Source organism: Telopea speciosissima, chromosome 11 (genome assembly GCF_018873765.1).
Source record: "Telopea speciosissima isolate NSW1024214 ecotype Mountain lineage chromosome 11, Tspe_v1, whole genome shotgun sequence".
In the NCBI taxonomy this organism is placed as follows: domain Eukaryota; kingdom Viridiplantae; phylum Streptophyta; class Magnoliopsida; order Proteales; family Proteaceae; genus Telopea; species Telopea speciosissima.
The window spans coordinates 39,701,310-39,845,488 of NC_057926.1; the positions used below are offsets into that span (position 1 = coordinate 39,701,310).

At 39.5% G+C, this 144,179-nt stretch overlaps 3 protein-coding genes, 3 long non-coding RNA genes and 1 pseudogene across 7 annotated transcripts; 2 read left to right on the forward strand and 5 right to left on the reverse strand.

The window, feature by feature from the left end:
- Nucleotides 1–260: 260 nt before the first annotated feature.
- Nucleotides 261–56,914, reverse strand: LOC122645848 (protein FLX-like 3). Of its 2 annotated transcripts, XM_043839242.1 has the most exons (4): nucleotides 56,777–56,914; nucleotides 38,786–39,330; nucleotides 38,444–38,589; nucleotides 38,050–38,330 (listed from the first exon to the last, which is right to left on the reverse strand). In XM_043839242.1, the coding sequence occupies exons 2-4, from the start codon at nucleotides 39,316–39,318 to the stop codon at nucleotides 38,209–38,211; spliced, it is 801 nt and encodes a 266-aa protein (XP_043695177.1). In that variant the 5' UTR covers nucleotides 39,319–39,330; nucleotides 56,777–56,914; the 3' UTR covers nucleotides 38,050–38,208. The 2 variants fall into 2 exon arrangements, with proteins under 2 accessions (XP_043695178.1, XP_043695177.1); XM_043839243.1 differs by lacking the exons at nucleotides 38,050–38,330; nucleotides 38,444–38,589; nucleotides 38,786–39,330 and adding exons at nucleotides 261–477; nucleotides 675–1,219 and having other exon boundaries at nucleotides 56,777–56,901.
- LOC122645851 lies at nucleotides 6,545–12,156 on the reverse strand. Its single transcript, XR_006330527.1, has 2 exons — nucleotides 11,890–12,156; nucleotides 6,545–6,582 (listed from the first exon to the last, which is right to left on the reverse strand). It is a non-coding gene; the product is annotated as an uncharacterized LOC122645851 (long non-coding RNA).
- LOC122645849 lies at nucleotides 35,279–36,279 on the forward strand (annotated as a pseudogene).
- LOC122645850 lies at nucleotides 37,924–60,840 on the forward strand. The gene is made up of 3 exons (XR_006330526.1): nucleotides 37,924–38,037; nucleotides 53,082–53,093; nucleotides 60,830–60,840. It is a non-coding gene; the product is annotated as an uncharacterized LOC122645850 (long non-coding RNA).
- A 23,980-nt stretch (nucleotides 60,841–84,820) lies between these two features.
- LOC122646422 (cytokinin hydroxylase-like) lies at nucleotides 84,821–87,000 on the reverse strand. The gene is made up of 5 exons (XM_043839975.1): nucleotides 86,693–87,000; nucleotides 86,351–86,580; nucleotides 86,010–86,251; nucleotides 85,406–85,784; nucleotides 84,821–85,309 (listed from the first exon to the last, which is right to left on the reverse strand). The coding sequence occupies exons 1-5, from the start codon at nucleotides 86,970–86,972 to the stop codon at nucleotides 84,887–84,889; spliced, it is 1,554 nt and encodes a 517-aa protein (XP_043695910.1). The 5' UTR covers nucleotides 86,973–87,000; the 3' UTR covers nucleotides 84,821–84,886.
- Nucleotides 87,001–113,204: 26,204 nt separating this feature from the next.
- Nucleotides 113,205–124,105, reverse strand: LOC122646717. The gene is made up of 3 exons (XR_006330678.1): nucleotides 123,999–124,105; nucleotides 116,564–116,567; nucleotides 113,205–113,215 (listed from the first exon to the last, which is right to left on the reverse strand). It is a non-coding gene; the product is annotated as an uncharacterized LOC122646717 (long non-coding RNA).
- Nucleotides 124,106–125,822: 1,717 nt separating this feature from the next.
- On the reverse strand, nucleotides 125,823–128,376 carry LOC122646769 (3-ketoacyl-CoA synthase 6-like). The gene is made up of 2 exons (XM_043840367.1): nucleotides 127,358–128,376; nucleotides 125,823–126,430 (listed from the first exon to the last, which is right to left on the reverse strand). Exons 1-2 carry the CDS (start codon nucleotides 128,267–128,269, stop codon nucleotides 125,852–125,854), a joined length of 1,491 nt encoding a protein of 496 aa, XP_043696302.1. The 5' UTR covers nucleotides 128,270–128,376; the 3' UTR covers nucleotides 125,823–125,851.
- Nucleotides 128,377–144,179: the final 15,803 nt, after the last annotated feature.

Here is a 144,179-nt window from a genome sequence, read left to right on the forward strand (position 1 = left end):
ACCAAACTAAAAGCTAACCAAATCTAAATCCACCACTGCAAATCCAATAAACAGGAGTATTAAATCTAGGGAAGGCTCAACGTCGAGCAGGGCCACACTTATCATAAGATCCCCATGCTCCACCATGGCCATCACCAACAGTGCCAGTAGGATATCTGAATTCAAGGCTTTCTTTCAACAATCCGTAGCCCCCAACAATCCGTAGGCCCCACCACCTACAATGGAGGAAAGAAAAGAAAAACCTTCAACACCCCCACTTCCAAGATCTCACCACCCTAACAAATTTCAACAGAATATTGAGCTCCAGAACAAGAAATTAAAGTTGACTTACCAAGGCCTCGTGCTCTCTTCTCCACTGCCAGGTGCTCTGCTCGCAGCTTCTCAACTTCACGAGCCATTGAGACCAGATTATTCTCCATTCCTTGCTTCTGTTCCATCTGCTCAGCATTTGCTTTCTTCTCAAACTCAAAAGCCGTTCTGAAGACATAGCCCACATTACTCAATTTCAAGTTATCTATTATGAAATTTAGGCAAGTAGTCTCATCTTCTTTGCCAGACTGGTTTTAGGAAATGCTAGACACTTCAATGTGGAAAGCAAAAGATTCACGTAAAGGAAATGTAGAAAAAAAAAAGGGTTAAACAGTGGAAAAACCAATCATCGATCAGCTTCATACCTGGTTCTCACAAGCTCCTGACGCAAACCATCAATGTCTGCCTTCATGACATGTAATTGCTTATTCTCAGCTTGCAATCGGTTCAGGTCCTGTGTGAGACTTTGAATCTGGACAGAGAAATCCTGTCTTAAAGCATTCAATTTCTGAGCTTCAGCTCTTAACTGCAAAACTTCTACCCTCAGAGGCTCAGTAGCACGAAGCTCAGCTTCTAGCTTTAGTCCTCTCTCAATCAGCTCTCGTGCCTGTGCCTCCTTGTCAGCTCGGAGTTTGGGCATCACCTGACTCAACCTATGGATTTCATTCCTTGCAGCAGCTAGCTCCCTTAGCAGAATCAAATGGCCATCAGCCAAATGCCTATTCTCAGCAATAATTCTCCACATCTCTTCATGTTGGATTTCAAGCTCCTCTTCCAAAGCTGCAGGGTGAAGAGGCAGGGCCCCTGGACCCCGGCTCAAAACTGGTCTGGGACCATCACGAAAGCCTCGGAAACCATCATTCATGGGATGGCGAGGCATGCGATTTCTCCCTGCCATACTAGAGAGATCCTGTACAATTAATGATGTAATCAACTATGGAGGGAAATGCTAGTGACTTAAAGCCTACTCAATATTGTAAAGTGCAGAGGAAAAATTGAAGGGTTTCAAATGAAGATCAATTGTTGCTGATATTTGGCTTGTACAGGAGGAAAATACTCAGGAAACTCATCTGAACCATCCATCCCCACGCTTGATTATGAAACTACTGAAAATCTAAGACATAAAGGAATGATTTTCCTACTTGCAGAAAGTGGCAAGGATTATGGACCCTCCACCCTGTGGAATATTCCACAGCTACACCTAACTTCCCCTCCTGTAGAGAATCAATTCTATTGCCAAAACCCTTGGAGTGCCACATACAAGGGAAAAACACCTCTTCCTCAAATTAGAGATTCGACTTTGTAATTCGGATTTCCACCAAGTATCAGGTCAACGGTATTCCAGTAATTAAGGACCTCAAAATGTCATATCTTAAAGACAGCCTTCTACCCCACAAATATTGCAGCTTTTACCCCATAAAGATGATAAGAAACATTATCTGGAAAGAGAAGAATTATTAGTGTGTTACTTACACAGTACGAGAAATCACACAATCCTTTTCCAGGACACTGGCTCTCAAAAAAGAGGGTAATGTTCAAATCTACAGTTTAAGCTCTCACCTACCTGGGACCATGATCCCTAATATTGTAAAGTCATCACTATTTTCACAGAATCAATTGTTTTGTTTCTACTGGAACACTTTTTTATATTTTTCCTCCTAAGGTTCTTACATAGATCACTTTCAACCGTTTTGATGGTATTACCCAAGATAAATTGAGTGTTTGATAGTAATATTTATTTGCTCATTTGGTCCAGTAACAGGCATCCTCAATGGTAGTTCCTTCCAACAAAAATAATTACTAGCAGTCCACTATGCAGTGCATCACTACGCCACACTTTTCTAACCTCGACAAGATATCATACACATTGGTAAGCCATTTGATCATGATCTCTAAAGGCCAACATGAAACGAGTCCTGAACACCCCCCACCCTCCCCCAAAGGAAAAAAAAATAAAAATTGGCCCACAAAAAAAAACCAGAGAATCAATGGAACTGAAAGAAAAAAGGCAAGGGGAGGGGGAAGTTGTTAAATGATTCTAGAAATGGTCACCAGTCAAATACACTAGAGCATCCAATAGAAGCTTGTTGTAACAAACTTTTGCAAATATAACTTCTCATTCTCACCAAGTGAAGGTATGACAAAACAATCCTCTTTACCTTGATTGGTCTCTTCAGCCACCTTTATGGTGCATGTGTGATATAGGACAGCCAAGAGTCTAAAACTCGGGGCACTAGGACTGAGCCACGAGTAAAGAGGCACTGGGAAACTGGAAATGCATGCTAGGGATTTCCAATTATACATCAAACAGAGTCTCTGGTGACAATAGGAAAAACCAGCAAAGAAGAAAAAGGTGATAGAAGAAAAATAAGGTTCAGATATAGGGTTGTCAACCAGTACCCGTTACCCACCTTATCCAACTCTCATTTGAAGGGTAAGGATGAGATTATTATACTGTTTTAAGTTAATAGGGAAGGAAAATGTAAGGATTCTATACCATTTAATTAAACGGGTAAGAGAGCCTTACTCTCCCCATTTACCTGTTGAGATAGGGATGGATAGGTACTTTTGGCACATACATACAATAACGACAGATATAGTTAGTTATATGTCAATGCCTAGCCCATCTAATCTATCCAAAAGTTTTAAGCTTATAACCCAAAGCCTCTTGAAAATCTCCATCCAGAAGGTTAGAAGAACATTATTAAACCGTTAACCACGTTACTGTTTACCCTCAGGGTAATGCAACTTCCTACCCCTACCTTATAGAGGGAGAGAAAGGGTAATAGACCTTCCCCACCCCTTGGGATGCATGACCCACAGTAGTTCCATGATTGGTTGTGTGCACTCAATGAATATTTTGATTGATTAAACCTTTAGCAAGAGTGGAAACTGAAGTTGGCCCGCACCAAGTTAGTGGGAACAGCAAGGGACAGGTGGAGTAACCATGAAGACAAGTTACATCGTTGCCGACAAGAGCCAACTACATGGGAGGAAAAGAAATGAAGGATGTGTTGAAGGACATGTACTTACCTCAAAGCTTTCGACGAAGACTTCATGACCAGCTTAATACACTTCATCAAGGGTCCTTGTTAGCTGAAGAGTACATGGATATACTCTCGTGTATGGGTTTGGATGAATATGATGACCAGCTACTTTCTCGCTTTCGATTGGTGTTACGAACAAATATACGTGACGAGATGGGGGTGACCACCATCTTTAGTTTGAATGATTGTTTTGAGAAGGCGATGGATGCTGAAGATTTGCTTAAAGTATCCACTCAACGCTTCAACCCACATTCCGGAGATGCTAGAAAAAACCTCACAACAAGCACCCAAGTGGTTTCCCTACCCAAGCTCCACAAGTTACAGCAGATAAGGGTAAGACTTGTATGTCTAATGGAGTTGCTACGAAATGGTATGATTGCAATGGGTTTGGACACTGCAAAATTCTGTCCGCAACATCGCAAAACCAACTCTGTTATTGCAGCCATTGAATCTAACCCTGAGATGCAAGTTTATGAACCCCAAGTAGATGATAATTGGGCTATTAAATGCTGCCCCTGAGGGAGAGGATTACGATGCTACTCTAGATGATGATAATGATGACAATAATAATAAGGTTAACATCGTTAATCGAATTCTGGTCGCTGAAGCAAAAAGTGAAGATTGGTGATGCCATTGTATACTTTACAGCTGGATGACTAGTGAACTGCCAACCGCACAAGGAATAGTAGACTGCGGCAGTTGCATTAATGTGGTGTCACAAGCCTTCGTTATTGAAGGGAAACTGAAGCTGGAAGCACACCCTTAACCATACAAGGTATCACTCCCCGACAATGACACTTCAGAAGTTAACCAATAGTGTCCTGTGCCTTTGAAGATTTCAGGTTATGAGGAAGACGCATGGAGTGACGTCATACCTATGGTGTTGACTGATGTTCTACTTGGACAGCCTTGGACGTACGATAACAATGTGTTGGTGGGAGGCACCAAGAATCAGTGTTTCTGTGACTATCAAGGTCACCCTTTAGTGTTGAATCCACTCAACATACTAGTGATGAAGTTGAAGCTTAGAGCTGCCCAAGCCAAATGACACTAGATTCTGAAATCTGTACTCAAGAAGCAGTCTTCAAAAGAAGGTCACATGGTAAGACACTGCAAGAAGGTGCAAGTACAAGCAAGGGGCAGCATGCGGAGCAAAAGCTACTAGCCTTACCACATCGAGAATTCTTAGCAGCCAGCGAAGAAATGGGTTTAATATTAGCACTATGTACTAAAAAGTTGTCTGTAATTGAAACTAACTTTCCCAAACCTATAAGGGAGTTACTCTTTGATTTTGCAGACATAGTCCCAGATGACTTGCCTGACGAGTTACCACCGATGAGAGACATACAGCATGCCATCGATCTAGTGCCAGGATCAGTCTTGCCTAACCTGCCCACTAATCTTCTCAGCCCTACTGAGCATGCCGAGCTCAAGCGACAAGAGGACAACTTGCTACGTAAGGAATTTATCATGGAGAGCATGAGCCCATGTGTTGTACCAGCACTCCTTACTCCAAAGAAAGATGGCACATGGTGCATGTGCATCAACTCCAGAGCCATCAACAAAATCACCGTCAAGTATAGGTTTCCAATTCCTAGACTTGACGCTATGTTAGACATGCTGCCCAGTTCTACCATCTTTTCCAAAATTGATCTGAAGAATGGATATCAACAAATACGGATCCACCCTGGAGATGAATGGAAGACTGCGTTCAAGACCATGGACGCACTGTACGAGTGGAAAGTTTTGCCCTTTGGTCTTACCAATGCTCCAAGCACTTTTATGCAAGTCATGACACAAGTGTTCCGACCATTTATCGGTAAATTTCTTGTGGTTTACTTCAAGTCTTCGTCAACATCCTTATATACGAAAAAGAGCAAGATGAATACCTAGACCATCTGAAGCGTGTAATGAGAGTGTTGTGTGCTGAAAAACTCTACGTCAACCTGAAAAAATGTTCATGTTACCTAAGGTGTTTTTTCTTGTCTTTATTGTGTCGTCTCGAGGTGTGGAGGCTGACCCTAAGAAGATCAAGAGTGTGGTAAATTGGACTGTTCCCAAAACTTTGATTGGGGTCAGGAGCTTCCGCGGCCTAGCATCATTCTATCAATGTTTCATTCGGAATTTTAGCTACTATGGCACCTATTACCGAATGCATGAAGTAGAGTAGAGGCAAATTCCAATGGATACCGGCTGCCACAAAGGCCTTTGCATTGCTCAAACAGAAGATGACAGAAGCTCTAGAGCTTCATTTACCCGACTTTGATCATGTCTTCAAAGTGGCCACTGAAGCATCCCATGTTGGGATAGGAGTTTTGATGCAAGTGAGGCACCAATTGCCTTTTATAGTGAGAAGTTGAATGAATCTAAGAAGTGATACTTCATTTACGACTTAGAGTTGTACGTCATGATTCAGATTCTAAAGCATTGGAGGCACTACCATATTGGCAAGGAATTTATACTCTATTCAGACCATGAAGCTCTTAATTATTTGCACTCCTAGAGGTCTATAAGAAATCGACACGCCAGATGGATCGCTTACCTCCAGAAGTTCATTTTGACTTGAAGTACAAAGTGGGAAAGGAGAACCTAGTAGCAGATGCATTGAGTCGGAAAGTGCTTGCGTTAAATGCTTTCACTGACCATAGCACCAGCCTTGATCACATTAAAGATGAGTATCTATCTAATGCTGATTTTTCTAACTTTTACGAAATTTACAGCAAGGAGGTACCAATGCAAAGTACTCAATACATGATGGTTTTCTTTTCCTAGGGACACGTCTGTGCATTCCTAACACATCTTTGAGGCAGCACTTTGTTCGTGAGCTACATGGAGGTGGCATAGGTGGACACTTTGGCAAGGACATCTTGTCACAAGTGGTTGATTTGTACTATTGGCCACGCATACAGAGAGATGTTCAGCATGTTATACAGCGATGCCGCACATGCCAACTTGCCATAAGAGGAAGCAAAACGCGGGTTTATACTCACCTCTACCCATACCACATGCACCGTGGTTACATATTAGCATGGACTTTGTCCTCGGCTTATCACCGACACGAGAGCGGCCTGACTCTATTTTTGTGGTGGTGGACACCATGTTAAAAGACATTCGATGCCAGCCATATAGTCAAATTATTCTTCAAAGAGGTGGTACGACTATATGGACTGCGGAATCCAGTGTGTCTGATCGTGATGTGAAATTTATGAGTTATTTTTGGAAGACCCTATGGATGAAGACTAACACAAAGCTGCAATTTTCTTCTACATTCCACCCTCAGGCAGATGATCAAACTGAGGTAATAACTCGAAGCCTCCGCAATCTTCTATGTTGTCTTGTTTGTGATCATGGGAAGACATGGCCCTCGATTCTTGACATTGCCAAGGTCGCATATAACAATTCCGTCAACCGCACCACCGGTCGCACACCTTTTGAGATCGTGCTAGGTCTTCAGCCACACAGACCCATAGACTTGGTACCATTACTCCCTCAAGTATGGGTAAGTGTTGAAGTGGATGAGTTTCTTAGACACATCACACAGGTTCACACTGATGTTAGTCACCACATTGTCATTAGTAATGATGGATACAAGGTAGCTGCTGACCGACATCGTCATTTCGTTGAGTTTCAGCCGGGAGATTGGGTTATGGTTCGTATAGCTTCGGTACGACTTCCTCCGGGTACCAATCCCAAATTGCACCCTCACAAAATTGGACCGTTTAAAGTGCTGAAACGCATTGGCCCTAATGCTTACATGCTACAGTAGCCACCAGATATGAAGATTAGCAACGTTTTTAACATGGCTGGCCTTACTCTATATGTGGGTCATCATTCCAACGACGGTGACACTAAGCACACTTAAAGGCTTCCTCAATTTGCCTCTCCAGTCAAAGAAGAGATAGAAGATGTCCTCGACAACAAGTTTACTATGATGTGGGGTGGCAAAGGCTACTACTCTTTCTTGTCAAATGGAAGGGACGACCCGAGCTTAACTGTACGTAGGTCCATGCTAATGATTTCAGACGTCTTAACCCAGATCTTTACAAATGGTATACGTACTTCCTTTATTCGTTGGAGTTGAATGCTTCTAAGCCAGGGGGGAACTGATGTAGACAAGTTCCTGGGCCAAAAATACATCCGCAGGAACTTAAGAGGTCAAGCCCATGTTCTTAAATAATGGGTTAGAGTCATGGCCCTTTGCGCCAGCCCATGTGACTGGGTGTTACTGGTCACTCAAAACCAAATCGTGGGGGACAGCTAGCTTAGTATCGTGTCTCTAATTTACTTTCTAAATTAAGTCTATGAATTAGAAAGTTAAGGTACTCGGTGGACAAGTCCCAATTTTGCCTTGTAAGGAACTTCCAATCTTTAGTTGCTTCCCTTTCTGATATTGGCAATTATATATGTAATGGACCTCTTGGGTCCTCCCCACAATTTATGAATGAAGTTAAAGTTTGCTTTGCGCAAAGACTGGGAGATACCAAGGTGAGAGCCCTATGTAGGTGAGATGCCTAGGAGAGAGTGAGAAGCTCGATCCACCTATCCTATCTATTCTCTTCTCTTCCCTCCAATCGATACCCAGTTCTGATTACCTGGTCAGAGAGTTGTCTGCACATCTAAGTTCCATTTGAAGGCTATTTGTTGCTGCTGGAATTCTCAGAAGTAGTACCCTGCCGTTGCTGCGATATAGCCTGACTGGAGAAGTCCAAAACAGACCCTGTGGTTCACAAGAACTGGTTTTTCACCCAGAATTTTCGAGTTCCAAGATTTGCACATCCAACCATCAGTTGTGGCTGATATTTGGAGGACTGAATCAACATTCACGACCCCCCCCCCCTTTTTGATGCTGGTTTGGTTTGTCTATGACACACTGCTTACTAATTTCTGAACCTACTTTCTAATTTCAGATGCTCGTTTCTTGACTGGTTGACCTGCTTTGTTGACATCCCCTCTCCCCCCTTCCCCTCCCCCTCCCCCAAAAAACAATCCCAGGCCCTACCTAATGTAGCTCTAGATAGGCATAGGACCTACTAGAGGCCAAATATCCAGGATCTAATGATAAAGGAACCAAGGGGCTGCTGGTTCTGCAGTTGCAATAGGGCAGAATTGAAGTTTAGGTCAATTTCTAGGGTTTACGTTAGAATAATAGGTGAGTGTGATAGATGATAAACTAGGCAGCTCTAGGGGAAGCTAATGGTATAGGTTTGGTGATGTTTAAATAGAAAAATTAAAATTAATAAATTTAGGGTTAGGGTTTCAGGTTTTGGGAAAAGAGAAAGTGATGAGTTTTAGGGATTATAGTCGAGGGTTTGGTCTAGGGTTTAGGTCAAGTTTCCCAAATAGGGAGAGGGATGTTTGATCCAAATATGGGGGGTTTTTAAGGGCTGGTTAGGTCTGGGCAGGTTTTGGGTTGTTTTAGGTTTTAATGGAGGTGAGGGGGATTCTAGGGTTTAATGTAAGGATGGGGCAGGGGTTACTGTCGAGTGTAGGGGAGGGAGTACGGCTGCTGTGGATGAAGTTTGGATGAGATTGATGGAGGGAATTGGGCTGGACAGGTTATAGATGAGTTAGGGTTTAATGGAGATCTAGGGTTTTGATGGGATTCAAACAAAATAAAAAGGGGAATCGATTGGGGGAGGGATTAGAGGGTTAGAAACAGAATTTGAATGTCAATCTTACAGCAGACTCCTCTGGCAGCAAGCTTGAGCAATGGAGAAGGATAGAACCACCTTCAATGGAGATCCTCCCGATCATCTCGATGCAAGGAGTCGTAGGAGATCCACCTACCCTTTCCACCTTGGTAGAACCACAAGGATGCAACACTCTCAAGGAGTAGCAGCAGCAACAATGGCGGCAACACAAGTTCTGTTTTTTTTTTAATTAATCAATTGTGGGGGAGCCTCCCACGAAATTTAATATTTATAATAAAAGGCCAATGGCCAAAATCCTAGTCTAAGCAAAACACTCCCTCACTAAATCGTGGAGGGTTGGGGACCTAATAAAACAACTTAAACCATAAAATAAAAAGACCTAATTGTCCCTGACAACTTAAAATAAAAGACTTATAATCTCTACCAAAAAAAAAAAAAAGACTTAATCAAATCACTTAAATTGAATCATGGATTGAACCGGTCCAATTTAAGTTTACAAATAAGCTGAAATAAAAACTTAGCATGGAAAATACTAAAATGCAAACCTAATCTACAGCTCCCAAACTAAGCCCTAATTTCAGGGCTGCTTCTTCTTCTTCTTCTTCCTTCGAGTGTGAAGGAAGAAGAACAGGGACTGAATTGCATAGGTTGGGAAGCAACAAATCATATGCATAGGTTGGGGAGTCCAACATTAGAAGGGGGGAGGGACCATCGTATGCGGGCATGCCCAAACTAATGCTGTTATGCAACAAAACCCCACTAGAGAGCAACAAATCATATGCATAGGTTGGGGAGTCCAACATTGGGACGGGGGGAGGGACCATCGTATGCGGGCATGCCCGCAATAGTGCGCACAGTGATGCGGGTGCGAACTACCACTGATATTGGATTTTTTTATTTGAGACTTCGGGTGTGAACTATCACTGATATTGGATTTTTTTTATTTGGAACAGGGACTGAATCGCATAACAGCATTAGTTTGGGCATGTTGACCCATACCAGGGTAATAGTATCCCTGAGTCAGACTCAACTAACTATACAGTGGGGAACCAATGTCAGACATTTTGCTCAACCCAGATGTTCCTGCCTCATTAATGGTCATGTAGTTTGTTTCTCTGGATTTTCTATTTATAGAAAAGGAGATATGGAATAATATCATGCCTGCATTATTGGTGGCATTTACTTATCCAAAAAAAAAAAATGACAGGTGCTTGTAGGAAGCAACTTAGACTTCATTAGCCTAGCTGAGCTGTCCTGAGAGTATCCATCTAGAGAAGCCTCAGACAATGTGTAATAATTGCCCACCATCTCCTAAACCTGCTGGTGTCAGTGTGAGTATGGCTTCTGACCTAATATTTTAGTCTGAAACCCAGAATTGTGGAAAAAGGAGTTAATTTTTAGAATCTTTGACAGCAATATCGGAGAGCAAATTCTAAGCATTAAACTTTCAGGAGGAATTGAAAAAAAAGATTCTCTAATGTGTAAGTTGAATAGAACTGATGGACTCACTGAAAAAAATACAATCGCACAGTATCTAACAATGACACCAAATGGTCAAGTCAGGTCATGTCCTTAAGGTTTTTCTCTGGACCATGTATCTAGAACATTCCACCACCTCCAAGAGTGGTTCTTTTCCCATGGAAATGCATTCATTATATGATGCCAACAAGAGTAGAGTTGAGTCAAAGGTTTGAGGAGGATTCAAAAGTACAGTATTGTGTCTTCAACAGTCGAAGAAGTGTAAGCACATGTGAGGTTCAATTGTGACAAAGTGAGGTATGCTAGGCAGGGAAGTAATATTGGTGCTTTCATCAGAGATACCAAAGGCTATTCTTTATGGTACCTCAATGAACTGGGAGGAAGAAAAAAAAGAGAATAATGAAGTGAATGCCAAGGCTGGCGTTGTAATAAAAAAAATCTGCAAACAAAGATATAAGGCTGCTTTTGAACATCAGAAAATAAACTTGATAAGTACAGTAAATGACATAAAGAGGCAATTGCAAGAATGAATTCAAATAAGCACTTTGGCTGGAGCCAGTAGGTTTGATGGGTAACAGCTACATATGAATATAAGCAAGAACAAGCAAGTGGTCCCCTACGGAAATGGGGTGGTTCAAATAGAAGGGTGACACATCATATTATCAATATAAAGATACTTGTAAGGATCTTGGATTGTTCTGCCCTTGACCCTTCTTCTTCTTCGTCTTCTTCTAATCCTCTAATCACACACTACTCATTAAAAAAAAATGATACTTGTGGTGCAGGTTGCATTAACAGAGACAGACAATAATTTTATTGCACTAGGAACAGGATCATTGAAGCTCCAGGCCCCTTGGAAGCGGAAGCTGTCACCATAGAGAGAGGTCTAAAACTTGCTCAGAGTTTTGATATCAACAGTGGTTGAATCTGACACAAAGCTGCCCATCTCCTATCTATGTAAATCTGATGGTCCACCGTTGTATTGGGTAGGGTCACCTCTAGCCTGACAGAATAAACTAGTGTCTAGTTAGTGAGTAAAGTGCATGTAGTTCGTAATGATTCTGTTGGAAGGTCTTTCTGGTCATGTGTACTAGAGATTTAAGATGAACAAATATTATGTTTGCTTCTATGAAAAAACAATCTCACCAATCCAGTATTATCCAGGATTTTTTCCAGAGAAAGAATTCGTTATAAACACTTGTGACCATTAAAAAATCAACTACAGCTGACCTAATGTCACTACAAGGACTAATATTTCACGATACTTCCCGGATCTTTCAGCTAAAATACCAAAGGAAGACACAGATGCTTCATAATTAAACTAAAAATCGACATGAACCAAAGTTTCATACAGCAATGAAAGCAACTCTAGATGACTAACAGAGTAATGGAGTTAATTTTACCTAAGCCAATGCGGCTTTGGATCCTGGTTGCTTGTCCTGGCTAAAAATCACAATGAAAAGCAGAATGGCCAAACCAAATAATGTCAACCAGAATGCCTTCGAAAATCTCCTCCTCACAGGCCGTCGGAAATCCGTCGGTGTTCGCCTCATTTTTTTCTTGATTTAGAATCACAGCCAATCTAGTACACTAATACATCTCACTCCTGCGAGAAACGAAAATACAAGAGCAGAAACTCAGTACCCTGTTCTAAATAAGGAAAGGGGAAAAACTAAAACGGACCGAAGCAACGGTAATTTGAGAGTAACAGAAACAATGCAGAAGACAAGAAAGGGGAAGGAAAATAATGAATAAAGCAGAACCAAGTCAAAGTTCGTCAATTCAGATCAAGGGAAGAAGATATTGTTTGAGTAAGAAGAAAGAACTCACAATCGTTTGGTTTGAAGAAACGAAGAAGAATTGAGAATTCAGATGGAGAAGGGGATTTGCAGGAATAGAGGAGCTTCGGCTTCGAATTCCTTGTTGAATGGAGAGTTGGAAACTTCAAATTCATTTTGTTTCCTTCTTCTTGATGACGAAGGGCGGCTACTGCTACTCACAAGTCACGAGTAGTGTTGAGGGAGAAATCCACCGATTTTTCTTCTATTATATTTCGTTTTCCTTTTGGCCTTTCCGTCGGCTAAAAACTTCCAGACCTTGTCACCGCGGAAATAACACTCTTAAATGTCACCATTTTCTCTCGTCATGCTTTTATTTTTTTTATTTTTTTACATTTTTATTTAATTTTTTGGAAAAAAAACATTATCGGAGTCTGACACAAAGGCACACGAAATGACTGCACATGTGCCAGTCATTGCCTAAGGATGTGGTGAAACTTCCCGGAGGTGTGACGGCTATTTCATGCGCCCATGTGTCTTGGCACAGGGGCAACATACTCCACGTGCCCATGTAGCATCTTCTCTCCCTTAATTTTTTTCATTTTTAGTCACATATATAGGACCCACCACCTCATCCATAGGTCCTAATCAAGTTTCTCCCCCAATATCATGATGATGTTTTTTTCTCTTTTTTATTATTGAATATTTTCATATGAGGAATCATGTATCATTCTCCAAGACACAGTTATGATCTCAAAACGGGTATTAGATGATGTGCCTCTATGTTTTGTTTAACTCTCAGCTTTTGGTGACATTCATGAATAACAGTTTTGTAGGGAATCTTCAAGGATTGTATCAAGGTTTGCAAGGAGAGAAGGAACAAGGGTGGACATACATAGAAGCATGGATGGATTGTCAAGAGGTGGTAAATTTGTTAATACAGGGGACAAATAGGGGATGGGCCACTGGAACACTTTATATTAATCGCCAACTAGTCTGGGTCATGTTGTTCTTCACGGATGAAGCCTACGTCCTTTAGCTTCTGGACTTCCTTCTCCATCTTCTCCATGATCGCCGGATGAAACTTCCTTTGGGGTTGCTTCACTGGCTTTGCATCTTCCCTGATATGTTGACGATGCATCGCGACCTTCGGATCAAGTCCAAGCATTTCCAGCTTTTTTTTTTAATCAATCAAAAAAAAATATATATATATTCATGACATTTGTGAGCTTATGAATTCTTTTAAATATATTTGTATAATAAAGAAATCTAGGCAGGTGATATCAATTGCCCATTGTAAGGATCCAATTATCTCCTCTCCCTTTATAATCCCCTGACCCAATTGGAGGTGTTGAACATTGTCTATGATATCAAACACTTGTCCACCTATTTTGGTTCTTGTTCCTTCCATTACATTTCCAGGGAGATTAACTGCGTGACTGACTCCTTGACTCGGAGGGCTTTGGCTTTGGCATGTAGGTCATCTTGGCTCATTTCCATTCCTTGGTTGTGCGATTTATGTAATTAGGACACTTTGCACTGGCCATGCTTCAATAAATGTACTCTTTTTAGTTTTAATTTTCGAAAAAAAAAGGGAAAGGTTATCTGAACCGCCAGTGGTGGAATGGAATCGCCTATGCTCCCTATGCTAGCACGTTTTAAACCGTTGGATGGAAGGAGAAACATTTCAACCATTCAATCGTCTGTCTTTGCATCTCTCCCTCTACTATTGTTGTTGCGTACCATGTACATCTCCCCTCCCTCTTCCCTCTTGCCGCCCCTTCCATCTTCGATCTCCCCCCTCTCTCTCCCAAGCATTTCTTGTGAAAAGCATGATATTATAGACCAGAGCACAAGGGCCATCAAAATGGAAGGGAGAGATGATGGGTACTATTGTTGTTGTACCATGTTCATCTCTCTCTCTCTCTCTTTGAATAGGTCGACAAGGGTGATAAGAATGAAGTAGACTAAAGAATAAAATATGAAAGCAAATAGATAATAAAATAAGAGAGAAAGGAAAGAAAGTCCTCACCTTTTGTCTTGTGTTGGTGGAGAAAGAAATTAATGGAGAAGAAGAAATGGGGAGTCCCCTAACTTGGTCACCACAGACCCACCTATCACACGAACGAAGACTTAAGAGCGGTGGAGAACGTGGAAAAACTTCCTCTCCTATTACTATAAATAGGGACGAGGGGAGAGGGGTGAAGTGTAGAGAAAAATCTCCCACGGACTTCAAGGCGTGGAGGGAAGATGTAGCCTCTGCATCAGAGTTGGGACAAGCTATAAGAGTACAGAGCCACAGTTAGGTAATGGGTTGTGAGATCCTTTGTGAGAGTGTATGGTGTCACAGAGAGTGAAAGACTCTGTGAGAGTGTGCACAGAGCTACATAGATGTAACATCATTGATGGTGAGCCAAAGAGAGAGTAGCGCTTGTGATAATTACATATTGTATACGGTATCCAAGAAGTGTTCTCCTCTAGATGTCAGTATGTAAGCCTCTAGTGTTACTTAGAGATGCTGTAATCCCATTATTTCATTATAGTGTATGGTTTAACTGAGCTAGAGCCTCGTGGTTTTTCCCTTCGGTGGCAGAAGGGTTTTTCATGTTAAATCTTGGTGTTGTGGTTGATTGTATCTATTTTAGAGATGTTGTAATCCCATTATTTCTTTCTTGTCTTGAAAGAAATTTATGGATAAACACACCCCTTATGTCTTGAAGAGACATGATTTTGTCTCTAAGAAACAACTACGTCTTGAAAGACACTTCAGATAAACCAAATGTACATTCACATGTGTGACACACATGAGTCTTGTACAAGCACATCCTAATAAATAAGATGTTCCCATATAAAAATATAGGGATAATGTTCTCTGTGCCGCAACGCAGACTGTGCCTAGGCACATGGGCCTGTCACTTAGGGGGACAGAGTGGTCATTGTGCCCATCCCCATGTGCCTGGGCGCAGCCTATGCTGTGGCACAGAGACCAGGGGTGCAAATTTGGCTCTGTTGGCCCAAACCCGCCCTGAGCAAGAACAGGGCCTGGGCTGAGGTATTTGGCCCTGAGGATGGGTTAGGGCTGAAAATTTCTGACCCTGAGTTAGGGTCAGGTCGGGTTAGGGTTGAGGCCTCAGGCTAAGCTTGGCCCGGCTCGGCCCGACCCTGATTTAAGTTATACTATAAAATATATATTAATATAATATATACATTATAAACTTTAAATGTCACCCACATTTTTTATATAATATATTATATATGAAGACAATAAGTGAATACATTTTATTATAGTGTTATTTTATGTAAAATTGATAATTTCCTCCCCGGCCCATTTTATCCCATGCATTGCTTTCCCCCTCCCCATGATAGGTCAGCCCGGCCCGACCCTGAGGGCAGGTTAGGGTTGAATTTTTCTGGCCCTGATCAAGGCTGGGTTGGGCCTGGGCCCAACTAAGGGGACTTAGGGTTGGGCTAGGGTTCTATAAAGCCCGGCCCAACCCGACCCTGTTGCAGCCCTACTTAGTACTACTAGACACAAGAATTTAGTATTTCACCAACTATTTAATTACTAATTAGTGAATTTAAATCAGTACCTGAGGATTTTGGAAATTAAACACAATCAAATTTCAATCAATGGTGTCGACAACCATCAGAGGATGATTAACTGTTAGTGCATAGCAACGTTCAGGGAGTTGTTGAGTATGCACTAGATTCTGTTGTCGAATATCCCAGTACCTGAGCAGATTGACAAACAATTAATAGAATATCCACATTCACTTAATTCACAATAGTTACTTATTCTGACAAACTCGGCCACTCACCTACTTGGACCAGAAAGAAATCTGTTGTTATAAAGAATGTAAATGAAGAAATCAAAACGCATTTCAGAGTCTTATCCCAACGATAGAAGATGTCGGCATGCAAAAATACAAGTTAGAGAGAGAAAGACCATAATTCTTGAACCTTTCCCGTTTAGGGTTTAGGGTTTGCCTGACACAAAAATCTCCACATCAGTAATCAAGATCATATTCCTCCTCTTCCCATTCAAGACAATGACTCATAATAAAATATAAATTTACCTGTATGTGATCTCTCCAAATAGATTCATCATCAACTCTGCATGTTTGGGCCAAATTGTTCCATCCAAAACCAATTGTCTCCAACAAATTTAATGCTATTGTAATCCTACATCAGTTTATTAATCTTGTTCATCAATTGACTAGTATTATAAAATAGATGAATTTGATGTTGATTTCTTTTTTACCTTCGAACCAAGAACAATAGAAATACATCCACATGATCACTCTAATCCAATTGACTTCGCATATTCAAAAAGGGGATGAAAAAAAAATTATAAGGCAAACATCTCATACTCAGAAGTCTGAACCACCATCACGTTAGAAAGACAAAACGAATGCCCAAGTAATGGAGGTAATAGGGTACCTCTAATCTCGTTATAGTAGAGACAAATTTATTCCTAGAATCAACCGTTGCTTGGGCTCTCAATTTCTTCCTATTAACATATAGAACATCCTTGCCTTTGGACGACGCATCTTGCTGATGTAGCGATGTGGGAGAGGGAGAGGGAGGGAGAGAACAGAGATCTTCCACAGTGGATGAATTTATACGGTACATCAACCCACTAGATCCACTTGGGTTGCATATTTGGATTAACAAACCATGTAATCACGTCGGTACATGTAACATGTGGCAAAGACTACATCCCTCCTACTAGGGATGTACTCAATACAGATCGACCCAATTGAACCGACCGATCGAATTACTTATTTGTTCACCATCGGTTATAGAAACCGCCTAGAGAGAAAAAAAATCAATTAATCAATCGTAAGACTGATCAAAACTATCGTTTTGTTCGAATCCTCAGTAAACTGAGAATATCTCGTTGTATAGTCAATGAAATTGAATAAAAAAAGGCTCACCTAGATTTAACTTTTGTGAAGAGTGTAGGGATGTTGGAGCATGCTAGGCTTAGGTTTGGAGGAGCTCAAATCCAGACTAATGCATGGGACTTGCAAAAAAGCAATGAGACTCTCTTTCTCTCTCTCTCTCTCTTAGAGACTCTTAGGGAAACTCTTGAGATATTCTAAGATGCCCAAAACATGTGGGGGCCCTCTTATTTATATCCAGTGTACTACCCATGTCTAAGGCAAGTGTTCCTCATCCAAACTCTTAGAGACCTCTTTGACTCTAAGGGGATTGAGTGGTTATTGGCTAGGAATGGAGGTAGACTATTTTTTTTTTTTTGGTGAAAAATTTTATTAATGCTGGAAGAATATTCCAGACGAATCAGAATACAAGGGAAGAGAAATACAGGGAGGGGGGAGTCTTGCCAAAACACTGAAGACTGAGTCGATGCACCAATAGAGGCTAGGCTATCAGCCACTGCGTTCGCCTCCCTCAACGAGTGAACAAACGAAAGATGGTTGAATGATGAACTAAGAGCTCGACAATTAGCAATGATGTTTGCGATTCTCCACGGCATAACTGATGAGGAGCCGAACAGAATCTGGATGATTGATAAGTTGTCGCTCTCAATGATAAGATTGAGGAAGCCCCTTTGTAAAGCGATTGTTAAGGCTGTGCGAACTGCCAATGCTTTTGCTACCAGTGCATAATTCCACCCTATTCCTTGGAGAAGGCACAAATGAAGGAGGCAGTGTAAGACCTGCAAACACCACCTATGCCCGCCACCCGAGGATTACCCCTGCTAGCTCCATCGACATTAAATTTGATGTTTGGGGAATGAGGTGGGATCCAATGGATGTTCCTGGTGTCTCTGCGTGGTAGAGGAGTGACATCTTCAATTGTTCCTGAACATGAGCAATGGCTTGGAGAGTAATAGCTCGTGGGTGGAAGAGGATTTTCTTGAAAATGAGGTCCCAGTATGCATTCCAAATAAACCATAACAGGCTGCAGAACAAAGATACCTTGAGATTCTCTTCTCTCCCTTTGGAATTGGAGAAAGAAGTAGCATGTAATATACCGGACTGAATATTAAGATTGGAGAAGAAGTTGCTCAGCCCGATTAAGATTGGAGAAGAAGTTGCTCAGACTTGCTTGACAAAGAGAGCAAACCGGATTGAGCTCAAAACCACGATTATTCAGGAGATCCGGGAGAGGGAGCTTTCCATGTAATGTTTTCCAGATCAGATGTTGGATCTTTGGGGTGGTGGGGAGATGCCATAACTTCAACCAAGTTGTATCTGGAGCAGCATTATTGGCTTCAATGGCTAACTGATAAGCAGATGATACAGAGCAATTGCCTAACGAGGTACCTAGCCATATGATCCTATCTTGGCATGGAAAGATAGGTAGAGGGATGGAGAGGATGGCAAGAGCTATGTCTGGTGGCCACCAATGAAAAATGTAGTCCCTTCTCCAGGATCCTGACTGTTGGTCAATGAAGTAATCCACTGAAGAGGGAGCTCCAAGAGGGAGAGGGAATGGTGCCTGAAGGGGTGGGGTCCTAGGGATCCAAAAGTCGAGCCATGGATTGATACTTCGACCGTTTCCAATCTAGAAGAAGGACCCCTTCTTCAAGAGGTCCTTAGATGAGCATATCGATTTCCACCCCCAGGATGAGGTAGTTGGACAACCTACATGGAGAAAATTGGTGCGGAGGAAATATTTCTCTTTCATCAGTCTTTCCCATAGCGAGGTAAAAGAGGATAGAAATTCCCACCCTTTTTTTGCTAAGAGAGCAGTATTCATTGGAGCCGAAAGCTTGACATTGAGTCCGCCCCTTCTTTTTAGAAGGCAGATGGTGTTTCACAAGACTGTTGGCACTAGAGAATTGGTTCCACTTAACTAGAAGAAATTCCTACTAGTACTATCCAACGCCTTTTGCACAGAAGCTGGTATCCGGAAACATGACATTGTTTAGAGAGGCATGGCTGAGAGGGTGGATTGAATGAGTACAATCTTACCGAATGGACTAAGATACTGTGTTTTCCAGTGTTGAAGTTTCCTTGTGACCCGATCAATCAGATTATTGCAGTGATGCTTGGAGAGTTTCCCATTTATGCCCAAATAAGTATCCAGAGAGGTAGTGGGGATGATTTGAAAAAAATCACGCAGTTGCCTCTTCATTGCAGAGGAGACGTTGGGGCTGAATTGGGCTCTGGTTTTATGTAAATTTAGAGCTTGTCCAGAAAATCTGCAATAGGTTTCTAGGACTTCACTAAGAGCTCTTGCTTCAGATATAGATGCCTCTCCGAATAGAATCAGGTCATCAACAAAGGCCATATGGGACACGTGTTCCCCTCCTCTGCAAAGTTGGATTCCTTTAATTTTGTTCTCCTGATGAGCCACTGCCAGTTTGGTAGAGAGAACCTTCGCACACAAAACAAACAAGTAAGAAGAGAGGGGGTCTTCCTGTCTGAGACCTCTGGTTGGTTTAAAGAAATTAAGTGGAGTACCGTTAAGCAAGATGCTCAGTTGGGTGCTCTCCACACAGAACATGATTTTTTGGATCTACTCCTAATCAAATCCATAATGCGTCAGGGTGCTTCGAAGGAACGCCCATTCAACCCTGTCATACACTGTCTGCATGTCAATCTTTAGAGAGAAAAAACACTTGTTACCTCTTCTGGTCTTTTTGATTTTATGGAGCACTTCATGATAGATAAGAACATTGTCCTGGATGTAACACCCCTTGATAAAACCATTATGACTAAAGGAAATAATTCTATTGAGGATTGGACATAGCCTGTTGACAAGGATCCTAGAAATGATCTTGTAGATGAAGTTGCAAAGGGTGATCGGTCTGAATTCCGAGAAAAAGGAGGGATGATTGACCTTGGGAATGAGAGATACATATGTTTGATTAAGTAACAGACTAAAGGTCCCAGTTGTGAAGAATTTCATTATGCAAGCTAATACCTCCTCCCCAACCGTGGTCCAAGCATTTTGGAAGAACATTCCCGAAAAGCTGTCTGGTCTGGGGCTTTATCTGAAGGCATTTGCTTAACCATTAAATAGATTTCCTCATCTATGACTGGTTTAGTGAGCCTTTGATTGTCCTCCCTTGTAATTCTGCCCCTAATGTGCTCAAAGTAGATTTGTTCTGAGTGGGGGAGGACGAAGCATAGACATTCTTGAAATAGTTCGTAAAAGCACTTCTAATTTGGTCTTCATCTGTGATATTGTTACCCCCGACATTGATGAATCTGATCTTGTTTCTGACCCTTCTTCTCATTGTCATAAGATGGAAGAACTTCGTATTTCTGTCGCCCTATGAGTTCCAGTTGGATCTGGATTTTTGTTGCCACAAAACCTCTTGTTGGTGAACAGATTTCCTTAAGCACGCAAGCCAGTACTTTTCATCCATAAACCATTGATCGGTCCTCTGAGCGGGGAGAATGCTATACAGAGATGCTATCTCCCTTTGGGCTTACTCCATATTGTGGAAAATGTTTCCCACGTGTGATCTATTCCAGTCTTTTAGGATGTTTTGTAGGGCTCTAAGTTTGCTACAGATTCTGTAAGATGGGGAACCTTGGGGACTTAGAAAGGTCCAGGACGAGGAAATTACTTATGAGTACCCTTGTTCAACTAGCCACAAGGCCTCAAACCGAAAAGGCCTTCTCGGTCTGGATGTGTCACATTCTGTGTGAAGAATAATTGCCCTGTGATCAGAAGAGGCTAGAATCTCAGTAGTGACAACAGCGTTAGGGTAGAGATCAAACCATTCAGCATTTGAGAAGTATCTGTCCAACTTGGCTTCAATTTTTCGTTCCCCATATTGACGATTGTCCCAGGTGTAATCTACCTATTGTATTTCAGATATGCATGCTTGATTTATGAAGTCATTTAGAGTGTGAACTTGAGATAGTGAAATTGGCCAACCACCCATTTTATCTTCTCTGCTAAGATAAGAATTCCAATCTCCCACGATGAGCCATGGTTTATTAATAAAGGGAGAGATATAAAGAAGAGAATTCAGCTGAGATCTTTTCACATGCTCAGAACAACTAATATAGACAAAAGTCAACGTCCAATGTTGATTGATATCAGTAAAATCCATGTTGATATGAACACCTATCTGATTTCCATATAACAGTACATTGGATGTTGGTAGACCAAATGAGAACGAGGCCTCCTGCACTATTGGATGCTGGACTGCAATCAAAGGATGCAAACTTGAGAGAGCGACAAAAGTGGTGCAAGGAAGGACCAGCGTGCTTGGTCTCAGATAGAAAGCAAACTTCAGGTCTTTGTTTATTTACTATGTTACGGATCTCCCACTTTGTCGAGGGTCGACCAATCCCCTAGCAATTAAGAGCCATGACCTTCATTTTCCCCCGGGGTGACTGTTTGCGGCCAGTCACCATGGCCTCAGTTTCGATCTCCACAACATTATCCTTGTCTTGCTTTGCTTTTTTGGATTGCTCTCCTTGGCTAGGGCTGCAAAGTTGAAGAGCTAAGAAGTCCTCTGGTTCAGTCATGGCAGCTCTCTTTTTAGGTGGGAGGGGCGTGAATTCACTCTTAAAGTGTCCTTGATGCAGGGGGAAGCCCTGGAGAGTAACTTCTCTGGCTTTGGAAGCCCACGTGGTAGCACTGTTTTGATGTTGAAAAGCAAACGCTGGAATGCATGCGAGGGTTCTCGATTCAAGCACGTTTGCATTCTTTTGCATTTGGAAGGAACCAATCTTGGGAGATGGGGGGTTTGGGGTTCTCACAAACACAAGATAAAAACTAATACCAGCATTGGGGTGAGGGTGTTGAGGGGTTGCTTGGGGTGGGGACTTGTTAGTAGAGTTCTTGAGAATATCAGTCATGACCTTGCGGGTATTGCTTGAGGTGAGGGGGAGGTCAATACCAAGAGTGTGAGCAATGTTAATGATTGCTTTCAATAGATCTATTTTGCACTTCTGGATGGAGGAACCAGACTGTACTTCCTCCTTTTCAATAGGCTTACTGGGATTACCTTCTAAGAGCGCTGGAAAGAACTCATCATAAACCCCACAAACTTCTGCTAGGAGGTTCACCCGTCAAGGGGGTATGGCTGCTATCGGTATCAAAGAGAGCTCAATATTAGGATCAGCTTATGATAAAGCAGCCAAATACTCCGACCGTGGCTTGTAAGGAAAATCATCCACAAGATGTCCAATCTGTACGTAGTTTGGGCAGATGAAGGAGGGTCTATTCTCATAAGCTAAGATCACCTCAGTGGACCCAGCTGGTCCTAGATTCACAGAAACTTTGGTTGGTAAAGGAAGAGAGAGGGGAATAATAACCCTAGCTGCAGGGTTATTGGGTGAACTGATGGAGCCCGTGGGGCATTCAATCTCAAGGCACATTCCAGCTTTCGAGAAAATAGAAGTGATGATATCGTTGCCGAAGAACTTCCAGTGCAACTTCTCGATCTGAATCCAGGTGATAGCCATGGTGAAGGCAACTTTCTCCGCTGGAATTTCGGAATCCCATTTTTTTAGAGCGACGAGGTGACCCTGATAAGTCCACGGTTGCGAGAAAAGCAGAACGTGCATGTCTCTTGTGCACTTCAGTTTAATGATGAAACAATCAGGTGCAAGGTCCACTAGGTGGATTTCCTCCACTCTTACAGCTTTTGAATGTCCTGCATGATTAAACATCGAGCGCACTTCCAAGGCAGATACACGAACCTTATCAAAAACCCAGCCTATGATGGAGAACTAGAAGTTTTGCTTGGCCTCTAGTAGGGCATGCTCAGTAACATCCACAGAGGGAGTTTGCATGCAGGGGAGATCGAGTTTGGCTGAGAACTCGGCAGCCAGCTTGTCTTAAAAAACCTTAGTGCCAGAACATTCACCAAAGGAGGAAGTGGAAGGCGAGGAAGTGGTTGAGAGGAAAGCCATGGGAGCTAGGGTAGGGAAACATGACTTCACCACAAAGGCAATCACAAACTGGAGGAAAGTCTCGGGGTAAACAGAAGGTAAAACCACCTTCCCATTTATACCCATCAACCAGGGGGAGGAAGTAGCGGGTGGTAGGCTTTCCAACGAAGGTTTCTAGATAAGAGTACAATAGATCTCATGATGGCGAATGGAAGAGAAGATAGGGTGATGATGGAACCATGCATGCACGAGCAGATCCAAAAGAGCATAAATCTTCAGAGATCATCCACCAATAGGTTGGATCTTCTCGGGTGGTTCGAACTTCATTAAATGCAAATCAAAGAACCACATGCAGAACCAAGGAAGACAAACAAGACTTACTATTTAAATGTAAGTTGTGGAGATAAGTAATCATGAGTGCAAAGACTGTGGACGAATCCCAGACGACTTAATTGGTGCAAAAACTCCGACTTGAACAAATTGTTACTCGTATTGCAGCTAATTGCAAGAGGGGGATCCTCCAAGATAATCATGGATATCTTCTTCTTGGAAGTTCATTGGGAGAACCAGAAGACCCATATCGCAACTGCCTTCAGACTGCAGCTAAAATCAGAACCAAATCTTGGATAGATAACATTAATCTGAGAAACTATGAGTCCATTGGTTGGACGAAACCTAGATTTAGGGGGAAAGGATTGTCTTAGAAAATAGATGTAAGCGAAGAGATGAGAAGCTCCAGAATTAGGTGATTCCGATGGGGGACGATGAACACCGAACTACTTTGGTTGCTCTGCAAGATCCCTTGTGAGCTCCGCTCTAGACTTTAAGAGTTTAGTATCACTTAGTTTTATACGAGCACGAATGGAGGTAGACTCTATCAAGTAACGTAAGGCAAGGATTTGGTGGATTCCAATACTTATTAAAACTTCCATCACGTCCTCTAAGGTTTTTAGATAAGTTTAGATGAGTGTCTAGGTCAGCAAAAGCGAGATAAAGCCATTACAAATTTGGACTCAAAGGGTCCAGAATTCTAGAATTACCCAGAATCTGGTATCGGATGGGCATCTATTGGCAGGCAATGAAGTCTGGCTAGCGCCAATGCTATCTATTGATGGCACCGGTAGATGTCCATCCAGTGTTGGCCTAAGTCATTTCATTTATGGACTGGCATAAAAGGGTTGGCCCGGTTCAAGTGTGACCCTGAAGCAAGGTTAGCCTGAATGTTTATGGTTAGACCAGGTCTTATGCATGTCAAAACCATTTTACTATGGTTTTCAAAATGCATTTTTAGCTGATTTTAAATCCTATAGATTTAGGATTTGAAATACTGTCAAGGCACAAGGAACCTCTAGAGATATAAATAATGGGTCTCGTAACTTTTTACAATTCATTATAGCCTAGCGTGCTCCGAGTGACAACATGTAATGTAGAGGAGATTTCTGTAGAATTCTTGGATCGGTTGGACCGACAGAAGTCCACCCGATCAGGTCGAAAGTAGTAATTTGTCAGCAACTTTGGATAGCCATAACTTTTGACTCGGGTTGAGTTATGGGAGCCATAATACCTTTTTGGAAACGCCAATCAGTGCTCTATAGGTTGTCCAATGAAAAAAAAAATGAATTTATTCATTGGACCAAAAGTTTTGAGAGTCAAATTCCATCATTTAAGGGGTCTATTGGGCCTCAAAAGTTTTGTGCGTGATTTAGGAATCTTAGTTTCCTATTTTATTTTTACTATATTAGTTCGTTTCCTATCTTATTTAAATTTCCTTTTCCTTTGTAATCTGACCTCCTTATATAAGGGTTGTTTTAGACGAAATAAAGTATATTGAAATTTATGAACGAAATTGCTTTGTTTGCCAATCTTCTTCATTGGAATTATGATTTTCTTTACATTGAGAATTTGAAGGTCCGAGACCTAGCCACCATACTTCCCACTGCGTCAACATGAAGTATCTACAAAGGGAGTGAGGCTCTCTTGCAATATAAGACTCTTTTCACTTTGTTACCTACGTAGGCCCCTTCCTCAGATTGAGAACCTATTCTATTAATAGAACTACTTTGAGTTGAGGGAAAATATCCAAAGAAAGGATTTAATCCTAATCCTATTGAACTCATTAGTATATATGCATGATTAAATTTTCTTCACCAACCTACTAAATTGTTCTACGAATTTGATCTAATGGAATACAATTCCCAACATGAGAACCTCATAAAAACAGAGGGAATGGAAAATAAAACTTATTTTCCTGACTAACTAATGGAGTTATAATGCTCATGAGGCTCACATATGTGTGAGTGAGATTAGCATTTTGTTCTTAAAATGCACTTGAAACTCTGTGGCAGCACACAAAGAAAAAGGGAGGGGGGGAAGGTTGGATCGAAAAACCACAGGACTATTTTGAGGATTGAGCTCGTTTACGGATTGGGTTGAGCGGTCATCATGCTACACTCAACTTCCAGGCCGTTAGGTGAATTCCATGCCGATCCAATGGTTGGTAGACGAGCTCAATTCAAAATTCAAAATTTATCGCTCAAAATACAAAAATGCCTAGTAGTCAAAGAGCTTGTCTACCAGTGAAATCTAAATGACGGGTTGGGAGTTGAGTGCAGCACAATGGCCGCTCAACCCCAGGCAACAGACGAGCTCGATCCAAAGACTATTTTTATGGCTTATAGACACCCAGTTTCAAGTTGTAACTAGCAGACAACATTGATAATAATGGCATGGAAGCGGCGACATCCTTCAGGGATGTGACATCGGTGGCCAATCAACCCTCTGTCCTTAAATCTTTGCAAAAGGGATGATGGGATGTAACGTGGCAAGACAGTGATGAAGTTGTAGACGATAAGGGATTAGGGGTTTCAGTGTTCTATCCTCCCTTGCATGGTCATGGAATGGGTATTGTCTATCCTCATTCTTCCATGAAGATTGGTAGCTAAGAGCTCCCATACTCCTATGTATATACTGTTGGACAAGTGTGTGTCCATCAAACCCGGTTCGGTCCGGTTCAACCCGGTTCACCTTTGTATTGAACATTTATACATTTTAGTTCAATATTATCACATGCGATATAAACTTTTTGAGCATTATGTGTCCGTAAGTTATACTTAAAATGGTAGTCACGACTAGGGTTTGGGCTGGGTACCCTTATCATATGGTCGTCGCATTGGGTATGCCTAGACATGTGATGTCAGGGTATGAATGCGAGTGCTCACATGTTTGATGTGTGCATTGGCGAAGAATCTACTTTGTCGATTCCCTCATGTATTCTGTCGGATGTAGAAAGGGATAGACATCATCACCGATACCCCTGCACTCCGAGGGAACCCGTCACCGCAAAGTGTGATCGCATTTTTGGTTCATCAATGACCGAGACTCAAGCGAGTCAAAGCCGGTGTTCTGGGAATCCATGAACACTTTGTGAGTGAAGGAGTTATCCAACACGGTCACCACTGCCCGATTGGGGAACACCAAGATAGAGACTGTTTGTGTATGGTCGGATCAGAATCTGGATCCAGTACCGTTTTGGAAATGGTTTTGAAAATTTTATTTTACATAAAATGATACATTATTTATAGTTATTTCAAATAATGTGTTTTATCGAGTTTTGCGGGACCCGATCGGATGCACAGACGCTCTTATATGGACATATACTATGGATTGGGGTTTGGCAGTACATGTGTACATGCCCTAGATTCCATAATGATGGTGTTGATTAGTGGGGGGGTTGTATATGATAAATTGTTATCATATAGCGAGTTATTTAGAATTTGCTAATTTAATTGGCTCTTTATTTAATTAATGGATTTGGTGCTAATTGTAATTATCCATTAATAATTAAATAAAGAATCTAATTAATACTTTCCCTATTAGATTCTGCTTCTTCACCTGTGTAGCACTTTGAGTTTAAACAAAACTGTCAGACTGAGAGAGAGAGAGAGTCAGACTCTCACTAGGGCTCTATTAAATCTATCTAAGATTTAATTAAACCCTATTATTATAAATAAGGGACCATAATACGCAGAAGGGAGGAGCTCTCCATGTTTTTTGAGCAGACACTCTCTCTCTTACGTTTTTGGTTTCTCTCTCTCCCTCTTGTGATCCCTCTTCTTCTTCTTGCTTCTCTCACCTGTGTTTGAGAGTTAGGGTTTGTGAAACCCTAGATATGTGCTGAGGAGTTTGAGGGCATCTGGGACTGACGTGTAGAACCTTGGTAGCACCATTGGAAGTTCAGATCTGTTTGCTTGGAGCGCTCACTGGAGGAAGAACCACTGTCTATTGGAGGAGCAACACTTGAGGCTCACCAGGTTAGCAGTTCTTTATTAATTCCTTCCGTTTATTGATTATTAATATTTATGGGAAGCGAAAGAAACTTGAATCGATTAATTTCCGCTGCGCATTCGAGTATGGGATGGATCCCTCTTGCCATATGATGGACTAGAGACGAATTTCTCCGTCCCTATTGTGATAATTAATTTTATGGGACGCAATAGGGAAGAAGAAATCCTAAGAGGGATGCACCAGGGTTCCCATGGGCGACTGTGGGAAACCCTAAAATTTTAATGGGGCACCCATGGGACACCATGGGATAACCCTGGGTATGCAAAACCCTAATTTTTTTGTATATTGGTTTCCCTAGGGAACCATGGTTTGATCCCTGGACCGTTGTTTGACCAACAGTGTGGTATCAGAGACACCTTTTCCACCCATGAATATTAGATAATTAATAGTTTAATATAATTATCATGAGTGGGATGCAAGTTGGCACATGGGTGGTTAGAATATGGTTGTTGTAACACCTTCCCATGTGCACATGGGTAGTTACAAGGTTGTTAGTGTAACAACCTACCCATGTGATGATGGATTTGGTTTGTTTTATTTATTCCAATTATTGAAGCATGTATCCAATTAGGTTGTGATTACTAATTTTTAATTTTAAAATTTTTTAATCATATTCTATATGCGGGGGGGAGCGCACACTGCCAAGCCTCTGCACACGCCCTCCCCCATGAACCTACCCTTGTGCGCATCCCCTTGCTGGCTGCTGCCTGCGGGCCTGCAGGCTGCTGTCCGTGGGCCTTGTGCCTATGGGCTGCGCAGGGAGTGCCTGCAGCCTGCGCAAGTGGGCTACATGCACCCCCCTTGTTTTCCCTCCAGTTTAACATTAAAAAAATAATTTTTTTTTTTTTTCAAAACAGAATTTTATTATTTTGTTTTGTTTTTTTTGGAGGATGATGATGGGTGAAGAGATTCTCTCTTTACCTACTTGCAATTAAAATGCGATTTTAATTTTATGGGCTTGGATACATGTTATCACATGCGATGTGGTGGTTCAATAATTGAAGAAATCCATGTTTTAATTTTTGGTTTACTTGCTTTAATGCCCATGCATGAAATTATATTATGATGTGATTATGGGAATGGCATTCTAATAAACGGATGGATTGTTTATGTATGTGATACATGGGGTTATGGGTGGATGTGATGCTTCTCTCTCTTTCTCTCTCTCCCCCTATCTTTTTTATAAACAAATGTACTCCACCCCATGGGCAGCCCAAATGGTGGGTTGGTTTCTCCATGCGGGGTTTCTTTATTATTATGGAAAGAAAAGTGTATAGAATTTTTCCTAGGTTCCCATTGTAATTTTAGAAGAGTTAGGACTCCCAGGGCATGTTGATGGTGATCCACATGTGATGCTCAAAGCTTATGGAGATGTAAGTCACCTACTTTGAAGACGTAATCGGGCGGAGGAGATGATCGAGGCGTGGCATCCATGGCATGATAAATGCACCCAAAGTTATTAGTTTTATTTTTATTAGGAGGATTCTTTAATTACTTCTGATAAAAATGCCGCCATCTCATAATCACTTTTAATTAATGTTGATTAATTATATTGTCTAAATCTATCCATATATGTGAGAGTTAATTAATCCCTCTTTATTCACAATACATGTATGATATGGACTAGTCTTAATCGGTAGACATGTCCATGGCCTCCTATTGAAGATAAATGTAGAAAGTGTGTGACATGACCCCGCATAAGCCGACAGGACATTGCCAGGACCTCTGTCACACATTTATCTATATTTACCTCTATCTAGATACGTTAGGGTATGGATAGTGAGAGGGCACTGCGACAATGGGCCATCTTTCATGATTCCATGATTCTAACTAATGCAATAGGTAAGTACATGACTTGGGTGTATGTCAGCCGACAGGATCTGGACATGACACCCAGGTGGCCAAAAATATTGGAAGCCCATGAGGCGGACAACTTAGTCCACACTACTATGGTGTGTATAATGACTCCCGACAGGGTAAGTTATGCATGCAAGGGTTGTAGGTATCCAATTCATCTTTTGGGTTATGAGGGAAACCCAAATCATGAAAGACCATTGATGTGTGTGTGCTCAATTTATTATTTTCAATGGTCATTAATTAGCGTGTGATTATTTACTTGTGCATATGTAGATTAATATACGATGGCTGCCGTTAATTCCAACCTGTTAACACTCATTAGCGAATACAAACTTAATGGTACAAATTATGTCAATTGGTATCGGAGCATTAAGTTGCTCCTGACTGCTGAAGGACTGTACACAGTTCTAGATGAACAAGTTCCTCCTCAACCCGACCTGAACGATTTTGAGGCAAATGAAGAGATGTAAGAGTTCCTCATGAGGGATTCCAGGGCATCACTCTATATCCTAGGATCGTTGGAAAAGTCAATTGTAGACTCAGTCAAGGATATACGCACTGCTGGGGGTAAAATGGATAAGCTTGCTGAATTGTTCAACAGGCAGTTGACACACGCACATTTTGATGCGGTGAGTCAAATCCATAACTCTAAGATGTCCCAGGGGACTCCAGTGATGGATCATGTAATGAAAATAATCAATCTGTTTGAAAAACTAGAATCCATGGGGACTGATTTCAGCCTGCGATACAAGACTGATGTGATCTTAACGTCACTCACTTCTGCCTACGCACCTTTTAGGATGTCCTACAAGATGTCCGAGAAGGAGATGGAGCTCACCGAGCTTGCTAATGCACTAGTAGAGGCTGAAGCGTCCTTGAAAAAGGACAAGGCTGAGGTCAATGCAACTGAGGCAAAGCCTTCTTCAAATGGGAAGAAGAAGAAAAATGGAAGTAAAGCAAGACCCTGAAAGCCAAGGGTGGAAAGTCTGGCAATAAAGGCAAAGGCAAGTGCTTCTATTGCAAGAAGGAGGGTCACTGGAAAAAAAATTGTCGTGCTTACCTGGCAACTTTGAAAGACAACAAGCCGGATGAAACAGAGGCTGCTAAAGAAGGTACATGTGATGTTCACGTTCTTTGTGAGTCTAATTTATCTTTTGAACCGACCAATTCTTGGTTGGTGGATAGTGGATCCACTGTTCACATTTGCAATGATTTACAGGGATTCAAAGAGACAAGGAACCTGGAAAGAAATGAAGTGCATCTTCGGATGGGCACTGGAGCTGAGACCATGGCGTTGGCTGTGGGAACTTTTATTTTAAATTTTAGTTCTGCTAGTTTAAAGGATTGCTCTTTCAAGAGGAAGATAATTTCAGTTTCAAAACTTGTTTTGGACGGATATAGTTTTTCCTTTAATTCTAAATTGATTATTCGTTTTAATAATTCCTTTGTGGCATTCGGATATATGCAAAGTGGTTTGTATTTTCTAGATTACCCTATTAGAACGAATGTTGTTTTAAATGTTGATTTGAAACGGAAAGTAGCTCCAGTGAACTCAACATATCTGTGGCATCTAAGATTGGGTCACATAAATGTGGACCGAATTAGTAGATTGGTAAGGGATGAGCCCTTAGAGAGTCTGAGGGTGGAACCATTCCCCACCTGTGAGTCATGCCTTCAGGGCAAAATGACCAAGAAACCCTTTAGCAATAAAGGTGCTAGAGCCACAGATCTATTGGAGTTTATACACACTAACGTGTGTGGACCCATAAACATACAAGCAAGATATGGGTATGAGTACTTTATCACGTTCACTGATGATTACTCTAGATATGATTACATTTACTTGATGCGTAGGAAATCGGAAGCCTTTGATAAATTCAAAGAATTCCAAGCCGAGGTCGAAAGACAGCTCGATAAACGCATCAAGTCGTTACGATCAGATCGTGGAGGAGAGTATCTATCGAATGAGTTTAAAGAACATCTCATATCCCAAGGGATAGTTAGATAGCTAACTAATCTAGGCACACCACAACAAAATGGTGTATCCGAACGACGCAATCGGACCCTATTGGATATGGTCAGGATGATGCTCACTTATAGTGAGCTACCTCTTTCTTTCTGGGGGTACGCTTTAGAGACGGCGATATATATCTTGAATAGGGTTCCATCTAAGTCTGTAGCCAAGACACCCTTTGAGTTGTGGAAGGGGCGAAAGCCCAGTATTCAACACCTTAGGGTATGGGGTTGCATAGCACATGTGCGAAAGCAACAGACAGACAAGTTAGAATCCAGGACTTCGAGATGCTATTTCTTAGGCTATCCCAAAGGCACGATAGGCTATTATTTCTATGACCCAGTTGACCAAAAGGTCATTGTAAGTAAACATGTCACATTTTTGGAGGAAGAAATGATGACCCAGAGGTCCGAACCAGTAGTCATAAAAGAGCTATTAGATGGCCCAGAAACGTCACTTCCAGAAGTAAGACCAATTGACATACCCACTGAAATACCAACACCTGAGGAACCTCGACGCAGTGGGAGGACTATTAGACCACCCACCAGGCTAACTCTTCTAACCGAAGAGGAAACAGTGGAAGAGTTCCACATGGTATCGGTTGAATCGGATGATGATCCGATGACATACTCTGAGGCTCTAAAGGATGTTGATGCCACTAGGTGGCTAGAAGCAATGCGCTCTAAAATCGATTCGATGCATTCCAACAAGGTCTAGACTCTAGTCGATCCACCACTTGGCGTCAAGCCAATTGGATGTAAATGGATCTTCAAGGGGAAGAAGGGCGCAGATGGAAAGGTTGAAAGATTCAAAGCGAGACTGGTAGCAAAGGGTTATACCCAGAAAGAGGGTATAGACTATGAGGAAACCTTTTCACCAGTAGCGATGATGAAATCCATTAGGATTTTATTGGCTATCGCAACACACTTTGATTATGAGATCTGGCAGATGGATGTGCAGACTGCATTTCTAAATGGGTTCCTTCAAGAGGAAATCTACATGGAACAGCCAGAGGGGTTCTCTTCCTTGGAGGAAGAAAGAAAGTTATGCAAATTGCAGAGGTCCATTTATGGGCTGAAGCAGGCTTCTAGGAGCTGGAACATCAGGTTTGATCAATCAATCAAATCGTTTGGTTTTGATCAAAACATGGATGAATCATGCGTTTACAAGAAGATCAGTGGGAGGGCAGTATGTTTTCCTATTTTATACGTAGATGACATATTGCTGATTGGTAACGATGTAGGATTCCTTTCATTAGTAAAACAGTGGTTATCCACAACGTTTTCGATGAAAGACCTTGGTAAAGCTAGCTATATCCTTGGGATCAAACTCGTAAGAGATCGCCAGAAAAGGATGCTAGGCTTGTCACAGGCGACCTATATAGACAAAGTCCTGGCCAGATTTTGTGTGGAGAACTCTGAGAGGGAAAGTGTTCCCTTCAAACATGGAGTCAGTCTTTCTAGATCTCAATATCCTCAGTCTCAAACAGACATTGAAGAGATGAAGAGGATTCCCTATGCCTCAGCAGTAGGGAGTTTTATATACGCTATATTGTGTACGAGGCCAGACATTTGCTATGCAGTAGGTATGGTAAGTCGTTATCAATCTAACCCTGGACGCGAGCATTGGAGTGCTGTCAAGAATATCCTTAAGTACCTAAGAAGGACTAAGGAATATTTCTTGATTTTTGGATCTGATCAGTTGTCAGTATTGGGATACACAGATTCGGATTTCCAAACTGACAAGGATGATAGAAAATCCAAGTTTGGGATGGTATATCTAATGGGTGGAGGTGCCATTATGTGACGGAGTGCGAAACAAAAGTCTACATCCTATTCTACTACCGAAGCAGAATACCTTGCAGCTTATGATGCAGCAAAAGAAGGTGTTTGGCTGAGAAAATTCCTATCAGATTTGAAGGTAGTCCCTGATCTTGTCAAGGGCTCTATTCCCCTGTTATGTGACAACAGAGGGGTCATTGCACAAGCTAAGGAGCCTAGGGCTCATCAGAGGAACAAGCACGTGCAGCGGAAGTATCACCTCATCAGAGAGATTATCCACCAGGGTGACATGCGTATCTCCAAAGTGGACACAACTGAAAATGTGTCTGATGCCATGACAAAGGGTTTGTCACCAGTAGTGTTTGAGAAACACATGGAGGGCATGGGTTTAAAATGTATGGGGAATTGGCTTTGATGTACAAGTGGGAGATTGTTGGACAAGTGTGTGTCCATCAAACCCGGTTCGGTCCAGTTCAACCCGATTCACCTTTGTATTGAACATTTATACATTTTAGTTTAATATTATCACATGCGATATAAACTTTTTGAGCATTGTGTCCGTAAGTTATACTTAAAATGGTAGTCACGACTAGGGTTTGGGCTGGGCACCCTTATCATATGATCGTCGCATTGGGTATGCCTAGACATGTGATGTCAGGGTACGAATGTGAGTGCTCACATGTTTGATGTGTGCATTGGCGAAGAATCTACTTTGTCGATTCCCTCATGCATTACTACCAGATGTAGAAAGGGATATCCTGTCATTGCAAAGTGTGATCGCATTCTTTGGTTCATCAATGACTGAGACTCAAGCGAGTCAAAGCCGGTGTTCTAGGAATGCATGAACACTTTGTGAGTGAAGGAGTTATCCAACACGGTCACCACTGCCCGATTGGGGAACACCAAGATAGAGACTGTCTGTGCATGGTCGGATCAGAATCTGAATCCAGTACCATTTTGGAAATGGTTTTGAAAATTTTATTTTACATAAAATGATACATTATTTATAGTTATTTCAAATAATATGTTTTATCGAGTTTTACGGGACCCGATCGGATGCATAGACGCTCTTATATGGACATGTACTATGGATTGAGGTTTGGCAGTACATGTGTACATGCCCTAGATTCCATAATGATGGTGTTGATTAGTGGGGGGGGTCGTATATGATAAATTGTTATCATATAGCGAGTTATTTGGAATTTGCTAATTTAATTGGCTCTTTATTTAATTAATGGATTTGGTGCTAATTGTAATTATCCATTAATAATTAAATAAAGAATCTAATTTATACTTTCCCTATTAGATTCTATTTCTTCACCTGTGTAGCACTTTGAGTTTAAACAAAACTGCCAGACTAAGAGAGAGAGAGTTAGACTCTCACTAGGGCTCTATTAAATCTATCTAGGATTTAATTAAACCCTATTATTATAAATAGGGGACCATAAAACACAGAAGGGAGGAGCTCTCCATGTTTTTGGAGCAGACACTCTCTCTCTTACGTTTTTGGTTTCTCTCTCTCCCTCTTGTGATCCCTCTTCTTCTTCTTGCTTCTCTCACCTGTGTTTGAGAGTTAGGGTTTGTGAAACCCTAGATATGTGCTGAGACGTTTGAGGGCATCTGGGACTAGCGTGTAGAACCTTGGTAGCACCATTGGAGGTTCAGATTTATTTGCTTGGAGCGCTCACTGGAGGAAGAACCACTATCTATTGGAAGAGCAACACTTGAGGCTCAGCAGGTTAGCAGTTCTTTATTAATTCCTTCTGTTTATTGATTATTAATATTTATGGGAAGCGAAAGAAACTCGAATCGATTAATTTCCGCTGCGCATTCGAGTATGGGATGGATCCCTCTTGCCATATGATGGACTAGAGACGAATTTCTCCGTCCCTATTGTGATAATTAATTTTATGGGACGTAATAGGGAAGGAGAAACCCTAATAGGGATGCACCAGGGTTCCCATGGGCGACCATGGGAAACCCTAAAATTTTAATGGGGCACCCATGGGACACCATGGGATAACCCTGGGTATGCAAAACCCTAATTTTTCTGTATATTGGTTTCCCTAGGGAACCATGGTTTGATCCCTGGACCGTTGTTTGACCAACATATACTATGGTTTCCATTGCAGCTTCCAAACAGAGAGGATTAATCAGAGCCATCAAGGGCAGCAAAGAAGGAAATGGCTTCTTCAAAAATCTCATCGGCAACAGTTATCTCCCTCAACCGTGCCAGCCCTGCTCAAACTAGCTTGGTGGCTCCTTTCACAAGTCTCAAGACTGGTTTGGCTTTCCCTGTAACACGCAAACTCAACAACGACCTCGTTTCTCTCCCCACCAATGGTGGCAAAGTCCAATGCATGAAGGTAAGCTTCAAGAATTGGTAGTGATTCATTGAAAGTACAAAACTTGAAGGGATTTTAAAGGGTTGTGAATGCAGGTGTGGCCTCCACTAGGGAAGAAGAAGTTTGAGACACTATCATATCTCCCACCACTCTCATCTGAATCACTGGCCAAGGAAGTCGAGTACCTCCTTTGCATGGGTTGGGTTCCTTGCTTGGAATTCGAGTTGGAGGTTTTTTAATTTTTCCCTTGTTCAATCTCTGCTTTTAAGTTGCGCAAACAATTGCTAGCTCAGTTGGTTGGTGGCATTGCAAGTTGGTGCATGCCCCCCCAGGAGGTCAAGGGATCCATTCTCCTGGATTGCATATTGTGTCAAAAAAAGGTACCTTTCTCCCCCTTCCCCCTCCTCCCCTAGTTGTAGATTGTGGGCTTGTCTTAGCCTTCCCCTTAGCTTGTAGTTGGCCTATGGGCCCTTGAGTAGGATAGTCCAAACAAAAAGAAGAAAAAAAAAAACCCTGCTTTTAAGCTATACCCATTAATTTGTTCATTACCCACTTTACAGTTTGGTTTGATGTGATTCGAGTTGTCTTTGTGTGAAATATGTATAGCAAGGATTCGTGTACCGTGAGAACAACAAATCTCCAAGGTACTATGATGGCCGCTACTGGACAATGTGGAAGCTGCCCATGTTTGGATGCACTGACTCCTCACAGGTGTTGGAGGGAGCTGGAGGAAGCCAAGAAGGAATACCCCAACTCTTTCTTTCGTATTATTGGATTTGACAACAAGCGTCAAGTGCAGTGCATGAGTTTCATTGCTTACAAGCCTCCTAGCTTCTAAACTTTAGGACTAAAACCCAGTTGGGTTGTGTCTCCTTTTTTTTTCTGGTTTTTTTCAAAGGATCCCCTGTTTTCGCTGAATTATCTCTAAAATGTAGGAGATGTGTTCGGCGAAATGTACATTTGAAGAGTAAGATATAGAAAATTAGTCGATGTCTGCTCTCATTTTTTTTGATAATGTTACCACTTAATATTCTACTTATTTTCTTCTGTTACTCTCTCTCGAACTCTCTTGAATTTGGTTGAGAGCACATGGATAAGAAGCTTCTTCCCAAGATTGCAGTTTCTTGAAAGAAAGCTACAATTATCAATTATTTACAACCTTTTTTCTGTTGGGACAAGATAAGACAAAGGACCACCTGCCACGAGACATGCAATGAGGATGTCTAATCATAGAATAGAAAAGGTGTACCTAGTGCATTAGATTCCCAACACTGTAAGGTCTGGAAAGAGCCATATGTACACAACCTTACCTTTATTTTTACAGAGAAGCTCTTTCCAGACTCCAACCCATGATCACTTGGTCACAATGGTAGTGGTCACAATGGAACAACCTCTAGGATGTCCAATCATAGAGCTAAAAAATCCAAATTATCAATCCATTGTGTGGTCATCCAAAGTCTAATGTCACTACCATTGATGAGATGTTGTGGCTAACAGAGGTTCAGGACCAACTAAATGGATGGAAGGGAGTGAGTGAGTCTATATATATATATCCAAGGAAACTAGTGCAGGATCTCTATAAATACCCATTTACAATCTCTATATAGGGGTACATGGCCTGAGCAGGAACCAATTGGTGAAGACTTTGGATTAAAACACTTCGTATAGTTTCAAGTACTACAGTGCTGATTTGATTAGCCTCCATGCTAAGATTCAGTTTGCCTGACTCTCATTGGACTATTGAAAGTCTGAAAGGTTGATTTGCCACAGTTCAAGATTAAAAAATAATACCAGTATCTGTAATACCACATCTTATGGCCTGTATTCCTATACTTGTCACCTAGCTCTGGATTACCACAGCTCAATTCCTCAGATAGGAAGTTATTTTGAATGTTATGTATAACGTGCACAATTAATAGGGATGGCAATGGACCTGCCTTTCCCATGATAAGTTTAATTTGATAAGGTCTACTTGGTTTCGGGTGGGATTCAATTCTCATTTGGTGAATCCATGATGGTTTCATGTCATGGAAGATTATGAATTTCTATTTTAATTATAGATACCAAATCATCAATTTCTGAAAAGAGAATTAAGCATCCATAGCACATCATGTGTACCCTTTTATTCTATTTAACTATTGACTGCATTCTCCAATGTACAAGGCCACGACTATCATCCGGTCTGGTCCAACCGGAATACTCGCTTACAGTCTGCCCACCCCATCTGCAGATCAAGTTCAGGTTATGAAAAGTGTTCAGAGCATTTGGTTCATTACATTACGACCTAAAGTGTACTCATCTGTTGTCAATCAATAGTTAAAACAGCATTGGAAGTTTCAGCCAAACAGATACCTCAATTGACAGGTTCAATAGGACATCTGTTTCAGGGTTTTTTTTATCACTCAAACCCCTGAATGCCTGAGATGCACACAGCACACTCACTATCCATTTCTTCCTTCAGGAAAATGGGTCTCGCATTCTGATATGAGACACGCATACTCTCATATAACTTGACTCCTCAGATTCATCATCTAGTTTCTCTTTTCTATGCAATTATAAATAATAACACAATAACACTGCAGCTCACTTCCGATTTAGTAAGATGAAAAACTAGAGAAAGAAACAGTACTCAATTCCGACAAATTAATAAGCCTGCCTCACTTGAGAAAAATCTATTTGCTTAGCCACCACTACCAAACTAAAAGCTAACCAAATCTAAATCCACCACTGCAAATCCAATAAACAGGAGTATTAAATCTAGGGAAGGCTCAACGTCGAGCAGGGCCACGCTTATCATAAGATCCCCATGCTCCACCATGGCCATCACCAAAAGTGCCAGTAGGGTATCTGAATTCAGGGCTTCCTTTCAACAATCCGTAGCCCCCACCACCTACAATGGAGGAAAGAAAAGAAAAACCTTCAACACCCCCACTTCCAAGAGCTCACCACCCGAACGAATTTCAACAGAATATTGAGCTCCAGAACAAATTAAAGTTAACTTACCAAGGCCTCGTGCTCTCTTCTCCGCTGCCAGGTGCTCTGCTCGCAACTTCTCAACTTCACGAGCCATTGAGACCAGATTATTCTCCATTCCTTGCTTCTGTTCCATCTGCTCAGCATTTGCTTTCTTCTCATACTCAAAAGCCGTTCTGAAGACATAGTCCACATTACTCAATTTCAAGTTATCTGCTACGAAATTTAGGCAAGAAGTCTCATCTTCTTTGCCAGACTGGTTTTAGGAAGTGCTAGACACTTCAACATGGAAAGCAAATGATTCGAGTAAAGGAAATGTAAAAAAAAAAAGGGTTAAAGAGTGGAAAAACCAATCATTGATCAGCTTCATACCTGGTTCTCACAAGCTCCTGACGCAAACCATCAATGTCTGCCTTCATGACATGTAATTGCTTATTCTCAGCTTGCAATCGGTTCAGGTCCTGTGTGAGACTTTGAATCTGGGCAGAGAGATCCTGTCTTAAAGCATTCAATTTCTGAGCTTCAGCTCGTAACTGCAGAACTTCTACCCTCAGAGGCTCAGTAGCACGAAGCTCGGCTTCTAGCTTCAGTCCCCTCTCAATCAGCTCTCGTGCATGTGCCTCCTTGTCAGCCCGGAGTTTGGGCATCACCTGACTCAACCTATGGATTTCATCCCTTGCAGCAGCTAGCTCCCTTTGCAGAATCAAATGGTCATCAGCCAAATGCCTATTCTCAGCAATAATTCTCCGCATCTCTTCATGTTGGATTTCGAGCTCCTCTTCCAAAGCTGCAGGGTGAAGAGGCAGGGGCCCTGGACCCCGGCTCAAAACTGGTCTGGGACCATCACGAAAACCTCGGAAACCATCATCCATGGGATGGCGAGGCATGCGATTTCTCCCTGCCATACTAGAGAGATCCTGTACAAGGAATGATGTAATCAACTATGGAGGGAAATGCTAGTGACTTCAAGCCTACTCAATATTGTACAGTGCAGAGGAAAAGCTGAAGGGTTTCAAACGAAGATCAATTGTTGCTGATATTTGGCTTGTAAAGGAGGAAAATACTCAGGAAACTCATCTGAACCATCCATCCCCACGCTTGATTATGAAACTACTGAAGATCTAAGACATAAAGGAATGATTTTCCTACTTGCAGAAATTAGCAAGGATTATGGACCCTCCACCCTGTGGAATATTCCACAGCTAGACCTAACTTCCTCTCCTATACAAGGGAAAAACACCTCTTCCTCAAATTAGAGATTTGACTTCGTAATTCGGATTTCCACCAAGTATCAGGTCAACAGTATTCCACTAATTAAGGACCTCAAAATGTCATATCTTACAGACAGACTTCTACCCCACAAATATTGCAGCTCTTACCCAATAAAGATGATAAGAAACATTATCTGGAAAGAGAAGATTTATTAGTGTGTTAATTACACAGTAAGAGAAATCTCACAATCCCTTTCCAGGACACTGGCTCTCAAAAAAGAGGGTAATGTTCAAATCTACAGTTTAAGCTCTCACCTACCTGGGACCATGATCCCTAACATTGTAAAGTCATCACTATTTTCACAGAATCAATTGTTTTGTTTCTACCGGAACACTTTTTTATATTTTTCCTCCTAAGGTTCTTACATAGATCACTTTCAACCGTTTTGATGATATTACCCAAGATAAATTGAGTGTTTGATAGTAACGTTTATTTGCTCATTTGGTCCAGTAACAGGCATCCTCAATGGCAGTTCCTTCCGACAAAAATAATTACTAACAGTCCACTATGCACTGCATCACTAAGCCACAGTTTTCTAACCTCCACAAGATATGATACACATTGGTAAGTCATTTGATCATGAACTCCAAAGGCCAACATGAAACAAGTCCTGAACCCCCCTCCCCCCGTCCCCCCAAAAGAAAAAATAATGATTTGGCCCACAAGAAAAAAAGAGAATCAATGGAACTGAAAGAAAAAAGGCAAGGGGAGGGGGAAGTTGTTAAATGATTCTAAAAATGGTCACCAGTCAAATACACTAGAACATCCAATAGAAGCTTCTAGTATAAAACTTTTGCAAATATAACTTCTCATTCTCACCAAGTGAAAGCATGACAAAACAATCCCCTTTACCTTGATTGGTCTCTTCAGCCACCTTCATGGTGCATGTGTGATATAGGACAGCCAAGAGTCTAAAAACTCTGGGCACTAGGACTGAGCAAAGAGGAAGGAGGCACTGGGAAACTGGAAATGCATGCTAGGGGTTTCCAATTAGATCAAAGAGAGTCTCTGGTGACAGAATAGGAAAAACCAGCAAAGAAAAAGGTGATAGAAGAACAATAAGGTTCAGATATAGGGTTGTCAACAAGTACCCGTTACCCACCTTATCCAACCCTCATTTGAAGGGTAAGGATGAGATTATTATACTATTTTAAGTTAATAGGGAGGGAAAGTGTAAGGATTCTACACCATTTAATTAAATGGGTAGAGAATGGGTAAGAGAGCGTTACTCTCCCCATTTATCTGTCGAGATAGGGAGGGATAGGTACTTTTGGCACATCCATACTGTTAAGGAATGTGATTTCGGTTGAAACTCTTTTGAATTTTTAAATTTTGAAACTTGAATTGTAAAATGTTAGAGTTCAAACTGTTGTGAACTCAACGTAATACCAGGTCAAGCTCTTATCTCTTCCTTGTAGATAGGAGAGTCCTCTTGTAATCAAACTCTATCTCTTAGGGAGTTTGAATTTTGAAAATCACAATTATAAATACAATACACGTCTAACCTCAAACATTGAGGAAGACAAACACAATTCCATCTCTATCTTTACATGGTATCCGACGACCAATCGATCTCCAATTAAGCAAAATGTCTTCATCTTCCGCTGCTTCTCCTTCTCACTTTCCAATTCCCAACTTTCAGCACCATATCACTCTAAAATTATCAACAGATAATTATCTCCTATGGACAACCCAGTTCTATCCCTTACTGCGTAGTTATGATCTTCTCGGTTTCGTTGATGGGACCAAGCCCTCTCCATCGGCCTTCATTGCATCGGATGAGACTGCAACTCCAACATCCGACGGCACTGGTGCAATTTCTGAGCCTTCATCCAATGCTTCTCCAACTCTTGTTCCTAATCCTGCTCATGCTGAATGGATAAAAAAGGATCAACTGGTTATGAGTTGGATCCTAGCCTCTCTCACGCCTGAAGTGCTACCTTATGTGGTAGGTCTCACATCAGCAGCCGAGGTTTGGAATGCCCTGCGAACTTCTTTTGGCACCCTTTCTCATACCAGCATACTCCAGCTTCATATGCAACTGCAGAATACTTCCAAGGGCGAAAAATCTGTCTCGACTTACTTGCGTGAAGTCGAGTATATTTGTGATCAATTATCGGCTGCAAATAAGCCCATCTCCACTGCAGAACTGAATGCGATTATCTTTCGCAATATTGGTGAAGACTTTAAAGAGGTGGTAGCGGCTCTTGCTATCAAACCTGACCCAACTCCTTTTCATGAGCTTCACCGATTGCTGATTAGTCATGAGCTGCGTATGCAAACAGCGCAAACCATTATTGAAGCCAACCTTTCTCATGCTTCAGTCGGTCAAGCCAAAGCTACCTTTCAGCAGCCTCTTTTGCCCCTACCTTCGTCACAACAAGGGCTACTTCCTACTCCACAGCAAGGTTTGAGAACCTTGCAGACCAGTACTCCAAATCAGGGCACTTGCAATCAAGGTCAGCGCAACAAGCGGAGGGAACGCTGTCAAATATGTAGCAAATATAACCACACTGCCAATAGGTGCTATTTCCGTTACTCTACTTCCTCCATATCAGCACCGCAACCTGCAGCAAACATGGTCGGCCTTCATCCAGCTGCCTCGTTGAAAGACTGGTACCCTGATACAGCAGCAACAAACCACATTACACCAGATCTCTCCCTACTCCAGCAGTCTTCTAGTTACTCTGGTAATGATACACTCAGAGTCGGCAATGGGGTGCGTTTACCTATCACCAATGTTGGCTCTTCCACATTTAGTTCTCCTTCCAGTAAGAATTTTCATTTCTCTAATCTTCTTCATGTCCCTACCATTACTAAGAACCTTTTATCTGTTCATCACTTTACAAAAGATAATTCATGCTTTTTTGAATTTCACCCATATCATTTTATTGTGAAGGACCAGGTGACGAAGGTGCCGCTGCTTCAAGGAAACCTTAAAGATGGATTGTATCGCCTCACTAGTCTCCATTCACCTCCTCCCAAAGAAGCCAACATTAATGAACAGGTTCCATTGATGCATGGCATGCTCGCCTAGGTCATCCCAACAATCGTGTTGTTCGCAATGTCGTTAGGTCTCATACACTGCCTTGTTCTTCTAAAATTTCCAGCACTGGTTCTTCTTGTTTTATGGGCAAGTCAGTGAGTCACATAAATTTTTCTTACCCCAAACTGGCAGTATAAGTACTGAACCGTTAAATTTAATATTTACTGATGTATGGGGTCCTGCTCCTCTTTCTTTAACTATTGGTCATTTTTATTTCCTTATTTTCATTGATGATTTCTCTAAATTCACATGGTTTTATCCTATGTCTAAACGTTCTGAAGTTCCTTCTTTGTTTATTCAATTTAAAAACATGGTAGAACGTCAATTCTCCAAATTCATTAAGGCTTTACAGTCTGATTGGGGTGGGGAATACAGAAAATTGAATACAATATTGACTAAATACAGTATTACACATCGTGTTGCCTGCCCTCATACGCATGAGCAAAATGGGGCTGCAGAGCGCAAAATCCGTCATATTATAGACAATGGACTCACTCTTTTGGCCCATGCCTCCCTTCCTTTAAAGTTTTGGCACTTTGCTTTTGAAAAAGTAGTCTTTTTGATTAATCGGCTACCCACACCCGTCATCAAAAATATTTCCCCTTTGGAAAAATTAATTGGACATAAGCCTAATTACAAATTTCTTAAGGTTTTTGGCTGTGCTGCATATCCGTTACTACGTCCTTATAACACACATAAGTTTTCTTTTCGTTCCACTCAATGTGTGTTTTTAGGGTATAGTTCTCATCATTTGGGTTATAGGTGTCTTGACCCCTCAACAAACCGGATATATATTGCTCGCCATGTGAATTTCATAGAATCTGTTTTCCCATATGCCACCTTGTCAAAGCATCATCCATCACCATGTCCTATAGGTTCACCTTGGATGACGATCTCCTCATCATACAATCCATCTGACGGGTCTATTGCTGCAGCTGCCCCTATCACAGGTACTTTACCCCCCTCCCCATTACCTAATTCCCCATCAACCCCAACCCAACCTATAGTCCCAGCCCCATCATCACCACACCTTAATCCTTCCAATACCGAGCTAGCTGAGACCAAACCACCTATGATCGAACCAGCAGCCCCATCCACAACTGTGCCTCCTAACAACCCTCCACAAAGAACTCATCACATGCAACTTTGATCTCACCCAAAGCCATCTAGCCGTTACCCATTGCCATCAGCCTTCCTCACCCATTGCACAACTGAAAGGGAACCTACATGTTACACAGAGGCTGCCAAATATCCGGAGTGGTCTGCTGCAATGTTGGAGGAATTTAACGCATTACTGCGTAATGGTACATGGAGCCTAGTCCCTCCCTCACCCAAACAGAATGTGGTTGGATCCAAGTGGGTCTTTCGCATCAAGCGCAAGGCTGATGGAACACTTGAAACGTATAAGGCTCGTTTAGTGGCCAAGGGGTATAACCAGCCGGCTGGTATTGACTATACCGAGACATTCAGTCCAGTTGTGAAGCCTACTACTATCCGTACAGTGCTCTCTTTGGCCACAACTCATAATTGGCCACTGCGTCAGTTAGACATTAGTAATGCCTTTCTTCATGGCACACTAAATGAAGACGTCTATATGTCCCAGCCAACGGGCTTTAGAGACCCAGAGAGGCCACACCATGTCTGCAAGCTACACAAATCCCTATATGGGTTGAAACAAGCTCCACGAGCATGGTTCCAACGGCTGAGTTCTTTCTTACTTACTATTGGCTTTGAGGGATCCAAAACAGATACATCGTTATTTATCTCCAAGACCGGTGACAAGTATCTCTATATCTTGGTATATGTTGATGTCCTGATTATTACTGGTTCTACAGATGCATTGATCCAACAGGTTATTGATTCACTTCGTGCAGAATTTGCAATACGGGACCTAGGGTCTCTTCATTACTTCTTGGGTGTGGAAGTGCTATCTCACCCCAAGGGCATCATATTGTCACAACAAAAGTACATTCATGACTTGTTAGTCCGTACAGGTATAGAGGGCGCCAAACCAGTTCAAACTCCGATGGCCTCTTCTACAAGGCTGTCCAAATTTGATGGGGATCCAATATCCGATTGCACTCTATATCGTAGCACCATTGGGGCATTGCAATATGCAACCCTCACTGGGCCTGACATTTCCTTCTCAGTGAACGAAGTATGTCAATATCTTCATGCTCCAACAAAGACACATTGGCAAGCAGTGAAACGCATTTTGCGTTATCTTAAATCTACCATTACACATGGGCTGCTTATATCCAGGAGTTCCTCCAGCCGGCTCATGGCCTTTTCAGAAGCAGACTGGGCCGGGTGTGTTGATGATAGAAGGTCCACTGGTGGCTTTGCAATTTACAAGGGTGAAAACCTAATATCATGGTTTGCTCGAAAACAACCAACAATTGCACGCTCCTCTACAGAATCTGAGTACCATGCCATTGCCAATGCCACAGCCGAGCTTATCTGGATCACATCTCTCCTGCAAGAACTTCATGTTCCACAGAAAGAATCCCCAGTGTTATGGTGCGACAACTTGGGTGCTACTTACGTAACAGCAAATCCCCTCTTTCATGCATGCACAAAGCATATCGAGGTGGACTTCCATTTTGTTCGCCATCTTGTGACTCAGAGTCTTCTCACGGTCAAGTTCATATCCACAAAGGACCAGATTGTGGATATACTCACAAAGCCGTTATCCACAATCCGGCTCCTATTTCTACGTGACAAGTTGAAGATCTGCAAGCACTCCTCTTCCACTTGAGGGGGGCTGTTAAGGAATGTGATTTCGGTTGAAACTCTTTTGAATTTTTAAATTTTGAAACTTGAATTGTAAAACGTTAGAGTTCAAACTGTTGTGAACTCAACGTAATACCAGGTCAAGCTCTTATCTCTTCCTTGTAGATAGGAGAGTCCTCTTGTAATCAAACTCTATCTCTTAGGGAGTTTGAATTTTGAAAATCACAATTATAAATACAATACACGTCTAACCTCAAACATTGAGGAAGACAAACACAATTCCATCTGTATCTTTACACATACAATAACACATATAGTTATATGTTAATGCCTAGCCCATCTAATCTATCCAAAAGTTTTAAGCTTATAACCCAAAGCCTCTTGAAAATCTCCATCCAGAAGGTTAGAAGAACATTATTAAACGGTTAACTGCATTACTGTTTACCCTCAGGGTAATGCAACTTCCTACCCATACCTTATAGAGTGAGACAAAGGGTGTAGACCTTCCCCACACCTTGGAGGGTACAGGCAAGGCCATCAATGGACCCAACCAACCCATCGACAACCTATTCGGATAGAAACAAGGAAATAAGATTAGGATTGGACTGGGGAGGAGGGTACCAAAAAATATTTAAGAAATAATAAGGAAAGAAGGGAAGACGAAAAAAATCTGCTTTTTTCATGGGACTTTGAACAGTACTCGTGAACAAAATTGTAGAGATAAGAAAAATGAAGAAAGCATAGTTGTCAAGGTGGCTACGTGACCCAAGGCTGTCGAGGGGGGAAAGAAACCAAGGTGATACCAACAAGTCGCCCAGGCAATGCCTTGACAACTATGGAAGAAAGGATAGAGAAAAGAGAGGATTACAACTGAACTTTCACACATCTGGGTGTTAAACCCACCTAACTCAATCTGATTTCATCATAACTCTAACATTGCATACAAAAGGCCCCTTCACAGACTTGATAATAGGCAATTTAGTTGATGAGAATTCAAGCAATAGAAAAGAGCAAAAGAAAGGAAGATGAAATAACACACAATTCACATTTTGCAGCATATGTTGCAGGCTTTTCCTAAACCCACATGAGAAGATATAACTTTTTTCTTACACAAAGGAAGATTGTAAAACACAAAAGAAATCAGAAGCAATATAAAGTGAGATAAAAGATGAAAGAGCCCATCGAAAGGAGAATCAAGGAAAAAAATTTATGAACTGCCTTTTTTTTTCCTTCTTATTTTTTCAAGTCCAGCTGTATATCCAGCTCCAATTTTGAGCACGTCAGCACGGGTTTAGCTTACGATCTATTTGGAAGCCCTCGGCCAAACGAGTATTTTACAGAGAGCCGACAAGGAATTCCACTAATAACTGGCCTTTTTGATCCTTTGGCACAACTCAATGAATTTAGTAGATCCTTTTAGGAAGCCTCAATGACCATAGCTCCATAATGGAGAATAGTTAGGATCTATTAAAAAAAATGGATAATCCACTTGTGGGAGAACCCTTTCTCACGTCGGGCACTAATATATATACCATAGTAATTTCCTTTTTGAACCTTTATTTTACAGAAGTTAGAAATTCAATTCATACGAAAGCTCAAGCAGGCTTTTAACTGAACTGGGAGCATATTCCTTACTTGGCACCACCATGATACTCAAATATAAAGTATCGACCCAACCTTAAGACTATCAAAATCTAAGTTACAAAAACACTCATGGGCTCAATTGATCTGTACACATAACTTCGAGGGGAGGAGGAATTTCTCAATGAAATAAAAATAAAAAAACTCTGAATTATAATTTGGAAGAAGGGCTCCTACAGGCCCTGTGGGAACCCATTCTTACACGCCTGTTTTCTTTTCTTCCACAAGGACACTGGCAGCATTTTCACCCTTGTATAAATGAAAATTCCCTAGATACCAATACATGTCAAATTAAGTGGCCCATCTCAACCCTTTGACCCACCATGAATGGGGCTCTTCCCCATGTTTTTTCAATCATCCTATCCCCCAGACAAAATTGACTTGTTCAAACAAATCTTAAAGCATTGTAACAACATGAAGAAGTGAAATTGGTCCGAAATTTAAAACATGACTAACTGTATGAACAACATATCTACTTAATTTGGTTGCTAACCCGAGCCACCATATGGCAGCTGTAGTCATATGTAGGAATGGGTTCCCAAATCAGGCATGTGAACCCAGCCACCTCTAATTTTTTATTGGCTTTGAGATTTAGTCAGTTGCAGAAAAAATATGTCCTAAACTGTTCTCCATATTCACTCTCCTAAACCAGTCCTGTATTAGAAATGAGAAAGAATGAAGAGTGGCCAATATTTTCTATTTGGTGATCATGTAACTCACTTGTGCAGACTTGGAGCAAAAGCACCATGAGAGCAAAGATGGTGACACTTGAAGGATGATTTGCATTTGAAATGCATGCACGACTATGCACGACTATGGAGTAGCAATAGGGGTGACTTCTATGAAAAGAGCCAAGTTCCATAAACTCACTGCTCCCCTAGTTATAGAAGATTAATTGCTATAGCCAGTAGAAAGTGAAAAAGATCCAGGAACACATAAACTCAATCTTGATGTTCCTTTCAGCCATACTAACAATTCCAGAGGCACTTTAAAATATGGTGACAGGATTAGATATGATGCTGGTTCTGATAGGCTTGCTAAGGTCTCTTCCATTTTGAGGGATGGTAGTTGGACTCCTGGCCCAAGCAATTCTCATTCTCTCATTGAGGCTTGGAATAAGCTTTCAACTATCAGTAGAGACCTAGAGGCAGTTGGTGATTTGGTTCAGTGGGTTGAAAATTCTTCAAAAAGTTTTTCTTCTTCTTTTGCTTGGAATCTAGTGAGATCTAAAGTTCCTACTATTCCCTAGTTTAAGGCGGTGTGGTTCACCTCTGCCATCCCAAGGCAATGCTTTACCGCTTGGAGAGCTATGACCAACTCCCTCCCCACTCAGGAGTTTCTTCTTCAAAGAAACTTGTCCATTCCTAACTTTTGTCTCTGTTGGAACTCCTTGGAAAGTGTGAATCAACTTTCCTTTTCCTGTCCCTTCTCCAAGTCTGTCTCGGGAAGTATTCCTAGGAAATGTTGGCCTGCTCCTAGATTTATCCTTTCTTTTGATAGAAAATGGAGGTGGATCCTAAAAAAATTTCATGGAAAAACTCCCTGTGACACTCTTGGTAAGCTTGCTTTTAATGCAATGATTCATTATATCTAGTGGGAAAGAAATAAAAGAAGATGGACTTCCTCTTCGCGTTCTATTGAGCAAATCTAGGACTCCAGTACTTTTGAGATTAGAAAAAAATCCTTCTCAAATAGCGATGTGCTCAGACACTAACAGAAATAGGCATCTTGCCTATTCTTGGGATCTTCCCCTAATTTCTCCCCCCCCACCCTAGTTTTGTTGCATCATCTATTATCCTTGTTTCTTCCCTCACTCGCTTTTTTCTTGTATCCCACTCTTTGGATGGCTGTTTTCTTCCCCCCCCCCCCCCCAACCTGGGTTTTGATGTATCCCCAATTGATGGTTGTTTGGTTTTCTTTTGTTGGGCTTTCGTCTTTGGATAGCCTTTGTGGCTTGGTCGTTTTTTTTCTCTCTCTTTTCTTTAATACATTTTCTATTCACCCAAAAAAAATAATTTCTAGAGGCACTTGTTCAAAGATTGATATTTTGAAAATTGCCCAATTTTCCGGAGATTTACTTCAAGCATTTTCAACATCGGGTATGAAGCTAGATACCAGCCTCAGACAGGAAATTTCATTGATCGGCATGGATTCAAGTTCACGCTTTAGTTGAATCTCAGAGTAGAGCCACCTTATTCCTTACATGCATGCAAACTCATAGCATTTGCAAGAAGCAGATGACGCAACTGAAGCTGATAAGTCAATAAAGTAAATTTCATTTTTGGTATGGATGGAAATTTCTAAAGCGTAAGGAACTAGGATTTTCACCAACAATAACAATTTCTTTCAAAGCAAACAAACCAAAACACCCCACATAGTATGTAGAGAACATATATTGTAAATTCTAGCAGTTATGGTAAGTGCTCCCCCACAGCTATGTTACCCAAAAAAGGCAAAGGGTAAAACTTGGGTACAGCAAAGATTCCATTTCTTATATTATCATTGGCTTACATAGAGTGTCAGGCACGGATTGGACACAGATATGGCCATAATTAGAAGTATCCAGGTAACATAGCCCCACACCATAAATCGATGGGTATGGAATAAATAATGGAACTTCATGTCCAAAATTTTATCAGGATACCAAAGTCATTTCTTTACAAGCTCCAATTTTGTCTACAATCTCTTCCAAGAAAAATTGAGCTTCCATCCCTCTAGTGTACTCAATTGCTATTGCATCCGCTTTTTAGGCAGGCAGAGCAACCAACGCCAAACACTGTTATGCAGGATCTTCCTCAAGAGCCAAGAGTATCTCTAGGGTAAGGGCGTACCCAGTGCACGAGGCTCCCGCCACTACAGGGTCTGGGAGGGTCATAATGTATGCAGCCTTACTCCAGCTTTCAGCAGAAAGGCTGTTTCCAGAAGAGTATCTCTATGGTCAAGCTGAAATTATTAGAATAAAATCATCCAAAGGATTCGGCTTAGGTCTTGAAGGAATAAGAGTCCAGGTTCAGGAGTATTAGGAATATCAAGCAGAGCACTTGGGTTGAATAAGGTTTGAGTCAAAGGTTTAAGTTAGAAATTCAGGGACATTCAATTGGAGTTTTCTGGGATTGATAGGCAATCGGTTGGTTAAGTTTGTGAAGGTTTGAGAGGTTAAGAAAAAGCACGAATGAGGTATCAAGAACTCAACAAATAAAGATGAAAAGGAGAAGAGAATACAAGGAACAGGAAGAACATGAATTTCTAATAGAACTGCACCAGCAGAACTGTAGGTATCAGCACCTAAAGCATCTTGAAAGCGTCAGCTTCATCAAGAAGAGGAGAGGGGATTGAAATCAAACAAAACTAGTGGAAAGAAATTTTATAAATAAATATTCCACATTTCACCACTCCGTCTCCTCCCTATTTATAGATAAAACTCAATTACAACCCTAAAGTCACAACAATCCAGACATCACACTGGTAATTTGGTCATAACTTTTACCAAATCACATCAGATTCGAAAAATTTAAAGCTCTTTTTAAAGATAACTAAAAGACCTTTCTAATAGAACCAAAACCAACCCAAATAATCCATTAAAAAAGAAGAAAGACAAAATAAGGGGGTTTAAAACCTGGAAATAAATAAGAGGACATTGACTTTTTCTTCTCAACTCAGATTTATCAATCACATGAATCCTGCTGCACCTTTCCAGCCTTCTCTGGGTCACATCATTTGTTAGCTCATAAGCACTTATATCTTTTCTAACAGACTCAGCCAAATCATTGTCAATTGTTCACCGACTCCTTTTCGCTTTCTCCTAACCACCTCATTGGCAAAGTGTTAGACATCATTGCACATGGAAACTCAATGGAGATCCCCTAACTATTATTCTATTGTTTGCCCCTATGAGTTACTTTCTTTTCCTGCTATTCCTAGGTCCCCTTGAATGCATTGATTTCTAGCCATCATCCCCAGTCTAACCACTCATCCATCTTGACATCTTCATTGACACAGCCATGTCCTCTCAGTGGTCAGTGACACAACATGATAATTGATCGATTCGAATACAGACAAGTCAAAACTCTACATTCCTCAGTTGCTGACCTTTGTAAAGCTTGGTCATTTGCCCAACTTTCTTTGTGCCAAGTCCATGTGTAACCATCTCAATGTTATACCTAGCCCAGCTAATCCCAATGCTGATAAGAGTAAGAAGTAGAATTACTCAAGGTGTCAAGTATCGGTATTGGGCATGTACCGTAAGCTGGTTTTAAGAGACATATTGGAGAGATGCTAGGTACGCTATGATATGCATTGATATGCTTATGATACATCCAAAAACAAGTGTTCTTAAGCATTGTACACCATCACTAAGCAATAAATAAGGATATCCAACCAATGTAAGGTTATCTCTGTCTTCACGACATCTATAGGATTCAAACTTCATTGGAAAGTGCAATATCAAACTGACTAATAAGTAGTCAGAGGCAATCAAGCAATAACATTTGAAAAAGAAAAATCTGTTGCAAGTTAGGATACCAATCTAAAGTAACCCTTAAAGGTCCAAGCCAAGCAAAGTAACAACGTATAAACATACAACTAAGTACTAAGTAACATACATTAACTATATACACATTAACCACTGATTGATCTCCGAGCCTTGGAAATGGTTTGCAGGAGCAGGAAACGATGCAAGGTTTGGGGTTTGAGAAGGAAAAGAGAAGGGTTTAGGACTTAGGGTTATTCGTAAGCCGTGAATTTTTTATTTTTTTTAAAAAATTTCCATATTTACCCTTTTAAAAATGTGAACGGCATTTAAAACGAAGGGGTCTGCCGTTTGCCTTTTTTTCCCGTATACTATGCAATCAAAAGGCAAACGGCGTTTTAAACAGTAAAAAACACAAACAGCGTTTTAAACGTGTTTTTTGCTAATAAAGGTCAAGGCGCCTAGGCAAACCAAGGCATCCAAGAGGGTAAAAAGCCGAGGCACCACCTAGGCGACACCAGAAATCAAGGCGAGAGAAAGGCACCTAGACGCCTAGGCGTCGCCTTGACAACTATGGTAGCATGAAATCTTCTATTGAATTAATGAATCCCAGCAGTAGTTTGGAACCCTGGTTGATCTCAGATTTGCAGGGAAATAAAAACCAGAATAGGAACAAGAAGAAAATAGAAATAGAGAAGGATAGGATTGGATCGAGTATCCTACTCTCTCCTGGGTCTCTCACCCACTCACAGGTACAAGCATTTCACTCTTCCCCACTACATCTCACAACATAACATGGTTTAAAAACCCAAAACTCTCTTCTTTTTTTCCTTCAATTCGTTGGCCACTGAAATCCAGCAGCTTTCCCTTATTTATAACCTTTAATCGATTAAAGCAATTGAATCCTTCCTTGTATGGAAAGGAATCTACTTACAAGCTAGTCATTATCCTATTTGGAAATTAATTACAAATCAAATCCAATCTATCTAATTAACTGAAATAGAAAGAGTCCTAGAAATAAAAACCACTAATTACATAAACAAATCTAATTAGAAAAAGAAACAATCTTAAAGCTACTAAGTCGCCACGCAAGGACTAGATAAGAAATACAATTAAAAGCCTAAATTATAGGAAACCAACACATCGCTAAGTAGCTGGCCCCACCAGAAAATCTCTCACGCAATATGGCTTCTTGCCAGCATCTTTCTCTAACGCAAGCTGGCATGTGTTCCACAAAAATCTAAAAATAAATCTCCCAAATATGCTCGAATGATGGGGATGAACCTAGACAGGTTATTGTTGGTTTCTCTAACCACCATCGATCTATATCAAAGGTTCAGCTCTAATCCTGTATTTGTTTGCACTAATCATGGATGAGTTGACTAGAAACATTTAAGATCAAATCCCTTGGTGTATGCTTTTTGTAGATGATATTGTTTTGATGGATAAAACAAATGCCGGGATAAATGCAAATTTGGATTTATGGATATCAACCTTGGAATCAAAAGGTATTAAGATAAGTAGAACAAAAACAGATTATATGATGTGTAACATTAGTAACAATAGGACTGAGAGTGCGGTGGTGAAGATGAAAATTGATGATAAGGAGTTACAACAAAGTAATAACTTTAGATACCTAGGTTCAATCATGAATAAAGAAAGAAAAATAGAGAGTGAAATTATACAAAGAATTAGAATAGGGTGGATGAAATGGAGGGGGGCATCCGGGGTGTTGTTTAATCGACATATCCTTTTAAAACTAAGGAAAATTTATAGAATAATTATACGACCAGCTATGACGTATGAGACTGAATGTTAGGCGGTAAAGGAAAAAAAACATTTAAACGAACTTAATGTCGATGAAATGAGGATGTTGCCATAGTTGTCAAGACGCTAGGCGATCCAAGGCATTCAAGATCCTCCCTAAGCGCTTAGGCGGTGCCTAAGCGGCGCCTAGGCGGCCTAAATCGCGTTCCAGTATTATTTTTTAATATATCAGTTATATGTGTGAAACAATCAAAACACACATTTGGTTTCTATGTTCTTGGAATTGGTCATTTTCAGATATACCTAGTCTCACATTTGGTTTACAATGTTCGTAGAAAATATGATGTTATCAATAAGTAATTATCCTGCTCTCAATCTAGAGAAATGTTCTTCTTCTCTAAGAAATTTGATTGATCAAATGATTTTATTTTTACATGAGACTTTTTGTATTAGGTAGAGCACAAAACCAGCTTTCCAATAAATCCAAGATTGCTTAAATCTGATTTATATTGAAGGAGTTATTTTCCGGTCAAACCTTATTTGGTATGCGCAAATGCTGTCAAAATCGCTTTGAATGAAAATATTTTTTTAGATATCAAAACAAATGAATATTTTACCGCACTTTTGGTTTTTAGCAATGTTTAGCATATTAAGATTTATGAAATTTTTAGATTTGAGAAAAACCCTAACATTAGAAAGTTAAAAATTTCACCTACCGCCAAAAATTCAGTTTTTGTTCTTGAACTGGAGGGTTAACTTTTTATCCTTTGGAAATTTTATTTTTTTACTATTTTTATTGGATTCAAATAGGATGGTATTTGCTTATTTATGAATAATATCTTAAATAAATGTCTTTATATCCTTAAATGATATTTGGCATAAATAAGTGCCAGAACCTGGTTCGATACCAATTAAACCAATGCAAGGAACCCTACACTATGGCAGCAGCCACCTAGGCACCTAGAAATCTGCCTAGACGCCTTGGCGACGCCTTGACAACTATGGATGTTGAAGTGGCTGAGTGGAAAAACTAGAAAAGATAAAAAACTAGAAAAGATAAAATAAAGAATGAACAAATTAGAGAAAATCAGGGCATTGCCCCTATTCATGATAAGTTGAGGGAAACTCGTTTGAGGTGGCATGGGCATGTACAATGGAGGCCTTTGAATGTTCCAGTATGGAGAAGTGATTTATTTCAAATTGAAGGAGCTAAAAGAGCTAGAGGTAGGTTTAAAATAATCATAGAAGAAGTTGTGAGGAAGGACATGTATAGCCTAGGACTGGAATCTTGTATGGCTTTGAATAGAACTGATTAGAGAAATAGGATCCATGTAGCCGACCCCATTTAGTTGGGATAAGGATGAGTTGAGTTGAGTTGAGTTGAATTATCCCAAGAAAATGTTAGCATAAAATTAATAATAAGTATTTATTTATCATTTTTAAGTTTAAAAAAATTACATTCTTTGTAATTTATTTATTTATTTATTACTTCTTCGTTTGATAAAAAGTTGCAGCCATGCTTAGCACAGGCTCATTTGCCAATTTTCGAGGCATAATAAAACCTCACCTAATCAACATACGTGAGCAAGAAGCTGGCTATGTACCACGGCTAATCTAATGAAAACCTCTAGCAAACCAAGAAAAAATCCTCTGTAAAAATCTGTAAACTTGCTTTTGTAAAACAAGCTCAAGTGAAAACTTAAGCAGTCCACCAAGGAATTGAAACTCTTAGTAGATCCCCCAACACCAGAAAATGATATTCTATAGCTAGATCTCTTAAGTTCACACTTTTACCTTAAGTAAATCAAACATATCAAACCATTTCAGTTTAAGACAGAATACCATTAATTGTTATTGGACACCACTAAACTTTAAGATCTTGCCCGCATTGTTTTACCAAGAAATTGAAGAAATAAAATTCTTATGTATCATGTATGATGTATCCACAACTTTATATTGTCACTGAAATTTCTAATGCTACAATTTTTTTTTTCGGAAATCAGTTTTCCCAGAATTATGTCATTGTATTAGATGCTCGTTCAAAGATTCCAACTCATCTTCCTTGCAACACTCTTCATATATTAGATCTAAATTATTTTTTTTCTAAGAATCAGGTATAAAATTGATAAAAAGGGAAAATAATTACACGAAACACCTGGGCATTCCCAGGGAAATACAGAGAACAAAAAAGGGAAGACCGAGACCCACCTTCGGCATGGCCATCAGCAGGATCGGACCTCCCCTCAACAAAGCAATAAAATCATATTAAGGAAAATGATATCTGGGCATTCCCATGATATCCTTATTAACCTCATCCATGATGTGATATGGCAACTCCTCATGAAGGGAAGAAGTCCCAAATTTTGCAGCTTCTTTAGCTAAGAAATCCACTATTGGATTTGATTTCTCTTAGAAAATGAGTGATCTTCCATCTAATGGATGATAGATACGATTGCAATGAGACCCATTTTTGCCAAGTAAACCATGGAAGCCGGTCAGATTGCACTAACATAACCACTGCTACTGAATCACATTCAATCCACAGCTGTGTGCTCCCTTGCTCTTAGGTCTAAATCAATTTTTAGAAACAAGTATAAATTCAAGTGTCCTCAACTAAAGATAAGTGGTCAAACAGGGGGATTGAATCTAGAGTCCCCCCCCCCCCACAAAAAAAAGGTAAGTATAATTGAATCTAGTCAAATTAAGTTCTTTTTTTCTTGTTATATTTCACGTAAACGACTGATTACATAAATCCCACGTGCCATAGGCATGGATGCAACATTTTTCATGCTAGATGATTTAGTTTCTTTGCAATCCTAGAATTGATTCTAAGAACCCAAGCAATGATGTACCTAGAATTATTACCATGTACCAAAGAAACACAAACAAAAGAATTGATACACATACAACATGCTACCACCTAATATAACAGATGCAAAGGCATACACAAACAAAAAAATATGCAATCGTCATGATTCCAGTTTCAAAATCTAAATTTCCACAAAATACTCAGGAAGACGCATTCCAGTCACTGCCTTATTTGTGAGATTTTTTTCATAAAAAAATAAGCAGGGAGGTAAGAGCGAGTAAAACTAGGTTATAGCAACACTGCAGAGGCTAGACAGCTCTTACCGGAGCAAGAGGACCGAACGGAACCTTGATTGAAGATTCCAATAAATCTAAATTTCCACTAAATACTCGGGAAGATTAGATTTTTTTTTTCATTACAAAATAATGCAGAGAGATTGCTTAAGCATGAAAAAAAGTTCAGCAATTCAGAAACTTCGAAGGTATCATCATCAGGCATGTGAAACGGAAGAGCAAATTTGAAAAGTTTGATTTTGAGGGCATTCAAGGAAGCAAAATGTATTCCATTGATTACGAATCGTATACGAAATTAGATATGACGAAGTGAAACAAGCAAGAACCAACTTACAGAATCCGAAAATTTCGTCTCTGAAACTTCACCAGGAGCTGCTATCTCGAGTCTAGAGCTTCGACGAGAGCGGAGTCTCCCCTTTAAACCCTGCAAACAAGTAAAGCTGAAGTTTTCAGTCTCGGTTCCGCTATAACAAAATTACAAAATTGCCCGTGTTTTACTATTATACATTTTCTGCTGGGCTTTACAGAAAAGGAAATTACATAGATGGGTCCAGCAGTGATGCACACGATGACAATGCCAATCGAGGCCTGAGTTGTCAAGTCCAGGTGTAAAGTAATCAATTCAACCCATGATTCCAATCTAACGGATGTGATGGTCGATTGTATCAACGTTGTCTAATTTTCACTACCCAAGCACCAAGTTGAAGTTCCAACTTCCAACCTCATTCTATGCGAAAGGGGGAAGGGGTTTGCTGCCGGGCTATGTGGTTCCTATGTCAGCACGGAGCCAATGGGAACACATGGGCATTGAAGGGGAAGGCAAGGTGGTCATTTACTATCCCATGTGAAAGAGCGTAGGGGGCGCTTTGTCTGAGAGTGTGGCCTACGCCAGCACTCCCATGAGTCTACCTTTCTCTCTCCTCTCCATGTGAAAAGACACCTCGACCCCCTTGTTATAAGGAGGAGAGAGATAGACACATGAGAGTGCTGGCATAGGCCACATTCCTAAACAGAAAACTGTTCTTTCCCCCAAAAAAATTATGATAGAAGTAAGAGAACGTGAAATCTATGATTTGTCACATTAGAAACATGAGAAAGTTTAGAAGTTAGAATTCGACACCCATCACATGATAAGTTTTTTTTTTTGGGTAATGCATCACATGATAAGTTACTATACAAAAATAGTAGGCAAAAGTTTTCGTCCAAATCACCTCCCCACCGGGGAGAATAGTTAGGTCCCGTTTGGTTGCACTCCTCGGGAACGGTTGTTCTTGTGTTCTATAGGAACAAAATGGGAATTGAACGGAAACGTGTTTGGTAAATCCAGTTCATTCTTCTATTTTGGTGGAATAAACCAAAAGTAAGAACAGTTTTAAAACATAAATGACAAAACATGTTCTGTTTATTCCCAAACTGATTGGAAAGAACAAACATGTTCTGTTTATTCCCAAACTGATTGGAAAGAACAAAGTTGAGGGAAAAAATAAAAGCGTTCTATTTTTGGTAATTAATAAAAGCGTTCTTGATAGAAACTCCCTTATCCTAAAATCTCCCAAACCTTTCTCTTCAAGCTCGAACGAAGTTTGCCTCCTCCCTTGTTCCCAATATTCTCCTCCTCGGGAACAGAAGAGATGCAAGAAAGTAATCCGCCATAATTAGGGGTGCAAGTTTGGCCCTATCAACCCGAACTCGACCTGAGCTCGAACAGGGGCTGGCTTAGATATCTTGGCCCTGGGTCGGGTTAGGGCTGGAAATTTCTAACCTTGAGTCAAGGTTAGGTCGGGTCGGGTTAAGGTTGAGGCCTCAGACTGAGCCTAGCCCGGCCCGACCCAACCCTATTTTAAATTATACTATCAGCCTGACCCGACTCTGAGGGCGGGTCAAGGTTGAATTTTTCAGGCCCTGAGTTAGAGTCAGGTCGGGCCTAGGCCCAACTAAGGAGACTCAGGGTTGGGCTGGGGTTTTGTAAAACCCGACCCAACCCAAACCCTGTTGCACCCATAGCCATAATCATCTACCTCTCTCCCACTTTGGTGTCCCGGTCTCCCCATTCCAGCCCTTTCTTCTTCTCCGATTTGATGGCAGGTCTCACCTTCGGTCTCATGTCCATTAGCCTTGTTGACCTTGAAATCCTCATCAAGTTTGGTAATCCCAAGGACCGCCGCATCTATGCCCATAGTCTTCTTCTTCTATGTTCTCTCCAATCTCTTCTCGCTCCCGCTGTAACTTTGACATCAATGCAAAGTCATGAGCTGGGAAACTGGGTTGACTATTGGCTTGACACTTGCCTTATCATCTTCAGAGAGACTTGACTTTTTTTTTCTTTTTTTTTCTTCCACCCAATCAACATCTTCTCTTCCCTACACTTTCCATTTGATCAATTCTCTACTTAACCGAGGGGTTGGGACTTAAAAGGGAATGTGTTAAATATAATATATCTTCCTTGTATGAAATCACAAGTTAAGGCATGAATTTAACTCATCTAAATCTAATAATTTAACCCCAAGGGGTTAGCCAGTTGGCTTGGAGGGGACATGAGACTCCGCCTCAGGAAGCGAGGTCTCGTGATCAAACCTTCGCCGCTGCATAATTTATTGGGGCCACCCACCTGAGGTTCACTAGGGCCCAGAAGCTCCCGGTTTGTGCATGGTACGAGGGTCATGTACGAGCCCAGGGGGGATTTAGTCAGCCTAAAGTCGGATACCCCTCCTGTCTCCTAAAAAAAAAAAAAAATCTAATAATCTAAAATTTTCTATCAAAATTTTTTTTCTAATACATAAAAGATAATTGTTTAACTACTTAACTCAATTAAACTTTATTCCAAACTAATGGGAATATTAATTCATTCATTTACCCTAATTTATGGAGAAAAGTCTCAAATCACATTCATGTGGAAGCAACACTAGTATGGTTGCTAGAATTATTTTTTTAAAAAAAAATAGGACTTTAATTGTATGGATTTTTTTTTTTCTTTTTCCCTTGTTGGTTGTTGATTGAAAGTTATCATATTTCTTTAGTTCAAAACATATTGTCGGCAACTCAAATTGTGATTTTAAATCCAAAAAGGCCGAAAAGCAAATAAGCATCATAAGTAATCCTCATTGTTGAGCTATAATCCTTCACTATTATTTTTTCAACGATCTTTTAAGAAATACTTTAATCCTTAAGTGACTCTTATAGTAAATTATTCTTTCCTAAAAATGATCCCTAGAAAAATATGAAAACAAAAGAAGCAATCAATTGTGGATCTTTGATGTCTATTTGAAGAAAAAAAATTTGTGGATTTTTGTGGATCATTTTCTCCGCATATTGTTGGAAGTTTGTCCATCAAACTCGTTATTTAAATTAAATCGTATAATTTGATGGATCATGCGATATTGTACAGTGGGGGACCGATGCATAATTAATTGTTTAAATTGGGTATTATTGGTTGCACCTACTTTGCCGCGTATGTGTTGCCAAATAATGTATTGGGAATATAGTGTTAGTCCATCCCATGTAAGTAGCACCTTTATTATTGGTCATATATCCATTTTTGTGGCCATTGGATAAAGATGGGATAGATGTTAAGAAAAACAAATCTTTTCTCTACTCCTTGAAGGAATAAGAATCCTATTGCAATAGAATCAAACCTTTATTGTAAAGAATTTAATTCTTTGTGAAATATTGTGATTGGTTCCAATTTGAAAACCATATCACAAATTTATCAAGAAAAGTTTTTGAAAAGAAATTTGCTACAAAGTTTCAATGGCATAGGAATTGAATTAATATCTCCTCCCCCTCCTAAAAGTTGTGTTCTCCTCCTCTCCTCCTCTCTTGTCTTTGTGAGTGTGAGTGGTAGGGTTTTCTGAAAACCCTAGTCATCTTGGAGGGGGTTTTCATCGTTGGGAACACAATGTTAAGTATGTGAGAAGGACCAACTATGAGGGTTAAGATAGTGTGGAAGTCTTACGTGAGCGAGGCTTAAGGTACTTCTAATTCCCCATATGTGTGGTTGTGATTTTTGAATGGCTACCTGACTAGTAGGACGACCCGATTCATTTCACACTCTTTTAAAAAGCTGTTAATAATAGATAATTTGTTACTTCCAAGTTACTCAGAAAATAATTTCTAATTGTATTTCAAATCAAGTAAAATGTGTAAGATTTCCATAAGGTGGGCTAGCATAATCCCACTTTATTTTCACAAAATCGATTTAGTTGTGTTTATGGGAGTTGCCTTAATGGTATGAGTCCGGTTACTATGTGTGGACCTAAAATATTATTTCCTTAATGGGAAAAAAATCCTAGTTTCTATACAGGGTTGGTCCCTACCCTCACCAATATAAATAGTTGTCACTGGCCCATTAAGTGACTAACCTAAGAAAACCTAAAGTTGAATGGAAGAGGATAGACCAGACCAACGCAGTTCATGTGCGATAAAGATTGTCAAGAATTCGGCTTCCACAACTATGGATCTAGGTAGGCCAATCACACCTCTAGATTTATTTGTATGCTCATTGATCTCCATGAATGTTTCGCATGATTTATTCTTTCAATGGTATCAGAGCTAGATCATGGTTGATCAATAGGGCTACAATTCTTAATTTTTTTATTATGTATGAATGGTAGTTGAAGGTTTGCATTGGCCATGGCCGAAACCATGGCTGCAGATGTTGTTTATTCTCTTTTTTTTTTTCCTGCCAAACTGCTACCTCTCTTTTGGTCGCAACAAAGAAATTTAAATAAAAAAAATAATAAATAAATAAATAAATTCTGCTATAGCCACGGACGAAACCATGGCCGTAGCTTCTATGAATGGGTCACCATAAGCCAAATCCAAATCTTGGAATCAGGGCATTTTGATCGTCGATACCTGCTTACTGTTCGGCGGGTGTCTTGGAGCTAGATGTAACTCCGTTTGGCCGCCCCATGCGATGGATGAAATTTTTGAAACCTGCAAGGGTTTTTCACCTAAATCACGATGATTGTTGAGTTTTTCAGGAATCTGTGGTCGGGGTTATATTCGTCGATGGCCAGGGTATCTTCGCCGGTAATTTTCCTAGCCATCGGCCCCTGGTTGGACCACCGCAAAAGGCAACAACGAATTTTTTTTTAAAAAAAAAGGGATATCTCAGTTTTGCTAGTTTAAGGGTAACCGTAGGAGTTTTTCCAACAATTGAGACTGACATCATGGTCGTCGGAGGACGGCGGTCGCTCGTCGATCATTTCAGAGGCAACCGGCTCCCTGGTTTGGCCGCCGCTAAGGGCGATGGTGGGTGTGATTTTAAAAACCCTAAAATCGTTTTTTCTTTTTATGTTTTTTAGGGAAGAAGATGGGAGAATATTCTCCTACTTTTTTATTACTAAAAAAAAAGAGTCAAAAGTCAAAAAGTAAAGTAAAGGGCTATGCTATAGTGCGCCAGGGTTGGGTCGACCTGACAACCCGACCCGACAACCCTGTTGGGCGACCCAAAATTTTGACCCGACCCCACCCAGATGAACGGTCAATGCGTTGGCCGTTGACCTGACCGGTTTAGTTTTGGTTCATCCGGTTCATTATTCGATTTAGTTTCGGTCTGACCGGTTCAGTTCTGATTCATCAAAACAGAATCCTAAAAAAAAAGGGGAAGGAAAAACAGAATTAGAAACGTAAAGTGTTTGGTTTAGTTTTTCTTTTTGTTTTATAAACAGAATTTATAAAATAAAAAAACAGAAATAGAAATAAAAGGATTTTGGTTTGTTTTATGTTTTGGGGTTTATTCTGATCTGTCACAATAGAGAACATATAACTTCTAACACTTAAATTTTTTTTTTTTATGTGTTTTTAGTTTTCACATAATGAGGCTTTTTGATTGTGATAGAATATTATTTACTTGTTGGATCTCGTAATGGCATAATGGAACATCTTGTATATATATTATTGTTTCATGGTTTTGTGTTCTATATTTCAGTACAAATCTTTGATGGTATACATTGTAACAATAGGGCATATGTGATGTATATCTCATGACTGTTTGTTATTGCCACCATAAGGCAATGCCTTTACATTGTGGTGTTCTACTAAGAACACTTTAAGGGTTTGATTTGTACCTTGTTATGCTTCAAATTGGCACGATGGAAAACTTTTATGTATGGTAACACTTGGAATTTTTCTATTGTATTTGTTACATGCTTAAAGAAGACTTTTAACAGAAATAAAATGAGCTCATTCGGTATTTTTGGTGGCTTATTATTATTATAAAGTCCATTAAATTTGAAAATGTATAATATGGATATAAGCCTGTATTAATTTTCTTTGTTAAAGGCTTATCATCATTTTATGTCATGTTTATCATATTGACTAGTCTAACCGGTTGAAAGATGGAATTATGTACTCCGAGCTGGTTATATGGTTCGACCAGTGGGACAATGTAATTATGAACTTTGTTCAAATTTTGGCTCAATTTTGTCTGTTTTGGTTCAATTCAGGCTATGGATTATTCGTAGAAAATGATTTAGTTCATTTTTATTTACAGAAGTAATTTTTGGTTGATATAATTCATGAAAATATTTCAGAGAAATTTTCATTGATTTAATTATTTCTATTGTGGAAACAGTTTTAGTAAAATTGATTTCTAAATTAATTTTAAGGCTATTTTTTAAGTTATTTTTTTAACTATTTTGACCCTGAATTTTAAGAGTACCTTGAATTGGTGGGAGTATAAAATTTAAGTAAAAAATAAATTAATGTTCCATACAGTGTCAGGAACGTGTTAAAGTATACATTCAATTTGAGAAACATTAAATTAAACTCCCACATAAGGGTTTGTTTGGCTACATTAAGTATTCCTTGTCCTTTTAAGGTGTTATTTGGATACATAAAGTAAATTTTGGTGCATATTAGTTATTTAATTGGTTAATCATTTATGCTTTGTTTTCCCTCATGCTATGTCACATACATGTACTTTTGTAACATCATATTTTGGACTATTCTAAGTGTGGATTCAATGCCATTAAGGTTATGATATTTAATTATGTCATTAGACAATATATAAAACTACATGTATATTGTAATACATTAAGAAATTTATGACATTATATATTGTCATGAGATATTATAATCAGTGATGTACGCTTTTGGTTATTTGTAACATTTAGAAAAATATAATCTTTAATGTCTGGTATTTATAAGTTTACCATTGAGGGGATATTGTTGTCACATGTTCCATCATTTTATATCCCATAAAGTTATTTTAGGCAATCTTATAAATATGTGAAGGATTTGAAATTTTAACTTCTATACAAGATGAACATAATGATGTCCACGTATAATTGATATTTTGGATCATTAAAGTATTAAAGTAGTAAGTTTGGGCTTATAAAGTTACGGATTAAATACTTCCGTCATAGTTTTAATGAAACTTACTTGAAAGATTTTATAAATAGATTGACCATAAATTGTTTATGGAAGTGAATCAGAAATCATACGATTTAATTTTGATTTATTGAAATAATTTATGAATTATAGATATGACCTTATGATTATTGTGTTTGGCTTCATTTCTATAAATCGCTCCTGTAGATTGGTTCTATATATCATTTTTGGTCTTGAAAATTATTTATCAATAACATTTATGGATTACTTTCTGTGCTTACACTTATTATTTTGGAATCTCTACGACGTCGTAATTATGAATCTATTGACTTGTTAGTCCTATTATTGTACACTGATATTTCTGTCATCGTATTCCACTAGGTTGAGTCGACTCAACAATTCGGTCCGTCAACTTATTTTTGGGCCAGTAGATCCGTTGCCAGTATGGTCTTTTGATTTTGATCGATTTTGATTTTTTGGTTTAAGACAGAGATTTGAACAAGATTGATTAGTTTAATAGTAAACATATTTTAGATCTTATATGAAGTTTTTTTTTATCGTGTCATCATAGAAAAAATATAATTCTATCTTACTATGGGTGATGAATGCATTACACATTGGTTTATATTCAATACACTTGCCTTTCATGAATCTTTAGCCAATTTGATGTATTTTTACTTGCTCATTGGTGTTATATAGTTTGTGACATTCGATTTCTTCACGAGGAATTGCATGTAGTCTATTCATGATGTTGGCATCCTGTGATAATTCTAAACGTCACGAAAAGATTAATTTAGGTGATATTTCTATAAATATATTGGTTATGTGTGTTTTATGATAAAAGTAATCTTGATAGAGATTATTGAAATAAAATGGGCATTCAGTAGCAATCCAAGTCTATGGGGTTCATGATTTAAGTGATTATGCTTTCACTTAGTGAGCTAGTTACTTAAATTGTGAGATCATCATTGACTATTCGGATGGATTGCAGTCAGGGAAACCATATGGCGAACGATGTGCTCTGGCCACCACAGGTGAGCCATCATTTGGTCGATTTTGCTTGACGTTATGAGGGTGACGTTTTGGATTTTGCTACTTTAGAGACTCTTGTCTTGCCACCACAAGTGGTGGAATCTTTAGAGTGGTGTTGTTTCAGGCGTTTCGCCTTACATGTGAGAAATTCCACTGCGTGTTGGGCGATCTTGCCACCACAGGTGTGATCCCGATGATGTCGAATCTTTTCCCAATTTATGTTTTCTTACAGTTACTGAAAATAAACACTGGAATAAATCTGATTAATAAGCCCTAATTAATCAATTTTAGTCCTATTATTGGGATATTAATATGTCTTCAGTTATTGGGATTTGAAGATACAGGTCTTTATGAAAAGTAGGATGAGTCAAATCGGTTATGTCTGATAATCATAATATACATTATGGACATGACCATCAAGAAAAATATCATTTTGATTGAGAGTACTAAGGAACAGAAACTCATTACACCTATAAACAGAAGATTCATTGTTCATGATGAGTTTTAAAGAACACTTACATGAATTTTGTGTTGTTTACACTCCGTCCTTATAATAGTGTGAGTGTGTTTGTGAATATATTATAAATTACCATATGTCATACAAGTTGAGTTAAATGGAGATAAAATACTTGATACGTTTTCTTGTATGGTATATTATTCAATTATTATTGTCTTAATTTGACAACATTTATCAGAAGATCAGTGAGAGTTAGATAATCTTTTCTTATATTTTATAGTGATATTTTTTATTTTTTTTTGCAAGTAATAATGTTGTCCTTTTACTTGAGACAAAACAGTAGTACTTATTTTGATAAGAAGATCTTGGTGAAGCCTTTTATGTTTAGGTATTAAGATTAACTGTAATAGAACTATATGTATTCTTGGTTTGTCTCAAAAGACCTCTTATGAAAGAAAACAGATTTACTAATACTCAGTGAACTCAATAATACTCTTTGTGCATCTAATGTAACCACAAGACTACATATGGGTTGATAGTGCTTATTTTATAATCTTGGAATAGCACATTAGGTAACTATCAAGATGACCTAAAAGATCATATGAGGATATTTGTTTGTAATGATAGATGGTGCTATATGTTAGAAGAGTGTCTAACAGACACTGACTGCTTTTCTATATACAAGCAAGGAATTTGTGGCTTATTATAATCTCACTGTTTAGACCCTATGACTGAGGAATTTTAACTCAGAAAATTTAATATTTATGTTCCCTTGTCAGAGAGAAAGTATGTGAGTCATAAACTCAGTAGGGTATATTACTACAGATAGTATGATTGTTGATCCTCTCACTAAGAACTTGACTCCAAAAGTTTTCAGGAGCATGTCAGTAACATAGAATTTGTTAGTTCTTTTGATGCATTTTATTAGTGGGAGTTCTGCTTACGTATACAGTTGCAACTGATTTCAAATTCTTGTCTTTTGTGACATTTTATTCTTGAGAATATACCATTTGTTTATTGTGTATACACTTGATTAATTGCCTCATAGAGAATTAATTGAGGTCATATATGGTGTATTTACCTCATTCGGTATATAAGATTTCAGTCAATACATGCACATCTAGTTATTAGTAAAAGCCTCATTTGGATCCGAGGCATTAAGTAAATACATGCAGATTCTATTGTGTACATTTGATTATTTACCTCCTTCAGATATTTGAGGCTATGTGGTGTATTTGTCTCCTATGGTATCTGAGGCCTTCAGTATATACATGCACATTTTGTTCACTAGAAGAGCCTCATTCGATTTCGAGGACGTGTACTAGTATGTTGGGACATTCGGACCCAATTCCAACGAGCTTCCTTATGTGAAGTGTTTGCGTTTGACGATGCTTATGATAAATGAGACCTCCAGTATTTGTCTCATGCGGTTCATTCGGTTTCCGAGCCTGAACCAATTTAGAAATTGACATGTTGATCATGATCTCATGCATTTTCATACTACACTCTCATATTGTACAACCCAAGTCGGTGAGGCCATTAACACTTTGACGTGTTAGGTCCTATGTCTCTTTAGATGTGACGATTTGCACTGTTGGATGTTTGTAGTTTCTTTCGGACCAAGACATCGATTTTAAGGTGTAGTCCATTCAACACTATTTTTTGTAGCCACAATCAATTTGTCTAAACTGAAGAGTCATATTAAAAGGTTTTCAAAAATCAAAATTTTTGTGACATATGCAGCCCAAGTGGGAGATTGTAAGATTTTTATAAGGTGGGCTGACATAGTCCCACTTTATTTTCATAACATCGGATTAGTTGTGTTGATGGGAGCTGCCTTAATGGTATGAGTCCAGTTATTATGTGTGAATCTAAAGTATTCTTTTCTTAATGGGAAGGAAACCTTAGTTTCTATGCAGGGTTGGTCCCTACCCTCACCAATATAAATAGTTGTCACTAGCCCATTAAGTGACTAACTTAAGAAAACCTAAAGTTGAGTGAAAGAGGGTAGACCAGACCAACGCAGTTCGTGTTCGACAGAGATCGTTAAGAATTCAGCTTCCACAACTATGGATCCAGGTACGCCAATCACACCCCTGGATTTATTTGTATGCTCATTGATCTCCATGAATGTTACGCATGGTTTATTCTTTGTGAAATATTGTAAAGGATTTGATTGTTTGTAAAATATTATGATTGGTTCCAATTTGGAAACCATATCACAACTTTATCAAGAAGAGTTTCTGAAAAAAAAATTTGCTACAAATTTTCAATGGCATAGGAATTGAATTAATATCTCCTCCTCCTCCTAAAAATTGTGCTCTCCTCCTTTCTTATCTTTGTGAGTGTGAGTGGGAGGGTTTTTTGAAAACCTTAGTCATCTTGGAGGGGGTTTGCATCGTTGGGAACACAATGCTACGTATGTGGGAAGGACCAACTATGAGGGTTAAGATAGTGTAGAAGTCTTACTTGAGCGAGGCTTAAGGTACCTCTAATTCCCCATATGTGTTGTTGTGGTTTTTGAATGGCCACCTGACTGGTAGGACGACCCGATTCATTTCATACTCTTTCAAAAAGCTGTTAACAATGGATAATTTGTTACTTCCAAGTTACTTAGAAAATGATTTCTAATTGTATTTTAAATCAAATAAAATGTTCCAACATTGTTTTCAAAGAAGTTCAAAAAGTTGAAGTGCCCTTGAAATTTTCATATAATTTGACATTTGTAGAAATGTCACATTAGCGTATAAAGGATTAATAGGTTGCTAAAGGATGGACCTTTAGATTGTCTAAAAGAAAACCCTATTCGACTTATGAGCGAGCGTAGTCTGCAAGCAAAATGACTACGATAATCCTTTTTCAAAGAAAGGATGAAGTGCCAGTTGTATGATAGAATTCATTCATTCTGACTTCTGTGGTCTAGTTAATATTCAAGCCTAACATAAATACAAATATTTTATCCCATTCACTAACGATTACTCTCATTATAGGTACATCTACCTAATATATCGAAAGTCAAAAGCCTTTGAAAAGTTTTAAGGATTTCCGTGCTAAGATGAAGAAAATAAAAAAGGAGAGTATTTACCAAATAGATTTAGGGATTTCCTAAAGTAGGATAAAATTACTTTTCACTTAAGTGCCCCCAAGGACACCATAACAAAGAGGTGTTTTAGAAAGTCAAAATTGGATTGTAAGACAAGATTTGATCATTATCAATATTGAGTTACCTTTAATTATCCCTTAGAGATAATTATGTATATTTTGAAAAGATTTTGTCTATAATTTTGTTCTCAAGATGGCATTTGAATCGTGGATTGGGAGAAAGTCTAGTCTATAATATCCTAAAGTGTGGGGGTTGCATAGCACGTGTAAAAATAGCTGACAAATGAGTTGGAATCTAAGAGAGACATGATATTTCTTAGGTTACCCTTAGTGAACTGTAGGGTTTTATTTTTCTTCTCCCTATAGAGTAGAAAGTGTTTGTAAGCAAACGTGCAACATTCTAGGAAGATGATTATATCGTACAGCAATCTGATCCTATAGTCATTAGAAAGTGTTCTCATAACCGAATTCCAGCTGTATTAGCTAAATCTATTACTAATACTCTCAAATTGTGCAACACCCTTTTGAGCCTTGACCTAGTGGGAGGATTATTAAGCCTCCTATTTGTTACCCTTCTCATGAAGAAAGAAGAAGAGGTAAAAGAGATCTACACTTTCTGATTCTTCGGATGTAAACCCAAATACGTACACTGAAGCAATGGATGATTTGGATGCATAGAAATGGATAGAGGGTACGCGCTCTAAAACGGTCTCTATGTATCCAACCAGGAATGGACTCTTATTTATTCACCATAAGGTATAAATCCCATTGTATGCAAGTGGATCTGTAAGATGAAGAGAGGTGTAAGTGGATGGGAAAACAAAAACAGTCTGGTAGAAAAGGTTAATTATGATAAAATATTTTCTCAAGTAGCGACGATTTAATCCATCCAGATTTTATTGTTGATTGTTGTATATTATGATTATGATATCTGGTAGATCTATGGATGTACTTGATTTCCTAAATGGATATCTTGATGAAAATATCTATATGAAGTAGCTAGAGGGATGGACACACAAATCCAACAATCTCCCATTTGTACATAAAAACCAATTGCTTATAACATTATTCCATGTTCTCTTGTTCCTTCAATGCATCTCATGCTAATCCCTTAACTAAGTGATTTGATAAACATATAAATTCTTGAGTTGATCTCATCAACTCATTAGATCATCTATCTATTAGAATAAGTTCCTCAGCTTATACAAAACTACCATATTATCAAATTACAAGACAATAGGTTGCTTCATCAGTTTAGAACTTACCTCCTATGTAGTCAATAACACTTCTCAACTAAACACTCTAATTATTTTTCAACTAGTCAGAATTCCACTACTGTAGTATATAGTCATGGAGGCATTAACCACTAGTACACCAAAACCTATAACATTCTGCTGCAATGGTAAGAACCTTTGACATTTGAACCATTAGACAGTAATCCATTCAAGATTCTCAAGTGATTCAGTCTGATGCACACAAAAATGTGTAATAACACTTGTGTTTATAATCATCATTTCTAAAAACACACAGTGTAACAACCATATAAACAAAGTGTCTAGCTCTGTCACTGATCAGTTTAAGGTATAATCCTTTGAATAACATAAACCCATTTCTTACAAATTAATCATTAAATAATTACTAAATTGGATTTGATGGACACTATATCCAACACTATTCACATCAAAGCAAATGGGCCACCATATTTTGATTAATAATAAACCCGAAAGTAAAGTGCATGACTAAGCCCAACCCGAGAAACCTGAACTAAACTGTATGCTTAAAATGTTTGCTTGTATTGGGTTTGAGCTGGTAACTCAAATCCGAGTGCAAATTGGGTTCATGGATAACAAACTCCAACCAAGGCTTGTTGCCTTGTTGGGCTTTGTGAGGCTTATTCTAATAGACCTTTTCTTAGGCCAAATCAACCCTACTTGTAAAACAGAAAGCATTACTTGCCTGTGAAAGTAAGCAGCAATACAAAGACAACAGTGTAGAAAAGATATAATGGGCTTTAATTGGGCTTGGCCACTTGAGTTGTTAACCCAATTCGGAGCTTATGGTGGAACATCTTTTTCAATGGGCTAGTGTTGGATTGAGTTGGATCTTTAAACAGCTTTTGCCGATCATGGGCTAGACTTGGGCAAGCCAGTTTGGCCCAAGTCCTGCATGGCATGGAAATTTTAGATTAAGAACTCGAGCCTACCCGTACCTTTTACCCCCTCCCCAAAGAAAACCCCATTATATAATTTCAGTTCTGTATCCTTATAAATGATGAAAAGTAAGGAGAAAGTTTCCTGGCATTCACCCGCGTGGGAAGGATTCAACCACCATCTTAGGGGTGATGAGCTTCTAGCTTAGTCGGCCTCCACCCAGTGGGAGTGGTATAAGTCCAGGGAGTCAAGGGTTCGACTCCTAACCCCCTACCTTTCTTGACATATTATAGTACGAGTATGTAGGTATAATAAGTGTGGCCTTGTGCCCCCTTGCTGGCCCCTTATCCGGCCCCTTGTGGGTGCCTCTTTGGCTCCAAGATGGGCCTAGCACAAAAAAAAAAACATCATCTTAGGGTCCTAAAAGACCCCTATTTATGAATAGTCAAACATACCCCCCACCCACTGTTGCGCGAGACCCTTTCCTGTCTATTCGCAAGATGCAGTCAAGGGATTTTCTTTCACCATGGCTCAAGAAAAACTCGGTCCGAAAAGTAACCCCCAACCCCATACAACGGCTGAAAGCATGACCATGCACAAAACTTTTGCCTTTAGTTATTGAATTTGAGAAGTGTTTTAGGTAGTTAAAAATGATTATTTTTCATAAAGATTAGAGAAGTTTTCATTTTATATTTTACATTACTTCATAACAGTTTACATCCAACCAAAAGGAACTTTAATATTTATACATTGACACATAAATGAGATTGCTGGTCTAAGGGTGAGCATCAAGAGAATGATCTTACAGAACAATGATTATTGCTTGTATATAAGGGTGTCAAAATCAAATCGAAACCGAACCGTTTAATAAATGGTCCGGTTATGATTTCAAAGTTGAGGCCATTTAGTTAAACGGTTTGAACTAAATCGAACCGCTTAACCGAATAAATCATTTAACACACTTAAATGTACATAAATGATAAATGTGTCAAATTCAAACAGAAATTGTTTATCGAACCAAAACCGCGAACCATTTAATAAATGGTTCGATTATGATTTCTAAATTGAGACCAATTAAGTAAACGGCTTGAACCGATCTAAACCAGACCATTTAACACCCATTGCTGTGTGTGTGTGTGTGTGTGTATCTTTTTCTTTTTCCTTTTCATTTATATTGTTTTCTTATTTTTTTTTTTTTTGGTCCCAATTGCTTGTATTGTCCATCCTGGAGGGATGTTCTTATTGGACTGTGAAGAGACGGTCACTTTCACAGCCTCAAGGTGACTGTTTACTTAGGCAAGAGGGACCTTTATCCCCTGAGGTTCGCTGAGCGGTACGGTTGTGTGCGCGGTTCCTCTCATAGGGGGGTTGAAATGACCATTCCACCCCCTGACCAAACACATTGCCCGAATGGGGTCCACCCCCTTTTATTAGAGGCACTAGGGAACCGTACCGGCAGGGGAACCGCAGGTGATAAAAATTTAGAGGGATAGATATCAAGTTCATGAGTAGCATGATGGATCATGAATTTACTTAGACAAGCCCAAACCCATGTAAAAATATGAATGGGCTTATAACTTCATGCAAATCCTCAGTCCAGGGCTTACATTAAAGCTCAAAGCCAGACCCCAACTTGGATTCCTACATTGGGTCCAAGCCTAAAATTAAAGATTAATTATGTGCATTATACTAAAATATTGGTAAAGTTCATAACTTTTTTAGTTGATTCATGCTTTTGTAGTTTGTTCATGGGTTTTTCCCCTCAAACTAATATGAAATAGATATACGACACCCCATCTCTTCAACTATGTATAGAATCTCTTCAGGTGATTGCAGATAAGCTTGGATCATATGACATATCATTGTTGAATCTGATAATAGGAAGCTAATCAATTATCTAGCTAGGGATAGAACGAGTCCATCGCTATCAGTAGCTCATATTTTTTATAATATTGTACATGTCACGTCTTATCTAGAATCATGTATTTTATTTTTTATTCCAAGAGAAGGAAATAGTTTGGTTGATTCCCTTGCTCGGAAAGCCCGATTCATAACGTGTAGGATCGAATTGCCTGTATCCACTCCATGGATTCTTGAAGCTTGTAGTTCAAAATCCATGTGTTCATCATGTTCTCATCAATAGATTTCTTATTGCCAAAAAAAAAAAAAAAAAAAAAAAAGAAAGAGAAGGGGGATGGGGGGAAGGAAAACACTATTTGGTACCATATTTGGCATGACTCCTGCACATAGACACAGAAACACACAAAAGCGTGCAAATCAAAAGTACAATCCTACCCCATAAAATAAAAAAATGACATTTGTGTTCACGTATTTCCGTGCGCTTTCATTGGCCCATGTATTGGTGCAAGTACTACAGGTCTAGATAATGATCTCTTGTTCAAAAAATAATTTACAGAATCCATGCTAAAGGTTTGGCAAGGCATTTGGGATTGTCAAATAGATAAAGCACCAGTAAAATGACATTGACGTGACAAGATCATATGACGCAGATGTAATTCTAAACAGCACCTAGCCACCATTACCATGGGAATTGGCAATTGTACAGGTCAAAACAAGGCCTACCACACCATGCAACTATTTGATAGGTCTGGGTCAACTATATTCCATATGGGTTTAGTTTCAACTATAACCTACTTAGCACTTTTGACTGAAAACTTCAAATTAATTTGAAGTTGGAAGTCCATTCAGATCAAACCATAATCCAAAATCCATTGTTACTTGGAAGTCCATTCAGATCAAACCCACCACTAACCCTAATCCACCACTTAGGTCAACCTTGACCTCCAACTTTGACATTTTTAAATGACTAAACCCACTACTGTACTCAGTCACCCATCACCACCATGGACCATGGAATGAGGTATCGGTTTTGGTATCGGATCGGTGTGATTGGCCAGATTGAATCGATATCGGTATCAGTTGAGGCCGATCCTGGATCGAGAACTGGTATGATCAACGGTAAAATCGTTAAAAAAAATCAATTTTTAATGAAAACTAGAAGTTAAAAAAAAAAAAAATCGATCGTTCCAAGCTGATCCAGATTGGTATCAATGGAGACTAATACCGATATCTCAATCCCTGCTATTAAGCTTTCATCTCCGATGTGAGATTACCTCAATACTCCCCTTACGTGCAGGCTTTCTGGGCTTTGTTTTCGTGGGTGGAACATGGCCCATCATCAATGGAAGCCCAACTTACCTGCTCAGATACTATATTAAGCTTCTATCTAAAAATCAATTGATTCAAAGTGTGGAGGCCTCTTATGGCTCTTATACTTAATAGTCGGAGCACACTGGACCAATGTGAGATTACTTCATACCTGCCATGGATTGAGATGCAAGTAGGTAAGGCAGTAGAGAAAGTGGGCAGGCTAGAAAATTCAAACTCCTCCAACTTCAAAAACTTTTCCCCCAACATATGGATGTGGAGCTATCATCACTAGTGGAGACTTAGAGGACATATCAAACCTGTACTACTGTCCTATTCTTCAAAACCATGATTATATAATCAGCCTCTTAGGTATCAAACACTACTGAAATGCACATTTCTGTTGAGATACTAATTCTGTTCATACAATACTAAGAACTGTTGAGACCAATAATCAATTTTTATCCTCTCCTGTTACATCACGCACGGTGCTGTAACGCATCGTGCGATGGTTGCAGAGGTCATGTGCACCATGTGGGGTCTGCTGTGCCACATGACCTCTGCAGCACTGCATGATGCGTTACAGCACCGTGCTGTAACAGGAGAGGATAACGATTCAACCATTAATGACACAATGAGCATAGAACAGAGCATAGGGAGGTACTTGAGAAATGATTTGAAAGCATTGTTGCAAGTTGCTATAATTGATGATGTGGTGTGATCACACTATATGAAAATTTGGTTACATCATTGGATATGGATTTTTACTATTCTCTCTTATTTGGCCAAATCTTATCTTCTTAGTTCTTATGTATGCCGTACAATGAAAACATGTTATGGAGTTTTTTTTTTTTTTTTTTGGTTTAAAATAAATAAGATTTTGCTTATCTTAACCTAATGGAGCCTAACTTTAACTTCTCTGCACGAGTAACTGTTCCTTTTACTCGTGACCTAACAAGTGTTCGTTGAAATGCTTAAACCAATTTTTTTTCCTTCTCATTGAAAGAAGATATTGTTTACACGCAAGCATTCGTCCTTTTTCCACTTGTGTACTTGCAACTGTTCAATTTGCTCGAGCCAAAATCGATAAATAATCATATGATCTGCCACGATTGATTGAAACTTGTGTTTGACATTTGTTTTTAGATCACGTAAAGTCATTTCAAGGGAATAAGATCGACAGATCAAAAACAGTTTCCTAAGTAGACGGGACGAGCCGCAGTGGCAGTCGACAAGGATAAGTGGTTCTCCCACTTCCAACATGGGATTTGTTAATAGTGAGAAGAATTGAAGGGTAAGTGGTAAGAGAGGATCCCTCTAATAAGAGGTGGGTGGACCCCACTCGGGAAGTGTGTTCGGACAGGGGGGTAAGGTGATCATTTTCGTCCTCCTATGAAAGAAATTGTAGGAACTGTATTGGGCAGAAATCGCACAAGATAAAGATCCAAGGTAATTGAGAAAAGTAACAGGTGGGAATAGGATCAGGGAAACCTTCAAATTTCAACTCTAAAGAAGAGAAAGAAAGTAAGAAGTAGAAGAACTGTGAAGTCTTGAACTGTTACATCACCGAATGGGTGGGAACAGTTACATCAACTAGGGTTATGGATTCAACACCAAACTTCCAAAATTCCACCCTGCAGTCAATTGATGATCACCTTTTCTTGCATGGTATATCTCTTTTCCCATATATAGATATAATGTTTGACTTTTATTTTATTAGTTTCAACAATTGTGCTGAGGCAATAAGCTTGCAACTTAATGGACTCATGTTTGAGTTCTTAATTGGTTGCTTCATAGTTCTAGACTAAATTGAGGTGAGAGGACAGGAAACTGCTGAAAAAGGGGCTATGGATGTGGTCCTGGAGCTTAGAGATAGATGGGCCTAGGCCTATGAGCTTTGTCCTTTTGAAAATGTTTCGGGCTTGCACGTTTCTAAGCTTGTTGCAAGCCGAGAGTTTTTCCATGAAAGAGTGGAGAATAAGGAGTTTTAATAAAAAAAAAAAAAAAAGAGGAAAATATGTCCAACTGAACTGGCTTGTCTTGCTACATATATACTGGTTGTCTGGCCTGCTCCTAGACATAGGGGGCATGAAATGATCGTCCTGCAGCCCATGGAAAGGTGGAAATCCCGTCCCTTGTGATGTTGTGCGCATGTTCCCATTGGCTCCTACATTGGCACAGGGGCTACACGATTAGGTAGCAGTTATCAGACCTAGTGTTCATTCAAGTCTTTTTGGACTTGAATAACGATGCACCCTACTAGTTCTAAGGCACTCAACATTTCATTCCTGATTTAATCGATATTTTGAATCTTGTTGGGGGGGGGGGGGGGGGGAATTGTTGTATTTTATTGGTTTTAAAATAAGAAGATGCACCCAGTGCACGAGGCTAGCTCCCGCCACTACGGGGTCTGGGGAGGAACATAATGTACGCAACCTTACCCTTGTTTCGTAGAGAGGCTGTTTCCCAATTTGTTTTAAAATAAAAGATTCAAAATTTCTTGCATTAACATCGGATAAGGATTTATGGACGTCTGGTGTTGGTCAGCTGATTGAGTGCCGATGTCATCTCTCCTCTATTTGATGTCGAACAAAACATTTCCTATGTCGGTTTGTGTCAAGATGACTACCAATGTTAAATGTCCTATGTTCAACATGGAATGACAACGTCAGGTAAGGATCATCCGACGTGTAGTCGATATCAGCGAGGTTGCACTAGAAGTAGATGTCAATTATGCCTATCTTCTATATTTTGTATCCAAATACTTGCATCTTTTGGATACATTTGGATGGAGATTTTCAAGGGATGTCTATTCTCTATAGATAGATCGAGGATGTTGCGAGACATGTTTTAAAGACTCTCTTTCAATCATAGTTCTACTTTGTTGTTTTACCATGTTTCTGGAGTTTATCTTCTTGATTTATCGAGCACTACTCCAAGACTCCTAACGTGGCCCATTAGTTGTAGTAACTATTGGAAGGGATCTTTGGGTTGTTGTATTTTAAAGTTCGATTCACAAAGATCTCCACTTGAACCATAGGGGGGCTACGATCTTAAGGAGAGTGACTGATGGCACGCCTCAACTCCTTTCTGATTGTCTTATGTACAACATTGTGACCGTGATAGTTGGAGTTTGTGTTTGTGTAGTTAAACTCTCCAGTTCTTAGTAACTAAAAGATTGTGTTGGAGCAATTTAAAAATAAGTTTTATATTTAAAGGATTGTCTAAATGACACTTCTATAAGTGTATTTAGAACTTGATACTTTCTTTTCATTGCCTTACACATTTTTCACGTACACATGTGAAATCACAGTATTGATCACCCTCATTGGAAGAAAAATGTGTTATACTAAAAGCGCAAAAAAATAAAATTACAAATTATTTGACACCTTGATGAGTGTTAATAAGAAATTCCCTATATTTAATTTTGACATTATTTACTACAAAGCCTATTTTTTCTTTTATTTATGTGTGAAAAATAAAAATCAAGAAGATTTTTTCGAGAATCATTCAATTAATAACAAGTAAATGATCTTATTAGTCATCATAACTATAAATTAAGCAGAGGAAGATGGAATTAATTTTGAGATTGAAGGATGTTAATACTAGGATGAATCTCAGGGCAGTGAGTTTATTAGGGTTCATGAATCCTTACATGTTGATGGCGCTTATTTTTCAGGGCATAGTAGGGTTTCAGAGAGTTGTGATATTAAAGGTGCACATGTTTCTGTTAATTTTAGGGCTCCATATCATTCTGTTGACAATCCTGAGTCCTCCTTGGATGTTATTAGGGCTTAGATTACTGTATGTGAGGGGGTTGCTTTGTCAACTGCAATTGAGGAAGCCTAAAGGGTTGTTTATGGTTCATGTGTGACTCGCAATAGTGGTGCTAGGGTTCACTCTAGTGAGCCATTTATAGATGGTTGGTGTGTTGGGGAAAAATGCAACGTTGATCATGCTGATGCCGAAGATGGATCCTCAGCGTAATTGTGTGGTGTCTTGTTTTCTCTGTTGATGGCATTCTCGAAGGTGGAGTGACAAACCCATCATTAATGTATTGTTCGTCTTGTTATGCGTGAACATTAATCATGTATATCCTTTATTATTAATTTAATTCTTTTGTCGATTTTTAGTGAAAGAAAAAAAAAACTAAATTAAGTTTGGGGGAAAGTTTTCATACACGGTCGTAAAAACCGTGTATGTGAGAGGGTGGGAGTTTCAAGGCATTAATTAATATGTGGGGATTTATGACTTTTCCAACTCTTTGTGAGAGACTCTCTCACATACACGGCTTACACAGCCGTGTATGAAAACTTTTCCCGTAAATTTGTAGGAATCAAATTTTATAGAAGTTGTTTTTAGCCTTGGAACTCCAACAACCCAGGCAACCATTCAAAATTCTACCAAACAAAAAGACAATGACATATCTGGTTTTTTTATTTTTTATTATTTAATTTAGGTTGATGTTCACTGTGCCGTAGCGCAGCTTGCGCCCAGCCGCCCAGACACATGGGCTTGCCATTCAGGGGGTAGGGTGATCATTTTGCCCACCCTCATATGTTTGGGCGCAGCTGCACCCTTGGCACAGAGAACATTTGGCCTTTTAATTTTTATAATGTGTTGGTCATCTTTTGTATCTTTTGTAAGATCAGTTGAATTCAAAGGTATTGGCTTCCATTTTTTTCTTATCTAAACCAATTATGCTTATCAAGGCATAAACAACACCATTTTCATTCAAACAAGATCTTCAATATTTTACATTAAAATAAGTGGAGTCACTTCATTTTTTTTTTGTCTGAAGAACTAAGGAGATTTTATTGTTTATGAAATTGATCTGCCCAAGAAAAAAATTGTTTCAACCAATTTTTTCTTTTTAATTTAAGATTAAAGTCTGGTCAGAAAAATTTTCTTCAGAAACTGCAGCAACAATACTTTAGTTAATCAAGTTTTTAATAAGGGCAGACATCTTGTTACTTGATAAAAGCATATTAATGAATGTGAAAGAGAGAGTCACATATTTGTGTTATCTTGAAGCAAGTAGATTTTATTTTCCTCAATTAATCTCAAGTTTGTACTTAAATACTGTTTTTTTTTTTGATAAGATGCTTATATACTTTTGGGTGCTCGTGGGAACTGGACCAAGAAGAGGAGGAAGAGGTGGTGGAGTGGAGATGATAGTGGGTGCTCATGATTTAAGACTGCTTGTTAACATTATTTAATGAAGTAGTTTATGATCTTAATTAAAATGGCTCTCTTCCTTTGAGTAGTCCAAAGAGACAAGAGGCATTTTTAATTAAAAAAGAAAAAGACAAGAGAGAGGTGAGAAGAAACTATCACCTGTTATAGATCACTACAAACCCACTCGTGCAATAAGATAAATATTGAAAAGTGTACATCTAATCATATTCTTCATCATGCTTTCATTTTTTTATTTTATCAAACTAAGGATGTCAAAGGGTACCCCAATTGATTGAAGGAGTGATCCGGATTAGTAGGATCTTGGTATTAAAAGTAATAACAGGTTTACAAGCCATCATTATTATTGATTTTTTTTTTAAATTCTTTTTATGTGTGTTAGAAGTTAGAACTTAGAACCATCATTTGAAATTAGTAATTTTTTAATTTTAAACATGTAGAAGAAAGCGTTTGTCGTTAGTGTAGTGTTTTTTCTTTTACCTATTTAACTGACCAATGGGATTTTAACAACAATTATAAGAAGGGGAAGTGGGGGCGGGGGTGTCTTATGAGTCAAAGTGAAGACAAGAGAGTCAAACCTTTGACCTTTTGGGAGTCTGCATTACCAATTGAGCAAGTAGCTGTCTTCATGTGTTAGTTTTTTAATTTCTTGAAAGAATGAAAATTTTGATTACAATTCCATGTCCCTTGTTTATATACTTATAGGAGCTAGTTTCTCTTTGCCTATTGTGAAAAAAGAATCTATTCATCCACCCTATCTGATACTCTTATTGAATTAGAGAAGGGTATTTTGGACCATGAACAATAGAGGGTGGGAGTTAATGATGAACCTAGAGTCCAATCATAGTGTCATAGGGGGGCATCATTTGACACCCTTGATGTTCCCACGTGGCAGCATTTGGTGCCAAGGTTGGGCCCAATCTTGGCTATAGGCTCTGGATCCTCTAATGGTGAGGATCAAGAGAGAATTTTTTCATCCATCCCATTTGATACTCTTTTTGGGTTGGAGAAGGGTATTTTGGACCACGAACAATAAGGGGTGGGAATTAATGATAAACCTAGAGTCCAATAATAGTGTCACAAAGGGGCATCATTTGACACCCTTGATGTTATCACGTGGCGACAGCTGGTGCTCAAGTGCCCAACCTTGGCCAGAGGCTTTAAAGCCTCCATTAAAGACGAGGCTAGGTTTCTGTGGATTTTTCTATAAATAGTGTCCTCTCCTTCTGTTCAAACCACACCTTCATTCTTCAGAGGTCTGATTCTTTGACTTCGAGCCTTCAAGTCCAAACTCTTCTCTTTTACTGGCTTAGTCCCTCAGAAAGCTGGGAATCTTTGGAGAAAGACCAAAATCTGGAGAGAAACCTGGAAAAAGCTAGTGAGAGGAAATTCTGCAAAATCTCAAAAAAATCCCAAAAATTTCCAAAGTCTTCCGGGAGTACTAAATTAGGCCCAGACTTTCACAGAAGTGTCGAAAATCTCTAAAAATCCCTGAATCGGGTCCCGAAAATTGATTTTCTCTCTCCTGCCAAATATCATCGAGAAGCTTTGAATAGCTCCTAGATTGCTAAAAAGCACGAAAAGCGGATAAGCTAACGAAAGTGAAATTTCTCTCTTCTATTTTATTGGCCGAAGTGCTAAACTAATCTTGGATTATTGCAAAGTTGATATTCCTAGCTGATGCCCATTTTGGGTCTCAAAAATGTATTTTTCTCTCTCTTCCTTTTTCAACCATTATTATATAGTTAATTATGCTGATTAAGAATATATAACCGCTTTTGGCAAATTATGACACCGGATTAGGGCATTTTTGCCATACTTCGGAGTTAGACTTAGACCAGTATCGATCATGCATGTTTGTTAAACATATACATGCAATTTTCAAATCTCTGATAGGTCGTTATGATGCCATTTAGCAAATATACCCCCATTCCATACCCCTAGTCATGCGAAACCGTTACTGGAACTATCCCAATATATCCCTGATCATGCAAAAGCGCTACTAGAACTTTTCTAAATTACCCCCGGTCATGCGGAAGCGCTGCTAAAACATTCCTAGATTACCCCTGGTCATGCGGAAGTGTTGCCAGTATTTTTCGAAATGATTTTCAAAGCATATATATATATATAACGGGGGTAGTGCTGCTAAAACATTCCTAGATTACCCCTGGTCATGCGGAAGTGTTGCCAGTATTTTTCGAAATGATTTTCAAAGCATATATATATATATAAACTGCCTACCATGTCACCCATCCCCTCCACATGTCATCACCCTGCATGCGGAACCACATTGGACCTAATCTCTAGTGGGGGTATGAAGGCAACCAGACAACCTTATGCCTTGGTTCAATCTTTCTTATATATGTATATTATATTCCCCTATTTATCATGCTTATACATGTTTATATTTACCATTACCTCGTTTATGTTATACCTGCTTCCATGCGCTCGGTACCATATATAACCCATGCTTTGTAGACCTCTAGTTGGGAAAAGCTTACTGTATGATTTTCTGGCCTAGAGACCTAGACTAGGTTGGATTTATTACTTTCCATATATATGTTAGTTAGTAGGATTTATAAATACATTGTTTGAAGGCTCTACAATAGATAGAGACCGATCATCGGTCGGGAGATTGCTAGATGCCTAACATCTACCTAGTCTGTAAATTTACCCAAGTCCCAACAAGTGGTATCAGGCCATGGCATGTGCTCTCGTGTAGAGAGAGAGAAATTGCTGGTTTTCCACCTGTTTGGCTCTTTTTTCGATCACTCAAACAATCGTTCTACCACCTGATCGATCAATCGTGACTGAATAACATGTGATGGAGATCGCGGGCGTGCCAGAGCCTGTAAGACTCAATATTTGAAGAAGATTGCACTTTTGACTTCTATCAGGAGATGTGGATTCTCCTATTGCCTCGATTGCTCCAAGGACTTTAGGTTAAAGACCAAATTGCAATACGTGCAGAAAAGGATAATCACAAAACAAATGATAGGGATGAAATAGGAAATCAAGAATTTCTATTGATCTCAATATTGGTATAAACAAATGACATACCACTGAAAGAAGAAATCAAAAGAAGAATTCGACAAAGAAGATAACCGCGATGGTCTGGGAGAAGATTATGTTGGACTTGTGTGTCCATCACACCCGGTTTGGTCCGGTTCAATCCGATTTTACTTTGTATTGAACTTTTATACATTTTAGTTTAATATTATCAAATGCGATATAAACTTTTTGAGCATTATGTGTCCGTAAGTTTTAATTAAAATGGTAGTCACGACTAGGGTTTGGGCTGGGCACCCTTATCATATGGTCGCCGCATTGGGTATGCCTAGACATGTGATGTCAGGGTACGAATGCGAGTACTCACATGTTTGATGTGTGTATTGGCGAAAAATCTACTTTATCGATTCCCTCATGTATTACTGTCAGATGTAGGAAGGGATAGACGTGTGTCACCGACACCCTTTGCCTGAGGGAACCCTGTCACTGCAAAGTGTGATCGCATTGTTTTGTTCATCAATGACTGAGACTCAAGTGAGTCAAAGCCGGTGTTCTGGGAATGCGTGAACACTCTGTGAAGAGTTACTCAACATGGTCACCACTGCCCGATTGGGGAACACCAAGATTGAGATTGTCTGTGTATGGTCGGATCAGAATCTGGATCCAGTGCTGTTTTGGAAATGGTTTTGCAAAAATCTATTTTGCATAAAATAATAGATTATATATGATTATTTAAACAAAGTGTTTTATCGAGTTTTGCGGGACCCGATCAGATGCACAGACACTCTTATATGGACATGTACTATGGATTGGGGTTTGGCAGTACAAGTGTACATGCCCTAGATTCCATAATGATGGTGTTGATTATAGGGGGGGTTGTACGTGATAATTTATTATCATGTAGGGAGTTATTTGGAATTTGCTATATTAATTGGTTCTTTATTTAATTAATGGATATGATGCTAATTGTAATTATCTATAAATTTAAATAAAGTAACTAATTAAATCATTCCCTATTAGATTCTGCTTCTTCACCTTTTAGAAGCACTTTGAGTTTAAATAGAACTGCCAAACAAAAAGAGAGAGAGCCAGACTCTCACAGGGATTTATTTAAATCCATCTAGGGATTAAATTAAATCCCATCTTTATAAATAGGACCAAAACGTAGGAGAGGAGGCAATCTTCCACGTTTTCTGGCTCTCCCCCTCCTGGAGTGTTTTGGTCCATCTCTCCCTCTTGTGATCTCTTCTTCTTCTTCTTGTTTTTCTCTTCTGTGATTGAGAGTGAGGGTTTTAGTAACTCAGATCTATGCTTGAAGAGTTGAAGAGCATCTGGGATTGGCTTGAAGAACCTTGGCTGCACAATTGGAGGTTTAGATCTGTTTACTTGGAGTGCTCATTGGAGGAAGAACCACTGTCTATTGGAGGAGCAACACTTGAGGCTCATCAGGTTAGCAGTTCTTTATGAATTCCACTTGTTTTTAATTATTGTTTATTCATGGGATGCGAAAGAAACCCGAATCGATTTGTTTCCGCTGCGCATTCGGGTATGGGATGGATCCTCCTATCCATGAGATGGAATAGGGATGATAGGACTGGGAATTGGTTTGTCACACCAAACCCTATTAGGGTTCCTGTAGGGCACCATGGGCGACCATGGTTAACCCTAAAAATTGAAAATAGGGTGCACATGCCACATTAGGGCGCCCCAGGGCAACTCTGGAATTCCCTAAATTAGGGAACTCAATAAATATCATATATTGGTTTACCAAGGTGAACCACTCTAATCCCATGGACCGTAGTTTGACCTATAGATTACACTAAGAAAAATAAAAAAGCCGTAAAATAAAATTTAAGTAAAGTTGCAGGTTATTGATTGATTGAGAAATCCCCTTCACTTCTTAGATCTTGTCTTTTATACTTGTCAGAATGGAGTCTCCATTGAATCTCCTTTAACCGCACCACCTTTGGCAGTTATAGAACTACCTAAATGTCATGTATCCTATGGAAATCCCCACTTCGGTGGTAATGTTGGTATTGGGTGCTTCATGGTTACAACCGTTCTGGTCCCATTGACTTTTCACGTGGGGAATCTACCTTGTTGATCGGTCTGCCATTACCGGTTAATCGATAATTTTAGGGTGTAAACACCATCCCAAAACAATTATCCCATATCGGATGTGAGTAGTAGTTTATCTCCTTAACAGTTATCACCTTAACAGCTAGGCTTTTAAGATGACTTATACCCAATTCCCGGTAGTATCTTTGGGATCTTTTTAGAGCCCTTCTAACAATCCTAATCGGCAACTCACATTGGTAGTCTCGAATTACCTGATGTAACAACTTAGATTTGATTAATGCAAAAAGAAAATTTTAATTTATTTAGTACAAGTGACTTATCTTCCAACTCTACATTGTTTATCTAGTGGTTCTTGCTCTTTGGCTGTTTGGTCAATTCTATGGCAACCCATACTCCATATACATAAAGTTGAGAGGGAAGAATAGATAAATAAATAAATAGAAGCACAAAAAATAAATTTTAAAAGAGTTGGGTGGTGGGAAGAACAGTATTACAGAGTGTTGTAAGCAAATGATGGGTTGGCTGGAAAGAGCATAACTTGAAAGAAAAAGAATTTGGGCCTACCTTGTGTTTAACGTTAGCCCAAGTTGATTATTTTTCAATTGAATGCTGAGAACTGTTGGGTTCAATTGGATAGGAGTTGGGAATCAAACCATGCTTTACTCTTGTTATATATGTTCTTAAATCAATATACAACTACAATCTCAGTAATGGGAAATTGTGATCTTTAAATTCTTTTTCAAGTCCTGTGATTACAGCCAAAATGGTTACTCAAAAGTATTCTTTGTTGTTGAGTCTTCCAGACAATCCCTTTGAACAGGGGAGAGGGGAAACTGTTGTATCTCAAAGATCCTCAGAAAACAAAAATATGGATATCAAAACTCAACCTGATCAATACAAGTGATCAATTGGACTTTCAGAGGGGCTCCAAATAGATTTGAACTCCATGTTTAGGCCTAAGAGTGAGGACACTGATTGGTGCATGATGATAGTTTTTTGAAATTGTGAAGCTGAATCGCGAGATCAGCATCGACAATATAACCTTGGCTTCCATCAGAGCAAAGGCCTGGCCAACACAATTCCTAGGCCCCATTGCAAAGGGGAGGAAAGTCCGTCGTCCTCCGGGCACAAATGACTTGGCTGCAAATCTCTCAGGATTGAATTCATGTACATCTTTACCCCACAATGCTTCATTGTGGTGAATTGCAAGTACTGGAATCCAAATTGATAGTCCCTTTGGGATCTCAAGGTCACCCAATTTGATATCTTCAAATGCTATTCGAGGAAGAAGGGAAGCCGGTGGGTATAATCGAAGCGATTCATTGATCACCATATTCAACTACAGAGAGAAAGCCAATGAATAATTTTAGCAAATTGAGAGCTTTTAATTAACTGGGCTAGACCCAAGAACATAGTACCATGATCTCTTGCTTACCACACTGAGCTTGGAAAGTTGTTCAGTTGAGGGAGCTTCTCCATTGCAGACCTGGAACACCTCTTCGCGGACCTTATCTTGCCACGACGTGTTTGTGGCAAGGAGCATAACAGTCCAAGTGAGAAGCAGAGCAGTGGTTTCATGTCCTGTAAAGAAGAAAGTCTTGCATTCATCCATAAGCATCTGAAGGGTGAAGCTGAACCCACTTGCTCTCTTCTTCTGGGTCTCTGCAAGAAGCATACCCAACAAATCATTTCCATAGGATGAGCTACGACCGATCTCAACACAGTCTTTCCTCTTCTCAATGATCTCCATCAATAGATTTTCCACCTCCATCTTTAAAGCTTTGATCTCTTTATTGAATTTACTAGGAAAGAACCTGGAAACCCAAAAATAATAAAGAAAAAAAAAAATCAATTTGAGTATTTGAATCAAACAAACTAGTTAATTGGAATATGATTCAACATTTCCTCTGTTTTGATACAGAGGAAATGAAAATTGAAAGAAAAGGAAAGAATATCCAAAACATGAAGTTGTCAGGTGGTGGTTGTAAGATTTTCATTTCCTGCAATAAAGAATCAAGTGACAGAGATAATCAGCTCACCGGCTACCAGGGAGGCATACGTAGCGGTTTGATTGAGCACAGAGATGTTGCAGAGAAGTAAGAAGATGGAAAATCTGCTTCCCCTTCTCATAGCTACTATCAAATTCAGTTCTAGAAATGATATCTGCAGTGAGGTGAGACATGTATTCACTGATTTCAACCTCTCTTTGTCCTGATTTGACAACAGATTCTAGTAATTCAAGCATCTTTTTGGTGCATTCCACCATGTAACCCATATTCTTCTGCAATTCAAAATATAAAAGCCAACCATTTTTATTAGAACAAAAAATAAACAATAAAGATGTGAGATTTTCAGATTTCAAGCTGAGTCATGTTGGAACCTTAAGCTTGTCAGCCATAAAAGCTGGAGCAACTATATGTCTCTGATGATACCAGTCATTGCCATTAGCCATCAACAAGCCTTTCCCAATGAAGTGTTTGGTTCCCTGTTGCTGAATCCAAGATTTACCAGAAACCTGGCAATATTTAGAGGATAGAAGCTCTTTGATCATGTCAATCTCTGTTAAACACATCCGAGGTTCACTTCCTACCCAATAAATGAATCTTTTCCCTGTAACAGCCATGACCCACCATTGTATCAGCTTTATAAACTATAAAGGAAGCCAAGAACAGAGCATTCTAATCTCAAATTAAGTATAATTCATGGTGATGGTGTACTATACCATACTGTTTAGACCAGGAAATATAATGCGGCAAGAGACGACCGACGATGTTGTGGTCGATACAATCCATGTCTTTGGAAGTAGAGTTTCTGATCAGTGCTGCCATGTCCTGAATATTTCCTATTAGAAACTGAGGCTTGGGGCCATGAACTCCTTGCTTTTCCATGATTTTCTGGATTCGTCTTGGGGTTAACCAGTAACAGGAGATGGTTATGCAAGCAATTCTTAGGAAGAAACTTACCAAGGTAGCCAATACTGTTAGCATCAAAATTGACTCCATGGATGATCTTTCACAAACAGAGAAAGAAACAGAGAGATTGAGAGATGGAAAGAGAGAGAGGAGTGATTCTGGGCTTGTGCTTGACACTCCCTCCCCCAAATATCTATTTATATAGATAGACACAAATAAATTATGCAGGTTGTTATTCTTATTCAATTTATTTTAAATGTGGTTATAATCGTTTATGTGTATATGACCATATGTAGTTGGGGAAAGAGGACGCCACCCGGTCGTGCAGTGCACGCTATCCCTGCACCCAAACACAGGGGTGCGCAAAATGATCGCTGCACCCTTGGTCATTTTCATCTTTCCGGGGGAGGTGCGGCAGTCATTATGCTTGCCTCTGTGTCTGGACACAGGGGTGGTGTGTGCTGCGTGATCGGGTGACATTCTTTCTCCCATATAGTTTTTTTTTTTTTTTTTTTGATGAGAAAAAGTAATTTATTAGAATTAGAGAGAGCAAAACACATTTACATCATAGAGAAAGGGGGGGATAACAGTTCTATTAGTGATAGAGAAGGTAGCTAGAGAGCGCAATATACTGGACCACATATTGTTTTTATATTTAAACTATACAGTTGAAAAGTTTGAGGTTAGTTCAGCTAGATCAAAAAAAGTGGGGATGATGTCCCAAGGAATACTAATATTTTGTTTGGCAACCAAAAGGTTTTGTAGGTTCTTGTTAGTGATTCATATTTTAGTTGGATTCTATCAGTCACAGCGTGTTTCCACCCCTGCAAGATTCCAAGTAGCTCAGCCTTTAGATCATCGGTTGAAGTAGCAAATCCTACAGATGTTAAAACACTCTAGCCGTCAAGAAAAAAGCAGTAAGCCCATCCTATTAGGCCTACAGATGGTTCAGAAAGACCTGCGCAACATAAAACAGGTAAGTTTATTTCATGGTTAGTGTTTGAGGAGGCATCCAGATTAATGTGTGCACTAACAAAAGGATCATTCATTTTGTTATGTAATAGTGGTGGTGCTACTAAATTGAGATCTTTAATCCATCTAGAAACATTTTTTAGGACAGGGGTAGGGTCTGCTGTTGCAAGTTTGTGAATTACTTTGTTCCTTACCGACGAAATGAAATAACAAGTTATAATGAAAATAGAAAAAAACCAAGTAGCTGTTGGTTTGTCCATGGTCTTTGATTGAAAGAGGGAAGCACAAAGCTGTGCCAAACTAGAGTTGCTTAGGTGCTCGGTTCTGAGTCCGAGGGGTCCGTAGGCCTAGATACGCTTAGTCCATTCACAAGATAGAAAGAGATGCCCGTGGGATTCATCATGAGCACCCCAGAAAACACATGTAGGCTCGATTGATGTCCACTTTGAGAGAGTGGCCTTGACAGGTAAACCTGCATTCAAGACATGCCAAAAAAACATTTTAAATTTCGGATGGATATTTAGTTTCTAGAAAAAGCACCACCACTTGGAAACAAGGGGCCTTGTATGAATAAGTGGAGTTAAAAGGTTTGCAGCAAGTCGGGTGGAGAAGCTTCCATCTTTGGTAAGAGAGCATCTCCAGCAGTTCTTAGAATCTGAAAAACTTAATTTAGAGATTTCATGGTTCAAACAGTTGGGCAGGATATGTGATAGTAAATCATAATTCCAATGTTGATTGGTGGTGAGATCACTTACCAGGTTGAAAGATGAAAATTTAGAGGTAAACAGTGATCCAGGATAGTTGGTACCCATGGGTCATACCAGCAATGGGTATCATTTCCATTTCCAACTTTTCTCCACACGATTTTTTTGAGGTCTGGCAGTACAGAATCAATACTGTTCCATATCCAGGTTCCTTTCTTCTTTGCAACACTGGGGTTAAAAATGGACGTATTGGGAAAATATTTTGCCTTGATTACTCTAGCCCACAGGCATGTATCTTCATTTATTAGTCTCCACCCCAGTTTGGTGATGAGGGCTTTATTATGGATGTGGGATTTACGGAGTCCCAAACCTCCCATAGATTTGGGAGTGCAAAATTTATCCCATCCAATGAGGTGGGTTTTGTGTTTATTTGCTGGGTTATTGTTCCAGAAATTCACATAGATTGAGTCTAAGGAAGAACATGTTTTTTGTGGGAACAGGAAACATATCATCAGATAAGAGGGTATAGAAGCCAGAACAGATTGTATTAACACACGCCTTCCAGCAAATGAAAGGCAATTTGCTTTCCAAAGACTTAATTTAGATTTGATTCGTAGGACATGGGGTGCTAACTCCTTCACCTTTGATTTGTGATGGAAAAGTCTAGTCCCTAGGTACATGGAATCCAGCTTCATCTCCTTCATACCAAGCAGGTTACAGGTTCTCCTTTTCTCCCATATAGTTGTCTGACAGTGATGGTTTACATTACAAAGTAAATGGGGGCACAAGAGTTGCTCTAGTGGTTTGTGCATCCCTTGTCCCCCACCCTGTATATGTAGTACGTGGCTTAGTTAGTAAGTCCGGTGGCAATTAAATGTGCTAGATGGTAATAATACTTTTCAAAAAATGAATTTATATGTTAAAATACATTTTTTTTTCAATAAAACGTTCGTATACATGTATAATACGTACATTTAGAAGGGTCTGTGGTGACCTTGAAAAAAAAAAAAGGGAAAGCGATCACTGCCTGGGCCTCTAGGGCAAAAAAGAAACAGAAGTATATGGGCTGGAGTTGAGCCTAGAGATTCTTAGATTTTCAATAGAAAAGCCCAATGCAATTCAGATTCAGTAACTAAGACACTACTACAAAATGAGTGAAACTGAAATCATTTGATCTCATTTTAAGGAGATGAGAGCAAAACATATCCTTCTTAAGTCATAATTCACAACCCAAGTTTGAATATTTTTTTCTTCTTTTTTCCCCATTACCTAATGTTTCTTCTCTACTTTGTTGGACTCCATTTTTGGCAGCCTATAGCAGGTAATATCTTCTGAAATAATCTGTTTCTCACAATACAGTGTTCCAGCAACTTCTTCTTAGTACAAGTTACTAATTTTTGGCTGTGTTTGGTATTCATTCTTGAAATGCATTGTAGGTCAATTTTGCATTCTCGGGCAATAAAAGCAACCATCTTTATCATTCGAGAATGTGAAATCGACTTGGAATGCGTTCCAAGAATGCATACTAAACACAGCCTTTGTCTCCATCACGATTTACCACATAACCAGCCACAACTGAGTCTATTTAACTAGGGATGTAAACGGATCGGATTCGGCTCGGATAGTGCTATATCCGCATCCGTATCCGATTAGCTTTCGGACGGATTCGGATAGTACTAAACGGATACGGATCGGATATTTTGTCCGTTTACATGTAAATATAGCTTTTCGGATAGCTATGGCCTATCCGTATTCGTATCCGTTTAGCTTTCGAACGGATTCGGATAGTGCTAAACGGATACGGACACGGATACGAAAATATATTTCGGCTATTCATTTACATCCCTATATTTAACCCCCCCCCCCCCAAAAAAAAAAAAAAAACACTATGAGTGAATCTATATGATAAAAGTCCTCACAACCATCATTCATTATGTTTAAATTATTAGTTTTGCTATTTGTTTTAGACTGAGCCTTAACCATTGAGATGAATGGAATCCTCTATCACAGAGACACATTCTTGTCCATCCAAGTCTGCCAAATGACAAGAAAACATGACTTCATGGCAGAGCATACTAAATGAGAAGTAATCTAATAATAATAAGGGTCCATGTTCTCTGTGCTACAGCGCAGGCTATGCCCAGACACATGGGAGGCATTTCCACCATTTAGAGGGGTGGGACGATCATTTTGCCCACCCCCATGTGTCTGGTGCAGCCTGCATCCCTGGCACAAAGAACCTTTTCCCTAATAATAATATTGATAATGTCATTGCTCGATCATATAGTACCCTTTACATGTAATGATTTAGCATATAATGTTTGGTAGATAGGGAGAAATGGACTATAAAAGACTAAGGTAGCCATTCTATTACATAGTTCAAGGTGAGGATGCGAAGGAGAAGACCATCACTTAATGCCTCACGGGTTCTCCCAAAGTAAACCTGCTATTAATTAAGGGTGCAAGTTTGGCCCTGTGATCCCGAACCCACCCTGGTCCACCCTGAGCTCGAATAGGATATGGGCTAGATTTTTCAACCTTAAGGGCGGCTAGGGTTGGATTTTGTAGCCTGAGGCAAAGGCTGAGCCCGGCTTGGCCCAGCCCAACCCAGCCTGACCCTAAATGGTATGAGGCTTTTGTGAATAATTATGTGCTCAAATGGATATGTGTATCTTTTTTTTTATATTTTAATAGTTAGGTGAATTGACTTGAGAAAAGGATAATCAGGGTAAGGGCCAATCAGAATTGGATCCGGCTCCTCTCCACTGAGTGGAAAACCCAATGAGGCATCTAACGGCTAGGCTGTGCTGCATGCATCTCAACGCTCACCCAATCAATAGTGGGATGTGTGCGGCACAGCCCAGCTTTCGGATACCTCATTGGGCTCTCCACTCAGTGGAGAGGAGCCCAATCCGGATCAATCAGGGCCAACTTGGCTCGGGCCGGCCTAATCAGGGAGGGCTTAGGCTAAGCTGGGCTGAGTGCGGCAAGGTTGGGCTTGAGTTGAGGTTTTCAGGCCTTGAGTCGGGGCCAGGACGGGTTTGGGCTAAGCTAAGGGGATCCAAGGTTGGGCTAGGGTTCTAAAAAGCCCGACTCTATTGCAGCCCTAATCTTAACAACCCTTAATTCCCCCACTTTAGGTGACATTGGGATTTGATCCCAAGATCTTATTACAATAAATTGAGACCCTTAATCAGCTATGTAAGCGAGCACCTTCAACCTATTACAAATCTTATAAGCTTTTCAAACATAAGGATGTCAATGGATCGAATTCGGTCGGATAGTGGCATTATCATGTTCGAATCTGATTATATTTCGGACGGATACAGATAATATCCTATTGGTTTTCGGACAGATTCAGATAGTTTTTGGATAGTGATTTTTTGAATACAGATTCTCCTAAATGGATATGAACGTAGATTGAATACTAATTTTCAACTATCCATTGACATCTTTACCGTTTGGTTGATGAGGGTTAGGGTTGAGACTTGAGAGTTCAACAACTACCCTTTCTTCTACTCTTTTTAGTTTGATTTTCTTATGTTTTTTACTTTTGATTTTACCTTGTATTTATTTTAATAGATATGTGATTCAATGTCTCACAGTGCATAAAACAATATATATAAACCAATAGAAAATCTAGAAAAAGAATCACATTATCTTAACTTATTAAATTATAAAAAATAAGAAAACAAAATCCAATAAGGTAACATAATCAGATAGATGGACATAGAGATATATTTCAGACATTTTATTATCGTCAGGTTGCTAAACAAATCGGGTAATAATCAATCGGATAGGGAGATTATCATATTTGTATCCGATTAGTTTTTAGATGGATTCAGATTCTCCTAAACGTATTCAAACGAGGATCGAATACGGATTTTCGAGTATCCGTTGACATCCTTATTCAAACATGCATGACTAACTTATAAGCTAAGTGATGATGATTTATCCAAAGAACCAAAAAAAAAAAAAAAAGTAAGCTATGATGGTGGATTTGGAGACTTTTGCATGTAATCTTCCTAATATTTGCAAAGGAAAATGTTTTTTATGGAGAGCATGGTGCCTGCGCCTAGACACAGGTGGGGACCGCATTTAACTTCTAAGCATTTCAAAATGATCTACAAACATTTTAAACAAGGTCCCATATGTCATATGAGACCTTAATTAATACCATGCCACCAACTGACAACTACATTTCAAAGTTCAAAAACATGATCCATGTAGCAATGAAGGCTGCACTCTAGAGTCAAATCTGATGAACCAAGATGGGATTTTTATCCTCTCCTGTTCTGACACCGTTCTGTCCATCCAGTTCCTTAGCTAGATTAAGGACACCTGGCTTATTCCAATCCAAAGGGCGATGTTGAAATATGAAAAAGTACATTCATATAACGATCTTCTGTCTCCTCTCTCTTCATTAACTCGTCTTCTAATTTTCTCTCTCCTTTCTCCTTTTTGAATTTCAAATTTACTTTTTGAAAAGCGAACCCAAAAACATGAAAAGAAATGAATTGCCTCACTCCACACAAAAACGAAGAAGGAACCTTGGGCGAGCTATGCAACTTCCAGCTACATCGTTCCAGCGAAGGCGAAACACACAAAGGTGAAGGTGAACCACGCGAAAATCCCCCACATCTTCCATTCCACATTTCCCCACCAATGCTCTATTGTGATCTTCTTTGCTTCCGTGCTTGATTGCTACTATGCTCAGCTCAATCTATCTCGCTTCTCTCTGTCTGTCTCTCTCTCTCTCTCTCAGTTTTGTGTTGAAGCTTTTGTTTATAAAATAAAAAATAATTTTTTCATCTTCATTTTTTGCAGGGAAAATAGAAGAGAGTTGAATCTTCCTCCTGCAACGAGGGTTTTAGGGGTTGCGGTAGTCGGATTGAGGTGTATTGAGGGTAAGATTTCAAAAACTGTTGTATTATTATTTTACAAAAAACACTTTTTGAGTCAAAATACTTGTTTCAAAAAGCACTTTTTCAAGTGTGTCAAAGTTTCAAAATTAGTGTTTTGTTTCATTCCCTCCTTTTTATTTCCCTCCACTAATTTGTTTGAATTTGTTGTGCTCTCTTGTATGCAAGAGACAATTTTGAGCTCAAGAATAGTCCCACATTGGTTGTGGGAGAGTTACTTGAGGGGTATATATATAAGATTGTTTCCTTAAGGTGTGAGGCCTTTGGAGAGGAAGTCACCCTACTCTTTAGTGTGTGGGGGGTCCTTAGGGTGCTTTTGAATCACGTGCGCGCGTGTGTCGAGCCGAGCCAAGCCGGGCTAGGCCGTGGCCATGGCAGAGGTCGGGGTCGGGGTCTGGGTGTGGGCAAAACCTTATTTTTAATAAGTAGAAGTTTTGCATTTTTGAGTTTTAATTCTTCATTTAAAACTCGGTTTGGTTCACCCATGGTTCATTTAAATGGTTAAGCCGTATGTGTCTATTCGTACATGTACACGAATAGGTACACCCACTCCCTGTACGTGAAGGAAATATGTATGGTCTGTACGTACGTCTCCTGTATTTGTTTGGATGTATCCCTTCATGAAAGGGTACTCCATTACTATATATATACAAAGTCTTGCCTACGTTATACATACAACTGAAACGAATTATCTTTGCAACAGTCCGTTCCAGAGATAAGTTTTACTGTATTTTCTTTAGTAGTAAAGGGCTAGTATAGACGTTTGATATCCTTCAGTACTCGTATCAGGTTTTGCAACCTATACGTTTAGGAGTTGTTTCATCTTGGAGGGTTAGGTGCAAGGTCAACCTATTGCAGAAGTGGGGGCATCTAAAACCTTAAGGAGAGTATTTGTCAGATACGACTCAACTCTTCCTGTTCGTGACTGTTCCTATTCGTGCTGTACAAGTTTTCCTCTCTGGTTCGTGTCTCTGTACTGATAACAGGTATTTTATGTATTACTGTGTTACAGTTTAGTCTTACAGTATATGCCTTGTATAACAATCTTAAGGTTTTAGAGTTTATTTGGCTTTTTCTGTGTAAGACTATGGCTGAGAATAATACTGTGGACCCTCCACCTACTACTGCCGCTGCCCAAACTACTGCTACTACCATACAGCCGAGTATGGAGAAACTGAGAATAGTCTCAGAGTTTGATAAGATAGCACAGTTCACCGGGCAGAATTTTAAACGGTGGAAGCAAATGATGCCATTTGCCTTGACGCAAATAGGGGTGGCGTTTGCATTGACTGATCCCAAGCCTCCAGAAACCGAGGATATTGATCTTTATATGAAGAGGGTTGCTTGGATCGAAGCAGACTTTCAATGCAAAAATAGGATTCTGAATGCTCCGTTGAATGAACTATACAATGTTTACAATTCCTTTGATCATGCCTACATGATTTGGAATGCTCTAGTCAACAAATATACTCTGAAAGATGCTGGTTTGAAGAAGTATGTGGTGTCAAATTTTCTGAATTTCCAGATGACTGAAGGTGAAACCATTTCTTCTCAAGTAGACAAATTCCAAGTTATGGTTGGGAATTTGGCTAAGGAGAACATGATTTTACTGGATCTGTTTGTCACATGTTCTTTGATTGATAAACTACCTGACTCTTGGAAGGATTTCAAAACTACTATGAAACACAAGAGGAAGGACTGGTCTTTTGATCAGGTGGTGGTTCGAATCAAAATAGAGGAACAGAACCGCATCAAAGACAAAGGTGAAAAGCCCATTGGATACATTCGATCCAATGCTAATCTGGTGGAAACAGAGGAAAAACCAAATCTCAAGAGGAAAGGCAATCCGGTCCAGAAGAGTTCAAACTCAAAGAGAAAGAAAGGAAATTGCTTCATATGCGGCAAGCCAGGTCACTTCAAAAAAGATTGCAGAAACAAGAAGAAGGTTTTGCCAGATAAGGCAAAAGTCAATCTTGCGGAAGAGGAAGTCTTTGCAGCGGTGATAACCGAACTATTTTTGGTTGAAAAACCAAATGAATGGATAATTGACACAGGTGTTACAAGGCACATCTGTGGGGACCGAAACTCTTTTCTAAGTTATTCTATTTTAGATGATAAGGTCTATATGGGCAACTCCTAGTCATCCAAGGTTGTCGGCAAAGGAAAAATTACATTGAAGCTCTCCTCAGGAAAGACACTTATCTTGGACAATGTGTTGCATGTGCCAGAAATTAGACGCAATCTTATTTTAGGGCCACTTCTCAACAAGGCAGGAATGAAGTTACTTTTTGAGTCTGACAAGCTTGTAGTTCTGAAAAATGATGTATTTATGGGCAAGGGGTATCTAAGTGATGGTTTATTTGTACTGAGTATTTTTGAAGTAATAAAAGATAAGCTCAGTGCTTCTTCTGCTTACCTTATTGATTACTATGATTTATGGCATGGTAGATTAGGTCACTGCAATGCATCTTACATTTCTTATATGTATAAGAAAGGCTTAATAGACAATTGTATTAAGCAACCATTGACAAAGTGCCCCGCATGTGTGGAGGCAAAATTCACTAAAAGACCACATAGGTCAATGGAACGACAAAGTGGCCTTCTTGATTTGGTGCATAGTGATCTATGTGACTATAAGTCACTAGAATCTAGAGGAGATAAAAAATATGTTGTTACATTCATAGATGACCACTCTAGATTTACCATGGTTTACCTTCTTAAGTCTAAGGATGAAGCAAATAATGCTTTTATATCCTATAAGGCAGAGGTGGAAAATCAATTAGGGAGGAAAGTGAAAAGGCTTAGAACTGATAGAGGTACTGAATACTCTAATCTTGCTCAGTTTTGCGAGGAACATGGTATTATTCATGAGACTACCATCCCTTATCAACATGAGTCTAATGGGGTGGCAGAAAGGAAAAATCAAACTTTGAAGGAAATGATGAATTCAATGCTCATAAGCTCAGAGTTACCCCTAGACATGTGGGGGGATGCCATGTTATCGGCATATTACATTTTAAATAGAGTTCCGCACAAGAAAACGGGATTGTTACCCTTTGAATTATGGTATGGAAGAAAACCTACTATAAAGCATTTAAGGGTATGGGGTTGTCTAGCCAAAGTGGCTATACCAGAACCAAAGAAAAGAAAACTAGGACCAAAGACATGTGATTGTGTTTTCGTTGGATATGCAGCACATAGTACTGCATATCGATTTATGGTTATTAAAATCATAGATGATGTGTTTGAAGAAAATGACATCATTGAGTCAAGGGATGCAGAATTCTTTGAGAATGTATTTCCTCTTAAGTCTAACCTATTAGAAAGTAAGGTTGATAGTAGTGTATCATCTTTTGGACAAGAAGTGTCAAAGAAAATTGAGCCTATATCTAGTGATTCAAGTCAATTACGAAAAAGTAAAAGGCAAAAGAAAGCTACTTTTTCGGATAGTGATTGGGTTGTCTATCTTTTAGACAAGGATCTTTTATCGTATAAAGAAGCGGTGACATCTTTAGATGTCGTGTTTTGGAAAGAGGCTATCAAAAATAAACTAGATTCCATTCTAGCCAATCACACATGGATATTAGTTGACTTACCTAAAGATTCCAATGTGTTGGACACTAAGTGGATATTTCGAAAGAAATTAAAATCAGATGGATCACTAGATAAGTTTAAAGCCCGGTTAATAGTAAAAGGCTTTAGACAAAAGATGAATATAGATTACTTTGACACATTTGCTCTGGTAGCAGAAATAACTACTATACGAGTAATGATGGCTGTTGCGTCTATGTATAATTTGGTTATACATCAAATGGACGTAAAAACAGCGTTTCTAAATGGCGACTTGGTAGAAGAGATATACATTAAGCAACCGGAAGGTTATGTTGTGCCTGAACAAGAACACAAGGTGTGTAAGTTGGTTAGATCACTTTATGGACTAAAACAAGCTCCAAAACAGTGGCATGAAAAACTTGATTTGGTACTTGTATCGAATGATTTTCTCATAAATGATGCTGATAGGTGTTTGTATAGCAAGTTCTATAAAGGTAAAGGTGTGTTCATTGTACTTTATGTAGATGACATGTTGATGATGGGAACAAGTTTAGACATTGTAAAGCAAACTAAAGGTTTCTTAATGTCTAAGTTTGATACAAAGGACATGGGGGAGGCTGATGTAATTCTTGAAATTAAGATCATCAGAAAAGAAAAGGAGATAATATTATCCTAATCCCATTATGTAGAAAACATACTAAAGAAGTATGATTATTATGATTTATCAGCGGTTAAAACACCTTTGGACATTAATTATTTTTTACAAAAGAATTTGGGGGAACCTGTCTCCCAAAAAAAATATTCACAAATCATTGGTTCAGTTACATATCTAATGAACTGCACCAGACCAGATATTGCTTTAGCAGTTGGGAAATTGAGTCAATACACTCATAATCCAAGTATAAAGCATTGGCATGCCATGACAAGACTATTGCGATATTTAAAGGGAACGATAGCCTATGGCCTTCACTATAGTGGAAAACCAACCGTGTTAAAGGGCTATTGTGATGCTAATTGGATTTCAGATACCAAGAAAACATTAGCAACTAGTGGATATGTTTTCACACTAGGAGGTGGAACGATTTTGTGGAAATCGATAAAGCAATCCTGTGGTACAAGATCCACCATGGGAGCTGAGTTTATAGCTTTGGAAAAGGCAGGAACTGAAGCAGAGTGGCTCAGAACTTTGATGGCAGATATTCCATTGTGGCCAAAATCGTTGCCCTCGATATCACTTCATTGTGATAATCAAGCGGCAATAGCTAAATCTAAGAATAAAATGTACAATGGAAAGAAGAGCCACATCCGCCTAAGACATAATTTTGTAAGGCAATATATTAATGAAGGGACAATAGCGATTGATTTTGTGAAATCTGAAAGAAACTTAGCTGATGTTTTCACAAAATCGTTGCCTACAAAAATAATTCATGATTCATCTAAGGGAATGAGCTTAAGGCCTGTGAACATAGGTTATGTGATGGACACTCAACCTATGTGAAGAGGTAAATTCCTGAGTTAGGTTCAAAGGGTACAAACGAAGTCACTAGATGACCTGTCTAGTACTATTACTTTTTTAGCTCATTCTAGGTAGATAGAAAAAATAGTACCACCACAAAGAAAGGAGGATGAGTTTTATAGACTCTTAATCAAGTCGGATCTCATGAAATGTGGGGGTGTGTTAACTGTGGTGCACACTATGGACTGACCAAAATAGATGTAGGGGGTGAGGCCGCCTACCGATGAGAATTTTATAGGCGAATTCTTTAAAAGTCTATGAGACCAAGATAGGGGACAAGGCCAGTTAAAAATATCCATCTTTATAAAAGGGATATCACAAACGGTCGACTAGTAGGATGTGGCTGGTGAACTAGTCGGCTACACTGATGAGGAAAGGTTCAAGAAGTCTGACTTCACCTGTACTCTGTGGCGTAGTTCATCAGACCTAATGTAGGTTCAAGTCCTGAAGACACCTGCAATGATGTATCCTACTATGTCTAATGTACTTATCACTCATTATGTATCACTATTTTGAAACTTGTGGGGGAATTGTTGTATTATTATTTTATAAAAAACACTTTTTGAGTCAAAGTACTTGTTTCAAAAAGCACTTTTTCAAGTGTGTTAAAGTTTCAAAATTTGTGTTTTGTTTCATTCCCTCCTTTTTATTTCCCTCCACTATTTTGTTTGAATTTGTTGTGCTCTCTTGTATGCAAGAGACAATTTTGAGCTCAAGAATAGTCCCACATTGGTTGTGAGAGAGTTACTTGAGGGGTATAGATATAGGATTGTTTCCTTAAGGTGTGAGGCCTTTGGAGAGGAAGTCATCCTACTCTTTAGTGTGTGGGGGGTCCTTGGGGTGCTTTTGAATCACGCGCTCGCGTTGAGTGGAGCGGAGCCGAGCCGGGCCGGGCCGTGGCCAAGATCGGGGTGTGGGTGTGGGCAAAACCTTATTTTTAATAAGTAGAAGTTTTGCATTTTTTTAGTTTTAATTCTTCATTTAAAACTTGGTTTGGTTCACCCATGGTTCATTTAAATGGTTAAGCCGTATGTGTCTATTCGTACATGTACACGAATAGGTACACCCACTCCCTATACGTGAAGGAAATACATACGGTCTGTACGTACGTCTCTTGTATCTGTTTGGATGTATCCCTTCATGAAAGGGTACTCCATTACTATATATATACAAAGTCTTGCCTACGTTATACATACAACAGAAATGAATTATCTCTGCAACAGTCCGTTCCAGAGACAAGTTTTACTGTATTTTCTTTAGTAGTAGAGGGCTAGTATAGCCGTTTGATATCCTTCAGTACTCGTATCAGGTTCTGCAACCTATACGTTTAGGAGTTGTTTCATCTTGGAGGGTTAGGTGCAAGGTCAACCCCGTTGCAGAAGTGGGGGCATCTAAAACCTTAAGGAGAGTATCTGTCAAATACGACTCAACTCATCCTGTTCGTGACTGTTCTTGTTCATGCCGTACAAGTTTTCCTCTCTGGTTCGTGTCTCTGCACTAACAATAGGTATTTTATGTATTACTGTGTTACAGTTTAGTCTTACAGTATATGCCTTGTATAACAAAAACCCCTAATTTTAGATCTTCGGTCTGCTCACTTACTTCTATCGCTCTATGTAATTGTGAAATCTGGTATTCATTAGGTTCGTCCAAAGAAAACCTTTTTGAGCTCTGGACCTTTGTCACTACTAAGTTTAAGAGCTGCTCACTTTCTTCTCTTGGCCATTGCTCACTTTCTCAACTCTGTCTCTGTGTAGTCTGAAACCTACGACCCAAGACCTCTCATGGTCTGTTGTTCCTCTCTCGAAAGGGGTTTTAAGACTAGATTCTGTTATGGGAACAATTTAAAAACTGGTTGAAATAAGCTTCTGGATTTTGTATTCTACCCTCAGCATTTTTATCTTGTGCCATGCAAGAAAAATTAGAAAACACCAATCACCAAGTGCACTTTTTGAAGTCCCAACTCCATCCAAAAGGGCCCTCATGGACTCATGGTATTCATCTTTAAATTGTTAAAACTATTATCTAAGTTTAAGGGAGTAGTACAAGTATACAGATCAATGTGCTCTCCATGGAAGGCATTTGAGATTAGAGCAAGAGGATTCCCAAGTACTCCTGCATTCACCTCCCTCACCATCACAGCATTTGCATTCGAGTCCTAGTGTAGAACTTCTCAACTCCAAGGTTCTCTTTAGTTACTTCAGTCCCAAGTGCCCAAAATGGGTTCCAGGCCATAAGCAATGGTGCACGAAGAACTGAACTGGAGTTTGTATTTGAACAAAGAAGGAACAGAGCTATCTCTGTGAATCATCTTGTAGGCTTAGCATCAAGGAATATCACTCTTAGATTAATTAATCCCCCCCTCCCCCCCTCTTTTAACTGTTGTTTAATTAGTCAATATGAATAGAATTTGGATTAGCACTGTACAAAGCAATTCCTGTTTGAATGAAATCTATATAGATTATTTATTTTGGGATTTTCTTCTCTTTTTTTTTGGATTGAATTTGCAAAAGAAAGAAGAATTTAACTCACTAATTATTAACCTTCTAAGCTTACTTACAGATTCTTTGGATTCGTTTTTCCTTAGAAACCACAACATCTTTTTCCTTTTTTTTTTTTTCTCAGGAAAAGCAAACAAACTTTTCTCAATAATTAAGCCAACAAACACTGAGTCATCAAACTAAAGATTACCATATTTGATATGCCTTTTTGAATCCGGAGACTCTTTTTTTCTGCACAAATTTATCAATTTTTTGAAACTACATCTAATTGACCAAGAAAACATTAGATATAAATATTGTTTTATTTGTATTCTCGAGAATATTTCACTGTGAGTTGATTCTCCAAGAAAACTAGAAACAACGTAAACAATTTCATCTAGTGCTCATTTTCTACATGAATGTAGCTTCCAAAGCTTTGGTATTTCCTCTAAAGATGTACCCGCAACCATACCAAACTCGAATGTTGATCTATTTGCATCCCAGTCTTCCTTACCTTCTAAAAGGGGTGCTTCATTGGTGGACTTATTTCTTGTTTCAAATGTTTATCTGACATAAGTTAGGTAGATTTTGATCATGTGAATTGGTGAGATTGTTATATTCTAAACAATTTATGTTTTATTTTGATGGCTTTATCACAATTAGCTTTGAAATTGAATTATCTAATTGAGTTCTTTTTTTATGATCACAATGTTGTTTCAGCTCCAACGGATTCAAGTTTATGATCCAGCTCCTAGATAGTTCGGCCTTATTCCTAGACAAGTCTTGAGGATCAGCTGGTCAAGTGAAACTGCTGGCAAATATGTTAGTTATAGGATTAGTGTTCTTTGTACTATACCACTAGCACATTTTAAGAGGATTTGCCATTAAACCTGGTGTGTCCTTAAGGACCAGCCCCCATGTCTAAATTTTCTGAAAGGAGTTTGGTTTTGCTTCATTCACTTTTTGAGAACTGAGATGTTTGGATTAGTGAAAGAGATGATGTTTCTGAAGAATAATAATGGAGATTGCAATGGTTTTTAGGCTGAAATTTTAGACAAAATTATCTTTGATAGAGAAGACCAAGGGAGTCTTTTCAATCCCTTCCTATCTTCTAAATTCTCAACTTGCTTTGGTTGTATATTGTATGTAAGTACTCTGCATTTAGCTATGAATAGAGCATAAAAATTGTGGATGTGTTTGAGTAATGGTGGAGTGTGATTTCTCTAGCCTTCTTAGTCTGTTCTTTCCCAGACATTCAACCCTCAAAACCCCTCTACTACTTTCTGTTACAAGTATGAAATAAAATGTATGCTTCTCACAACTCCTAACCAGGGTTAGGGGTGATGGGTAGTGAATCATCCTTCAAATGGTATAGTTAACCAGGGTTAGGGTAGGGGTATGGGTTGGTTAACCAGGGTTAGGGTAGAGTTTAATCCTTGCATTTAAATTGTGAGCGTTAGATTAAACAACACCACGTGTCACAATTCTAGGGGCACTAACAAATCTTGAACTTGAGAGAAGAAAAATCCGGGGGGGGGGGGGGGGAGATTTTCCTTCACCACACTATGATGATCAGTGGTCATAAATGTCTGACCCCTTACTTACAAATGGTCAAATTTACTCCCCACTATTGCGTAATATCCTATCAACACCATTCTCCCTTGACCTTGGCTGAAGGAAAACAAGATCCACCCCCCCCCCCTCTCCCTTTTTTTCCATTAGAGGTTCACATCACAATCTTTTTCTTTTAGCCCTTTACTTTTGGCTTAAATGAGGCAATATGGAGTTATTATTAAGCCTAACATAGGGTTTCAAAACAAGGGGCCGACAAGATCTAATTCGAGTCCAACCGATTTTGATTCCAGATTGATTCTGCGGAACCTTAAGAACCTTTATGAATCGCCCGAGTTGGAACAGTAGGAACCATGATTAGGACAGGCCATTTCGATTTGTATTGGGTAACAACATGTGCCAATTGATGTTGGCTACATGGCTAATGACATGACAGCTACCAATAGTATGGGTGAACAAAATTAAAGAGAGATGGTTCTCATGGAAGCTAGGGAGAGCTATATATATCATGGTTGGAAACAACAAATAAACCTTTTTAAAATGAAGACTAGCATCAAGTCTTCCTTGTGATCGAGGATATGAGTATTATAGATCAGAGTCTCTTATGCATAAGTAATTAAGTAATAGTTAGAACGAAGGCCATAAACTACCTTGAGTTGGAGTTATAACACATAAAGCAATGGGTTTTTATTTTTTTTTTTAAAATTGTCTTCATGCATCTCCTCCTTTCTTTTTCGATAGATGGGACTTCCATTACAATATGCACTGTTGGTCAAACAACGGTCTAGGGATCAAACCATGGTTCCGTAGGAAAACCAATTATAAACCAATTAGGGTATTGTACACCCTGGGTTATCCCATGGTGTCCCATGGGTGCCCCATTTTAATTTTAGGGTGTCCCATGGTTTCCCATGGGAAACCCTGGTGCATCCCTATTAGGGTTTCTCCTTCCCTATTGCGTCCCATAAAATTAATTATCACAATAGGGATGGAGAAATTCGTCTCTAGTCCATCACATGGCAAGAGGGATCCATCCCATACTCGAATGCGCAGCGAAAATTAATCGATTGGAGTTTCTTTCGCATCCCATAAATATTAATAATCAATGAACAGAAGGAATTAATAAAGAACTGCTAACCTGGTGAGCCTCAAGTGTTGCTCCTCCAATAGACAGTGGTTCTTCCTCCAGTGAGCACTCCAAGCAAACAGATCTGAACCTCCAATGGTGCTACCAAGGTTCTACATGCCAATCCCAGATGCCCTCAAACTCCTCAGCACATATCTAGGGTTTCATAAACCCCAACTCTCAAACACAGGTCAGAGAAGCAAGAAGAAGAAGAGAGATCACAAGAGGGAGAGAGAGCAACAAAAAATGTAGGAGAGAGAGTGTCTGCTCCAAAAACGTGGAGAGCTCCCCTCTTCTGCTTTTTATGGTCCCCTATTTATAATAATAGGGTTAGTTAAATCCTAGATAGATTTAATAGAGCCCTAGTGAGAGTCTGACTCTCTTTCTCTCAGTCTGGCAGTTCTGTTTAAACTCAAAGTGCTACACAGGTGAAGAAGCAGAATCTAATAGGGAAAGTATTAATTAGATTCTTTATTTAATTATTAATGGATAATTACAATTAGCACCAAATCCATTAATTAAATAAAGAGCCAATTAAATTAGCAAATTCCAAATAACTCCCTATATGATAACAATTTATCATATACAACCCCCCCACTAATCAACACCATCATTATGGAATCTAGGGCATGTACACATGTACTGCCAAACCCCAATCCATAGTACATGTCCATATAAGAGCGTTTGTGCATCCGATCGGGTCCCGTAAAACTCGATAAAATACTTTATTTGAAATAACTAAAAATAATGTATCATTTTATGTAAACTAAATTTTGCAAAACCATTTCCAAAATGGTACTGGATCCAGATTCTGATCCGACCATGCACAGACAGTCTCTATCTTGGTGTTCCCCAATCGGGCAGTGGTGATCGTGTTGGATAACTCCTTCACTCACAAAGTGTTTACACATTCCCAGAACACCGGCTTTGACTCGTTTGAGTCTCAGTCATTGATGAACCAAAGAATGCGATCACACTTTGCAGTGACAGGGTTCCCTTAGGTACAGGGTGTCGATGACACATGTCTATCCCTTCCTACATCTAACAGTAATACATGAGGGAATCGACAATGCACACATCAAACATGTGAGCACTTGCATTCGTACCCTGACATCACATGTCTAGGCATACCCAATGCGACAACCATATGATAAGGGTGCCCAGCCCAAACCCTAGTCGTGACTACCATTTTAAGTATAACTTACAGACACATAATGCTCAAAAAGTTTATATTGCATGTGACAATATTAAACTAAAATGTATAAATGTTTAATACAAAGGTGAACCGGGTTGAACCGGACCGAACCGGGTTTGATGGACACACACTTGTCCAACAATCTCCCACTTGTACATCAAAACCAATTCCCCATACATTTTAAACCCATGCCCTCCATGTGTTTCTCAAACACACCTGGTGACAAACCCTTTGTCATGGCATCAGACACATTTTTCGTTGTGTCTACTTTGGAGATACTCACGTCACCCTGCTGGATAATCTCTCTGATGAGGTGATACTTTCGCTGCACGTGCTTGTTCCTCTGATGAGCCCTAGGCTCCTTAGCTTGTGCAATGGCCCCTCTGTTGTCACATAACAGGGGAATGGGGCCCTTGACAAGATCAGGAACTACTCCAGAAATGTTAGGAACTTCCTAACCCAAACACCTTATTAGTCGCATCACATGATGCAAGGTGTTCATAAAAATAGGGATCGGCTGTATATTTCTATTTTGTACTCCTCTATACAATGGCACCTCCACTCATTAGACTCGTAACGACTCACAATACCTACTGTATAGCAAACGTCTGACCTCATACACAACATAACGTACATTAGACTTCCTACTGCTGAGGTATAGGGAATCCTCTTCATCTCTTCAATGTCCGTCTGAGACTGAGGACATTGAGATCTGAAAAGACTGACTCCATGCCTGAAGGGAACACTTCCCCTCTTGGAGTTCTCCATACTAAATCTGGCCAGGACTTTGTCTATATAGGTAGCCTGTGACAAGCCTAACATCTTTTTCTGGCGATCTCTTACGAGTTTGATCCCAAGGATATAGCTAGCTTTACCAAGGTCTTTCATCGAAAACGTTGTGGATAACCACTGTTTTACTGATGAAAGGAATCCTACATCGTTACCAATCAGCAATATGTCATCTACGTATAAAACAAGAAAACATACTACCCTCCCATTGATCTTCTTGTAAACGCATGGTTCATCCATGTTTTGATCAAAACCAAACGATTTGATTGATTGATCAAACCTGATGTTCCAGCTCCTAGAAGCCTGCTTCAGCCCATAAATGGACCTCTGCAATTTGCATACCTTTCTTTCTTCCTCCAAGGAAGAGAAGCCCTCTAGTTGTTCCATGTAGATTTCCTCTTGAAGGAACCCATTTAGAAATGCAGTCTGCACATCCATCTGCCAGATCTCATAATCAAAGTGTGCTGCGATAGCCAATAAAATCCTGATGGATTTTATCATCGCTACTGGTGAAAAGGTTTCCTCATAGTCTATACCCTCTTTCTGGGTATAACCCTTTGCCACTAGTCTCGCTTTGAATCTCTCGACCTTTTCATCTGTGCCCTTCTTCCTCTTGAAGATTCATTTACATCCAATCGGCTTGACGCCAAGTGGTAGATCGACTAGAGTCCAGACCTTGTTGGAATGCATCGAATCGATTTCAGAGCGCATTGCTTCCAGCCACCTAGTGGCATCAACATCCTTTAGAGCCTTAGAGTATGTCATCGGATCATCATCCGATTCAACCGATACCATGTGGAACTCTTCCACTGTTTCCTCTTCAGTTAGAAGAGTTAGCCTGATGGGTGGTCTAATAGTCCTCCCACTGCGTCGAGGTTCCTCAGGTGTTGGTATTTCAGTGGGTATGTCACTTGGTCTCACTTATGGAAGTGACGTTTCTGAGCCATCTGATAGCTCTTTTATGACTACTGGTTCGGACCTCTGGGTCATCATTTCTTCCTCCAAAAATGTGACATGTTTACTTACAATGACCTTTTGGTCAACTGGGTTATAGAAATAATAGCCTATCGTGCCTTTGGGGTAGCCTAAGAAATAGCATCTCAAAGTCCTGGATTCTAACTTGTCTGTCTATTGCTTTCGCACATGTGCTATGCAACCCCATACCCTAAGGTGTTGAATACTAGGCTTTCGCCCTTTCCACAACTCAAAGGGTGTCTTGGCTACAGACTTAGATGGAACCCTATTCAAGATATATATCGCCGTCTCTAAAACGTACCCCCAGAAAGAAAGAGGTAGCTCACTATAAGTGAGCATCGTCCTGACCATATCCAATAGGGTCCAATTGCGTCGTTCAGATACACCATTTTGTTGTGGTGTGCCTGGATTAGTTAGCTGACTAACTATCCCTTGGGATATGAGATGTTCTTTAAACTCATCCGATAGATACTCCCCTCCACAATCTGATCGTAAGGACTTGACGCGTTTATCGAGCTGTCTTTCCACCTCGGCTTGGAATTCTTTGAATTTATCAAAGGCTTCCGATTTCCTACGCATCAAGTATATGTAACCATATCTAGAGTAATCATCGGTGAATGTGATAAAGTACTCATACCCATATCTTGCTTGTATGTTTATGGGTCCACACACGTCAGTGTGTATCAACTCCAACAGATCTATGGCTCTAGCACCTTTATTGCTAAAGGATTTCTTGGTCATTTTGCCCTGAAGGTATGACTCACAGGTGGGGAATGGTTCCACCCTTAGACTCTCTAAGGGCCTATCCCTCATCAATCTACTGATTCGGTCCACATTAATGTGACCCAATCTTAGATGCCACAGATATGTTGAGTTCACTGGAGCTGCTTTCCTGTTTCAAATCAACATTTGAAACAACATTCGTTCTAATAGGGTAATCTAGAAAATACAAACCACTTTGCATATATCCGGATGCCACAAAGGAATTATTAAAACGAATAATCAATTTAGAATTAAAGGAAAAAACTATATCCGTCCAAAACAAGTTTTGAAATTGAAATTGTCTTCCTCTTGACAGAGAGTACATAATAGCAATCCTTTAAAACTAAACTAGCAGAACTAAAATTTAAAATAAAAGTTTCCACAGTCAATGCCATGGTCTCAGCTCCAGTGCCCATCCGAAGATGCACTTCATTTCTTTCCAGGTTCTTTGTCTCCTTGAATCCCAGCAAATCATTGCAAATGTGAACAGTGGATCCACTATCCACCAACCAAGAATTGGTTGGTTCAAAAGATAAATTAGACTCATAAAGAATGTGAACATCACATGTACCTTCTTTAGCAGCCTCTATTTCATCCGGCTTCTTGTCTTTCAAAGTTGCCAGGTAAGCACGACAGTTTCTTTTCCAGTGACCCTCTTCTTGTAATAGAAGCACTTACCTTTGCCTTTATTGCCAGACTTCCCACCCTTGGCTTTCAGGGTCTTGCCCTTACTTCCCTTTTTCTTCTTCTTCCCATTTGAAGAAGGCTTTGCCTCAGTTGCATTGACCTCAGCCTTGTCCTTTGTCAAGGACGCTTCAGCCTCTACCAGTGCATTAGCAAGCTCGGTGAGCTCCATCTCCTTCTCGGACATCTTGTAGGACATCTTAAAAGGTGCGTAGGCAGAAGTGAGTGATGCTAAGATCACATCAGTCTTGTATCGTAGGCTGAAATCAGTCCCCATGGATTCTAGTTTTTCAAACAGATTGATCATTTTTATTACATGATCCATCACTGGAGTCCCCTGAGACATCTTGGAGTTATGGATTTGACTCACTGCATCAGAATGTGCGTGTGTCAACTGCCTGTTGAACAATTCAGCAAGCTTATCCATTTTACCCCCAGCAGTGCGTATATCCTTGACTGAGTCTACAACTGATTTTTCCAACCATCCTAGGATATAGAGTAATGCCTTGGAATCCCTCATCAGGAACCCTTGCATCTCTTCATTTGCCTCAAAATCGTTCGGGTCGGGTTGAGGAGGAACTTGTTCATCTAGAACTGTGTACAGTCCTTCAGCAGTCAGGAGCAACTTAATGCTCCGGTACCAATCAACATAGTTTGTACCATTAAGTTTGTATTCGCTAATGAGTGTTAACATGTTGGAATTAACGGCAGCCATCGTATATTAATCTACACATGCACAAGTAAATAACCACATGCTAATTAATGACCATTGAAAATAATAAATTGAGCACACACACATCAATGGTCTTTCATGATTTGGGTTTTCCTCATAACCCAAAAGATGAATTAGATACCTACAACCCTTGCATGCATAACTTACCCTGTCGGGAGTCATTATACACACCATGGTAGTGTGGACTAAGCTGTCCGCCTCATGGGCTTCCAATATTTTTGGCCACCTGGGTGTCATGTCCAGATCCTGTCGGCTGACATACACCCAAGTCATGTACTTAGCTATTGCATTAGTTAGAATCATGGAATCGTGAACGATGGCCCACTGTCGCAGTGCCCTCTCACTATCCATACCCTAACATATCTAGATGGAGGTAAATATAGATAAATGCGTGACAGAGGTCCTGGCAATGCCCTGTCGGCTTATGCGGGGTCATGTCACACATTTTCTACATTTATCTTCAATAGGAGGCCATGGACATGTCTACCGATTAAGACTTGTCCATATCATACATGTATTGTGAATAAAGAGGGATTAATTAACTCTCACATACATGGATAGATTTAAATAACATAATTAATCAACATTAATTAAAAGTGATTATGGGATGGCGGCATTTTTATCAGAAGTAATTAAAGAACCCTCCCAATAAAAATAAAACTAATAACTTTGGGTGCATTTATCATGCCATGGATGCCACGCCTCGATCATCTCCTCCGCCCGATCACGTCTTCAAAGTAGGTGACTTGCATCTCCATAAGCTTTGAGCGTCACATGTGGATCACCATCTACATGCCCTGGGAGTCCTAACTCCTCTAAAATTACAATGGAAACCTAGAAAAATTCTATACACTTTCCTTTCCATAATAATAAAGAAACCCCGCATGGAGAAACCAACCCACCATTTGGGCTGCCCATGGGGTGGAGTACATTTGTTTATAAAAAAGAAAGGGGGAGAAAGAGAAAGAGAGAGAAGCATCACATCCACCCATAACCCCATGTATCACATACATAAACAATCCATCCATTTATTAGAATGCCATTCCCATAATCACATCATAATATAATTTCATGCATGGGCATTAAGGCAAGTGAACCAAAAATTAAAACATGGATTCCTTCAATTATTGAACCACCACATCGCATGTGATATCATGTATCCAAGCCTATAAAATTAAAATCGCATTTTAATTGCAAGTGGATAAAGAGGGAACCTCTTCACCCATCATCATCCTCCAAAAACAAAACAAAATAATAAAATTCTGTTTTGAAAAATAATTCCCTTTTTTTTTTTTTTTAATTAAACTGGAGGGAAAACAAGGGGGGTGTTAGCAGCCCACTTGCGCAGGCTGCAGGCACTCCCTGCGCAGCCCGCAAGCCCAAGGCCCACGGGCAGCAGCCCATGGCCAAGCCCGCAGGCCTGCTGCCCATAGGCTTGCTGCCCACGGACAGCAGCCTGTAAGCTGCAGCCCGCAGGCTTGCTGCTCCCAGGCAGCAGCCCGCAAAGGGAATGCGCACATAGGCAAGCAATAGGGGGAGGGCGTGCGCAGAGGCTTGACAGCATGCGCTCCCCACCCCCACATGTAAACATGATTAAAAAAATTTAAATTAATAAAATTAATAATCACTCCTTAATTGGATACATGCTTCAATAATTGGAATAAATAAAACAAACCAAATCCATCATCACATGGGTAGGTTGTTACACTAACAACCTTGTAACTACCCATGTGCACATGGGAAGGTTGTTACAACAACCATATTCTAACCACCCATGTGCCAACTTGCATCCCACTTATGATAATCATATTAAACTATTAATTATCTAATATTCATGGGTGGAAGGTGGCTCTGATACCACACTGTTGGTCAAACAACGGTCCAGGGATCAAACCATGGTTTCGTAGGGAAACCAATTATAAACCAATTAGGGTATTGCACGCCCTGGGTTATCCCATGGTGTTCCATAGGTGCCCCATTTTAATTTTAGGGTGTCCCATGGTTTCCCATGGGAACCCTGGTGCATCCCTATTAGGGTTTCTCCTTCCCTATTGTGTCCCATAAAATTAATTATCACAATAGGAACGGAGAAATTCGTCTCTAGTCCAGCACATGGCAAGAGGGATCCATCCCATACTCAAATGCGCAGCGGAAATTAATCGATTGGAGTTTCTTTCGCATCCCATAAATATTAATAATCAATGAACAGAAGGAATTAATAAAGAACTGCTAACCTGGTGAGCCTCAAGTGTTGCTCCTCCAATAGACAGTGGTTCTTCCTCCAGTGAGCGCTCCAAGCAAACAGATTTGAACCTCCAATGGTGCTACCAAGGTTCTACACACCAATCCCAGATGCCCTCAAACTCCTCAGCACATATCTAGGGTTTCATAAACCCCAACTCTTAAACACAGGTGAGAGAAGCAAGAAGAAGAAGAGAGATCACAAGAGGGAGAGAGAGAAACCAAAAATGTAGGAGAGAGAGTGTCTGCTCCAAAAACGTGGAGAGCTCCCCTCTTTTGCGTTTTATGGTCCCCTATTTATAATAATAGGGTTTAATTAAATCCTAGATAGATTTAATAGAGCCCTAGTGAGAGTCTGACTCTCTCTCTCTCAGTCTGGCAGTTCTGTTTAAACTCAAAGTGCTACACAGATGAAGAAGCAGAATCTAATAGGGAAAGTATTAATTAGATTCTTTATTTAATTATTAATGGATAATTACAATTAGCACCAAATCCATTAATTAAATAAAGAGCCAATTAAATTAGCAAATTCTAAATAACTCCCTATATGATAACAATTTATCATATATGACCCCCCCACTAATCAACACCATCATTATGGAATCTAGGACATGTACACATGTACTACCAAACCCCAATGCATAGTACATGTCCATATAAGAGCGTCTGTGCATCCGATCGGGTCCCGCAAAACTCGATAAAACACTTTATTTGAAATAACTAAAAATAATGTATCATTTTATGTAAAATAAATTTTGCAAAACCATTTCCAAAACGGTACTGGATCCAGATTCTGATCCGACCATACACAGACAGTCTCTATCTTGGTGTTCCCCAATCGGACAGTGGTGACCGTGTTGGATAACTCCTTCACTCACAAAGTGTTTACACATTCCCAGAACACCGGCTTTGACTCGTTTGAGTCTCAGTCATTGATGAACCAAAGAATGCGATCACACTTTGCAGTGACAGGGTTCCCTCAAGTACAGGGTGTCGGTGACACATGTCTATCCCTTCCTACATCGGCCCGTAATACATGAGGGAATCGACAAAGTAGATTCTTCGCCAATGCACACATCAAACATGTGAGCACTCACATTCGTACCCTGACATCACATGTCTAGGCATACCCAATGCGACAACCATATGATAAGGGTGCCCAGCCCAAACCCTAGTCGTGACTACCATTTTAAGTATAACTTACGGACACATAATGCTCAAAAAGTTTATATCGCATGTGACAATATTAAACTAAAATGTATAAATGTTCAATACAAAGGTGAACCGGGTTGAACCGGACCGAACCGGGTTTGATGGACACACACTTGTCCAACATGCACAACTTTCTTGCCCCTAACAGGATCCATAAAGAGTTCCTTAATTTTCATCACTTATTAGCTTAAGAAGATGTTCCTCATTAATTATGCACTAGTGAGCCCCTCATTTCCCGAAACCTCTAATTCTGCAGTTATATATAGGCATTTCAATGTCTTTAATTGGCTGCACTGACAACAATTGCTTTTTCCAATTGCATGAAATTGTGAATTAAGAAAATTAACACTATGGCTGCTGTCTGGTTTTTGAGGGTACGTGGAAGTAGGACTACTCTCCAACTAACAAGTGACTCGCCAATGGATCCATTACACTCCATCCATATTATGAATAGTTAGTTACCTCTTGTGCCAATGAAGCTGGCACCATCTCTACTACTTGTTCTTCTTGGTTCAAATTTGTAGGCATAGTCTTGCCATCACTTTATCCTAACAAAAGTGTTCAAGAGGGTTTCAGCCGAAGTTGGACTTGCTGGTCGCTTCTCTCTGTCAGGGCTAGCTTCCAATCTTCACAGGAGAGTTTGATGGCTCAACACAAGTTTTATTGGATGTCTAGTTCCTTTACTTTCCCATGGTTTGGGGAGCAACATGTATTAGTCTTTGCCCTAATTGATTTTGCAGCTAGCATCCACAGAATGTGCTTTCGGAGAAAAATGAGACTCTGCAGTTTCTCTTTTCTTTAACTTCTCTTGTCATGCCTTGATAGTTCAGAATCCCACATAAAGGGTTGAATGCTTGACCTTCTTCTTACTTGAGTTCACTGCATTATAAGGTAACTTCTCTTTATCAGGCATTGACTGAATTGTCGTCTTCTTGCTTGTTCGATGACGTACAGAAGTTTGGGCGTGCAGTGTTGTTCAAAATTTCCATCAATTAATCATTCATAACCTATGTTTCAGACCTTTATTATATGCTATCTATCAAGCACTTCAACTCAAGTCTCAACACCAAAAATCAAAATGCCATTCTAAGGATGAAATGGGATCAGACTTTGAACACGTACAAAAGATATATGACTCAACAAACTGGATTCCTTACATTGATAATCCCTTCCATCTGAAACATATTTTCCTCAAACTATGCACCATATTTTTATTCTTACAGCAAAAAAGGAGGTGGGATCATCCATTCCATCACAAAATTAAAATACATACTTCAATTTATGATAATTGCTTTCCTCAATAATTACTCTCCATAGTTGTTTTTTCTATAGATTAGATTAAAATTGGTACTGTGCTTCCTTCCACATGACATCAGAACCCCTAAACAGATTCTTGCTTAAAAAGAAAGAAAACAATTAAGAGGCAAAATGTTCAAAACACATTTAGGACTTTTTCTACAGAAATTTTGAACTCTTTTTCTTTATTCTAAGAAATTTTAAAGCTTGACAAACTTGTATCAATTCATTACTCCTTGAGGATATAATAGGGAAAGACTAGTTTCTTTGTGCAACCACATGGATATCTTATACATGTGAGTGAGGAAATCCCCTCACATGATACCAAGAAATTTATTATCATATCTATTTATGAAGAAGCGAAGCCCATTAAGGATGGTTAGCTTCTGTCCTGCAGTTTGGGTTCAAAGGTATATGCTTGCAATGGGCTTTCTAAATGTCTATACTCTATTACTGGATCTGATTGATGCAACATAGGACATCCCACTAATTAAAATTTGCATTGTTAAACTGATAAGATAATTTGATTTCAGATAGTGTGACCAAAGATCCTACTTCAGACCATAAACATGGCTTCCCATCTCACGGAACAGTGCTTAATCTGTACCATTTGACTAGTGGCCATACGTGACTGTGGACTCTGTTGGTAGGATCATGAGATGAAGCTCAGACACCCACAAAATTACATCGAACAATCAAACCACACAACAAGCCAAAAATGAAAAAACACCAGAAAACTCAACGTCTCTCATCCCACATTGCACATGTGTCATCCTTATCTTCTACCAGAGAATCTTGTGAAGACAGTTGTAATGTTCCTTGTATATCACAAATCAATCCTTGTAAATCATCCACCAATTCCTAACCTTTGGCTCAATTAGTTTAAGTAATTCCTTGTCCTAATCAGATGTTTACAAGGCTATAAAAGCCACCTCTTGTAATTAGATAGTCATTGAGAATATACAATATCTTTCACCATTTTCCATTATCGTATCATGGTATCAGAGCAAGAAATCTGATCCATCTATCCCAACTTCGATCATGGTGGGGAATGAATATGTTTTAGCCTGCTTCACCCATTCCTCAATATGTTGATCCATTTAATAACCCATACACTCTTCATCATTCTGACAGCCCCACGGCTGTTCTTGTTTCTCCAGCTTTGAATGGAAACAACTACAACACTTGAGTACGAGCAATGAAGATGGCCTTACGAGCCAAAAATAAATTGGGCTTCGTCGAACCGTTTTTCTCAGCCAAATACAACGAAAATATTTCAAATCAAGCAAGACATCATGCACTTAAAGCAACATAGTCTCTCAGTTACAGTGTACTTCATAAAACTAAAGAGCCTTTGGGATGAATTGTCATCCTATGTTTCATTGCCAGATTGTCGGTGTGGATCCTCCCACAAACTCACAGAGTTTATACAACAAGATTATGCCATAAAATTTCTATAGGGTCTTCATGACTCATTTGCTCCTTTAAGAAGCCAGGTCCTTCTTCAAGAACCCTTGCCGTCTGTTGCAAGATTATACTCCTTAGCTTTGCAAGAAGAGAAACAACGAGAGATTTCGACATCCCTGATCAAGCTAGAGGCCTCTGCTTTTTCTACCAAAGGTTTTCCATCTTTTCAAGGGCAAAAGAAGCGACCACACTATTCTCACTGTAATATGGATGATCACACTGTCCAGACTTGTTATAAGATTCATGGCTACCCATTAAAGAAGGGTGATGTTGCAAATCACTGTGACCATTGTGATAGAGATGGCCACACTAAGGCTAGTTGTTACAAACTCCATGGCTATCCATCAAAGAAGCCTACATCAAATCCAGCCCAACCCCAGGGTTTCCAAGCCACGGGTCCCCTTGATAATGAAAATCAGTTTGCAAACCCTGCTTTAAGCTCTAGCACTTCTGTAATATCAGCAGATCAGTATACACAAATTCTTGCAATTCTTCAACAAGGTAGTCATCAGCCCGCTGTTCATCTTGCAGGTAAAACGCTCACGTCCATTACCTCTAATACCCACGATGATTGGGTTATAGATTCTGGTGCAAATGAGCACATATGCGCTTCCACCGGCTTTCTTAATTCTCTTACAAATAGTTCCACATCTGTTACTGTCCAGTTACCAAATGGATCTCATGCTTCTATTTTCCATGTTGGATCTATTAATTTCTCACCTGATTTTCATTTACAAAATGTATTGCATGTTCCTTCTTTCAAGTTCAATTTGTTGTCCATCTCTAAAATAACCAAGTGTCTCAACTGCTCGGTCACATTCTTCCCTGATTTTTGTATCTTTCAGGACCTGTCCACGCGGAACACGATTGGACTGGGACATGTTCGTGATGGGCTTTATTATCTCACCAAACCAACAACATTGCTTTGCACATCTCCTCCATTTGACATTTGGCATTGGCGGCTTGGTCACCCTTCATCTGTAAAACTACGTACCATTGCTCAGTTGGACTCCTATGTTGCTCCTTCCCATTCAAATGTTTGCACTATTTGCCCATTGGTCAAGCAAAGTGGATCTCCTTTTCTTTAAGCACTACACTTACTACTTCACCTTTTGAATTAATTCATTATGAGATTTGGGGTCGATTTAATAAACCAAGCTTATCTGGTTCCCATTATTTTTTAACCATTGTGGATGACTACACATGATGCACTTGGCTTTATCTCATGAAGTACAAATCTGACACAAAAGGTCTTCTAAATGCCTTCTTTGCCATGATTTTCAACCAATACCAGCTTTGTGTCCAAAAGGTTCGATCTGATAATGGCAAGGAATTTCTTGACAAACATCTCCAAGCCTCGTTTCACGCCCTTGGAATTCTCCATCAAACTAGTTGTGTGGGTACTCCACAACAAAATGGGGTCGTTGAACGTAAGCATATGCACCTACTTGAGATTGCCCATGCTCTTTGTTTTCAGGGAAACTTACCTATTTTTTTCTGGGGGAAATGTGTCTTAATGGCTGCCTATCTTATTTACAAACTACCCATGCCTATAATTTCTGGCAAGACACCCCATGAGATGTTACTCCATACCCCCCGTCCTATAATCACTTTCGTGTTTTTGGTTGCCTTGTCTTTGCCCATAATCATTCACCTCATCGTGACAAGTTTGATGCACGCTCTAAGCCCGGTATTTTCATTTACCCTTTTGGCCAAAAAGAATACCGAGTCTATGATTTAGAGACCAAAATCATCTACACTTTCCGTGATGTTATTTTTCACGAGACCACTTTCCCATTTCGTGGCATCCCTGATCCTTCTCCATCTTCACAACCTATTCTTCCTAATCCCATTCCCGACCACTTTGCCACTCCTTTTGACATTAGTTCCATGATGATGGTTGATTCCCAACCATCTCCGTCGCCAACCCCAACTCCATCATCACCTTCACCTGTGTAGTCTTCACCGGCTCAGCCCTCACCACTAGAACCCACTATTACCCACCATATTGCTCCACACACCACTCAATGCCAATGCCGCCCACCAGCTTATCTTCACGATTACCAGCGTAATAATGCCTCAACGACTGTCCCTTTCCTGTCGGAACCTCATACAGGTACTGCCCATTCCCTCTCTCATTTTTTATCGTATGAGCATTTATCTCCTCCTTATCGTACTTTTTTATCCTCTGTTGACTCTGTTGTAGAGCCTACTAGTTTTGCTCAGGCTGTCCAGGATCCTAAATGGTGTGAGGCTATGACCGCAGAAGTCACTGCTCTTGAGCGCAATAATACCTAGTCTATCACTACCTTGCCCCTGGCAAGATACCCGTCGGTTGCAAATGGGTCTACAAAGTGAAATTTTGCCCTGACGGGACAATTGAGAGATACAAGGCTCATCTCGTTGCTAAAGGCTTCACACAAACTGAGGGGCTTAACTACCATGAAACTTTTGCCCCCGTTGCTAAACTCACAATCGTGCTTTGCCTTCTAGCTATCGCTTCCATTAAACACTGTTCTCTTCATCAGTTGGATGTGAGCAATGCCTTTTTGCATGGGGATTTACATGAAGAAGTATACATGACTCTTCCCCTGGGTTATTGTAAACAAGGGGATCGTCGTATTTGTCATCTCCACAAGTCCCTCTAAGGGTTAAAACAAGCAAGATGTCAATGGTTTGCCAAATTGTCCACCGCACTAACTGACGCTGGCTACAACCAATCCATAGTCGATCATTCTCTTTTCACCAAGATCGGGTCCCATGGTTCAACTTTTGTGCTTGTTTATGTGGATGATCTACTTATTATAGGAGATAATCCATCTGAGATTTCTTCCTTAAAACACCACCTTCAGAATGTATTCCACATTAAGGACTTGGGGCCTCTCCAATACTTCCTTGGGGTTGAGGTTTCTCATATTGGTGAAGGAATTTTTCTATGTCAGTGCAAGTACGCTTTGGACATTTTGGATGATATGAGCATGCTCGCTTGTAGACCATCTCCCACTCCCATGGAGCAACATTTAAAACTTGATCTCACTGATGGTTACCTTTTGTTAGATCCATCCACTTACCAACGACTTGTGGGGCATCTCCTATACCTCACCTTAACTAGACCTGATCTCACCTATTCGGTGCAGGTCCTCAGTCAGTTCATGCAGGCCCCTCGAACGTCACATCTAAATGTTGCTTTACATGTTTTGCATTATATTAATAGTTCTCCGGGATATGGCATCTTCCTATCTGCTAGTAGATCTCTCCAGCTCCATGCTTTTGCAGATTCTGATTGGGCTAGTTGCCCGTTCACTCGCCGATCCACCAGTGGTTATTGCATTCTCCTTGGCAATAGTCCTATCTCGTGGCGGTCCGAGAAACAAACCACTGTGTCACGTTCTTCGGCAAAATACGAATATCGGGCCATGGCTCATGCCTCATGCGAGGTCCAATGGCTTCTTTATCTCCTTGCCGACTTAGGTATTCCCCATCCTGAATCGGCCATTCTCTACTGCGACAATCAGGCCGCATTACACATTGTCGCCAACCCGGTCTATCATGAGCGTACTAAGCACATTGAACTTGACTGTCATTTCGTTCGTGAAAAGATTCAGCATGGTCTAATCCGGTCGGCTCATGTTCGCACCTCACGGCAACTCACTGATGTATTCACCAAACCTCTGGGTCAAGCCCATTTCTGTGAACTCATTGGCATGTTGGGTGGGTTGACTATCTCTTCAACCACCTCCAACTTGAGGGGGGCTATTGGAGAAAATCTTGGAGCAGATTCAGTGTCATCCTTATCTTCTACCAGATAATCTTGTGAAGACAGTTGTAACGTTCCTTGTAAATCACAAATCAATCCCTGTAAATTAGGGCTGCAACAGGGTTGGGTTGGGCCGGGCTTTTTAAAACCCTAGCCCAACCTTGAGTCCCCTTAGCTGGGCCCAGGCCCGCCCTGACCCTGACTCAGGGCCTAAATACTTTGACCCTAACCCTAACCCTGACGGGCCAAGCCCAGCCCAAGCCCGCCCTGATTGGGTCAGGCTTGACCTATTGGCCCTGCAATAAGCAAATTAAAATAATAAGTGTTAGGAAGATGTGAAAGAGGAGGCTTGAACCAAAGATCTCCTGGTAGCAATTGGCTTTTATGCACCACAAATTACCAAGTGCGATAGGTACTTGTTTGTATATATAATAACTTATATTTTTTAATAAATAAAGAATTTTCTACATGGCCAAAATTCAGGGTCTAAATCGGGGTTGGGCTGAGCCCGAGGTCTCAACCTGACCCGACCCGACCCTGACTCAGGGCCAGGAATTTCTGGCCCTAACCTGCCCTCAGGGCCAGAAATCTTAGCCCAAGTCCTGTTTGGGCTCAGGGCTGGTTCGGGTCGACAGGGCTAAACTTGCAGCCCCATTGTAAATCATCTACCAATTCCTAACCTTTAGCTCAATTAGTTTAGGTAATTCCTTGTCCTAACCGGATGTGTACAAGGCTATAAAAGCCACCTCTTGTAATTCTTTGGAGGCCGGAACTTTAGAAAGGACCCTTGAAGAATATTGCCAGGAATTAAACAATTTATTTCTCATCTTTCTCCGGATCCGGAGAAAATTCGGGATGAAATCCAGACCGCTCTGGAAGGGTCTTCAAAGAGACTGCTCAACTGGGATATTCCCATTTCGGAAGGACGAACATGGGGAGAACTCGCGGCATTCATTCATGGGGATTCGACAGATGTCTCCTATTTGCAAGCAATCTAAGTCATTGAGAATATACAATATCTTTCACCATTTTCCATTATCGTATCACAAATAGAAAGAGAAAAACTCAGGCATCTACAGAAGAACATCAAGGAAAGAGACAATGCGGGAAATAAAAAAGCCCCAAGACGTTGTCTAACTCTCAAATAACTTGAGATCGATTCAACCAAAGTTAAGAGTTGTTCCAAGTGGGGAGGGGGGTAGGAAGAAAAACTTCAAGGTCAAGCTGAGAAAATAGCTTTACTACCTGGTTTTCAGGCCGAACCCATGCTTCATCGATCCATTCTAGGTGAACCTGTAAATCCGATCTTTTAAACTTGATCTCTTCGTTGGTGTTGTGGAAGAAGACTGAAAATCTAGAGTCTTCAATAATCTTCAACCTCCGCCCCCTCTCTGAAATGGGCCTGCACCATTTGCGCAGGCCACCATGTATAGATTGAAGCATGAATATGCCTATAGGCCATCACGTATAGATTGAAGCAATTAATGAGCTGGTCTGGGCCCCCAATATCAGCTTATTAAACAATATGCTAATGCCAACCCCAAGGTGGGGTCAGGCCCATGTAAGGAATGGAATATGTACGTGGATGGGCCACATGTTCAAAGTTGGAAGTCCAGGTCAGCTTTAAACAGGTTTTTGGTTGGAATGTTCTCCAATTAATTCTACTTCTTTATTATGTTTCAAAGTTTAAATCAAATGCTTAATTAGAAGCTTGTCTAATTATCACTAATACACCCTTCTTATCTACTTGAATCCTCTTTTGACAAGTCTTGTGTGTCCACTTTTCATGGTCATTTGACTGTATTCAAATGAAACCATTAAACTAAATGGAGGCTCGTTTGGATTTGGTTTAGCAGAGTTAATTAATTAAGCTCAAGTATGATGTGAACCTCTAAGGATCAAAGCACACATAAAAACCCAAACGAACCGATATAATCGTGGGCCATAACAAGCTCCAACCCAATTTATTGGGTTACAACAAGGTGTTAAGTAAGCCCATGTCTTTAATGGGCCCTGGTCTTACATGCAATGATCACTAGTTGACGAGCCCATTCTCTTCTCTTTAAATTACTAAGTTTAGAGCACAGTTTGTAATCCGTAGTTTAACCCAATACCTAGCGCATCAGCCATGTCCATTTTGGGAGGCATAATAATAAGAGTTGTGAACTTCAATGTTACTGGTAAAGGCTGAACTCGGTTTAATCTAGGAATTGTTATTGGTGAAGCCTGATCTCAGTTCTAATTCAAAAAGTACTGTTGATACTTCGGCGGGGTGTTTCGTTCGTCAAGATCTTCGATTTGATATGTAATTCGCCTTGTGTTGGTTTGTAACTCAAACCAGACTGGGTGGATTTCTGCTATGGATGTAGCCTACCTTCTTGGGGGTGAACAACGTAAAAACTCTGTCTTGTGTGTGTGCTTTCTCCTTCCCTTTGTTTTTCTTCTGCAAATTGCCATTCTACTGTGTTGTTTTCCTAGCAGGAAATATTGTTCATTTTTCCCCAGCACAGGCAATCCTAGAGACCCTAGAATCCCTTTTTTTATTTTTTATTTTTTGAGACAATTATATTGGGTGCAGTTTTCTACTTTCGGGGATTTAGGGTTTCTCTATCTTGTAATGTGTCTTAGTAATTTCTTCATTAAATAGTGGAAGTTATGGTTTATTTCTCTACCATGGACGTAGCCCATCTTGGGTGAACCAGATAAACCATTATGTCATAATGCGGCAAGAGACGATCGATGATGTTGTGGTCGATACAATCCATGTCTTTGGAAGTAGAGTTCCTAATCAGTGCTGCCAGAATACTTCCTACTAGAAACTGAGGCTTGGGGCCATGAACTCCTTGCTTGTCCATGATTTTCTGGTTTCGTCTTGGGGTTAACCAGTAACAGGAGATGGTTATGTAAGCAATTCTTTGGAAGAAACTTACCAAGGTAGCCAATACAGTTAGCATCAAAATTATCTCCATGGATGATCTTTCACAAACAGAGAAAGAAACAGAGAGATTGAGAGATGGAAAGAGAGAGAGAGAGGAGTGATTCTGGGCTTGCGCTTGACACTCCCTCCCCCAAATATCTATTTATATAGATAGACACAAATAAATTATGCACGTTGTTATTCTTATTCAATTTATTTTAAATGTGGTTATAATCGTTTATTTATAGTTGGGGAAAGAGGACGCCACTCGGTCGTGCAATGCATGCCGTCCCTGCACCCAAACACAAGGGTATGCAAAATGATCGACGCACCCCTGGTCATTTCCATCTTTCCAGGGGAGGTGCAGCAGTCATTACGCGTGTCCTTGTGTCTGGGCACAGCGGCAGTGTGTGCTGCGTGACCGGGTGGCGTTCTTTCTCTCATATATTTGTCTAACAGTGGTGGTTTACATTACAAAGTTAATGGGGGCACAAGAGTTGCTCTGGTGGTTTGTGCATCCCTTGTCCCCCATCCCATATATGTAGTCTGTGGCTTAGTTAGTAAGTTTGGTGGCATTTAACTATGTCAGACGGCAATAATACTTTTCAAAAAGTGTATTTATATGTTAAAATATATATATTTTTTTCAGTTAAACGTTTGTATACATGTATAATACACGCATTTAGTAGGGTCCGTGGTGGCCTTGAAAAAAAAAAAGGGAAAGAGATCACTGCCTGGGCCTCTAGGGCCAAAAAGAAACAGAAGTATATGGGCTGGAGTTGGGCCTAGAGATTCTTAGATTTTCAATAGAAAAGCCCCAATGCAATTCAGATTCAGTAACTAAGACATTACTACAAAATGAGTGAAACTGAAATCAATTGATCTCATTTTAAGGAGATGAAAGCAAAACATATCCTTCTTAAGTCATAATTCACAGCCCAAGTTTGAATATTTTTTTCTTCTTTTTTCCCCATCACCTAATGTTTCTTCTCTTCTTTGTTGGACTCTATTTTTGGCAGCCAATAGCAGGTAATATCTTCTGAAACAATATGTTTTCTCACAGTAAAGTGTTCCTGCAACTTCTTCTTAGTACCAGTTACTAATTTCGTAATACTTTGGCTGTGTTTGGTATGAATTTTTGGAAGGCATTCTAGGTCGATTTTGTATTTCCAGACAATAAAAACAACTATCTTTATCATCCGAGAATGTGAAATCGACATGGAATGCGTTCCAAGAATGCATACTAAACACTGCCTTTGTCTCCATCATGACTTGCCACATAACCAACCATGAGTGAGTCTATTTACCAAAAAAAGGAAAAAAAGAAAAAAGAAAAAAGAAAAGAACTATGAGTGAATTCATATGATAGAAGTCCTCCCAACCATCTCATTCATTATGTTTAAAACATTTTTCTAATTAGTTTTACTATTTTTTTTAGACTGAGCCTCACCCATTAAGATGAATGGAATCCTCGATCACAGTGACACTTTCTTGTCCACCCAAGTCTGCCACATGACAAGAAAACATGACTTCATGACAGAATATATTAAATGAGAAGTAATCTAATAATAATAAGGGTCGATGTTCTCTGTGCCGCAGTGCAGGCTATGCCCAGACACATAGGGAGGCATTTCCACCATTTAGAGGGGTGGGACGATCATTTTGCCCACCCCCATGTGTCTGAATGCAGCCTGCACCCCTGGCATAAATAACCTTTTCCCTAATAATAATATTGATAATGTCGTTGCTCGATCATATAATACCCTTTACATGTAATGATTTAGCATATAATGTTTGGTAGATAGGGAGAAAATGAGAAATGGACTATAAAAGACTAAGGTAGCCATTCTATTACATAGTTCAAGGTGATGATATGAAGGAGAAGACCATCACTTAATGCCTCACGGGTTCTCCCAAAGTAATCTTGCTATTAATTAAGGGTGCAAGTTTGGCCCAGTGATTCCAAACCAACCCTGGTCAACCCTGAGCTGGAATAGGGTCTGGGTTAGATTTTTCAACCTTGAGGGCGGGCTAGGGTTGGATTTTTTAGCCTGAGGCAAAGGCTAAGCCCGGCTTGGCCCAGCCCAACCCTGAATTGTATGAGGCTTTGCAAATAATTATGTGCTTAACCATGTGTTGAGTATGTTTGACCTAACTGTATGATTTTCCAAGGTAAAAGAGCCCTTGACCTGTTCGAAACAAAAATAAATAGGAACATAGTTCCGATAAAGGGAACCCAAGGACCATATTCTTCTCCAATCTGAGTTTTGCTCAAGTCTCAAATGAATTCAAGGACATATTCAAAGAAATTCTGACTGTCGGGTGGAATGGTTTGTGGATTCCGAGCAGCTACAATGGCTGAACCTAATGAGATAGCAATTACGACCCAAGAAGGGCATGAACTTGGACACTTCCTATTTGCAAGGATAATCAAGGTAAGGGTCAATCAGGGCCAATTTGGCTCGGGCTAGGGCGGGCTTGGGTTGAGCTGGACTGAGTGCGGCAAGGTTGGGCTTGAGTTGAGGTTTTCAGGCCTTGAATCGGGGCCAGGATGGGTCTGGGCTAAGCTAAGGGGATCCAAGGTTGGGCTAGTGTTCTAAAAAGCCCGACCCTATTGCAGCCATAATCTTAACAACCCTTAATAACTTAATTCTCTCACTTCAGGTGACATTGGGATTTGATTCCAAGACCTTATTACAATAATTTGAGACCCTTAATCAGCTGCGCAAGCCAGCACCTTCAACTCATTACAAATCTTATAAGCTTTTCAAGCATAATTTTGATTGTCTTACGTTTTTTACTTTTGATTTTACCTTGTATTTATTTTGATAGATATGTGATATCATAGTGCATAAAACAATATATGTAAACCAATAGAAAATCTAGAAAAGAATCACATTATCTTAACTTATACAATTATAAAAAATAAGAAAACAAAATCCAATAAGGTGACTTAATCAGATAGATGGTTACAAAGATATATTTCAGACATTTTATTACCATCGGATTGCTAAACAAATCGGATAATAATCAGTTGGATAGGGGATTATCATATTCGTATCCAATTAGTTTTCAGGCAGATTTGGATTCTCTTAAAATTATACAAACGCAAATCGAATGCAAATTTTCAAATATCCGTTGACATCCTTATTCAAACATGCATGACTGATTTATAAGTTAAGTGATGGTTTATCACCAAAAAAAAATAAATAAAGTAAGCTATGATGTTGGATTTAAAGACTTTGGCATGTAATCTTCCTAATATTTGCAAGGGGAAAATGTTTTTTTATGGAGAGCATGGTGCCTGTGCCTAGACCCAGGAGGGGACCGCATGTAACTTCTAAGCATTTCAAAATGATCTACAAGCATTTTAAACAAGGTCCCATATGTCATATGAGACCTTAATTAACACCATGCCACCAACTACACTTCAAAGTTCAAAAACATGATCCATGTATCAATGAAGGCTGTTGATCTTCACCAAAATACAATCCATATTAACATTAAAAGAAAAATAAATTTGTAACAAAAAAAAAAAAATACCATAGGAGCATATCTCAGAATGAAGTGTTTGATTAATTCTTTCATGCTTCTCCTACCCAAAATCCTTCAATTTCTCCCTTTGGACCGGAACGTCCATAAAACCTGCTCCCTTCATAAATAACCATTAATACTACATTGCCCAATGAAATTTAATCCCTTCTGAATCCAACAAACAAACCCTCAGAACTACTCCACTTCAACATTTAATGTTTATTTCATTTCTTGAATTGGTTTGTAGCAACAGTTGTAGTAACAAATAGTCTTAATTTCACTCATAAAGACAGAAACTAAAGAACAAACACAAACACATAAAACAAGTAGAAGAAGAAGAATAAGAAAAAGAAATCCTGATACTTTATAGATCTTTATTCCCTCCAGTTACCTGTCCGCCCAGTTCCCCAGTCCCCCTAACAAGGGGACGCAATGACCATCCCACCACTGCCCGGGTGGGATCCACACCTTTATTAAAGGGACAGGGGAACTGGGTCGGGCAGGTAAATGGAGGAGATAATTTTCCTGGTGGATGGAGTTCTTGGAGAAGAATTGATCCAACACTATAGCTTGACAATTTCAGGGATGTGCACAGGGTACCTATCTATGCAATCAATCCATGGACCATCGGTAGACACTTTAATGGTGCGATTGCACTTCCAAACAGCACTGTTACACTTAAACCCACTTCCAAACGCGATCTGCCAAACCCTATCACCCTTCTTCATCCTCCCCTTAGCTTCAATATAAGCCAACTCATACCAAAGAGAAGAAGAAGATGTGTTCCCAAACCGATGTAACGCCATTCTCGACGCCTCAACATGTTCCGCCGACAACTGCAAGTTCTTCTGCAACTCATCAATCACAGCTCTCCCTCCGGCATGGATACAGAAGTGCTCAAATGCTAGCTTGAAATCAGGTATATAAGGCTTCCATTTTGGGTTAAACAGCTTTTTTCCGATGAGTGTGAAGAGGAATAATAGTTGCTCCGTTGCCGGCAACACCAACGGCCCCAATGTCCTGATGTTCGACTTTAGTGCTTCTCCGGCAATCTCCATGAGATCCTTAGATAGTGAGATCCCAACGTGACCCTGTGGATCCTCCTCTTGGAACACACACCGGTAAGCCTTGTCCTCGGATCCCTAATTTGTAATAAAATGTTTGAATTAGTAATGTCTCAAAGTTTGGATCCTCTATATAGAGTGTCACCATGCACCCCCACATTGTGAGAACCAATTAAACAGAATCTCCACATCATCTGACGCAAGGATTTAAGGTATGAAGATTCTATTCGATTGATTTTCACTATGTGGGGGTGGGTGACACTCTATGTGGGTAGAACATCCAAACCCTAGGGGACCCACCTCTGACGCATGAGATCCGCATCTTATAGATAGTGAGATTCATGTGGGGTGACCCTACTTGGGGATCTGCTCCCAACTCATGTTGGACTTGGGACTGGTGGGGACAAATCTCATCCCTTCATGGGTTGTTGGTCCTACGTGCTAGACGTGGGTTGTACACTGCATGGACAGTGTGATATTTGTCCCCGACCCCACGTGGGAATCGGATTTGGATTCCTGTTGGAGTTATTATAATTATTTTTTTTGTGATCACGCAAATACTGTTTTTTTTATTTTTTATTTTTATGAAAGTGTAATCACATAAATACTGTTGCATTCAAAAAAAGGTCTCAAATGATATGTAATTAGGTAATTATCAAAAGGAAGAAAGTTTTGTGTGGGGGAGTGTGCACCTTGTGCCAAACATAGGGGGCAAAATGACCGCTCAAACCCCCATGAATGGAAGTAATGACTAATGACCATTCTATTAATACCACTGCATGAGCAAGGGACCACACTAACCCACAAAGAACTCTTTCCATACCAAAAGTAAGAGATTTTCTTCTTCTCAGAAGCACCACACATGGAGATCCAACCGTAAAAACATGGACAATGGCTTCTTTTTATCCTCTCAAATGTTGGGTGTAGAGTTGGACTCCCTAAGTGTGGAGCACTTGAGAGTATAAATTTTCAAAAGTAAGATAGGTTTGACCGTTTGAGTGTTACCTTGTGGGTTCGGATCAAGTGGACGAGCCGGTACTTGGCACACCAGGAATCCTTCCTATGGTTCGAGAGAAGGATCGCAGCGCTCCCCATACGAAACAAACAATTGGGGAGAAGCATAGCTCTGTTATTCCCTTTGTAAGAACTAGGGGTTATGATCTCAGTGCTCACCACCAAAGCATAAGAATTTGGGTGAACCTGAAGAAGATCACGAGCAAGATCAATAGACAAAAGTCCAGCACTGCAACCCATTCCAGATAAATTGAAGCTCCTAATGTTGCTTCTCATCTTATACTTATTCATCACCATGGCTGATAACGATGGCGTAGGCGAAAACAAACTGCAATTCACGACGAGTATATCGATGTTCCTCGCCTTAATTCCGGTCTTATTGAAGAGATTATCAATAGCAGAGAAGATGACTAACTCAGCTTCATCTCTTGCAGCTTCCATGGTTGGATTTGGAGGGATAAAATGGATAGTGGGTGGGAGACACGTTTCCTCACCGAGTCCGGATCGTCCGAGGATCCGCATTTGGAATTCGATGCTTTTGGGGTTATCTTTGAGAACGATTTTTGCGTGTTCGACGAAAGTTGCAAAAGGGACACGGTAGATGGTAGGTGGTTTGAAACAAGAGTAGTCGAGAAGGTAAATGGAACGAGGCTTTGATATGAAGTAGATGGTGAAGATGAAGATGATGAGGAAGAGTGAACAGAGGACTTGGAATTGGTGGAATTGGAGAGAGGATAAGAGTTTGAGGATCTCAACTGGGCCAATTCGGAGGATTTCAAGAAGGATCATAGCCATGAAAGGGATGAGAAGGAAGGTTAGAAGGTGATTGATTAGGTACTGGTAGCCTCTTTTTACATACTTTAGCTTCACTGAATTGGAGAAATTGGGCAATGTTGGTGGCATGTTTGCTAGCTTTGCTGCTGTGGTTGTGCTTTCTTCTTCACCCTCGCTGGCTTTGTGTCTTGTGCTGTGGAAGATCAAACTCTCTCTCTCTCTATGATCAGTGAGAGAGAAAGATGATTACTAAACAGAGAAGTCAATGCTGAGCAGAGGAGGGTTTTTGTGTGATGGCTTCTTTTGGATGGAGAAGGGGGAAGAGTGGGAATATAAAGGCACTCAAGAGGCAATGAATGGAGGCAGATGAAAGGATCAAATGAAGCTCTTAAGTCACCCAAACAAAAAAAAACAAAAAAAGAAGGGTTTCAAAGACTGAGGTGAATAACATGACACGAATATCATAACATCTGTACCACTTGTTAGGGATTTTACAAGGTGGATCTCATCTTAAAAGTGCCTTAAAACGTCTTTACATCGGGCTAATGTGGGATTATTAGTTGCGCCTTCCACATATACCCAACATACAAAGTTTATGATTATGATGACAATTGAAATTTAAAAGAAAAGATAACCAACCAAGAGGCAAGATTTCAATGGAAAATTATTACGGGGCAAGAAATCTGATTTCACGGTGCCTAGTGAGAGGGCATAGAACACACCACATAGCAGAGATCTTTTTCCCAATATGGATTATTTCATTGTTAATAAGATTCAAAGTAAATTATAAATCAAGGGAAAAAGAAGTCTGTCTGGAAGTGTGGCCTACGCCAGCATTCCCATGAGTTTATCGTTCTCTTTTTCATATGAAAAGACACATTTGCCTCCCTATTTTGAGGAGAAGAGAGATAGACACATGGGAGTGCAAGAATAGGCCACACTCCACACCTTGGGACAAAAACTACTTTCCATTAATTAAATAGATATTTACACAACACGGCAAATGTTATTCTATAGTCCACTAGAATCAGAGGCGGCTCTAGCCGATCAAGGTGATGCTATCTTGATCATTATCCTCTCTGGTACCCTGCCTGGTACAATTGTCCGATTCTTCTCATATGGTTAAAAAATGACGACCTAACCCCCTGCTCGAATTCACTGCCTGAGTGAGATTAAGTCGTCATTTCCGTCTCCCTGTGAGAGGAACTGGACAATACCACACTGGAAAAACATTTGATGCTATCCATGAAGTGATGAAACGGATGCTTTATAGTAAATCCCATCCAAGGGAACCTCAAATCAGAGATAAGTACAACATAACTAAAAAATTTGACTTTCTTCATTTTTTTCATGAATTGTAATAAGCCTGTAATTCCCCTACGAATACCAGCAACTTCTACCAATTAAAATGAGGGTAAAGGCGAATGTTAAAGAGGCTTTATTGGAAACAGTTGGTGCTCAAAACCCAGCAAAAGGACGAGCTATGTTACCTATGCTATGATGACTATCCCCGTACTTGCCTTCATTACATCTGTAATTTTGGGCAGATGAAAATTAAATGAGATCAGGCTGTTGGCAGTTATTGAATTGAATATTTTTTCAAGGCTCCGTTTGATTGCAAAGGAATGAAAGAGAAGGAAAAGAAAAATTTTTAAACTTAAAAAAGAAATTTTTGTAATCATTACATTACCCTATGTGATTGTATAAATTATTTATATTTCTTCTCGTATTTAGTAATAATACATTTTACATGTAATATTTATTTTACATTTTAAATCAAAGATAAATGGATGCAAAATAAAGTGGAATTTAATAACCAAATATGAAGTTAGTGATACTATCACATGGGTTAATTTTTGTTTTTGTGGTGGAAGAATATTTTCCCTAATTAACTTTCTCTCAAAGAAACTCGGCTCTGTCTGGCAGCAGTGCTGCATGTGCAGCACATGAGATGAGGCAGTGCGCATTTACCACCTTACCCCCTACCCAATGCCTTGCCCGAATAGGGGTAAGGTGGTCAATGCGCTCACCTCATCTCAGGCACTGCACACGGCTGCACGTTGCCCGGATTGACAGGATCTTTTTCGCTCTCAAAGAGAGTATAAATACACATTACAGAGATTGCAATCCTACTCAATCTAAACTAGGAAGGAGATTCTAGAAGTTTACATAAAATATTAACTCTACATGCTTGTAGGATTCAATAACAGAATGATTAAAAAGAAAAGGTTTATTGTCATAGGAAACTCGGCTGGGTTTCTCTCAATACATCCCCTCAAGATAGAGAATTGAGTAGCCGAATCTTCAACTTGTCTTGCAAAAATTCAAACCATGCCGAAACAAGTGGCTTTGTTACAGTATCTGCAGGTTGATCATTAGTGGAAATAAACTAGACTTACAACTGCTTCTTGGACACACAATCACAAACAAAATGAAAGTTGATTTCCACATGCTTCGTGTGCGCATGAAAAACTAGATTGGCGGAGAGATAGATGACACTAATATTGTCACACCAGAGTACCGGTGGGCCAGCCAAGGGATAACCAAGCTCACTCAGTAATGATTCTAGCTAGATTAACTCAGCCGATGCATCAACCAACGATTTATACTTGGCTTCTGTGGAGGAACAAGCTTCAGTTCGTTGCTTACGGGAATTCCAGGAAATTAAGTTTGGCCCAAGGAAAATAGCAAAACCACCTGTGGGCTTACGATCAGCACTGTCACCAGCCCAATCTGCATCAGAAAAGGCTTGAAGGGAGTGAGAAGAAGAATGCTCAATAAGTAGGCCAAACGTGCGGGTGCTCTTCAAGTAATGAAGTATACGTTTAACGAGTTGCCAGTGATCTTCAGTAGGAGCATGCATAAATTGGTAAGTGCGGTTAACCGCAAAGGAAACATCTGGGCGAGTGAGAGTGACGACATATTGAAGGGCTCCAACAACAAAACGATACTTGGTGGGATCAGACATGAAAGCAACCCCTGAATCTGAAGGCTTGAAAGTCGTAGCCATGGGAGTTTTTACTGCCTTACAATCAACCATACTAGTCCTGTGCAATAAATCAGAGATATAACAGGATTGTGAGAGAACAACACCTCGGGAATGGGGTACAACCTCGATACCCAAGAAAAATTGAAGAAATTTGAGTTTTTTTTTTTTTCTTTCAATGTTTAATAAGTATTGTTCATGACTATTAAGCCATATATCTTGGAGTTCGATTGCTTTGCACGTACCAACAGGTGAACTTACATGTGAGAGTCAATCAAATTTTAATTTTATTTTCATAAATACCCCTCCTCCCCTTGTAAATAACAAAAATACGACAAGTGGTTGGCTCTCACATGTACGTTCACTTCCCAGATGATCCATTCTCATAAACTTGTGCTGTATATAAATTAAGATTGAGTTGTGCATATATTAGGTCTTATCAAGGTATGATCTGCTCAAACAAGCCGCTGCCGCTAATCCTTTTTTTTTTTTTTTTTTTGTTTTTTCATATCACAGCTGCTACAATTTCATGGCTCCAACGAACTTCCAAAAGCTTCAAATCGCTGCCTCTGCAATTGCTGCTGCAACCTGCCCATCTCACTCCTTGTTACATACCAAATTATTCATGCACGGCGTGTGCATGTGAAGGACAGTTACTTGTTGCCTACGGGAAGTTACGTAAGAAATTAGTATCAATTATTTTACGAGTTTGAATATGTAGGTAATGATGGTTAGTAAGGTTATGGGAGTTAATAGATCATGTGAATCGTGGGAAGGACAGTAGGTAACTACTTACTTATGCATGTGTAATTATAACAAGTTAGTAGGAAGTAATGGGAAGAAGGACACAACTTTAAAGTTTAAACTCCTATTTTTTCTCTTTAGAATAGAGGTCCCAACTCCCTCTTAATTAAGCATCATTATAATCTCTTCAAACTAGATGAACGAGTGAGTGGAGAAATTAGAAGAGAATGGTACTACCCTCCAATAAGGACAACATCAAATCCCAGATCAATATTAAATATATATAATCTCATATCTAATTCATCCCTGCAATGAACGATCTGGATTAAATTTTCTTTAAGTGAATGAATTTAAATCTAATAAATCAAGTTATAATAATTGAATCCAAAACCCAACACTCGATACCAAGACTTCTTTGGCAAGTTGGTGAATAATCCGGCTTTGTACATGATTATATCTAGCAAGATTTGAAAAAATTCTTATCTAATGTGGGAATACCTCTCTCCTGAGTGCCAAGTCAGTGATTTTTGTCAGCGAACTGACCGATAGCATGAAACCCAACGTCCTAACTGATCGTCCCACAACCTTACCTGCAGCTATTAGATGGTCTCCTATATTTGTTTCCAATTGGAGTAAGTCTCTTTCCATCTTAACAACTAAGTCATTGTATGTTATTAATATAAAGCTTCTCCATCATTATGGTTAAGCACAGAATTACAAATCTCCATTGAGTTATCACTGGCTCTTCCCCACCCTCCCCCCAAAAAATGCGAATTTAAATTTTGGGAATGAAAGTCTGTCTGCCCCTTCGCCACGCCGGCCGGCCGCTAGCAGTGACAATGGTGAGCAGCCAATGTTATCTTACAAATACACCCTTCGATCGTATATGACCGTTTGAGTAACAAAACTTAAAATCCTATTTGGTGGTATATAGAACTGATATACAATTTACAATAGCCAATTTATAAAGTGGGGATGATGAAATTGTACATGAGTACAAAATGTACATAACAGATGGATCCGTGCGTGAACAGAGGTCTCAGAATTTCCTCTTTGTAAATAATTAGTAATCAATTTGATTACGGTTTAGCACAAATAATTAAAACAGTTGACACCATTTTAAATCGGTTTGATCGAAGGATCGGTTCGGGTCAGACTGCAGAGTTGGGGAGAGAGTGGTCACCAATCTTCTATATCAATTTGATGTTCTATTAAATAATAAATATTTTAAGGGAAAAGAACACTACCAAGCTGCGTAGCCCATGCACCAGCATAGGGGGCAATGAGAGCATATATGGATGCATCAACAAGGGTGGGAATTTTGCATTTCCCGGGGTAGGGTTGTCAGTTTGCTTCCCCCTGTATATGTTATACAGTTTGGGAGGGATTTTTTTTTCTTTATTTTTAAATTTAAATAATTTTGGAAAAATTTCACGGACACCCCCTGGATGTATCCAATGTGTCATAAACTTACCAAACTTGCTCAAAATAGCACAAACTGCCCTTATTTTATGAAGATATTTGAACTTAGTCCACTCCGTTAGGCTTTTGGGGTTAAGTTGCTGTTAGTTTTATCATAATGGCCAAATTACCTTTAGAAGGGATAAATGTACCATAATACCCCTTAAGGGTAAGACCCTCTTTTACCCAAAAAACAAAACACATCATCGTTTTACTGTCGCTGGGCTGAAGGAAGAAGACGGTAGAACTGTGTAGTACAGTGAGCTTCGACGCCATTGCTGGACCCATCTCCATGCTCGAAAGACGAAGAAGGAAAAACACCAACATAGGTATGTTTTCCCCCTTCAATCTTTCCTATTGTTTTAATTTTCTTGAAAAGATTCTAATATCTAGGGTATTAAATATGCATGAAACCTCAGGCATTCGAGCTTGATCGTCGGTGAAATCCGTAACCTAATCGTTTCACCTTCTTCTTATCCGTGTGCAATATTCCATTGAGGTAATTTTTTACCTTCTTTTAACATTAGGTTGAGGTAATTTTGATTCGTGTGGTAAGGTTGTTCCATTATGATCCATGGAAGCTCAAATTCAGTTCAACTCCTATCCATTGGAGTATATGTGAAGCCCATAATCCCTCCTACAAAAATGCTTGATGACTGTTTGGAGAGGGAACTGATTAAGAAGGAATGAATGTGAAGGAAACTGAAGTCATTTTTGAACAGAATTTACTCATTTGTGTTGTTTCTTGTCCATTAGAGCTCATTTATGCAAATTTGTGGGTTAGATTGTTTGGCTCAGGTCACATCCATAGCGTTAGTGGGTCATGCTCATGAGTAACAAAATTAGTTTACTATGAAAAAAAACGTAAAGACCCATAATGAAATAACAGCAAAACAGAGACTGCTTAGAGAAGGACTTTCTCAACTTCATTATGATTGACCAGTTGGTACTGTCTGGTTATCAAAACTATGATTCTGCTTCTTCTTTTTCCCCTTAATTTTTTTTCAATCTAATCTCTACTGGAAATAAACAAAAAAACCTATATACTTAATCAATCAAATATACTTTCCAACAAGTCCTAATGTTATACCCGTACCCCAGATCATAATTAATTATTATTTCTTCTCCGTGACGTGTGGTTATCACTGTCACGTATGCTGGTGAGCTGTTCTCATTGGTGGTCAAACCCAGCTACAAAATTATTGACCACAGTGCGAGTTTACCTGTGGAGGAAACTATTCAGGGAAATGGGGGACAAACCATGACAAGAAAATAGTAAGTTCTAGCCCTTAATTTTATTTATTTACCCTTTCCCTCGATGCCCTCGAAGTGCGGGTCAAGATTTGGACCGCCCGGACTATTTTAGTTGAGTTGGGAATATTCTATTTGTGGGTCCTACTTATTTAAGGGAGCGTGTGATAGGCTTATAATCCCATGGTGGATGGACCCATCCCCAATTGGGTTCTTTTCTATTTCAAACATGTGGGTAGACCCATTTAGTTAAGAGGCCCATTTAACTTGAAGGCCCATTTGACTCTATTTGACCCAAAGATGGGTTAACCCATTCCTTTACCCTAAATAAAACCATGGGTCAATCCATTAAGCCCTCTTAACCCATTTAATTTAAAGTATCCATTTAGCTATTGACCCATTTAACTTGTGGGATAAAAAAAAATGGGTTTTATTCTATTTCTTGCCCAATCAATTGGACCCATACTTATTGGGTTCTTTTCTAATTAAAACCAATAGGTCAACCCATTTAGCTATTTGACCCATTTAACTTAAAGGACCCAAGGTCCATTTTCTATAAATAAGACAAAGGGGGGGGGGGGGAGAAGCATTCTTTCTCTTTATGTCTCCCATCTAACCTAAATTGTGGAGGAGAGAAAGGAGAAAGAAGAAAGAAGAAAGAAGGAAAGGAGAAGGAAGGAGAAAAGGAGGAAGAAGGGTGGAGAATCTTGGTTGGGGGCTTGAAGACCACTTCTTGGAGCCCTCAACGTGGAGCACCACTTCCTTGGGGGAAGGTAAGCCATTAAAACCCACCTCTCTACATCTATTTTGGGTTTTGGGGATTGGAAAATGGGAGAGATTCGACCTAGGGTTCTCTTGGAACCCAAGGAATCGATGGAACCTTTAAACCTAGACTATGGTGGAGTTATTTCACTCCATTACAAGCTCTAAGCCTAAGCAATCTCTTTCTATTTGAGAAATTTAAAGTTTCTACCCTATTATGTCCTAAATTAGGTTCTCTTTGCTTTTCCTCTTAAATCCTTAGGATTATATGGACCTAATGAGGTCTTAGAACCCTAATAGACTTAAAGGGGAAGCTTCTTCGATGTTCTCTTTACCTTTAAACCCCTTGGGAAAAGAACTCCTGGTGAGAAACCTTTCAAATTTCAATTCTGCAGGTATGTGATTTTACATGCGATTTTAAGACCTACGAGAAACCACCCTTACAACCACCCCCTGAATAAGCCCCTGTTAAAGTCGGTTTTAGGTGCGGTTTCATGTTCTGAGAAAAATCACCTGTAAAACCACCCTTGGCAGAGACCTTCCTAAGCCACTGGTTAGCTAGGATTTACATGTGGTTGCAGGAATTGGGCATGAAACCACCCATAAAACCACCCTGCCTCTGAAACCTTATATTTAAATGATTTATGGGAGGCCTTTTGGGGATCCGTCCCTTTACTTAATTAATCCTGTTTTCACTCTTTATTTAGGCTTAAAGTTTTCGTCTTGCGACGTGTTACTTAATTGCGGCGACAACTCATAACATCAGAACATAACTTATAAGTGAGTGGGTTTGGTTGTTTGGGCTTGATATTATTATTGCATTGTATATTATGTCATCATTATAAATTATTAAGCATGCTTGCGCATATTGCATACTTTTATATATGATTGTTATGATGTTAATTGGAGATGTCTTACTTTGATGGGTCTCGGTGCTGGTGGGTGCCGGTGCCGGAACCCCGGATACTATATACATTTATGAAGTAATTATGTTGAATGTCATGTTGAACTGTATGCGCCGTGCTGGTAACCGGGCACTAAACCAGATGAAAAGTTGATACGCTCGAATTACCTCTCGGGACGATAGGACTTGCATATAGTATTTCTGCGGTTAGGATTTTACACCCTTATACTACGACCCTTACCAACAGGGGTTTAGGTGTTGGGTAATCAGTACACCGAATTCTGTGGAGGTGGGAAAGGCCAGCCATGGTAGTATTGGTTATCAGGGGTCTACCACTGAGTGGTCTTGGAGGCTTCGATCGGCGTAGGTCCCAGGTGACAATTGAGGTTTCATTGTGGCGATAAGTTAAGTGACCCACAGTGTCTCCAGAGTTGTCACGATGTAGCATATACCTCGACTTAGTTGTGATGTTAGGTGAAAAATTTACTTAACATATGCATGCATCATTGGACTATGTGAATTGTGTGTTTGTGCATCCCCATCCTCTCACTGGCTCAGTGGAGCTAACCCCCTCGTGTACACATTTTTTTAGATTATGATGCAGGTACGGAAGAGCCAAAAGCTGTGTTAGAGGAACATGGCAACGGGTGTCCTTGTGACGATTGCGCCTACGGGCCGTGAGAATTCTTGGGACTTGTTTCCCTTTTGTTTATTTTAGGGCATAGGCCCATGTATAAATATTTACTATTATACCCTTGTTGATAGTTATTAGATGGTAATGAAAAATAGATTAATTACAGTATTTATCATCTAGGCTTTGATCATCTTGTAACTATTGATTTTATTTGGAATGTAATATTTTCTTTTTCGCACTCCGAATTATATTATTTTAATTGGTTATGACTGTGCGTTGGGACACTGTGTTAGTGATCCTGGTAGCTTAATAGGATGACAAGCGTCATCCTAGTCACCTCTTATAATGTATTTTATCCCTTGTTGGGATGGGGGCATGACACCTAATCCACCAAAATACAACCCTATCTATAATAAGCTTTGTCAGTATTGTAGTACAGAATTCTATAATGTCACAATCCATATATATATTTCATCCCTACCCATTGCCTGGAGATACGCCCACCCTTCAACCCCTATTCATAGCTTAAGATGTTAATTTAACTTTAATTACCTTATCTACCAATAGAGATTAGATTGAAAAAAGAGAGACTCAGAGAGGGTTCCAAGCCCAATTCTATTTCTTCCCTCACCACCATGGCCCCCATAACATGATACTCATCTTGCTTTATAGCCCCAAACCTTGGACAGTTAAAGGGGCTAAACCCTCATCAAGGGCTTCTCAAAAGAAGTTACTTTATTGTTGTGATTAACTTTTAGATTGGGGAAAAGACCTACTTTAGGTGGAGAATTCGGAGAAATGGAGGAAGTGATAAGCCCAAGACATTTTTTTCTTCAATTAAAAACCAATGGGGGTGGATTTAGGGTGGTGGTGGGTTTGAACCCTTATGACATAAGGTGTTCTCCTTGTCATTGGTCCATGTCCTTGGTGTTAAGGCATAACATGCCCTACACACTAGGGGTTTTGAACCAATTTTACTCTCTATTAACTATTGGAAACTGTGTAGAAATTTTGAAGTATTCATATCCATATATTACTTTTGGACCACATTGACTACTTGGCATGCAATGATTGCACATGAAAAGGGTTCTTATATTAACCATTTCACTTGAATTTAAGGATTCCATTAAATTTCATACTTTGACTTTGCACTTCTTGTTGGTATCATTACAGACTTCATATAACAGTCATAGTTCGAAATATAAGCATTCCATTAAATTTCATACATAGACTTTGCACTTCTTGTTGGTATCACATAAAGTTTTCATTTTATTTATCTGAAATAAAATAAATGTCATTAGAGTTGTTAATATCTTGAAGAATATGATTCATTCATGTTGTGATTAGAGTTGTTAACTTTCTTTTTATATTTTTCCTATTTTCTTTGTTTCCTTTCTGTGTGCTGTTTCAGAGTATAAGAAATGAGTACAGCACAGTGGACAAGGTTGATATATTATTATGAAGGGATAACAAGTGAAAAGTTAATAGACCCAGACAAGTATGGGTACTTGGATATGGTGTCAGATATATACAATACGGTTGTCAGGGATGATGCACCGGTTGGGTATGATGTCAATTTCTCTATTAAATGTATATTATCAGACCCCTCAGAAGATATGGACATTGTCTCTGACCGGAATATCTTGACAATGTTTAAATTGTGTAAGGGTGTGGATGTGGTCAAATTCTTTGTATATGATATGGAAGTTGGTCCAAGCCCTGCAAAAATGTATAAGGTCAATGGTTTTCCAGATGAAGTGGTTCCAAGAACAAGAGATCCAAGGGGTACAATTGGATCTAGTAGGACTGGGAAACGCCCTATTAAAAGGGGTGGTGGTAATTCTAGTAGTAGGGTTTGTGCTAGTGATATTGATGAGAGGATTATATTAGACTCATTTATGCCAGCTACTATCACTGTTGAAGAAGAATCTGATTTTGGATATGATGATGAGGATATGGATTCTGAATATAGTGGAGAGTTAGAAATTGACAATTCAAGTGATGATACATCAAATGACAATGATGAGGCATTTACTAATGAAGGGAATGAAGGAATTGAAGGTTTGATGTAGATGAGGAGTTGGATGACAACTTGGATGAGTGGGACATGGCAGATGATAACATAGGTATTGTTGATGGAGGTAAAGATTTTAACTTACATTCAGTGTTTGTTGATATCAAACAATTCAGATTTGCCCTTAAAGAATTTGCAATAAAAGGTGGCTTTAATATTTTGAGAATGAAGAATGAGAGGAAGAGGATCACAGTAATATATGCTTCTGATGGGTGCCCATGGAGGGTACATGCATCACTTACTGGTGATGGAGTAACCTTCATGATCAAGTCAATAGGACCAGCCCATACATGTGCAACCATATCTTCTAATTCCAATGCAACATCTGGTTGGATAGCAAAAGTACTTTCAGCCAAGCTTAAAGAAGAGCCTGACATGACTATTAAGAGTATGATGACATCCATACAAGAACAATTTGGAGTTGTAGTACATAAGCTACAGTGTTACAGAGCAAAATAGATTACCAAGGGAGAGCATTCGGTTAACCATATAGCTGCATACTCCAAATTGCCAGCATATTGTGAGATGTTGTTAAACAAAAATCCTAGTTCAGTAGTTTTGTTGCATCCAGAAATAAGACATGACTTTAATGAAGATCCAACTTTTCAGAGATTGTTTATTTGTTTGGATGCTTGTAAGAAGGGGTTTGTGAGTGGATGTAGACCTTTTATAGGTCTAGATAGATGTCATCTGAAGGGAAGATATGGTGGAATTATGTTGTCTACTGTCTCTATTGATGGGAACAATTGTTTGTTTTCCCTTGCATTTGCTATTGTTGAAGTAGAGAACACAACAACTTGGGAGTTTTTTTTTGCACAGTCTAGCTGATGCACTACAGGATTCTATGGATTACATGAATCTAACATTTATGAAAGACAAGCAGAATGTATGTTTTTCAAAGCCTACCTTTTTTTTTATATTTAATCTTACATTACATATACAATTGAATATTACATACACTAAATTGTTTTATATCTTTGTCTTTTGTAGGGTCTTATACATGCTATCAGCAGTATATTTCCTGGTGTTCACCACAGAACTTATTGTAGACATCTCTACAGTAATTTCAAAGCCTCATCCTAAATTGTTATTGAAGTCACTATTTTGGAAAGCAACACAAGCAAGCTCTACATGGGTTTATGCGAGAGCAATTGAAAAGATGAAAGACACTAATGTGGAAGCACATGATTGGTTGCTTAGGAATCCCCCTAGTACATGGTCCAGATATGCTTTTGACACTAGGGCAACGTGTGATCATGTTACTAATAACATGACAGAGTCTTTCAACAGTTGGATAGGGCCAATGAGAAACAAGACTATTCTAAGCCTAATCGATGATATTAGGGGAAAATTGATGATTAGACTACGGAAAAAGTAAATCTTTGCTTGCTCTCTTGAAGGGAAGGTAACACCATCTGTGAAGAAGAAACTGAAATTGATTGTGAGTGATGCAAGGTTTTGTCACGCCCAATTTGCTGGAGAAAATCAGTATGAAGTCACTAATGGAAGCACAAGATTTACAGTCAATTTGAGCACTAAGCATTGTGATTGTGGAGTTTGGAGGATTTCAGGAATCCCTTGTAAGCATGCAGCAGCATGCATTCGAGACCAGAGGAGAGAACCAGAAGATTTCTGTGACTTCTATTATAGTATAAATAAACTCCATCTTACATACAGAAAGATAATTTCACCTATACCAGATCTGAAACAGTTCCCAGTTAATACATCTATGCTAAATGGTATTCTCTAACCTCCTAAATTGAAAAGACAGCCAGGTAGACCTCGAAGAAACAGGAGACGGGAACCGGGTGAGCCTGACCGTACAGAGTTTAGGAGGAAAAATCAGTATGTTAGATGCGGTCATTGCAAAGAAGTGGACCATAATAGTAGAGGTTACCAAAAGGGACCAACAGTTAGTTAGGTAATCATTGATCAACAAATCCTAATTTTTTTGTATTTTCATTCAGATAAATCTGGCTATGGATTTGATTAGTTACTTGGTAAAACCTTTTTGTAGATAAGCCAAAGGATTACCACTGTGAATGCCTCTCAAAGAGTGACTAGGTCTCAAGCCTCTGCTACAACTCCTATGACTGATCAAGCCAAGAAAAGAGTAAGAATGGCAGCCAGGAATGAAAGGAAAAAGGCAAAAGCTAGGAGAACAGGGGAAGGTTTAACTGGTGCTACATGATACAGCCCAAGGAGAGTATGAGATGAAATTTTTTTTTGGTTTTTTTTTGTCAAACGAGGTGGTTGTAAATAGGTTAAGAAGAAAATATTTTCATAGGTGAAATATTTTTGGGACCCAACTTTTTTGTGTTGATAGAAATAGGTTCAGATCTACACTTTTAGGGAAAGAAGTTAGTGATTATAAATAGATTCAGTAGATGCACACTCTTGCATTCAGCAAACAATGGGGGAGAACAATCTTGTTTGAACTAGTTTATAAGTAAACAAAATTTTCATCTTTTGTTGATTAATGTATGGTTTTGCAAGATTTTTGCATGTGTGGTTGTATCACTATGAAAATTGCAGGTTAGTGATAGTTGAAGATAATTAAAGAAGAGAAAAGGCAGATCAAGTTTCACCTGAACAGCAGAGTCATGGAAAATATTCCTCACCCATGGAACCGAGCCGAAAATGGCTTCTTCTTAAGGACATGAGTCCTTGTAGAAGTTCATTACAAGGCCTGGATCTTCCTCATTCTATGCAAAAGCAGGATTGAGAGATACAGTAGAGAAGGAGAACAGAGCAAAGAAGAAGGAAGTAGAGAAACTTAGAAGGAACAGTTGGGTTTAAATGGTTTTGTGTGTGTGATCTGAATCACATGGATAAGGTTATCCATATGATAGGCTCCCTGTTTCAGGTTCCAAGGAGAACTTTAAAAAAGTAAAAGTGCTTCTTGGTCTGAGATTCCCTGCTGACACTTTTATTGATTTAAGGCTTATACATATACCAAGACAATGGGCCCATAAGATTCCTTCTTTCAACTTTAACTTAACTTTTTATTACTCTGTCAGTCTTTCTTTCTCTGATTCTGTAGACCAGACAGTGAAAAGTGTGTGAGGATACTACTATTTATACCTTTTCAACTACTTTATTAGTCAAAATATCAGTTGCTTTCAAGGACTTGATATCACATGACACCATGTGCCGAGTGATGTGAAATGTGGTCCTCTCTAATCATAAATGTATGGAGCTAGGATACTGGTACATATCTTTCAGGTTTCAATTCCAGTCCCACCCACCCTTCAATTTTAATCTCACTAAATTCCTTAACTTCTCTGAGGGAATATTTGTTTTCAAAAGTGAAGAAAATGCATAGAGTCTGATTCCAGGGTAGATCTAAAATGACTACCGTTGGGTTGAATATTCTGATTCTCAGGATTAATTATACAAGGAAGCACTTTTTATGTGATTCTTTAGTTATTTCTAGTGAATCTAGAATCAAAAGCGTTACCAAACATTTTCAACTACTATAAAACCACTTCGACACCAACACCCTAATTATCTCTTTTTATTACTCTGACATAGTCTCAGTACTTACTATCACATTGCTGTCTGATTGGTTTCTCATGTACAAATTTCATCCTTTTTAATTCTTACAACAATGGTAGTTAACCACTAACCAAGCACTCGAGCAGGGATTCCAAATCTTCAATTCACTATGATGAAGGTGGTTGGCCCCACCTACTCAAGTACATTGGGTCCCTTCTCTTGTATATTTACTCAGATGCATCACCCTTAGTTCTTCCCCTAAAGCTGACTCTTGGTTATGGTCTGCCTCTTTGAATGAATGTTTCTCTATCAAGGGGCCATGTTTGTGCTATTACTTGTTAGCATTCCAGTTGCTTTTATCTGGCCAAACACAAAACCTATTCTTCTGGCCTAGGTAACATAGGAGCAGCATTAGCAAATTCCATCTCATACTGTCGGATCTAAAGCTAATCCATATTCTATCCAAAGGCAGACACAAAATCCATATCAATACATAAAGGTGCATTGTTTGTCCCAAAAGAGTATCATTAAAACTTTGAAAATTATAATTACCGCTTCAAAAACAATACAACTATCACAGCAACCAAGAATATTAGAATATTAACCCTACATAGTAGTTTTTCTTCCAACTTCTCCATCCACTTCAGTGCATTCTTTGTCTTGCGGATGTCTTCCTTGATACTTTGTAAGTCTGGAATTCTTTCAACTACATCTGTTTGTGGGTTGTCACTGGGCACAGTCATTGCTCTTGGTCATTGTATGGGTTCACACCAAGAGAAAAAATTACAACCACCTCCTCCAGGGTACTCTATGCAAAATTGGTATAGCCTGCTCGGGTTCTCTGAAGACTGTGAAATTCTTATTGCTGCTCTTCTTCTACAAAAACACATCAAGTTCACATACATCAAGTAACCCTCATTGTTGTTATTCACACTTGTATTTGACATTGTTTATCTGCAAAATAAACAAAATAAACATCAATAGAATTGAAAATATCAATATAAATGATATCAATTTATCTGAGTAATGGGGTCTTTAAAGTTGGACAACAATAAAGTTGGACAGCAATAGTATTCTTTTCATAGTATTCTTTAAAGTTGGATAGCAATAAAGTTGGACAGCATGTTTGGTGTGTTGAAGCTGATCTAAAGAACATTGATTTATTCATTTTATTCATTCAACTCTCAACAAAAGAAAGTGGTGGAGAATCAGAATTGTTGCAATTATAGAAGGGTTAGAGAGCTTTGAAAGGTGACTATGTTGTTGAAAATCCAGTGTTTTAGAAGAGATTTTATGTGATTGAAGGTACAAGATGGAGTGAATATGCTTCATAGCATGAGCTAGACTCATTTTGATCCAAGATTCATCACTGATTTGAGTTTTAAAGAGAAAGACTTGGGAATGCTATTGTTGCAACTGAAGAGTTTTTAACCAAAGTTCTCAAGTTATGCATAGAAGTGAAATTTTAAGGTTTTTGCACCATGATTCTTTTTTCCTAATTCATATCGTGTCTGACTTTAGGATTCCTAATCTCTACAGTAGTCCTATAATTTCCTTAAGTTTAATCCTACTATATTTCGTGTATCCTTAGTTGATGATAGAGTTCTACTTTGTATAGGAATCATACTAGGAATCAAACCTTTGTAAGTATAAATACCTTTCTACTTGTAGAGTTATGAATCAACAAAAATCAAATCAATATTCTTGTGTAAGTATATATACCTT

Coding starts and splice junctions, on each gene's coding strand:
- LOC122645848 (XM_043839242.1), bottom strand. CDS start 39,318: ATGGCAGGGAGAAATCGCATGCCTCGCCATCCCATGGATGATGGTTTC. Junction 38,590..38,785: donor CAGGAGCTTGTGAGAACCAG/GTATGAAGCTGA, acceptor CTATGTCTTCAG/AACGGCTTTTGAGTATGAGA. Junction 38,331..38,443: donor GAAGAGAGCACGAGGCCTTG/GTAAGTTAACTT, acceptor CCTCCATTGTAG/GTGGTGGGGGCTACGGATTG.
- LOC122646769 (XM_043840367.1), bottom strand. CDS start 128,269: ATGCCACCAACATTGCCCAATTTCTCCAATTCAGTGAAGCTAAAGTAT. Junction 126,431..127,357: donor ACTTGATCCGAACCCACAAG/GTAACACTCAAA, acceptor ATTACAAATTAG/GGATCCGAGGACAAGGCTTA.
- LOC122646422 (XM_043839975.1), bottom strand. CDS start 86,972: ATGGAGTCAATTTTGATGCTAACAGTATTGGCTACCTTGGTAAGTTTC. Junction 86,581..86,692: donor TTCCTGGTCTAAACAGTATG/GTATAGTACACC, acceptor TGGCTGTTACAG/GGAAAAGATTCATTTATTGG. Junction 85,310..85,405: donor AACTTTCCAAGCTCAGTGTG/GTAAGCAAGAGA, acceptor TTCTCTCTGTAG/TTGAATATGGTGATCAATGA.